The 120,062-nt window shown below is 33.1% G+C and overlaps 8 protein-coding genes and 2 long non-coding RNA genes across 10 annotated transcripts; 5 read left to right on the forward strand and 5 right to left on the reverse strand.

Moving 5' to 3' along the window:
• Nucleotides 1–19,435: 19,435 nt before the first annotated feature.
• LOC130654526 (uncharacterized) lies at nucleotides 19,436–20,340 on the forward strand. The gene is made up of 3 exons (XR_008984443.1): nucleotides 19,436–19,538; nucleotides 19,833–20,113; nucleotides 20,200–20,340. It is a non-coding gene; the product is annotated as an uncharacterized LOC130654526 (long non-coding RNA).
• Nucleotides 20,341–21,601: 1,261 nt separating this feature from the next.
• Nucleotides 21,602–24,422, forward strand: LOC130655114 (uncharacterized). Its single transcript, XR_008984565.1, has 5 exons — nucleotides 21,602–21,683; nucleotides 22,016–22,081; nucleotides 22,210–22,275; nucleotides 22,546–22,650; nucleotides 23,306–24,422. It is a non-coding gene; the product is annotated as an uncharacterized LOC130655114 (long non-coding RNA).
• Nucleotides 24,423–25,680: 1,258 nt separating this feature from the next.
• LOC130653679 (uncharacterized) lies at nucleotides 25,681–30,836 on the reverse strand. Its single transcript, XM_057456196.1, has 7 exons — nucleotides 30,782–30,836; nucleotides 30,502–30,580; nucleotides 28,241–29,211; nucleotides 27,301–28,018; nucleotides 26,118–27,159; nucleotides 25,824–25,907; nucleotides 25,681–25,734 (listed from the first exon to the last, which is right to left on the reverse strand). The coding sequence occupies exons 1-7, from the start codon at nucleotides 30,834–30,836 to the stop codon at nucleotides 25,681–25,683; spliced, it is 3,003 nt and encodes a 1,000-aa protein (XP_057312179.1).
• A 122-nt stretch (nucleotides 30,837–30,958) lies between these two features.
• LOC130653680 (uncharacterized) lies at nucleotides 30,959–45,121 on the forward strand. The gene is made up of 9 exons (XM_057456197.1): nucleotides 30,959–30,996; nucleotides 31,283–31,337; nucleotides 31,622–31,697; nucleotides 40,565–40,621; nucleotides 41,459–41,518; nucleotides 41,996–42,061; nucleotides 42,195–43,382; nucleotides 43,570–43,823; nucleotides 44,053–45,121. The coding sequence occupies exons 1-9, from the start codon at nucleotides 30,959–30,961 to the stop codon at nucleotides 44,431–44,433; spliced, it is 2,175 nt and encodes a 724-aa protein (XP_057312180.1). The 3' UTR covers nucleotides 44,434–45,121.
• A 148-nt stretch (nucleotides 45,122–45,269) lies between these two features.
• On the forward strand, nucleotides 45,270–49,639 carry LOC130654963 (uncharacterized). Its single transcript, XM_057457661.1, has 6 exons — nucleotides 45,270–46,126; nucleotides 46,230–46,285; nucleotides 46,657–46,716; nucleotides 47,625–48,092; nucleotides 48,181–48,434; nucleotides 48,925–49,639. The coding sequence occupies exons 1-6, from the start codon at nucleotides 46,071–46,073 to the stop codon at nucleotides 49,327–49,329; spliced, it is 1,299 nt and encodes a 432-aa protein (XP_057313644.1). The 5' UTR covers nucleotides 45,270–46,070; the 3' UTR covers nucleotides 49,330–49,639.
• A 1,920-nt stretch (nucleotides 49,640–51,559) lies between these two features.
• LOC130654342 (uncharacterized) lies at nucleotides 51,560–54,259 on the reverse strand. The gene is made up of 2 exons (XM_057456904.1): nucleotides 53,351–54,259; nucleotides 51,560–53,188 (listed from the first exon to the last, which is right to left on the reverse strand). Exons 1-2 carry the CDS (start codon nucleotides 54,081–54,083, stop codon nucleotides 52,803–52,805), a joined length of 1,119 nt encoding a protein of 372 aa, XP_057312887.1. The 5' UTR covers nucleotides 54,084–54,259; the 3' UTR covers nucleotides 51,560–52,802.
• Nucleotides 54,260–57,420: 3,161 nt separating this feature from the next.
• Nucleotides 57,421–61,551, reverse strand: LOC130654344 (uncharacterized). The gene is made up of 2 exons (XM_057456905.1): nucleotides 58,146–61,551; nucleotides 57,421–57,962 (listed from the first exon to the last, which is right to left on the reverse strand). The coding sequence occupies exon 1, from the start codon at nucleotides 61,071–61,073 to the stop codon at nucleotides 59,631–59,633; it is 1,443 nt and encodes a 480-aa protein (XP_057312888.1). The 5' UTR covers nucleotides 61,074–61,551; the 3' UTR covers nucleotides 57,421–57,962; nucleotides 58,146–59,630.
• A 6,633-nt stretch (nucleotides 61,552–68,184) lies between these two features.
• Nucleotides 68,185–70,850, reverse strand: LOC130654345 (uncharacterized). The gene is made up of 2 exons (XM_057456906.1): nucleotides 69,899–70,850; nucleotides 68,185–69,683 (listed from the first exon to the last, which is right to left on the reverse strand). The coding sequence occupies exons 1-2, from the start codon at nucleotides 70,629–70,631 to the stop codon at nucleotides 69,298–69,300; spliced, it is 1,119 nt and encodes a 372-aa protein (XP_057312889.1). The 5' UTR covers nucleotides 70,632–70,850; the 3' UTR covers nucleotides 68,185–69,297.
• Nucleotides 70,851–74,220: 3,370 nt separating this feature from the next.
• LOC130654346 (uncharacterized) lies at nucleotides 74,221–75,873 on the reverse strand. The gene is made up of 2 exons (XM_057456907.1): nucleotides 75,061–75,873; nucleotides 74,221–74,872 (listed from the first exon to the last, which is right to left on the reverse strand). The coding sequence occupies exons 1-2, from the start codon at nucleotides 75,788–75,790 to the stop codon at nucleotides 74,487–74,489; spliced, it is 1,116 nt and encodes a 371-aa protein (XP_057312890.1). The 5' UTR covers nucleotides 75,791–75,873; the 3' UTR covers nucleotides 74,221–74,486.
• A 13,906-nt stretch (nucleotides 75,874–89,779) lies between these two features.
• Nucleotides 89,780–108,431, forward strand: LOC130654115 (protein arginine N-methyltransferase 9-like). The gene is made up of 13 exons (XM_057456644.1): nucleotides 89,780–90,450; nucleotides 91,708–91,872; nucleotides 93,453–93,561; nucleotides 96,604–96,671; nucleotides 97,024–97,183; nucleotides 97,570–97,762; nucleotides 98,216–98,569; nucleotides 98,773–98,886; nucleotides 101,324–101,426; nucleotides 101,924–102,080; nucleotides 106,893–107,000; nucleotides 107,993–108,130; nucleotides 108,223–108,431. The coding sequence occupies exons 1-13, from the start codon at nucleotides 89,912–89,914 to the stop codon at nucleotides 108,340–108,342; spliced, it is 2,328 nt and encodes a 775-aa protein (XP_057312627.1). The 5' UTR covers nucleotides 89,780–89,911; the 3' UTR covers nucleotides 108,343–108,431.
• The last annotated feature ends 11,631 nt before the right edge of the window (nucleotides 108,432–120,062 follow it).

The following is a 120,062-nucleotide window of genomic DNA, read 5'->3' on the forward strand; positions in this document are numbered from 1 at the left end:
AACAAAATAGTTGGAGAGTAAACAGTGAAAAAACACACTTTATCATCAATAACGATGACCTGTAAGGTTATCCCCCTTAAGCCGTTCCAGATATCGATCATGATTGGGTGCATACTTGGCCTTCGCCTAAAATCCATCAGTATTCGAGGCGGCTGGTTAAATTAATTTAAGGATACTGATTTTAATATCTGCAAGGAGAAATCAGGATCTCCTGACGTCAATACCCGGATCTTTATCGTGAAAGGTTTATACAAAATCAGGGATCTGGCAACCAACAAACAGGCTAATGGAAAGGTTATGATAATTGTATTAAATAATGGGTACTGCAAGCTTCGTGTGGGTAGTAGGTAGTGGAAAAAGTCGTCTGCCTTTGCAGTCTAAAGTATACAAAGTTTTCACTTCATTCGCATGCGTGACTAGATCCAGTGCGTCTATAGGGGATATAATATCAAACGTTTTCTTCATAGAAAAATGTTTAACTTTTTTTAATGTTACGATCCGCGTAAATCTATTTTAAACTTTATAATTTTAAGTGATTTGACTCTTAATTCGTAGTTCATTTTAGTTAACCCCATTATAAAAAACATAAAGCAAAATGTACATTCAGTACTAACTTGTGAAATGATGATTTTGAAAAAATAAATTTCTAAATTGACCGGATTCTTGTTGACAAACATTTTAAAGACTCCACACCTTAAATAAAAAATATCAGTAAAATTTTAGTCTTGCCATTGTTCTTATTTTTTGCTTTTACTTTTTCAGCAATTATCAGCATTGTTCTTATAAAATTGTTCTAATAAAAAAAGTGTATAATAGTAAATGATTTTTCTAAAATGATTGTTTCTTAGTATTTTTCTTACCACATGGGAGCAGGGCAGAGGGAGATTGAAATGGAAAGTATAATATTTCAGAGTTATAATGTAATCCTCAGTTGTAATGTACGTGTTAAGCTAATAAAATACAGAAGAGCTTCTCGGAAATTGTCTATTGTCTCATTCGCTAGAGATTCAAAAAGGTCAGAAATACTGTAGCGGCTTTCATTTTCTCGCATTCTTTCTGATAAAAGAATAGTAAATTGAAAAGTAGATCCATTCCAAACACACTTTCACTGGCAATCGTTGATTCACTGCATGTAGAGTTAATCTCATTAATTTTATTATTATTCATAGATTTGCTTTTAAACCTGACAATTGAAATATTGATCTTACTACTATTAAGAAATTAGCCTCAGGACCAAAATTTATTCCTTATTTAAAAAAACAAAAAAAATCTGCACACGTCCCTGTTAAATTTTTGCTAAAGTCAGAAAAGTTCAGACCAATTGAGTAATTCAATAACAAGTTACGTGCCTCTCCTAGGATGATAAAGTTTCAGAATTTTTATACAGACACGAGGAAGAAGTCATCGTTGGGTCTCAGTAGTTTTCGTATAATAAGGAAGGATTAAAATTACAAAAGTAATCTTATTACGGTAATAATAGAAGTACTTACGCCCCAAATGAAAACGTGCCCATCTGAGAAATTTCCAAGGGAATTTTCCTTTTTTTACTGTTTTTCGAGAGTTGCATTGCATTTCGGGGAAGTGCATCCTATATAATAACATATATAATCTACAACCATAAACATATATTTACAATTAAAGGAGACTTCTTGAGAAATCATACGTTTCTTTTATAGTTTGATGTAAGTTTTAAAAGTTTAATAAATATGGCTACACAGACCACAAGTAAGTTCTACTAAGAGAGAGGCAAACTGCACCGCGGCACTGCTGATGAATTAAAGTCCATGATACCAGTGTTAATTTTGAAGACCAGACAGACTGACTTGTTGTCAGCTCTCAGCTCTACCAGAAAGCTCTTGCTTATATTAAACTTTACATGTAACAGTGAGTGGCCCGTGGAAAAATCCATAATGGTACCGCGTTGCGTGCGTATCGCTTCTTGCAGTACCATTTTGCGTGACAGACAGACGTATACGGGTACTATAATATAGATGTTTTTAACAAATACTAAGAACATGTTTAAACTGAAAATGTTCGTAGAGTAGTAAAAATATGATATTTTTTTTGTAAAAAAGGTAAAGTTTCGCCTAAAACCTTTGCAGAACGACACTAGAGCAGACCCAAAACATTAAGCAGTCTGTTGCAAAGTTTTGTTTATATATACTGAACTTATTGAAAACACCTGTGGAAAAGATGAATTTCGGAACCTTTTTGAGCCTTTGTTGTAAAAAACGTGTTGAAGAGTGTGATTAGCACATTTCTGCTACCTTTTTAATCGCGTACCGGCTGCGGAAAATTCGCGAGTTGTTATTTTTGCAACGTTGCAAAATAGCCAAAAAAGTTAGATTGTCTCATAATTTTGGTGAGGGATTGTAGCTAACTACGTAAAATTTGTTCTAATGGTTTGAAATAAAAATCACGAATTTGTCAGATAACATTTTGATATGTATGCTTGATTAGAGTGTGTAAGTAGTGTCACGTTTGATAAAGGCTTGGTATTACATACTGACTCTTGTATCGTTGGACGAAAGCCTGTTAGGTTGAGATACCGATGTTGTTTTTTTCCCTTTGCCGCCAACGTGGCTCAGCGGATAAGAGCTCGCAGTGCATCTGATGCGGCTGACGAGGCGAAGGGATTCGCGAGAATCCTACAACTTTGTCATGATATCCCGTTCAATTATATTCCCCTTTATTTTTCTTTCTTTATTTTTTTATTTTGAACATTTATACAGGACATTAACACTTCAGCACAAAAACACTGTTTTCCAAGTGGTCCTATTAAAGGCAAATTTTAAGAATTAGATAAAATATATTACCAAGACACATATCTTTAAGTTAAAATATTAATAAACGAAATGATAACAATAAATTGCACTAAAAAAACAAACCTAAATGAGAATAGAAAAAACATAATTGAGCAGGTAATAAGATGCAGGCATGAATAAATGGACACAAATGCTCTATGGTGATCAAATTCTCAGAGAAATGAATCTTCAAAATAGATTTAAATTTTATAAAATCCTCTTCTTCTCTCACCCATAGTAGAAAATTGTCGTAAGGTTTTGGTCAAATTTATTTAAATGATTTCTTGCCCAATTCTTTTCTGCACTTCGGAAGTTTTACCATCTTTCTGTTGTGTCTTTTATTTATGCTGTGGTTAGTAACGTGGAAATAATTATTAAACAAGTATCGTTGTTTATGCATTTTTGGACAAATAGGCAAGAGTGTATATTCCATTCCATCTACTTCAATAAATCTCAGTTGTTATTTTATATCACTTTTCGTGGGAAAAACAGATTTCAATATTTATCAAAATAGATCAGGGTTTTTTACCTTTTCACGGAGATTCTTCCTAGTGAACTTTGACTTCGATCTTCTGATGATCGAGTTTCTCTTACATTTATAAGCAGTATTATCTCTTTTAGTTTCTAAATTTGCGAAGAAGTTTGTCTCTATCGTTCTTGTGTGTTTTAATATCGACAATAACCACAGAGCTATTTTACCTTACACATTTTCACGAATGATCGGTACATGCTTATTGAAAGCCGTCGAAAGTATCTTTCGCATCGATTCCCATGCGCCATCCACGTGTGGTTTATGTAGTACGGAATTTTTAATCTTCATTATTCAAATCGGAGCACCACTCTTGCTTATTGTAACGGAGTTATTTGAAGCACTGTGTCCGTGTGGATTTATTAATAAGTTGTATGAAACCATAAAGTTCAAGTAGTCGTATGAAGTTTTTATTATCAGATTTAACTAAATAATTGGCATTACCATTACCCATGATAATAATTTCTTTATTTTCGACGACATTTCGCTTCGACAATTTGTAAATTTTTTGTGAAGATAATTCGAACTTTTCAGGGGTCGATGATATACATGACCGAAATTAAAAATGATTTTCTTATTTTAAGAAAAAATTCGATCACGTCACTTCTGTATTATCATTTTTCAAATCATGTTGACGAACCCAGTTTATTTTGTTTGAGATATAGGCAGCTACTCCTCCTCCTGTACCATTTAATCTGTTTCTGTCTACAAACGTGTAAGCCCGTATTTTAAATAAGTCAGCCGGTTGAGAAGAAATATGTGTCTCGCTGAAAGAAAAAATCTCCTCTATTGAATAAATGATATTCAGGATATCGGCACATAAGAGGATTAGTAAACAAGCAAAAGTAGCATTTGATGATTTGATTCCGCAACGATGATATTTGTCGCTAATTGTCCAAATACTTGACATAAAAAAGGGACTCATTTCTTTAAAGTTAACAGAAACATTTAGTTATGTTCCAATCACATCAGTACTTACGAAACTTCGTTATTTGATAAAAAAAACTGCAAATAAGAGAGCGCACCATAAAACAAACTTCTGTGCCATCATTATTAGACAGACTAGTCGATAAAGCCCGTGGAAAAATTCACTGAGGCGGGATAAATATGAAAAAGAAGCGTCATTCGAATTTTGATAACGTCAGCAACCAATTGACAAAAAAAGAACCTTGTTTCACGTTGCCTCTATTGTGTAGAGCTTAAACTGCTGATCAAGAAAATGTATATGACCATGTGCTATTGACGAACGGTTAAGAAGATATAAAGGTTTAAAAATTTTGCTGACGTCAACAATGGCCCGTTAAAACCAAATTTGTATACCTGTTGCCTTTATCGTATAGATCTTGAAAGGCTGAGCAAGAAATTGTATAGGATCATGTACTTTTGACAAACGGTTGCAGAGATACTAGGGCTTAAAGGTTTTTCAAATCCACCGAAGCAGGATAAAATTGAAAAATAAGCGTCATATGAATTTTGATGACGTCAGCAACCCATCTGCAAAAAAAATTAGAACCTTGTTATTACGTGTCTTTATTGTGTAGACCTTAAGGCGCTGATCAAGAAAATGTATGTAATCACGTGCTTTTCATGAATGGTTAATGAGATTTACGGGTTTAAAAATTTTGATGACGTCAACAAAGTCCTTGATAAAAGTACAGAAAATTATTTTTTTGAAATTTGTATACCCGTTGCCTTCATGTTATAGCTCTTGAAACGCTGATCAAGAAAATGTATAGGATCATGTACTTTTTCGGCAACATCAAAGGAGAATGAAGACATCCACTTTGCCTGTTACAAACAGACACAGTCTCTGTATTATTATAAGAGATCATTGCTCTCCACGTTGGAATGTATATGGCTTGAGCTGCTCCAGAGTTTTTGCAGTGCTCAAATACTAGCTTCACTTTCTATAGCTAAATCCGCAAATACATAGCATGTATGTTTTGACAAGTTGGGGAATTTCTTAGAATGTGTTATAACATAAAACAAGTGCAGTTCGGTTTTTCTGTAGTGCTAATCTGATGTGGAGCGCTGGGTGTCCAAGATAAAACACAATATGTCAGCTTAATTCTTAACTCGTTGATAGAAAGTCACATAAGCTCTGCCTAATTTCACGATATTTATTCTTTGGCCAAGCAAATAAATACTTCCTTCGTTATTTTTAGCAAGATTGAAACGTAAAAATATCTCTTTTTAAATTTATCATTAAGTACTTTTGTTTATTTACACCAGAAGCTAGCATTTTGATTTCTTTTTTCCCCGACAACATGGAAAATCACTGCCTGATCGCGCACCGTAAATTTTTCTCATTAAATTGGAAGCATGAGAGCAGTAGAAACGAGTGTTAACACTGGATATACAGAAAAACGGGGGATGGACGTTTTTCTTAATTCTAACACGGTAAAACTGATCTACAACTTCGGATAGTCGGAGCTCCTTCCTGAAGGGCTAGATACACAGTAAGATTTGCCGTATACAATTTGAGCTTCTCATTTTCATAATATTATGTCCGAACGCTTTTTCTGTGTACACGATGAAGCGACAAGTTGTGTACGTTCTTTCTTTTGATAGAAATATGGCAGATGAAGAGGATGTATGGGCTTGTGCAAATAGTTGGCCAAAGGGAAATTTGTAAAACGTAAGAAACGAGAAAAATGGACCAATAGGCAAAACAGTGATGTCAATCTAAACGTCTTCATGATACTTCAATACAGGAATTCACAAAAAGCAATTTTCTCGAAGTAATGAAGTCGAGATATCAAAAGAAACTACGAATGGAAAATTTTAGTTTCAACTCTCTTTTTCTCCTTTTTATCTATAACAAAATTTAGTTACTGAAAGCCGTAAAAATGATTTAATTTCTGTCCTCTCAGCCCAGGTAATTTGTGAGCGCTGGTTGGTTAAAAATTTGTACGATTGGTCGCTGAATTTGCAAAAGTTTTCTTGTTGTAGGGGCTGAAACGAAAAAATTAAAGCTTCTATGCATTGCCTCTTTCTCTGCTCCCTTCCCCAATTAATTTATAAAAATAATATTTATACAAATAACCTATTACTCTTGACTCTACTACTCGTCTTGGGGTAAATAATAGACACATTTATGTCTAAACTTAAATATTCTTGGTTCCTATAATAAATCTAAATAAATCCATGTAAATAAAACATTGTGACGTGTATTCGATACTTTTGAACAGAAGGAGGTGTAAAGTTTGGTTACAGCGAATATATATTATATTCAATTTCTCAACGAACTATGACATGGGCTTTCACACGTTTTATGCTGAGTGGGCAAACAAAAACTAAGGGATCAAGCCCCAGATTAAGGCAGAATGTGCTGCGTTAAAGATTTTTCGTCCTGTATGTAGTATGGCAAAGAATATTGATACCTAGTCGATGACCCGCGGATAAATCCACGGTTTGCCCGTCCTTTTAATACCTCATTGCGTGCATCTTCGCTACTTGCGGTACCATTTTGCGTAACAGATGGACAGACGTATACGAGTATTATAATATAGAAGTTGTTAGCCCGTGGAAAAATCCACGGGGTCGCCTGAACTTTAAATTAACCCGATGCAACAAGGTGGACAAAAGTATATAGCATTTAGTATTGGTGCGCATTTTAGAAATTTCGTGTTTCCGTTACAGGACGCGGCTTTCGCGGACACACAGACAAAATACGGCTATTATCAAAGAGATATTTATTTTGAGTAACAGAATTAGACACAAACTTCCTTCAACGTAACTTTAACATGCGAAAAAAAGAATAAGTAAGACGCGAATTACACGGTTAAATTACACTTATTTCTTAGTGGAAAATAAAAATATAGAGTATAAAGTTCGTGTAGTTTAGCCAATGAAAGTGCGAGAAAATCTCAACCATGATAATAAGTATATTCGATAAAACTGAATATCTCGTAGTTTTTCATAGACCACGTAGGTAGTTAGCTAACTGGCTTCTTTTAACTTTAGGACAGTATAGCTATTTACGCTGAATCTGGATACTTCAGCGGTAAAACGTTTTTTTATCAATTGCCTTTTTCGTATTGCTTTTCACAATGGCGATGAAGGTATCTTGGTGTATTATCTTTCACGCAAGTTAAAATAAGAAGGAAAAAGTAGCGAAATTTTGCATTTTAGACAAAACACAAATTCGTTTTTTTTATGCAAACCGTTATGTTTTCGCCCATAATAATTTTGGCGCGAAAGATTTTGAGCGTGATTGCTGTATTATATTTTGCGCAATAACGATTTTTCTACGCGAAATAATAATGCAATGTATTTGAAGGAATTTGATATGCAATATTCCTACAGTCCCGTACATTTAGAACAGCTTTAAAAAAATAGACAAGTCAATCTCTGCATAACGTTTATATATAAAGTGGAAAAGCTACTCATATATGATTTGGAAAGCAAAACATAATTTTTTTTGAACTTCTGGTTACTCCATCACAAACATAACAGGCACAGAGGCATGCTTTGTCTTTGCTTTTTTTTCTTCAAATTATTTAAAAACCTAAGAACACGTCGGCTCCAACGAACATGGCCTAAGCTCAATATCGAAAGCGAGGGTAAATTTACTAAGTTTATATTAAAAATAGAAAACTATAAAATGATAAGTCTGCTCACATGTTATATAACATAATATGTTCTTCAAAATAAAAAGTTAGATAGATTAAAACGAATGTAAGAAAATGAAATGTTGAAAACTAATAGAGAGCTGTTGATAAAAAGAAATTAAGAACCACCGTAAAAATATTAATACGAAATCTTTGATCTTTTGATTAAAATCATTCACAGTTGTCGCTTTTCGTATATCTAGTGGCAAACTGTTATATATTTTCGCTCCCATGTAACGGAAAACTGCCTCGAGTTACTTCCAATTTGATTTTTGGAATCTTCAGCAAACAGTTTTGGTTTCTCGTGCATTTGGAGTGAGAATTTACATGTTTGACCAAGTTCTAATTTAAAACACACCTAGTTCTTAACATATAAAATTCAAATGTTTTTGGATGTAAACTCAGGTAGTACGCGTGTTGCGGCGGTGATCTGTTAAATAAAAGTTCTTCCTTTAAGCTAATAACTTTTTTTTAAATATTAAAGTTTCACGTTAATACAGACGTTCAAGACATGACATATAAATCATGTTTACGAATTAAAATTCGTCCTAAGTGTATACTCGCGTTCACCCTGAAAAATTGGCAACAGTTGCCAAAAGTGCGTGTTATTTTTTTTTGTGGTTATTTTTTCTTTGTAGTGGTGCAATAGTGCGAGGAAGTTCATTGTTTCATTGTAACAAAACGGTTGAACGGATTTCTCATGTTTATGATTATATACACAATAAGCAAATATAAGATTTTGGAGAAAAACACAGAATCGTACTTTCTTGCTTTAACCCCCACAGTTCTTAGAAATTTAACATTTCAAGCATTCATTTAAAGTCATTATTGAAAAAATCGATTAACCTTTATCAAAAACTGTTTAAAGATGGGATGACATCAAACGTGATTGGACATACAATGGGAACAGCTAATGTATGATAAAAGAACCTATGTATCGCACAATTTCAAAGTGCGAATTGGTTAAACTACATTATAACTCAAAGGGGGCGTTATCTGGATAATATCACAACTTTATTGCGCGTAGATATAACAGCTTTGGGCGTTAATTTAAATTATCAGCTCTGTGCTTTTATTGCGTTCAAAAATGCAGGCCGATTCCAGGGTTGTAGTATTGTTATCGGCCCACAAACTACAATAGAATGTCTTTCGTTTTATTCGATCGAAGATTCGGATTTTTTGTTTCTCGGAAACAAAAAACAAAACAAAAAATCTGGCGAGAAACAACATTAGCAGCAAAATGGTACAAGATCAGGCAAAGAAAAAAGAATTTGATTTTGGTTTTTGAAAAAAAGTATTCAAAAATAATTACTATTACGTAACGGCTACTTTCGGAAATTTTGAAATACGAAAAAAAACAAAAAAAACAACAACTTTGCTTTAAAGATATTGAAAAAGTTATAATAGAATAGCATTTATTTTTCGGTCAATATTTTTATTTACTTCGCCCTTGGCGTAAAATTTTCAGCCCTCCACTCTCATTTACACCCTCTGCTTCGCATCGGTCGTAAATGATACTGTCGGGCTGAAAATTTCACTCCGCGGGCGGTAAATAAAAATATTGCCCTCAAAATGAACGCTATTGTTATAACATTGCTGATAATGTCTAAAGAAACATTTGGTGTCGTAATATTGAGTGTTACTGTGTTCTTGGAACATTCTTAAAATTTCAAAAAGAATTTCCCCCAAAAAATGTGTATAGACCACCAACATAAGAAAACGGACACTATGAGATTATGCCATTGTTGCTGCTTAAGAGTTAAAATGCTAGTAAAGGAGAATCGATTGCTAGAGAGGAAAATACTACATTCAATATAACAATATAACAAATATATATATGCGTCGGCTAATTATTACAAGCTCGTGAGCTTGTATTAAAACGCAAATGTGTCCTACAAGAATGGAAATTTTTGCCTCTCTGACACGGGAGTAGTCGTGTGTTCGAATCTCATCTTGGTAACTATTTTTCCTTTTTTTTCCAAAGCTGTGTTCCAAAGCTTTATTTAACTAACTGGTAAAGTAAAGGTGTTTCCACCAAAGTTTTCAAAAGTGAATGTAGGCAGAAAAATAAAATTTCCACAACAATACGTAAGAGAAAAACGAAGACGCTCCACCATATATAAATAATGACGAGAACGAAATTCTTTTCGCTACGCTAATGACACGCCAACATAGAGAAATATGATTTCGGAAACACTTCGAAAGAACATAATTTTTCTGATGCCGTTCTTGTTATTTGTCTCCGCGCCATAAGTGCACAGGATTCTTTTTATCGAAGTTTGCTGTTTGTGACAATTCTGGTATATTTTTTAAACTGCAGCTATTTCTTTTTCGAACAATTAAAATTTACTTGTATATTATTTTTTTAATTTGCTTTTTCTCACTGCGTGACTTTCTTATACCCCGTTTTTTTTGTTTGGTTTTTTGGTTTTTTTTGGGAGGGGGGGGGGGGGGACTGAATTACTGAATTTCGCAGATTTTAGGTGGGGTTTGTGGTCTTTCTTCTTCCTGTCAGTCAGTTTACCCCAGACTGACCCATCGAAAATTGACTTTTTGAGGAATTTTCCGTTCAAGAAGATATCACAAATCAATTTTGAAAAATAACTGCGTAGTGCGTAACAAATATTATTGCCTATCTGAATAGCAAAATATGTCGTGTCTAACTTCGTAACAAAAACACAATTCGATAGACAGTTTTTTGTAAACTTTATTTGCGAGGTTGTTGGCGTATATCATACGTCTTGTTATTTCTAGGTAACTGAGAAGAGCTCTAATTTTAAGTTTGGGTTCCTATTAACCCTATTCGGTCCGGGGTTTTTCGAACATACGATGACCAGGAAGGGGGGGGGGGCGGATTCCGCCCCCCTCAATAACTTTTCATAGGATTGTTCAAATTGAATCAAAACTTGGCACACTTATAGTACGTCATAAAAGGAACAAAATGGCGCCAATAAACTTTTGCTTACGTCAGCACATTTTCTGTGACGTCATCAGAAGCTTGAAAATTGTTAAAAATGCCACTATCTGCTTAAAATATAATTACTTTTGTTCTAGAGCGAATTTTTACATTCTGTTTGAAGTTTCTGAAAGCTAAATAAAAGTTATTTAACATATCTTCCGGTTTTTACATGGATCGGATAAAAAATTTCCAAAAATTTCCCAAAAATCCGTTTTTTTCCGATTTTCGGGTGAAATCCGACAAAATCGGGGAAAAATCGGATTAGTCACGTGTTCAAATTATTCAAAATGGTTGTTCTTGATGGAAAAAAGTTGTGTTGGAAGTTTCAAGTTCTAAGGATAATCCTAACAGGAGTTATTATATTTTCCCCATCATAAGGACTTCATAGAGATTTTTAGGGGTAGTTTCGAGTAATGGCCAATATCTAAGTATCTGAAAGGTATGGGACCTAAAAAATCAGCATGCAGGTGTCTAATAGATAAATGTTGAAACTCAGTAAGTATCATAGCCATATAACAAAGCAATCAGGAGTTATTAAAAAAAACCCGTCAGGGGGGGCGGAATCCGCCCCCCCCCCCCGGACCGAATAGGGTTAATACATAAATCCCTTAAAGCGGAGCAGTGAATGTGAATGATGTACGTCATTTTATGTTTGACAAACTAACCCACCTTACTCAATCGCTAGGGAAATTAACAAGTTAGCAGGAAACCATGTGCGTCAATGTGATTGTCAGTAGATAATGTCGAACTTGTTGTCACCACTACAAGACCAATGACACATTAATGATATTCGAAGTTTGTATACTGGACATGGTCAAAAATGATTTGATATAGAAGTGCACTCTTTCCATTTTAGTCATACGTTTTAGTTTTCGATTGATAAGGGTATTTCCTTAACTTGTTGATTTGTTCTGAATTCTTGGCCGAAAATTATTTCTTAATTGTTATATTAAATTATAATGTTTCCTATATAAAAAGAATGTATGACTTTGTTTCTCACGATGCTTGTCCTTTTTGTACTTTTATTTCTTTCTCTCTTTTAGATCTAATGTTGCCTCTATTTGTTGTATCAGATGGGATACTAAGAACTGATATTATGAAATTTTCATCTGAGTTTGTATAATCTGAAATTTCAATCGTATTTTTGGTCCAACACTCTGATATCAGCAGCCTATACTGCAGCTTTGCCCTTTTGTTCTTCTACCACATTATTCTGCATTTTTCTGAACAATAAAAACTGAAAAACCTAAAATCATTATATATATAAAGAAAAATGCAATGCAATTTTGTTCCTTATACCTTTCGAGTTCGCCAGTAGCCTGTTTTGTACAGAACTTCTACAATGTCGTTCCCTCATTTCAAATAAATAGGTATTATCCCTTGGTATTATCTTGGACTTGCAGAATATTTCATGTAGTGCGTGAGATACAAGCTAGAACAAACCAACCCGTTAGCGTTAGCGGGAAAAGCGAGGGTCATAGGTTTAAGTAATTCAAAGCAGTAATATAAAAAAATGCAAGGCTATTAGATTTAGAATTAGATGCTCGTAGGAACATTTCGTCTAGTGAAACATCGACTTTAAAGACCGGACCTTCACTTGTGCGCGCGGCCACAAAAAAAATTGGGATCCAATCCTATTGCACAAATATCTTTTTTTTAAATTTTGACTTATTTTAACCTGTTTTTAAATTTATTATTATGTAATTAGTATTTTTAAACATTTATAGTGTATTTATCTCTATAATAATATCCGTCGTCTGTCTGTCTGTGTGTCCGCGAAAGCGGCGTCCTGTAATAGTTATTTTGGTATTTTTTTCACTATAGTTTATGCTTTTCAATGTTTTGTATGCGTATTTGATTATGTTTTAATAGGACCTTGACTAAATTTCATAGATTTTAAAAGAAATAGTAAGCTTGAACTTTATTTGTACACTTTTTTTTTACGCGACAAGCATTGAATTTGGTGACGTCAGTAAAGAACCTTCACTACACACACAAAAAAACCCAGAAGTTTTTACTTCACCTACCCCTATTGCGTAGAGCTTGAAACACTAATAAATTGAAATGAAATAAGATCGTGTGCTTTTAACCAACAGTTAAAGACATATTTGGATTTCTAAGGTTTTTGGACGACGTCATCAACCCGCCTGTTTCGAAACAGGTGGGTTCGTTAGACCGGCTTCAGGAGATTGGTTTAATTTTGTTCCTAGGTGGCCAAAGTTAACCACACAGGAGATGACGTCATTTATTTCCATCCGTTTCCAAATTATTTAGCCTTAAATTTAAAAGTACAACACAACAATTTTCTAATCTTATTAAACGCATTTACGTCGGTCTAAAATGCATTAACTCTTTTTTCTTCTCTTTTATACTAATTTCTTTCTATCCTGCGTTTTTCAAAGTTGAAAACTTATAATCATTGCTTTCTCGTTGGTTGATTATCTTTCTTGTTGGTTGATTATCTTTCTCGTTGGTTGATTATCTTTCTTGTTGGTTGATTATCTTTCTTGTTCGTTGATTGTCTTTCTCGTTGGTTAATTATCTTTATTATTGGTTGGATATCTTTCTCGTTGGTTGATTGTCTATCTCGTTGGTTGATTGTCTATCTCGTTGGTGGATTATCTTTCTCGTTGGTTGATTATCTTTCTCGTTGGTTAAACATTATTTCTTTTCATTGCTTCTAACATTGTGCTTTTCCCAAAGGTGTATCGCATTTTCACTGATCAGTAATTTGCAAGAATAAAGTTTCCAGTCGTTTTACCTTTATTGTACATGTCTTGCATGGTTTTGTTACACAACAGTGGCTGTCATTCAAATGTTTACTGTTACGGTTGCACTGCAAATTTAAACTTTTATGACAGCCCAGCTTCAGGTAAAACATTTTTGCTCATATTTTCTTATTTTGGATAAGTGTTATGCGCAATTTCATGCGTGTTTGCTATTTTGGTCTTTTTCTCACCATATTGGATGCTTTTTATTGTTTTGTACGCATATTTAATTATTTTTGGCTCATCTCTTATTATTTTTGGCACATTTTTTGTTATATTTGGCATGTGGAATTCATTCAATGTAATGGAAAATGCGAATAATGTAGTAAAAATTCTACTAAAATGTTAGAAAATTTCTCTTTGAAGTTATATGGAATTTCTAACAAGAATCTAACGCAGTAACATAGTAACAGCAGTGCATACAAGGTTTTATTTCTCTGTTTTAGTCAATAAAAAAATCTTAAAATGAAGCTGTTCTTCTTTTTCTGCATTCTAGTGGTTAGCGCTAGAGGTAAGTATTAAGCCATATTGCGTATAACGTTAACACAAGGTTAAGAGATGTAATAGTGATGTGGATTTGTATTTTATATTTCTATGTAAAGAGGAAAACTAATACAGTGATCAGCTAAAACGTTCATCTTGAATTTACAAGTGGTGATTAAGCTGCTTGCAGTGTAGAACTTGCTAGCTAACCTTGCAGCTTGCAGAGATACACTTTTTCGCACCATATATAATGCTATTTGCTACAGTTTTAGAAATGTTTTTGGGTCGGGGATCTGATATTCAAGTGTGAACAATTTTTTTTTCTATTTTGAGCTGTTGTTTTTTGTTTTAGGTAAAAGCTATGTGGCGGAGCGCCAAGAAAACGAGAATACGAAAAGCAATTTGCAGATTAAAGAAGGTATAATATTGTGCATACAGAATTAGGTTTTACATATTAATTAATTATCACAATTAAGGTAGATAATTAAGTCAACATGGCGTCTTTGATCAACAATTTTAGCATCTCAAACGTCTTAACAAATGTCGTCTTGTCTACTTTGTAAATCAGGAGATTATACAATACTTTCTACATTTGAAGATACTTTACATAAGAGATTTTTGTATTAACAGCAAAGACAGTAAAAATAACTTTTAATGCTTAATAAATATGCATAGGTAATTTTGTACCCAAGTACAATTCTGTCGCTGGAGGAGTAGTAAAAAAAGGAAATGTTGGGAGCAAAGGAGCCAGAAAAGTTTTTAAACCTACAAGTTTCTATTGGGGACGTAAGTACTTTTTCATTACCGAAAATGTGGATTTTCACTTAAAAGCAAAACAGATCGGACTGAAACAAGAAGAATACTTAAATTTGATTGGCTATCTGCTAATTTTTGATTTTTTTAAATTTTTTCCGTTCCTGTCCGCAAGAAAAGTTGAAATAATATAACTTTCAGTTTGGACCGAAGCAGAATGTTTTTTTTAACCAGGCAGATTCCAGCGATCACAAGTGTCTGTTCCGATCCGTTCCAATTCACTTTAGTGGAAATCCACCTTAACCTTTCAAAATTTTTTCTTTTTTTTGACCAATAAAAATACATATTTCGCGCATTATATCTTCAAAACCGTCGAAGCGCCAATTATATTGTACACTAGCGCAGCATCGCCCATATCTTTTTTCAAAATTTAAATAAGTTTTTCTAAAGATCCTTTTTGGGGAAATTTAGCATATGCATTATGATTTAAATAAACGCCCCTCTGAAAGGGTCGTTAATGTGAGGGGTGATCCTATAAGCGGGGCGTTAATTGAAAGAAGTCATTAAAAAAGACGAGCGTTTAGTCGAGGGGGTTGCTAATATAGAGGGACGTATATTCAAAGCATAGCAGGATGAGGGTAACATAATATTTAACCTCATTAGTCATGCAACGAGTAATGTACACTAATATAAAGGAAGTCGTTTAGCTAGACAACGATAATTTAGAAAAACTGCAAGATTAAGAGCGCAACAGACTTTGGTAATGGCGTTTTTATTTTATCTTTTTGTCGTCTAGAACACTTGCTCAACGCTAAAATAAGAACTGCAACACCTATTAAAGAAACAAATGGAAAGAAGAAAAAGGTATCCATCGTCCAAAGTGATCTTACTTATGGAGGCGCTAACTACTACATATATGACATGATGGTGAAACGGTTAATTAGCCAAAATAGTAAAGTGAAAGTTGGTGAAGCATACGATGGAACAATATTGACATTACGCAAGGAGAGTACGAGTAATAGCGGTCCAACATTGGATTATAACAACAAGATGGGGCACATATACAAAATTAGACTGCGTAGGTTATAATATATTATTTTGTATTTTGTTAGAAAAATATTGAGTCATGTTTATAAAATGTTTTACCTATATGGTTAATTTCTAGTTGAAGATCAAGACCAAGATGAAGGCAAAGATGATGGTGATGAAATGGAAGACCAAAAACGTGGTTGAATAATTCTCCACAATGCGACGAATTAGCAATTCGTATTTATCCCTTGAGAGTTTTATTATTGTCTTTAAAATACTTATTTCTTTCAAATTCTTGGTATTTTTTGATCTGATAATTCATCCCAATAAAATACCTATACCGACCATCCGTAGTTTACATTTTGATATTGAGAAGGGACATAGATGCAATTCCTTAAGTTACAGGAATCATAACGAGTCATATGATTTTAAGGAGGTTTGCAACGAAAATGTTTGTATTAAAACATCGGCGTCCGTGTGTTTTAACTTACGGAAAACGCGCGCGCAAACACAATCTTTAAAAACAAAAGAAAGCAAAAATTACAGAAAATACTTAATCTTAATTGAACGAGGTTATTTGACAGTCAGTGCTGCGAACGTGTTTCAAACAGACGCGTGAATAAATAAGGAAAATAATCTCACAAATTTAAACATGCGATATAACATACATACAATGTTTACAAATAATAAAGAAATAAATGTCAGTTGAATTCAGGTTTAAGAGTTTTTAAAAATATTAAGACTATTTTTTAAAAAAGAGTGGATTATGAACCCTTCGTGTCAGTCCTGTTGCTGATCATCTTGAATCGTTTTTTTTAAATAATTTAAAATGAATAAAGCAATTTCATTGTTCAATTCTTATCAGTGCACATTTTCGATAATTTATTTTGCACGCCGATCTTCTTTATTTGATTGCTACTATTTGTGCGGAATTTAGAAACATGCCACAAAAATAATAAAAACTTACCTTCTAGGTAAATCCCGCACTGGTTTGAAAATTCCTAGGATTATAAATAAGATTTTTTTTCTACGAAATTACTAAAGTAATACCTAGCTCTATTTTAATTGATACTTTAGATACAATCACAGAGTAGAGTATAATCCTTTCCTACCCCTCTCTTTCTCCATTTGGTCAGGCGCAACATTTTCCCTGTCTGGTTGCAGAATATATGAAATTGAGATTGTTCTTGCTAGAGAAAGCTCTTAGACTTAGCTTGCCGTCAATAAAAATAGTTAAATTCAGCAAAAATCTCTTTCTATTCAGCTCATTTAAGTTGCAAAAATCCTCAATACCAACCACACACCGCGTCTGTAGCATCTATTACTCTCTGTCATCTTATTAATTAAAACAAGTATGTTTGCAAAGTTTACATTGCTTCTTTGAACAATTGAACTAATGTGAAAGGTTAACCTTTAGTCGTAAATTTTTGAATTCTTTTTTCACACAATGACACCAAACACCACACCAAGGAAAAGAAAGTGGGTAAATAAAGGAGAGAAAGCAACATAATTTGGTGAAAACAATGAAAGTAAAAAGAATGATGAAGCAAAAGAAGAAGAAGTGCATTTGGGAAAGTGTTTATTGGATAATGCATTTATACATTTAAAATGAAAAGCCCTTGCGGGCTAAAAGATTTCAGATTCTTGTTCGTGTGTAATTTTGTTTCCTATACCTAAGGTCGCCAGTAGCCGGTTTTGCACAGAACTTCTACAGTGTTGTTCCGTTATTTGAAATAAATAGGTATTATCCCGTGGTATTATCTTGAACTTGCAAAAACTTTTTGATGTAGTACAAATGTGCAAAATGTGATTTGTGAAAATTAAGAAACGAAGACGTTTTAGCATATCCATTTATAAATATCATTGCTTGTGGTGTAGCGATATTTTGGAAATGTTTTATTATACCTGTGACATGAATAAAATCTTTTTAAGTTTAAGATATCTAAGATTTGACCATAAAGTTGGATCCAACAAGTTTGAAAACAAAAAAAAATAGAAGTAGGCGAAAGAAATAAAAAGGTTAAGACTACGTTCATCGGTTTAGAATTAACAATAGAGACTAAATCCAAAATGTGATTCCGTGGTATTAATATTTAGACTAGGGTGAACACAGCAAAGTCTAAAGTCATGATTAGTAGCATTGCAGCCATATGTGACCTTGTAGTTGGAAAGTGGCCTTGTGGAGTTTTCAGGAAAGGGGTTATTAATAACTCAATTTTTTGTCAGACTTGCAAGCATTGGGTACATAAAAAGTGCAGTAGTATTGGTAGAAAGTTAAGAGCTGACATTCAGTTTGTATGCAAGCGTTGCAAAGGTGAGATTATAGAGAATGAAGCCTTTCCAGCTTTAATGATGTACAACAGTGGCTCGTTAGAGATAGTTAAGAACTTCTGTTACTTAGGTGATATGTTCTTTGGGATTGTAGCTAAAGTATCAATTGAAAAAGAGCTAGGTATTACAATAGTAATTTCGTAGAAAAACAATCTTATTTATAATCCTAGGAATTTTTAAACCAGTGCGGGATTTACCTAGAAGGTAAGTTTTTATTTTTTTGTTTAAAATCATTTATATCGGGCCGTAAAAATTTGTTCAAACTAACAACATGCCCAAATTTGAATGGTCTAGCTAGCATAATTATCAGTTATTTAAATTTACAGTGCTTCCATTTTGTTGTCACAATGCATATAAAAAGTTAGGGTTTTTGGTGATGACCTTGTAAATGCTGCAATAGTGCTAGACAAAGAAGAGGAGTTAAATGCGTTGCTATCTCCAACCGTTCCTTTCTTTGCACTATATTTCTGGCATATTAACCTTCGTCAGACTTTACAGATTGTGTCTCGTCGCCGGTCCCTAAGACTCCAGGCCGGGAGATATTTTGCTTGAGACACAAAACTGAAACTTATCTTGTAAAAAAATTTGTAAAAAATTGTACATGTTCTACTTTTTAAATTTGTCGTCGACTAATCTGTTTTTGTTTCTTATATGAAGAAATTGCAACTGGTCCACACACTTCATATAAAATTCGAATAGACAAATTAAATCAATAAAGGAGTAATACACGATCAATTTTAAACTCAAAGTTTTAAAATGGAATCCGACTAAATAGATCGTGCAACGCCAACTTAAGCATCAATTAAGTCATGATTAGGTATCGCAGTGGTGATTCGGTAAAAAAACAATCTTATTTCTACTCCCTAGGACTCTATAAAACAAGGCGAGCACGCACCCATAACAAGAAAAATGCTTTTAGAAGGAAGTCCAATTGATAAGAAGGTAAATTTTTAATTTGTGTAAAATCATTTATATCAGGCGGTAAAAATTTATTCAAACCAACAACATGCCCAAATTTGAATAGTCTAGCTAGCATAATTATCAATTTTTAAATTTTCAAAAGTGCGTCCATTTTTGTTGTCACAATGTATATAAGACATTTTTAGCTGCTTTAATATATGCTTTGTTTCCATCGATACATTTATCTTGCTGTGTATAAATTGCTTTCTCACATAACTTACCTTTTGACTTTCCCATCTTTTTTTATCGTGACGTGTAGTGCATAAGTGGAACACTCAGGCTGTGTCTATATTTATTTGGAATTCCAAGGTAATGTAAGAATATAACTTAATGCTTTTTTAACATGCATAGGTATTGTTTTGAGACAAAACCATTCAGTTTCTGAAGGAGCAGTAAAGGAGGAAAATGTTAGTTCCGAGGTTAATGAAATACCTGAAATCTTTAACAAGGGAAGTAAGTATTTCCATTAGTGACGTTGCTACCAATAAAAACCACAGATATAAGGACAGACTTTCACTTTAACAACAATACCATGGAAGTATCTCGTTTATAAAGAGTGCAACAGACTGATAAAGACAAATACATACTATTTGTATTGTTTAGAAAGTGAACTCAACAATGTAATAAGTGAGGGTAAACTTATTAGAACCGGAAGTAAAAAAAAATACTATCAAACTATCATACAGAGTAATCTTTCTTACGAAGACGCACTCAACCGCATATTTAATCCGATGGTGCCAAATACATATTCGCCAAAAGAAAAGGTGATAGTTGGTGATGCATTGAATGGAACGACACTCACTTTACGTAACGAGAGTACGAGTGATAGCGGTCCAACATTGGATTATATCAACAAGATGGGGCACATATACAAAATTAGACTGGTAAATTATAGCATATAATTTTGTAATTTTGTAGGAAATTGCTAAGTCTCTTTTACAAATGTGTTACTCATACGATTAATTTCTAGTTGAACGAGACCAAGAATGAAGATGTAGAAGATGAAATTAAAGACCATAAACGCGGGATGAATTAATACTCGACGATATGCCGAATTTGCTGCTCATATTGAGATCTTGAAAGATTTATTATTGCCTATAAAATACTTATAAATATCTTTCAAATTTTTGTTATTTTTTGTTCAGATATTTCACACCAATAAAACCCTATACAGACCATCCGTAGTCCACAGTTTGATAATAAATATTTAGCGGGATATAGAGACAATCCCTTAAATTACAGGAATCTTAACGAGTCAAATAATTTTAAGGCGGTAAGCATCAAAAATGTATTGAGACATCGGCGTTCCCGATTTGATTAAATTTTTGCAGCCTATCAACTGCGAAGCCATTTTCGAAAAATTATGAACTAGGTTGTAGTAATCAATTCTACACTGGTATTGTCGTACTGGAATCTGATTTGGTCCATACAGCATTATAGCAAGTAATTATCAAACCCAATGCATATGCAAAAAGTGAAACAAGCTCGCAAAGCATTATAGGATAGTGCCAAAATAGATAAACAACATTGGTAATTAGGATACAGTTTACCCAAAGAACAAACTATTTAATTAAAAATCCGGTCACTAATTACTGTGTGATCTATTATTAGAAAACACATAGTCGTGTCTCTGTTTTGATGATCTTTTTAAACGTGCAGTCAACTTATTGTAGGACCAACACTAAAAAACCACACAGCAAGATGCATATAAAAATAAGGCGTGTTTTAATATTCTATAGATATCTTTTGCTAGATGGCTAGATCCATTTATGCTTTCCTATTTGCTTCCACTGTTTAGGACAATCTTCTTTGATTAAAAGTAATAACTAAGTAAAGCCACAAAAAGAAAGAGCTGGTAAAAGGACTCATGTCTAAAACAAAACAAATGTAATTTAATTTATTGATAAAGGATAAGCTTTTAAAAGAAAATATACCAAACATTGAGTTGGGAGTGTTGTTACTACTGGTTACCATATAAAAGTCATTAAAAAGATCTCCAATATTCTCATGTTATTCCAATGTCTTGAAACACTTGGAAGTTTGCTTAATTCATTTCGTAAAAGGTGACCTTTTTTGGTACCAGTATATACTAATTTCAGATGTTGTTGTACTTATGACCTTGATCATGTAAACAAATTTTTAATATTTAAGTGAACAAACTGAATTTTGCATCATAATCAAGCATATTAGATCTTTCCAGTAATTGACTTAATTACGCTTCCCTCTTTCTGTTCATTTATATTCTCATTATCTTTATTATCCTCTTAAAATGGTGCTATGATAAGGCTATGTGACAAAGACAATGTAAATTGCGTTGCTGAGGTGTTCCACACTTTGCAATAAAGGAGAAATTTTAATCAGACTTTAATCATTTCAGAATAAGACAAGAATAGACAGGCAAGATAGAAAAGATGAAGTCTTTTTTAGCAGTATTCATTTTGGTTGAAGTAGCGGGTCAGTATAATTTAATAATCAGTATAATTTTGATTTTACCTTTCCATTTTTTTCTTATTTTAATGTGTATTATTTATTGTAGACACTCGTCATCATGTGACATTAGCGTATAGAAATTACATTAACCTCGTTTTTATTATTTTTGTTATCATGAAAGGTGCAACAGATATAAAAATGGCCTAGTTTTTATATTATAAACATGGTGTGACGACGTGAATATGTATATTTTCTCCTTTGTTAATTATCAATACATGACGTTCTAATTATATAATATGTAAAAGAAAAATGCAACAATTTTTATTGTGTTTATATGATAATGTTTCTTGGTTTAGCTTTCAAATACCCACAAGAACGCGAAAGATTCACTGGATAGGAAAATGACTTAGTACAAAGTGATGGTAATTAAGAATGAATATATTTTCTCCTTTGTTAACTGTCAACAAATTACAACATTTTGATTATGTCATATAATGAAGAAAATGTTAAGCTTTGCACTGTGTTTATATGATAATGTTTCTTGGTTTAGCTTTCAAATACCCACAAGAACGCAAAAGATTCACTGGATACGAAAATGACTTATTCAAAAGCGATGGTAATTAAGAATGAATATATTTTTTTTTGTTAACTATAAATAGACCTGGCGTTTGAGAACGGTAAAAGGCTTTACTTTTAACAAAAATAGTTGTTTTTAAAACAACCTACGATAAAAACTACGGCTTATGGAATAACTTCCTCGTTTTATTGGGGTAGAAAAGAAAAGAAAAGAAAAGATAAGCGAAATTTGGACATTCTCACCACTTCATCATTTTTTTAATTTTTAATCTGATTTTATGTGGTTTTTTTAAATTGATTTCCTTTTTAGGTGCAGGAGATTTTATGCCTAGGCACGATCCTGTTTTTTGGAAAAAAGTTATATCAGCAGCGCACAGAGCGTACAAACTACGTCAATTAAAATTAGCAGTGAGAAGTAAGTGTCCACTGTTTTTTAAACGAAATAGACAACTGTAATAACAAAGTTACTTTGTATTATTGCTACTTAAGTTACTCTACTCCAAGCACCCGTCATGGTAAATTCAAATAAGCATATACAATAACATTATAGCTTATAATATCACTTTATTTTATTGCATTATTTGCTTTAGCCAACATTAACATAGTAAAAAAATTTTTTATAAAATACAGAACATTTTTATAGGAGCTTTTTGTAGACGCTTTTAAAGAAAATTGTAAAAAAATAATCGACTTTGCATGCAACACACAATTTATATATAAGATTGTTATTATTACTCTTACTTATACCACTTACCAAACATTTTTGAAGTAACATGAACTTTAATAGTGAATTAGTTTAAATTAGTGACATAAAACTAGGCGGGAAATTTCTTTTCTATTTTTTGTTTTTTTTATTGCATTTTATTCAAAAGGTTAGTCTGATGCGTCTGTCCCAACCGTTGTGAGACTTCATACATCCCTAAAATATGACTCCTTCGTTTCTGTGTCGCATGTTCTGGTTTTATTCTATTTAAGGACAGAATAAATTCTCTCTGATAATGAATAACTGCATTTTTACACTAAAGTAATTGTTTTAAGTTACACATATCTTTATTTATTTATTTTTTTAGATCTTAATAACGCAATAAAAAATTCGAAAGTCATCAACAGTGGAAAAGAAGGATTCACTATCAGACAAAGTAACTTAACTTACAAAGAAGCTGAAAATTTATTTAACAGCGCAGCCAAAAATATCACTCAGCGAGGAAACAAAGTGAAGGTTGGTAAAACGAACGATGGCAGAACTTTGACACTACGAACGCAAGGTAATAATGGTCCTACATTGGATGTCAAAGATCTTAACGGTCATGTAACAAAACTTCGGCTGATGCAGTAATACATCACCCATATCCTAAACTACTGCACAACAAGAAATATTGTTTTCTATCTGTGTACAACATCAAGATCACTTCTTTTTAGCTTTGATTTGATTCATAATGTTTTTACGTTGGCGGGTCTAGATTATTATTTTTGCGAGTATATCACCTTATTGCATGGTCTGAAGTGTGAATAGCATTTGAATTTGCAAAACAGAGATGATGAACTTTCTCTTTTAAAAAGAAACATCAGAAAATATTCCATGACTATTAGAAAAAGGATAAATCATTTAGTCCTATATTTAGCCTAGGCAAAAATTCTCCACCTATGAGACTTGGCATCTATAGAGTAACATATTTTTATATTTTTTTGCATGTTTTTTTTGCTACTGATATTATATCATCTGAAACATTGATCAAGAATAACTGTAATGGTTTCTTTTATTTCTGTTATGTTTGTGCACTGTTTGTGAATTGAGATGGATGAAACCAGACGTGTAAATTAAAAAAAACTTAACACTACCTTCAAATAAGTACTTACTGAAGTAGTCTACGAGTTTAAAATTTACACACGCATTTGTTTCTGCACAATAAGACTAAACATAACATCTAAAAACGAAAGGGTGTATGTGTTTTAGCTGTCATTGAAAATGCGTCTTAAAGAAAATCAAAGCAAGCTCACTGAACTGTTGTTTCAACTATACTACAATAATATAGTTCTTATCTATTTATATTTCTTAACCATACGCGCTCTCCATGAATTTCTTAAGGTACTTTTCAGTGCGCTTTAGAACTAGTGTAGCTCTTTGATATAAACGATAAGTATATTTTGCTTATCTGACGATGATATAAATTATTCAAAATTCAAAATTTTTCATGAACCGGGTGAGCAAAAGTAAAATTTATTAGGCTTTAAAATTAGATGAAAGTTTTTACAGCGCGGAATACTTCTTTCTAACTTACATATAAGTCTTTAAGGCAAAAATGTAGCTAAGCAGCATTAATTTACTCCAAAGATGGCGAAATGAGAATTTTTAGGGAGAAAGATTATTTATACAAAATTTCCAATGAGAAATTTTCCAAAATATTCCCCGACTAATGTGCTAAAATTATTTAATGCGGATAGTTAAGTCTTTGTATTTATAATTCGCAATGACCCAACAGTTAATAAAATTTTACAAAAAATTGTTTCAATTTTGACACAACTTTTATTTCAACTTCAATTTACCATAACTCAAGAACAAATACAAACTAGATGCTCAATCCAGGTTCATTTGATAGAAAAATACCTAATACCTAATGCCGTATTTGCGTTTGGGCGTCCGTCGCCTCCAGCCAGGAAAATTACTTGTGGCGCAGCTAGGCGGGCCTGTAAAACGCCCTGGCTATCCAGTATATATACGGGACCAGCACCAACGCCATCAGTTAAGTGGGTATCGGGTGAAAGAGCTATAAGTATTACAATTGTGGCCAACAGGACAGGCTTATTAGCAAGTACTTTCATTTACAGAAATACTTTTTAACATCAATATAGGAACAATTAAACTTTTTTTAATTTTACCAATTTGAAATAGCGCAGTGATTTTTTGTGCTAATGATAAGTTTCTGACGAATCATGACAGTGCGTAATTGATGCATACACTTTTAGTGCATTGTAAACAAGATGGATGAGCATAAGCTTGATTTAACAGAAGCTCCTCAAAAGTTTGGTGTTAAGATATCTACAGTTAATAATATCTACAGTTAATGTTAATGCTCTAGCACTTACTTATCCAATAAAAACAGAAAAATAATTTTTTTTAAATGCTAAACAATAGCATTTAATGTACAAATCGATTTTTGATAATCAAATTAAAGATAAAAAGCCTTGCAGGTTAAAAATTTCTGCCATTAACAACAAATCATTGAACACCCTAAAATTTTAAAAAATTTAAATGTCCTTTAGTATGGTAGTTAAATTAATGCTAAATCATAGTTAACTTTACACTGCACCGAAAAAATTAAAAATTAAGATTAAAAATTTCACATAAGTAAAAACTGCACAGAATATCGTTGAAATTGATCAAAACCTTCACAAATTTAGTTAGACAAATCCTTCTTCTCCCTCTTTTTAGTGATGTTGTGACTTTTTAGCTGGCTAAGCCCGTTGATCTGGCCGAATGCAAACTGCCCACATGTTCACACTAGACAATGATAGACACACTAGTAGTAGTAGTAGTAGTATTTATTTCGTGTGAGATACCTGTATATTTTACATTAAATAAATACCTACGGGGAGACCATCAGATAGTATAAATACTAATGTAGGTGATGGCCACCTATATAAGTTCAAAAGATTGCAATAAGCAGTATGACACTACAAAAAAAAAATTTTTTAGTAAAATCTTTTTTATGCAGTGGAGAGATTAGTGTTATAGCAATCCAGAAGATAAGTTTTGCAGATTTTTTTTAGTTGTTTTAGAGTGAGAGAGGCTAGGTCGTATTGGTGAAAGTGTTGTTGGATATTGTTCCAATTAATAATAGATTGGTAACGTATAGATTTGAGACCAAATGAGGTAGTCCTAACAGAAGGTCTAGCTAGAAGTTTAATGGATTTACTTCTTGTTGAATGATTAGATGAATGGCAGACCAATTTAAAAATATCACAAATATTACCTGGAGAATGCAGATTTATAATATTAAAAGTTAAAATAATGTTGAGAAATTTTATAAGATCTGAAAGAGTAAGAATATTAAGATTAAGAAAAATAGGATTTGATGGTGAGTTAAATTTAGAAAAAGTAATGATTCGGAGAGCAGCTTTTTGTAAGCGAAAAATTCTACACGACTTTGAAGTGAGACCCCACACTTGCGGACTATAAGAAATATGAGAAGAAAATAATGCATGGTAAATTGAAAGTAGGATATCCTTAGGCACATAATATCTTAGTTTGCAAAGAGCTCCATTTGTTTTTCTTAATTTATTGCCAATATAAGATATGTGGAAATCCCAATCTAGAAATTCATCTATTAATATACCTAAATATCTTACATGAGATGAGAATTCAAGTTTTTTTCCATTTAATTTCAGCCTTATATCATAGTTGACTGCTTTATTTCTTTGCCTAAATAGGATGACTTCAGTCTTTGCTACATTTAATGCTATTTTATTTGCAGTTAGCCATTTATATATACATTTTAAATCTATATTTAAATGCTTCTGCATTTTTTTCAGATTATGGTTAGCATATAACATGCAAGTGTCGTCTGCAAAATGAAAAATTTCTGAAAAAATTATTGAGTTAATTAAATCATTAATATAAAGTAAAAATAAAATAGGACCAAGAACGGAACCTTGGGGAACTCCATGTTTAATAAAAAGTTTTTTAGATTTGGTGTTAGTTAGGGAGATATATTGTACCCTATCGCTGAGATAGGAGCGAAACCAGGAGTTTGTTACACCTCTAATTCCATAATGTTCAAGCTTTGAAAGGAGAATTTCGTGTGATACAGTATCAAAGGCCTTTTGAAGGTCTATGAAGATTCCACATGCAAACTTACAATTATCTAAATTTTGTCGAATAGTTTCAGTGAGACTAATTAGTGCATGGGTGGTTGAATGTTTGGTCCTAAATCCAAATTGTTTATTGGTTATAATTTTATTAGAATCTAGGAAAGAAATTAATCGGTTTTTAATTATTTTTTCAAAGATCTTATCCAAATTGCTTAATAATGATATGGGTCTATAATTATTTGGATCAAGAGGAGACCCTTTATTCTTGTAGATTGGTATGACACTAACCATCTTTAATATGTTTGGGAATACACCTTGTTGTAGGGAAAGATTAAAAAGTTTGGTTAATATTGCAGAAATTGCTATATTGGCTTGTTTTAAGATAAGATTAGGGACACTGTTTGGGCCCGATGCTTTGGTTAAATCAAGGTTATTTATGATCTTTAAAACTTCTTCTATTGTTACAGGGTTAAAGAATAATGAGTTACTATTATTATTTTTTAGGTAAGATGAAAAGTGTGTATTGTTATGTGGAATTTGGTTTCTAATTTTATCTGCAACAGAAGTAAAATGTTCATTAAAAGCATTAGCTACAGTTAATTTTTCAGAGATTATTTTATCATTTATTTTTAAGGAAGAAGTGCTAGATCTACTGTTGTTATCTTTATTATTTAAAATATCCTTTATACCTTTCCAAATTTTTCTACTGTTATTTTTGTTGATTAAGAAAAATTCTTTATAATAGTTTGATTTTGAGTTCCTGATAAGATTAACTATACGATTTCTGTAAAATTTATATTGGTTTTGATAATATAATTTTTTTTCTTGGTTTTTAGCTTTGATTAACTTTTTATAGTAATTATTGCGGATGTTAATGTATTTTAGAATAGCTCTAGTGACCCAAGGTTTATTTCTATTACTTAATTGTTTTTTTGATAGTTTTTTATTAGGGGTATGTCTACTTACAATTTGGTCTAATTGATTAAAAAAAAGGTTAAAAGAGTTATTTACATTATTTTCATTTAAAAGCAAAGTAGAATCCCAATCTATAGATTCTATGTCATTTATTACGGCATTAATGTTTAAATTTTTCTAATCCTTGTAATAGGTGTCTAAATTATCCTTGACTTTAAGTCTATTGTCAAAATAAATTAAAAATTGAGGAAGGTGGTCTGAAATTGAGGTGATGATGTTACCTGAGAAATATTTTGTAAATGGATTAGATGTAAATATATTATCAATTAAAGTTTTAGATGTATTAGATATTCTGGTTGGGATTGTTATAGATGGTTGTAAAAAATTAGAATAAAGTTCATCCAGGAAATCATCAACTAGATGGTTACTTTCACATTTTAGAAGATCAATATTAAAATCTCCCATTAAAATAAGTTTTTGTTTTTGCTTAATAGCTACTTCAAAGAAGGGTTTAAGATACAAATTAATAAATTCAGGAATTGGCATATTAGGGTGTTTATAAATGCACCCAACAATGGTATTTTTACGATTGTTATCTAAGATTTCTACAAAAGTTGATTCTAATTTACTTTCAAGAAAGAGCAAATTTGAAAGGTCTGAGCGTACCACTACTGTTAGCGAATTAGAAATATACAAGGAAGTACCTCCTGCATTGCTGCTTGAAAGGTTATGAAATCCTCTATAACCTTTTAAAATTGGTGTTATTGAGTACTTACTAAGTCTAGTTTCACTGAAGCCTAACACATCAAAGTCAATATTGAGAGAGTTCAGAAGAATGTTGATATTATCAATATTCTTGGGAAGAGAACAAGTATTAAGATGAAAATAAGAAAAATTAGGTGTAAGGTCCGAAGAAGAAAGCTGTTCAAGAGTAGAGTTAAAGCTGTTATATTCATAATATTTACAATTAGTAAACCGTTCATCTTCATCATCAACATTATTTGAAAAAGAGGTTTCAATATGAGAGTTAACGTCAGAAAAAATCTGACTTTTTTGTGCCTCAAACAGAGGTGTATTGTCACTCTGGAATGGAAAAATTTCAGAATTACACTTTAAACACGACCATGCCTCATCTGAGTTATCCTTGGTGAGTTTTTTGAAGTCATTAGAATTAAGCAAGTTACAACTTGGGTGAACCCAAAGTTTACAAAAATCACAAAAAATACAGTTAGAATTTGCCCTAATCAATTCACTGCATATACCACAAAAAAACTTACTAATTCTTAGTTTGCGCGTTTGAGAGGGAAGCCAAAGAACTCACATAAATTACTGCATGAGCATCAGACTAATTTTAGCACATCTTTGCCGCCATATTAGAAATCAATTATAGATCGTACTAACAAAAAATTTTCCTAGTTGGTAATTATACTAAAAATATTAGTAAGCGTGGAGAATCGAAAAAATTTATTCGGCATCAGCGTTAAAGTTGAAAGTTGGAAATAGGCCAGAAAGTTTATCAAAGTGATCTATGATAGACACACTAGACAAAGATAGACAAAGGGGCTTTAATGTGACTTTTACTAAAAATAGAATGGTCACTTAATTTTGTAAACAGTTGGATAAAATTCTGGAAATAAATTCCATGACACAAATCCTGTGATGTAAAATTGATGATTCGAAATGTAATAACTTCTCAACAAGTTTAATGAACAAAGTAAATCAATATTGCATGAGCAATGAGAATACATTAGCATTTGAATGTTTCAGTATTCAGGCGTTCGAACCGTACTTTTTTCAAAATGGTGTGTAACGGCTAATCCGATAAAGAAATAAAATTTAAGAAATGAGGAACGAGATAAAATTTTAAATAAAAATAATTCATTATTTTTTTGTTTTTTTTTCAATCAAATTTTAGCACAAACTAAAGTAAACCAAATGTTTCCATTCCATTATTGTCTCTTTGCTAAATGCGATGTATTCATCAAAATTTAATTTCATTTCGAATGTATATTGGTTGCATTGATACATTTTAAAAGAACTGACTGGTTGACGTGTCTTTTGGAAAATATAATAAAGAGTTGTTCAACATTCGGACGTTTTGAAATTTAAAAATTTGAGAAATTATATTCAACAAGTTCAAACAGGAAGAAACAAGGACAAAGAAAACACAATCAAATTTGTGAAATTCACTGAATCAAATTCAACCTAAATGGATCGTGTTTCCTCCAATTTTTAATATTGGGAAAAAATCGTAAATTGTAATAGCCATTAAGTCATGGTTGGCATTTAACAGCCTTATTTAGTTAAAATTACAACTGCAATAGTCTGGCCTGGTAGATTTTAAGACCACCAGAAAATAGTCGAATCCATCGTAGTCAATCGACAGAAGGTAGGAAGCAATGTCATTCTGCGTTGATCAGGTCGGTTAATTCGACTAATGTCATTTAAGTGGGGACCCGCCTTCAGCTATTTTTTAAGGTTCAGAATTTAGACATTTTAAAAATACGGGAAGACTTTTTTAGGGAAAATTATAAATGCTCACTAAACAGGAAAAAAAACCATAGTTTGACAAACAAGGTTGCACAAATTCTTTATTGTATCCAAAAACAACAAGTCAATAACTAATGTCGATAAAAAACCATTAAGAGGCTTTTTACATTTTACAAGGTTCTTATGCTGTATAAAGTATAGAGATATTCTTGTATGGTGGCTCAGAGATTTTTAAGTTTTAAGTTTATGTTTTATCTAACAAGTCTTGGATAAGTTAATGTTTTTTTCAATATGTTTAGGGGCTGTATACATCAGACAGAAGTGGAATTTACATGATGTTTCATTTTGGACTAAATTCAACTTCGATGTTCGCCTGAACAGAGCCATATCTTATGTTCTTGTCATTTTCATGCCTGCACGCTGTATTAAATTGCATTTCCTTCCGGGATAAATGTAAAATGGAAATATCGAACAGATTTAAAATTCCACTTTGATAAATATAAAGTGATATGCCACCTGAAATATGTTCATATTACCCAAATGATAGGTATATGACGCATCCTAAGTAACACACTGTCGACCGTAGGGGTATAACGTAAACAAATTCTTAAACTTAAACAAAAAAGAGGCCTCCTACAAACCAAGAGCTGATTGTAGTGGGGACTAACCTTAAACCAAACAAAATCTTATGAGTTTGAATTTTCTGGTAACTTAGCTACTGTATTTCAGATATTTTGTTGAGCCAGGTCGGGTCGAGTCACATTTTTAACCACATAAAAAAGTGGGACTGACGTTGTTCACAACGAAGTGACAACGTCATGACTTTATTTTAGTTTGCCATCATTTTACCAGGAACATAAGGGATGTTACAAACACGTTCAAAAGCATGTGCCAGGGCCTAAAATGTTTCCAAACATCTACAAAAGGATGAACACAACGAGTTCAATGCCTTTATAAAAAAATAAGGCGCATTAATTTTGTTTTAAAGCTTCCTTGTTTATGTCCTGGGTCAACTTAGGTTGCATCAAAATCTTTACAAACAGAACAGTAATATAATACAGAAGTCATACATACATTGAAATTAAACTTTCTCCTTTCTGTATCTTTTATAGAATTATTTTTATTATTAATAGCCGATTGTCTTCCATTATTAATATGTTAATGCTATTAAGAGTGAATACATTTCACACACAAAGCACATCCAGTGCGTTATTCCAGATCAAGAATTCAACTGGGAAGCAATCAATCGTGAGTATAAAATTTATACTATAACTTGTACCATTGCATGGTGTAGATCATCAAATGAAAGTTATAAGGGAACATTTCTTTAGCGTTGTTAAAAATAAAAGAAAGTATTGCCAAAGATGTTGTTCTTTTGTAAACTAAATTAATTGAGCAAAGTTAATACCACGAGTGATGCAAAGTTTGAAACTACAATTTTTCCTCGCATATTGTCATCACTATTGTATTTACATGTTGTATGTCCAGCACCTTCCATCATTCATATTCAATTCACAAGCTCATCAAAACATGCAATTTTACTTGTAAATTTTTTTTGTTTACTAACTATTTTCAGCGCCTTTTTACGGTCATAGTGTGAGGTGTTAATTGTAGTAAAAAAAAATCATAATTTAAGGCTACAATAGGACATATGTATTACAGCTATATTTTTTTGTAAAGATCCTGCCTTGGTGTTGCTTGGGTTATAGATGCAATAGTAAGCTGCTTTGAAAATTAATGTTAAGCAGGATAATTGTTTTTTCTTATTTTCTTTTCACTATCTATAAGAAAAAACATCCCAAAAGAACTTGTGCTATGGTACAAAATATTTGGATGGGCAGATAAACGTGTTATATATATGTGTGCCTATACTTTGCCAGGAAATAGGACGTCTCAAAATGGTCTTTTGACAACCAGTAAAACTGGTCTCTAGGGTCAACACGAACAGAATCTTTTCAGTAAACATATACGCTATCTTTAGAAATATCAGAAATGATATTTTTCTTTAGTTAACTAAGATGATGCTGTTGATTCTCTTAATCTGGGTTTTGGCTGTGGCTAATAAAGGTCCGTTTCACGGTATCACATACTCATCCAAGTTAATCATAAACAAAAGCAAATGAGAAAGGAGAACAATTCAGTTAATAAAAAGTGATCCTCTCCCTGCTTTGTTATAAGTTCTTACAATTAAAAACATCTAATAATGCAACAAAATCTTAACCTGTTATTGTAATTTAGTCGTAAAAAATTGAAGTTGCTCTCCTTTCTAAAGTCAGCCATGCGTTTTTTCGATAAACTTATCAAAAACAACACCATTTTTGTATGACAACTAAAGTTACATGTATTAACTTTTTTTATCTGTTTTAATGTATAACTCTTAATGAAAACACTTTTTTACAAAAGAGTCTGGTGCGGGCAAAATGATCTGATACAGAATGCCTTTAGGGAATTCACAAAAGGTATCTTTAAACTCTATTGTTGTGAATTAAAGTATTTAATTATTTTCTTTTTATGTGAACTAAATAGCCATTTTGAGCTTAGACGTCTGGATTATAGAATCAATCTGCAAATCAATACATCTTCTCATAGCAACCGACATTTGAAACAATATATTCCGATCTAGTTTCCAGAACTACAGAATCCATTTAATGAATACATGATTGACATGACCTTCAATAACTTCCCAATGAGAATGTTTAAGCAGAATGTTAAAGCTTGATCTACAAGCACACAGTGGTGTTTTGGACAAAGGTCGTAAAGGTAACATCATTATGTTACCTTTACGACATAAAATAACTGTACTAACATTGATTCCATTTGAAAAAGCTTATCATGAAGAGGGTGCAATTCTCCCACCCAAACTCGGTCATAATATGTTTGCAGCTCTCGCTGGATTAGGGTTAAAAAGAGTCTTATTTACTGAATAGTATTAAATTACACACACTACCGTGTTTCTTCATCGAATTATTGTTTTAAGAATATAGCGCTTAGAATCCACTTGGACAAGTCCGTTTAAAATTACGGCAAATCATTTGTATCCGTCCCTAGTTTTACCTGGGTGTTATTACAGATCTTCTATTCTCATTAACGCAGATATTCTGTCTGTGTTTACACAAGCAAAAAGTTGTGCCACAGACCCACCAAATCGGAAATTCAATAGATCTTTAATGACCTTGTTGCATCAGACACATTTTCTTGGATTTTCCATGCGTTAAAGAATTGATTGTAGTTATATATATATTCCTATTTTGTCAACCTCGTCCGTAGGACTCTTTTTACATTTAACGTTATGTGGAGATATACCGCCCCAACATTACAAAGTAAAAAAAGAGCCTTTAATTGCTGTTTTATGCTTTATTTAGCGACAGGTCAATTATTTATCAACTTGGCGGAGATTTATTCTCGATAATTTTCACCAAATAAACCTTCCCCAAATTACTTTTCTTTGCTGTGCCGTAACTATTTCTGAACATTTTGAAAAATTGTGATTCTCAAAATGCTAACCTGTAACATCATAAAATGTGAAATTTTCAGATTTATAAAGCAAAGAAAAAACAAAAAACAACCTGCTACAACAGTTTTCAACCCTATTCGGTCCGGGGGGAGGGGAGGGGCGGGGCGAAATCCGAATAACTCCTGATTGCTTTCTTATATGGCTATGATACTTACTGAGTTTTAACATTTATCTATTAGACACCTGCATGCTAAATTATTAGATCCCATACCATTCAGAGGCTTTGATATTGACCATTACTCGAAACTACCCCTAAAATCTCTATGAAATCCTTATAATAGGGAAAATATAATAACTCCTATTAGGATTATCCTTAGAACTTGAAACTTGCAACACAACTTTGTTTCGTCAAGAAAAATCATTTTGAATAATTTTGACACGTGACTAATCCGATTTCCCGATTTTGTCGGATTTTACCCGAAAATCGGGAAAAAACGGATTTTCGGTCAATTTTTGGCAATTTTTTATTCGATCCATGTAAAAACCGGAGGATATGTTAAAAACATTTTATTTAGCTTTTAGAAACTTCAAACAGAATGTAAAAATTCGCTCTAGCACAAAAGTAATTATATTTTAAGCAGATAGTGGCATTTTTAACAATTTTCAAGCTTCTGATGACGTCACAGAAAATGTGCTGACGCAAGCAAAAAATTATTGCCGCCATTTTGTTCCTTTCCTTTGAACAATCCTATGAAAAGTTATTGAGGGGGGGGGGGCGGAATCCGCCCCCCCGGTCAAAGTATGTTCGAAAAACCCCAGACCGAATAGGGTTAATGTTGTCCTAACTAACCTCGGCTTGAAAACAAGGCTTATTACATTCTCGTCTCCAGAACTCTTTAAGATTAAATCTTGAGTTTATCTTTAAGAGCTATGGGGTCGAGAACAGGCTTATTCAAACAACCTTTCTGGTCAAAATATACTTAGACTAAACGACTAATTTTAAAGTTCTCCACCACAAGCTATTTCTATTTTAAAATTCACGCGTTTTGAACTTGTCAAAATTCAGAGTGAGCTTAGGACTTAGAATCTTGGGTTATTTCCGCCGAATTTTGAAGCCCCTGCAGGCCCGGAAGTGGATTATTTTGCAGTGCTGGCGTGTTGGAGAATGCGTCTAGCAAGTTTTAAACGTTGTCTTCCTGCCCTATGTGTGTGCGAAATGTAGCCTGCCAGGCTGGGGAACATTGACTGTTAGACACTTTTTGCCCATATTTAAAAAATGACGGAAAAACTTGTAGTCTTATTAAGGCTTAGACCGTAACAGTCTTGCCACCAAAATAGCATTTTCGTATGTTAGATTAAGTTAAATTCCATACCAATTCAATAATGCTAAAAGCATCAAAAATTTTTTGAAAAAAAAATTAATTAAGAAATTTGTTTCTCACACGTTTAACTCTCATTTTTAATCAAAAATGATTCTTAGCTTAATGATTTAGCAATAACTGGTATTTTGTTTTTAAGCTATATAAAACTCTCTGGAAAGAGCATTTTTGGGAGGTAATAGGAATTATGCAAACAAAGTATAGCTATAAACGAGAAAGACTAACCACAACCTTATTTGATGTTAGCCTTCAAGGCTGGAGAGACTGGCAAATGATTTACTACTTGAAACGAATAAAGCTCAGCATAATTTTCTCATTAAAAATTGGGACAAAAAATTGTACTTAAACATATTCTGGTAATTCTCTCTGTAGCTGTTGAATATTCGACGTCACGTCAGGATGATAGCAATGAAGACGATAACTTAACCGGTGAAGACATTAAGTGCCGGATAAAACCGATTTAAGCATACAGTGAGATCTTCCTTTGCAAAAAATCGAAAATGTTTTGTAGCTTCTTTAAAAAAAACAAAAAAAAAACTAAGCGTATGGTGTTTACTTTAGCAAAATTAATATGCCATACAGATTGGCCCGTTCTAATGCTTTTGTTTATTATTTTTGGTGTTTAATGAGCTAGATGTTAGCTAGCATTAAATATGATGATATAAAGGGGCCAGTTAATTGGCTGACTTGTTCCAAACAAAAAGTGAAATTCTAAGCTGTTTACCAAAATTAGTGATGTTGCTGGCATAAATCCTTATTGAGTGTACCTTCTTTTTTTAAAAGCACCTGTGAGATAAAATTATCCAGGCTTATTTACAGTGGTTTTAAAATAATAGTTGACCTTTTTGGGTGTCTTACTCCGTTTATTTTTTCAAAGTTAGGGTAGTTTTGAAAGTATTTTAACTTACATTTTAACATTTGTGATTTCAGAATTAGAGTTTGACTTGTTGGGGTAAGCTGGACTTTAAATGTTCTTGCTTCTCTGTTTCACATTTCGAGCCTTTATAATAGTTTATATTTAGTAAGAAAATCCAAATATAAGGTTGATAAAAGCGATGATATCCTAATTTTAAATTGTTTTCTGTGAGTTACCATCTTGATATTTTTCCAGGAAGATGGAATTTGTAGTTATTTTGGTCGGTCAAAAACATCTTTCTTTTTGACAGGATCAATTTACAAAAATACTTTACATAAAAAAATAGTAAAAAATAGTAGAATTTGACTGTGCTTTTCCGAATTTTGTAGCCTCCAAGTTTGTCAAACAAATCAAGTAAAATGAGAATTGATTGGGTTATTTTATTATGCTTTAGCAGTATTCAAAGTTATCAGATATTACATTATACAGTACTTTAGAAAAAAGATTGTGCCCAGCCCTTTTTAAGAAATTGGTGCTTTGGTCCTACTTTTGTCAAAGTAAACTTCAACCAATTAAAAGTATTTTTTGTATGTACATTTTCAATAGTCTTAATCGTATACCCGAGTTAAGCACTACCTTATTTTTAAGCTCTTAAATATACGACATTGAAGATTTCTTGATTAAAAATTTTTTTAGTGAACCTTGTCGCAAAATCCTTTCCTTTACAGACTTCTGCGTTAACAAAATAGCTGGTCACAAATTAATATCGTATTTATTGGCAGTCGTGTGCCCTGTATGTCGCAGTAAAACATTTTCTCTTGGTAAATAGAGTGCGAAATTTCATTAAATTTTTGCCCGCGAGAATTAACTTGTGGGAAGGTTTTGCTAATAGGAAGGAAATATTGCAAATTTTACGAATTGAGTTTCTTCCCGCGAAAGCAATTTTTAAAGGTCGCAAAATTCTGTCAGTAACTGTAATAGTAAACAAACATTTCGTAATATATCTAAATTTAGCTAAAGGAATTCGTAATTTTGCGAATTATGACATTTATTTTCCATTACAATTTGTGTGTTTACATGTCTTGTAGTGGCGTCGCAGCTTAGTGGTTTATAATGTGGCGTCGCAGCTTAGTGGTTATAATGTGGCGTCGCAGCTTAGTGGTTATAATGTGGCGACGTAGCTTAGTGGTTATAACTCTTGCACTTTGTGTGGGGGACCGGGGTTTGATTCTCCTCGGCGGCGACTCAATATGGGCGAGTGAAGTTTACCATAGCCCCGTTAATTAACTTTTCAGTAAATGCCTGGCAAAGTATTGTTTGCTGCGAGGTCTTCTTTGCAATTCCAGTCGAAGAAAGAGAAGGCAACAATGCAAAGCCACGCTTTTTAAACGACTCGTAAGTAACATTTATCTATCCACCACATTCATCTTCTGGACATCAACACAACATAACCAAGAGACTTGTCTTCAGGCTCCTCCTCTGGTAGACATATATTTTACTTGATTTGATTATAGAAGAGCTTATATTTGGTTCAATTACTTTTACTTTCTTCTTTGACAATTATTTTCAATCCATGCTCCTCTTAAACTTGTTCTATCGGTTTGATGTGCTTTACTGCAAAACCTCTTCTTTAAATTGCTCTTTTCATAACGTGATGAAATATAATGCAGTAGTAACCTTCCATAAACTTGTACAGTTGTTTAAACAGTAAAAAAGCTTCTCTTGAAACTGAGCTCAACTTTAGGAGAATATAAGGTTTCAAGGCGTGATATATAGCTGAAAATGCGGTAAAATGTTTGTCGCACCCACAATTAATCCGTACACACAAATTGTCCGTCAGATTTATAAAATTTGCAGATATTGGCAATAATTGGTCGTCAAGACGTTGCTAATGAAATAGAACCAACACCCTATTCTAAATAAGAGCGAAGTTTGCCCAAATTTGATATTTTTTTTAAAAAAAATGTGATTTCTTATAGCAATCAAGAACCCTTGACGGTCCTTTTACCAAAATATTTAAAATTTTAATGGAATTTCATTCAGTTCCATAGTCTGATTTATACATTTTTTTTCTGAACATAATAGAAAAAGCGGGATTAAGCTAGCTAAGTATGGGGGTCGTTTACGTGAAATGCGGGGTGAGACAATTGCCGCGATTAGACTTTACCCGGAATGATTTTTTCCCGTCTTCAAATATGAGTGTGCCGGGATAGTTTTTATTTTATTTTAATCGAAATATGCAGAAACCATTTCGCCGAATCGTAATTCCGCTTAGCAGGGACGGAACAAAATTGTTGTGAAAGACAAAGTGATTTTAAAGAGCGGGATCCCGACAAACATCCTAAGCCGCATGTCATGTAAACAGGCCTTAAATAACTACCAAGCTAGTGGGATTGATACCCTGATCTAAAAAGACTCTTAAACAATTCTGTCACGTCTCTAACTTGTATAAATATCAAACCAAACAAGAAGATTTCAACCAATGACTAAAAGCCGACATTTATTGATGTTCTTGCATTTGGAGATTTTTATGTCACCATCATTCTCCTATTTTATCATGAAAAAACTCGATGTGACTTAAGGTCGGTTTCCACTAAAAGTCGTATTGTTGTTAATCATTATTCTGTATGTTAAACGACGTTTACACTAGGAAGCATTTTTGGCGTCAAAACTTCCTTCTTGTCCCAACATTGTGCGAAATATAAAGCAAAAGTTTAAAGAAAACATGTAGAAATATGTAGGCTTTCCTTGATCTCCGCATAAACGCCCATTAACCGCCTAAAAAATTATCAAAAAATTTGATTTTAAAATTCACGTCTAACAGGCGTTTAAGTTGCGTCTAACGAGCGTCTAACTCGCGATACAGGTGCGTTATACGTTCACACTAGGCGCTAAGGCGCTTAAGAAATAATACTCGACAAGCTTATCGCCAGTTTGACACCTAGTGGGAACCGAGCTTTAAAGTCTACTTTCTTTTTCTTGTTTTGTTAGTAAATACATCCATTATGATCTGTAAGCATTTTTTGTTTTGTTATTGTTCTTGTATTGTCAATGTAAGTTGAGAAAGTCAAACAGACGTAAACATATAACACTAACATAAACGTACTTTGTTGTGAAAGTCGATTTCAAGTGGGAAGCAACTTTACGTAAGTTGAAAATAAACATTTGATGTATCCGCAAATGTTAGCAAAATTTTTAATAAAACTATTTTTATTCTTAGACACCTTTATATAAACAACGCAAATTTTTAGCTAGGATTCATTGTCACTTTTTATTCTCTTGCAGGCTAAACGTTGATTAGTTGTTGCTTTGTTGTTCATTCACTTAAAAATATCAAATTCTCCTCTTTTTTATTGCTTCCTTTGGCTTGTGCGCCAATAAAGTCCATAATTGTTGTGCAAAATAGAAAAAATTCGATCTCTACAATTCTATTTCTTGTTTCGTTTTTGTAGTACAATATGTGTTTCCAAAAAAGTTGTTACGGTGACTGTTGTGCAACAAAATTTAGGCTATTGGTAACCAAGCTTTAGGCTTGTGCACCAATTACAACTATGATTTAATTTGAATCAGTTCTTGTTTAAAACTTGCATAAGTTGTAGAAGAAAAACATGTCTCAGAAACTGATGTTGCTTTAATCACAGATTGTGTCCTTTTTCTTTCTCTTATAAACCTATTTTAGTCTGGTTGTTACTGTACTTTTTTTTCTCTTTTTGAGGCGAATTCAAGCCTCGTTTAGCATGTATCCTTTAAAAAATTACCAAAGCTCGAATCTATAAAAATTTAAGAAAAATGTTAGCAATCAATTCTCTTACAGAAATAAGTGTTTTCTATTTAATTTTAACATCAGAAATGTCCATAAAGAGTTTACTCAAGAATAGGGCGTTTATATGAGAAGATCTAAGGTTCTGATTAAACCAAAAGTGAAATAAATTCGAGGGGAATCCCCAGTAAAACAAAAGTTTATTTCACAGATGTATATAAACCTGAGAAAATGATAGCCCATTAACATGAAAACAGTTGAAGATGTGAATTGATTGCTTTTGATGACGGTTTATACAAAGGACATTTTGGATGGCTATCAATTTATTGTTGCGTTAATTACGAAGTGTGGTCAATTTATAATGAACATGCAGCTTGAGGTTGTTCTGCATATAAAGTTAACATCTAAATTATGAACTGTAATTAAGACGATATCTACGCAGGCACATTTATCAACTCCCTCTTTATAACATTAGCATAAAGAGATGAAATTTAATAGATAGTGTGGACGACAACAAAGACTTTTTATATAAGAACAACACAGTTCCAACCAAGCTGGTCATTGTATTTATTTCTCTATTGTTCTAAACAGCCTTAGATCCTAACCTGCTATTCTCATTAAGAATATTCTTATAAAAGTATGTAGTGTTACCTTCTTTTCTTTCAGTTACAGCTAAGATGATGCTGTTTCCAGTTCTTTTGATTTTGGTTGTGGCTAATCAAGGTATGCTCTACTCTACCAATCTCGTGCAAAGAGGCAATTTGCCATCAGGTTTTGAGGACGAATTTTATACATTCATTAGAATAAATAATGATAGCAATAGCGAAACTATTTTATATGAAGAACAATTTAGTCAATATTTATTTAATTTTATTTAATTTTCACGCTTTAACGACCAACCCTATGTTGGACTTTTCCGGCCTAAAAAACCGACGAAGAAAAGGGGGCATAAAGTCTCTGTGGGCCAATTATCCCGAGCTACTTTCACCTAAATGATAAAATTTGGCACAGTTGTAGTATTTCTTGATTCGGACTCATTTTATGAGGTCGTAGGGACTACGAATGACGTTGCACTTCTCAAAAAAGGGCATATACCTCATTTCAAAACACAATTAAAATGCTTTAACATTGATCATTGGTAAACTTGTTGCATCAACACCAAGAGATTGCTTTGTACAAAAGCTTCTTTGCAGTGTCATTAAGTATCCTTAGGAAAACCTACATATGTATGTTGTTTACCACCTGGTAAGCCACATAAATATGCAGTAAATATTTATATTTTGTGTATGGATGTCTGCTGTTTTTAAAATTCAAAAAAGTTTACCCGCGTCCCAAAAATTGCATGAAAAATCTGCTGTAGTTATAACATTTCTCTCAAGAATTGTAGGTACAAAGTTAATCAGCTTTTGAGCATTAAACACAGGTACTGCCTGAGTTACTTAAAAGTAAAAAAAGGAGGAATACATTGTGTACCTAGTGTGTATAATTGTTTTGTGTGAAAATAAGATTACATTTTTTTTTCTTTTTCTTTTATCCTATATTTTATATGTATTATTATAGAAATTTTTGCTGCAGAGCAAGTTGGTCAGATACAAAATGCTGTTACGGAATCTGGAAAAGGTATTCTACTATTGTGAAATCGAGTATTTGATTATTTTGTCACCTTAATTGTTAACTTAGAATTGTTAATCCCGACATCACAAGCAAAGTTCAAAATGAAGGCTTTATAGAAAAACCAGGTCATTTAAAAGTAAAACAATTTTTGAGTATAAAAACAATCAATGTTCACTCTCACTCTCTCTCTTGGATGACAAGTTTAAGGTGTCACCAGACATGCGGACGAAGTTTGAGCTAAAAAAAACAATATACAATGCCTTTTATGGAAAATAGCATCAAACCCCTTCTTCGTCTGACAAAACCTGAAGTTGGTGAAGACATTGATAAATTTGATAAATAAAACGTTGATATTGTCTTTGTTGCTTTCAATTCCCATAAAGTAAGTTATGTAACTCCCTTCAAAGTTATGTTGTTTATGGTTTCAATAAGATAAAAATTTAAAATAGAAAATTTCACAAAGAAATTGGTTTTCTTTTTTAGCTGACGAGTATCCGACAGAACTTCAAGATGGCAACAAAGAAGATAGTGACTTGGAGCTCGAAGAAGGTAAGTCTTTGCGGTAATACCAATATTCCAACAAAAACAAGTGGGGAAGAAGTATATTAAACATTCAGCTTATAAATCTAAGAAGCCAATGTACCAGTTTTTACTTTATTTATTTTATTTTATATTATTACAGGAAAAACCCATGACCCATTGTTCTTTGGATCCAGACGATCATTTGGATTCAGACGATCATTTGGCTCAAGACGATCATTTGGCTCAAGACGATCATTTGGCTCAAGAAGACGTTTTTTTAACTCCAGAAGGCGTTTTACCAGTTCAAGGCGGCGTTTTGTTAGCTCAAGGAGGCGATTCATAAGTTCACGGAGACGATTTATCACTTCGCGAAGACGTTTCGTAAGTTCACGAAGGCGATTCATAAGTTCACGGAGACGATTTATCACTTCGCGAAGACGTTTCGTCAGTTCACGAAGGCGATTTGTAAGTTCACGGAGACGATTTATTAGTTCGCGAAGACGTTTCATAAGTTCACGTCGACGATTTATCAGTTCGCGAAGACGGTTCCTCAGTTCACGGAGGCGATTTATCAGTTCGCGAAGACGTTTCGTAAGTTCACGAAGGCGATTCATAAGTTCACGGAGACGATTTATCACTTCGCGAAGACGTTTCGTCAGTTCACGAAGGCGATTTGTAAGTTCACGGAGACGATTTATTAGTTCGCGAAGACGTTTCATAAGTTCACGTCGACGATTTATCAGTTCGCGAAGACGGTTCGTCAGTTCACGGAGGCGATTTATCAGTTCGCGAAGACGTTTCGTCAGTTCTCGGAGGCGGTTCGTCAGTTCCAGACGGCGTTTTATAAGTTACAGAAGAAGAAGTCTTACGAGACGCCGAAGTATTACTAGGCGAAGAAGCTTTGTTAGACGAAGAAGCGTTCTCAGACGAAGAAGCGTTTTCAGACGAAGAAGTGTTCTCAGACGAAGGAGCGTTCTTAGACGAAGAAGCCATCTAAGACGAAGGAGCGTTCTTAGACGAAGGAGCGTTCTTAGACGAAGAAGCGTTCTCAGACGAAGGAGCGTTCTTAGACGAAGAAGCCTTCTAAGACGAAGGAGCGTTCACAGACGAAGGAGCGTTCTTAGACGAAGAAGCGTTCTAAGACGGAGAAGCCTCCTTAGACGAAGAAGCCTTCTAAGACGGAGAAGTGTTCTTAGACGAAGAAGGGTTCTCAGACGAAGAATCCTACTTAGACGAAGAAGCCTTCTCAGAAGAAGAAGCCTTCTTAGACGGAGAAGCCTTCTAAGACGGAGAAGCATCATGAGACGGAGAAGCAAGATCTGTAAAAGAGGTTCAAATCAGTGCAAAAGTAAGTATTAGAGCGCAAAATTTGATATAAAGAAATAAACAACACGAAGCTTAATTTAGCTACCTTGTCAAAAAAATTGGTGGCAGGGAAAAAAAGTCATCTTTCTGTCTACCTTATGACTTTTTCCCTATAATTTATAGTCTTTTGTTTGCGTCTTTAAGGACATAGACCTTTAAATTATCTTCAGGCCCAGATTCCAAATACAGAGTAACTTGGAAGGCTGAAGGTAACAACAATCCTAAAAGCAAGTACTTTAGTCGCAAGGCACATGTTCCTCCTGGCAGTTCAGGACTGACAATTGGACGAGGTTATGATATGAAGGAGCGATCAAAAACAGAGGTTTATACTGATCTTATAAACGCCGGTGTTCCAAAAAAACAAGCTGAGAAATTGTCAGGTGGAGCAAAGTTGAAGGGTAGTGTAGCCAGAAATTATATAAAGGTAAGGTGATATTCTTTCTTATTTATTCTTTCATAGTCGGTAATCTCAAGTAAAGAGCTCTTAAACATTTGAAGTAGTCAACGAGCCTTATATCTACAATAATTTTGCGCCAACGACATTGCTTGGGCACTCTTTGAAAACTTACTAAACGCTATCAAAGCTCTACTCTTATACCTTATACACAAAATATAAATACAAATTTGATAATAAAAATATCCCTTATGTTTAGAATAACTTGAAAGGTATAGTTATATCAGAGAAAGCTCAAGAAAAGTTGTTCAACATTGCTATTAAAGAGAAAGTGAAAACTGCAAAAAGAATTTTCACAAAACCTGACGTGGTGAAAGCATATGGAAAGGCAGATTGGAACAAATTGAATCCAGCTATCAAAGGAACAGTTATCGACTTGTTGTATCGTGGAGATTATACAGGCGGGAAAAAGGGAACCAGAAAATTCCTTCAAAAGGTAATCGTTAATAACGATTTGAAGAAATTTACTGAGATAATGAGCGACAAGAAAATTTGGGATAAATATGGCGTACCCCCTGATCGATTCAAACGAAGAAAAGAGTTTCTTGAGAAAGCTCTCAAGGAGCAAAAGAAACAATAGAGCGGTAATGTGCAAAGAACTCTAATTTTTGTATTGTGTTGATGGACTTCTTTTTTTTTAGTTATTATTATTAATAGCACACACTATCATATAATTAAATATATAAGTAGGTTACCAACAATAACATTTAGCAGTATTTGTTTGTTAGTATTTGTAATTTTATAGAAGAACATTAATTTACTATAAAAGCGTATCGAACAGAACTCTATAGTAAAATGTTTTGAGCTTTAGGATCTAGGATCATTCTAGGAAATACATTTTAATGGAGTTATTTTTGTTATTCTTTTTATATTATCAACCCGAACTAACAGGTAATTAGATATATATTTAGATATTCACCGATAAAATTTAACAGACATTTTTTACTTTCTTTGTTATACGCTTTTGTGTAATGTGAGTGATTTTCAAAAACAGTCTTTTGCAAGACAGCGAGAAGTTTTTTTTTGTGCTTTTGACATATATCGCAACGCCCTGTTTCCCATGTCATTTAAATGTTACCCCAACTGTGGTTTTCAATGAAAATTGACAGACAAACGAAGTGAAACTTTTGACCCTATCACAGGTGGTTGGTGGTTTTGAAGGGAAAACACGCAGTATTTAGAATCCATAATTATAACACGGTGTTTAATGTTTTTTTCTTTCTTTTTGTCTTTTAATAAACGAAATAATTAGCTTTTTAGTCTGCTTATTGACTGTCATTTTTCAGCAGGATAGACAGAGGGACAAATTGTGTCACCTTTTTTTAATTTTGTTCCGAAATTTATTTTACAATGGAACTTTACCCCTATAGTACACAGCACAGCACGTAGCAGTTTTTAGCGATCTTAAAAATGGTAATTGCGTACTCTTAACATGTCCAATGTTGCTTAACATTATGCTAGCATAACTAGCACTTGATAATCAAAGAGTGGTTTTTGGAATCTATGTTGAACAAAAATTTTTAAATACTTTTAAAAATCGCGCCTTAGTGTGCTATCTAGTACTTTTTTAAAATGTCAAGAGCTTAATTTGAAATTTTTCTACTTGCACAAATTTTTCTTGCAGTTGGGAGTTTATTTGATTCGCGGAAAATAGTCCTCAAAAATTGTTAAAAACACTGGATCCACGGAAATAAAACCTTTTTCATTGCCTATGATGTGTTATCGTCACAAAATGATTTTGCAAAAAATAGAGATACAAATTTGTTGTGTATTTTGATTTTCTGCAGTTTGGAGAAAGGGAGATCTTCGTTTCGGGAGCCTTTTAAATGTGGAATTAATAACAGCTGGGTTTGTGATAGAGATTGGTATGGTGAACAAAACAGCTCGGAACGTAAAAACATTGATTTTTGTTGCTCCAAATTACGCTTCTTTCCAAAGTTGTCAGGAATTATTCTCGACCCCAGAGCTCTTTTTATCTCAAAAAGCTCTGAGGACGAGAGTGACTAGAAATTGAATTTATTGTATCTAAGAATTTAAAAAGATATTTGACGTTGTTTCTTATTCATGATTTGCACTGGTTCTATCACTGAATATTAATAAGAAAGTAATCAATAAAAAATCTGCGGTCTGTGGATGGAAAAATTTATCTTATTAATTAAACAATTAAGAGATAAGTGATACTTTACGTTAAGTGGTTGACATTTATTCCTACTTTTAATGCTTTGTGAAGAGAATCATTATTCTTGTGGCTTCTCATATATACGTCAATACTGGTATAATACTCTCGTTGTCTATAAAAGTAAAATCTAGACAGGAAGAAATAGTTCTAGGTTAGGGGCCTGTCAAAACAACTCTGTTAGATTTTTTGTTTGTTAGGTGCAAGTTGGAAATTCTGAAGAAGTGTTGCTTTGGCATTGCTGCTTACCAAAGTGGTAAAGATGATACGATTTTTTCTGTTTTCCATACTACTGATTAATAATACAGGCAAGTTCTTAGTTTTGAATAGTATCCATTCTCATAAATGTGATTAGAAACACATATTAAACTTATATAGGAAAAATAACGTTGAAATTGATGGAGATCTGTTGTGCATATCACACTGTCGTGACTTGAACTTGTTTTTGTGACAAAACATTACGTCAGTCAGTACTTTTGTGTTTTAGGGTGGGGGATTAGGGTAAAATGCAATAATTTTTGCTTAACATATAGTTCTTATCTCTATTATTTTCACAATACTTATAAAGAGATTTAATGCCTTTAAAAGGTTCTGGTGTCGTTATCACAAGCATACGTTTTTTGTTAGGAGTGCGTTGCATAAACTCGACCGATGTGACACAAAATGATGCTGGTGATTTCACACGAGGTAACTAAAAGCCATTTCATATCATTACATTTTTAGTACTTCTTCCAGAACAGATGGTTTGTATTATATCATTTATTAATGGAATTTTAAACCAAAAGCCAAGAATAACCACATATATACAAAGGGACACGGAATCACGTGTTACTTTTATAAGTTTATGTATATACATCATACAACCAAATATAATTCTTTAACTTTTAAATAACCGATGGAAATTCTCTCGAGCTTCCGGCAAATGAGAAAGAAATCAAAGATTTAGAGTTAAAACACGGTAGGTTAGTGTGTCCATACTTCAATTGTAGTGAGACTCATATTCTTCCGGCCAAAACATCAAGTGACTTACGCTAATATTGGCAGCGTAGATAAATTATACAGCAACCACACACATGAGCAGATTGTCAGAAAAGCAATACGGCTGTCTTGTTTTGTTCAGAAGGACTGGATGTATGATAAGGGAAACATGCACAACAGGCTAAACATTCAGGAAATTTTTCACGTAAAAGATATTAGTTTTGATAAATTAACCTGTAGTTTCTAACCGAGTAACTTTTGTAACAAGAGCCTAACTTCATAACGATTCATCCAATTTCGAGCTCTCTCTTCATTCTTATTCCATATCTAGTTAACCATTTAAGGTAAGTTATTAAAAATTAACCAGCCATCGTTAAAATTTAACTATACTGCGAAACGTAATTTATCTGTAACGTTGCCATAAAAAATCGTGAGTGAGTTACGGGATTGATTATTGATTAGCTAAATTTTGCGAATTATTCTGAAGTTTTGCGCGTGGTGTTTGGAAAATTACAATGAGAGAGGTTAATTTGCGTTAGTTCCCTAAAGCATCTTAATATTTATTTTTGCACTGTTCAATTTAAAATTATATATTTGATTTGTGTAATTTATGACAGGTGGTATTTTGCCAAAATACGACCCTCGCTTTTTCGGCTCAAGAAGAAGAAGATCGTTTAACTCTAGACGACGTTACGTTAGTTCCAGGCGACGTTACGTTAGATCTAGAAGACGTTACCTTAGCTCTAGAAGACGTTACCTTAGCTCTAGACGACGATATACTAGAAGAAGAAGAAGCTTCACCAGACGACGACGAAGCCTCACCAGAAGAAGAAGAGTTTCGAGACGCAGAAGAAGTTTTACCAGAAGAAGAAGAACTATGACACGAAGAAGAAGAACATCTAGAAGAAGAAGAACTGCGAGACGGAGAAGACGAGTTACTAGACGAAGAAGAAGAGTTTCGAGACGAAGAAGAAGAGTTATGAGAAGAAGAAGAACTGCGAGACGAAGAAGAATATTTGTGCGACGAAGAAGAAGATTTTCAAGGAGAAGGACAAGCTGCAAAACAGGATCAGGGAAATGTAAAAGTGAGTTATATCTTTTTAAAATATGAGATAAAAAAGTTGTTTTATCGATCGTGACTCTTATGGAGTTAACTTTCATCATTTATTTTAGGTCCAAATCCTGCATATAAAATAATCTGGAAAGCCGAAGGTAACAACAATCCGAAAAGTATATACTTCAGTCGTAGGGCACATGTTCCTCCTGGCGGTTCAGGTTTGACTATTGGACGAGGTTATGACATGAAAGAACGATCAAAAGAAGAGGCTTATAACGATCTTATAAAGGCCGGTGTTCCAAAAGAACAAGCCGAGAAATTGTCAGGTGGAGCAAAGTTACAGGGTAACGCAGCAAAAAATTACTTGGAGGTGAGAATTGATATGCATTCCTGCAAAAAATATTTTGTGAGCTTGAGAACTTCGTTTAAGTCTCACGCAATCTGAACATGGTAAAGTCTACTTGCCGTTCTTCACAAGAACTTAGGTTATATCTGAAAATTAAATAAAAGCATACCCACTCTGCCGGCTGCGGGAAATTGGTATGGCTGGTTTGTTTACAAATTTTGAGAAAAGGTGAAATTTAAAAAAAAATAACGAAAAGACCAATAATTTTGAAACTCGGGAAAATAGTATTAGGGAACATAACTCTCTTATCAATGGAATTTCCTTACCTCGCCATTTAAATAGAAAGAATTAGGATAAAGGAGATTAATTCTATGGAAACGTGTCGGCAGAAGCAGAAATGTTTGACTTAGAAAAACTAATTCGCCAATGTCATTAATTTCTTTCTAAGATTCCCGTTTCGATTTTGCTGCGAAAACACAACAAACAATGTTTTTTACATTTATTTTGTATTTAGAAGAACTTAAAAGGTATAGTTATATCTGAGAAAGCTCAAGAAAAGTTGTTCAACATTGCTGTAGAAGAGAAAGTGAAAGACGCGAAAAGAATATTCACAAAACCTGATGTAGTGAATGCTTATGGAAAAGCAGATTGGAATAAATTGAATCCAGCTATCAAAGGAACAGTTGTCGACATGTTGTATCGTGGGGATTACAAACCGTCAACTAGGAAGTTCCTACAAAAGGCAATTGTTGATAACGATTTAAAGAAGTTTACTGAAATAATGAGTAATGAGAGGGTTTGGGATAAGTATGGCGTACCCCCAGATCGATTTAAACGAAGAAAGGAATTCCTTGAAAATGCTGTCAAAGAACAGAAAAAGGAAGAAAAAAGACGAAAAGGGCAAATACCACGTCTTTGATGTCTTGTCATTTGAACATTAGCCATTCTTGTCCCCCAGAGCTCTTTAAGATTAAAACCTCGGATGTTTATTTTAAAGAGCTCTGAGGTGGAGAATGAACTCAAACATTACTTTGTGGATAAAAATCAAATACAGAGAAGGAGAACACGTTGAAAGACTCTTTGGCAAGTAAAAACCTTGAACTTGTTAATGCAAAATACACACACGTTTGTTCCAATAAAGTTTTATATGCATTTTCTATGAATTCTTCTTGGAATTATTGTTATTCAATTTGATATATTACGTATATAACATATAACCAAACTTTTCTATCACGTTTTTTTAAAAACTTCTTCCCATCTTCAAAATTGTGTTATTTCTTTGTATTTCTAATGTGTTGGTTGTCTATAAAAAATAAGGCGATTTCAACAAGCCAAACTCCTTTACACAAATTTTCGGTGGTTTTATAAAAAAATAAACCTTTAACAATAAAAACAAAATTATGTTAGAATAGTTCTAAAGTCAATGACATAATGGTTGTGTTGACAGGAGGATTATCTCGGTTAATGAGTGCCTGTTCGTTAACCGAGATAAATCCTCCTCTCAAGGTTAATTTAAAATTATTACTGTCACTGCGTAACACAGTAAAATTACAAGAAGACGGAGCATAATCACATTCATATCTATGATCTGGAACAGCAGAAGGGTGATAAAGACAGTTAAGGGGTTTATTGGTAAGATGCGATATCCCTAGGTGCTCTCACATTCTGACCTTAAAGTGACAAATACTTTTGCCATAATTAGTGGAGTTGCAGCCACCACACTTAAACTGGTAAACAAGACCAGAGCGTGAGTACTTAAGAAGAAGAATTACAATAGTTAAACTGAAATAAATGCGAAGTCTGCAGGTGGAGCTAAATACAAACGATGAGAATAATGCAGAAGTTTGCTACGAAAAAAAAAGTGAGAAACCATAATTTTTCTTTTAACAGCGTTCGATGCAGCGGGGTATGCTAACAAAGAATCTTTCATCTATATTATAATGCCCGTATACGTCTGTCCGTCCGTCTGTCTGTCACGCAAAATGGTAGCTTAGCTGCGACGGGCGAACCCGTGGATTTTTCCACGGGCTAACGACTACAATCGTGGACAAAAATATTGAGACTAAGGCTGTTTTTTACTCGTTATCCAAACATGGAGAAAACAGTCAAATAGTCAATTAATACCCTGCAGCCGACAGGCTGCAAAGTCGCCACTTTTGCACACAAGTAGGCCAGGCAGAGAGGGTTGAAAAGTTGCTAGTCACATTCAACATTGACAAGTGAACTTTGACAAGTTCGAGATGTGTGAATCTAATATATAATGAGCCTACGCAATTACTTGTGGTGGCGAACTTCGAAATTCGTTGTCTTGTCCCAACATATTGTGACCACGATTGTAGTTTTAAAAAAAAGGCTATTGTTTAAAAAATATGAATGAAGAAAAAAAATCCGCACATCGTTTTAACAGGGTTAACCCAAGCTCCATTTAGCTAAAACCAGAAGCTAATGAAAAATAACGGGATTATAAAAAGTTGGAGCTCGTAGAAGCCGATTTTTTTCTTGTTTATGACACACTTTTAAGTAGAAGTTTCTACTGACTCAGCAATTTTGATGTTACGGTAAAATCATTTTATTATGTACTAAGACTTATAATTTTAGGATATAGTAAAACAAAAGCTATAAATAAAACACAGTGTAAATAATTAAGCTATTTAGACAGCTAAAAAAGGATTACTGCCACCATAAATGATCCGATTATTACACGCCGTTCTGCATCAATTGTGAGATTATTGAATTGTTTGGTAGACCATTTAACGTTTTTCCACGGTATTGTAGGAACACCACTTATGCGTCTTTTTCCTCTTTATTTTCTTCAACTTCTATTGGTTCCGCCTTAGCAAACATTAAATGGATTGTTTTCCTGATTTTTAAAATCGGAATAACCACATTTCGGGCGTTGTTTATCATGTAAGCATTGGAAGACATGTTAAGTAAATCTTATTCGGCTAACAGAGACTTCTAACACAATGATAAAATTTAAAACTAAACTAACGGGATGTTAACCGTACATTGGTATTTTGAACAAATCTCAGAAAAGTGCTGACGTCACCAGAAATTGATAACTACGTCTTTGTTCTTTTTATGACGTACAACAACTTTGCAAAGTTTATCACAAATTACCGGTCAGACTATGTTTAAGAAACCCTGGGTCGAATAGAGTTTAACAAATATTACATCTTTTTTAAGAAATTGTTACAAATAATAACGATAAAAGCAAAAAACAACGAATAAAAATCATTATGTAGTAAAAAGATGGAGGGCGGCCCTCCACCGTCGTCGATTTACCAAAAAAAGACATCAAATAGTAAAAACAACAAACTAACGATAACATTGCACACTACAGAAGTTCAATATAATGCTAAAGCTCGTGACTTCTTTCATTGTCCGAAAAATTATATTTTGAATAGTAGTTATGTACAAAAGCAAACAAAATTTGAATCAATCTCATAATCAATGAAGCCATGTTATTCGAATATAAGAATTATATTTTTTGGTGTAAACAGTTTTCTTATTTGTTTTATTATATGTTTATATTCTACGCATGGTATTCCTAACATAAGAAATGGCATGCGCATTAATATCAAAACTTTTTGATATATTTTAATGCGAAGAATATGCGAATTGCTAACATCGAAGTAAAACCGCGTGATCTTTCTTGATTACTATCTAAATGTTTTGTTGTACAAAGTTTTAACTAGAAAAAAATTGTTGTGAATTGTTGTGAGGCAAAAATAACAATTTTGGAAAAGGAAACTTTTTTCAAAGAAGTCACAAAGATCGCTCTTTTCAGCCTTATTTCCTTAAGCAAAAAGTCGTACGCACTCTTTGGGTCTCTTTAAAGAAATAATTTTGTAGGCCATTTCTAGTTTTATTCTAACTTCGGTCTTCTTTTCATCAATTGGATCATAAAATAATCATGGGAAAGAATCTGCAGTGAAAGGTCAACTATTTATTCATATAAATTCATACTTTTTTATGTCAGCACATAAGTTTAGCTATATTCCGCATATTTTTATTTCCGGAATTATTTTTTTTCGCACAAGAATAACATTGTTCACTTTTATGTGAAGCTGGCTATAATAGTGAGTCATAAGAAAACGTGATCTCATAAAAAATTGTAATGTGTAGAAAAATTAATGGTGTCAGCAATATTTTTACCTTGGCCATTGCAGCCTAAATCATTCGAAAATTAGAGCCCTTCCTCCCCCAGGTACTTTATAAACCAAAAAAACAAGGGTTGATAGTACTAAAGCAAACTTTACAATACACGCAAGACGGTTAGAACTGTTCAAACATTATAAGTTGTTTTATCGTTTTTATGTTTTGTATGAAACTTTTATTAATCGCTTCAGTTTTTTTGGATATTTGAGAATTATCCCTCCTTTAGAAATCTTATTGTTCAACTAGGCCAATGCTCTCTGTGTTTCGACTGCCATAACTTTCACCTTTTAACTGCCGAATGACATCATTATACAATATCATATTTCTTTCCTTGATCAACATCAGATATTCACATTCGCGGAAGGTTATCGCTCTGTTGTGGCCACGCCTTCTCTCATAATAACAATAACCGAAAAACATATTCACTATATGAGCTACTAAACCGACAACCGAAATTGTTATTCCAAATATAAACAAGTGCCACAGAACATGAAGAATGTGTTGGTAAAGTGTAACAGCTTCAACGTGACAAAGTACATTACCTACATCGTATCGACGTAGGATGGTACTTATAGTTGGGACGTCGCACAATCCTCTGGACGGAAGAATATATTCCCCTAAATCAGAAAATTGTGAAAAATATAATAGAACTAGTCGATAGCCTTGAGGAAATCTACGAATTCATTCGTAACACCGCTATAAAGTTACTTGGTTATTTTATATAAAGGAGCTGAAACCTCATCTCCAAATCAAAGTGTTTAAAAGGAAATCTCAATTACCTGGATATCTCACCCCTTCCACAGTAACCTTTGTTCCATTTATCTCACGAACATCTTTTCCATGACCATATTTTGCGTAATCCCCATTCAACAAAGATGCCGTGTACCGAAAAGCAAACACGTTGACTACGATGTATAAAACTTTCACGAATATTCCCAATGCAGTCCGAAGCCATAATTCAATTATCGGATTAACGTCATGATTAAAATATGCATCTATAATTTGTTTCCCAACACGCTTCTCCACATTGGTTCGTAAGCTAAGCAAATCTGTATTTACGAACTTAAACATTGAGTATGGCGCGTAATACAAAAATGCCAAGAAGATGAAGTAGAACGGAAGCCACTGGTATTGTCTAAAGTACTCCCGAGTCATGGCTTTACATCCTGCGAGTTCCTTCGTAGAGTACCTTGCATCAAAAGTACAGGTACTTGTCGTATTTTCAATCATTCCTGTTTCTTCTAGATTCTCAGGTAATCCATGATAAAAGCTGCTGTTTGGAAATTGAACAAGTTCCTTATAGATGAACAACCCATTTGACCAGCACCAGTTATGGATATAAAGCTGGGTGGTTGAGTCCTCGCCTCTAATCATACACGACATGCCATGTGCATAAAACTCAACAATCATAATTAAACCACTTAATGTCAACACAAGAGTCATAAACACGCGACTGTACCGATCAAACAAGCTGTCGATGTTTGACTTTTTAACTGTACTGAGAAGCGCCATTTTTTGTATGTTGTTGTGTCTCGTTAAAAGTTTTTCTGTGAGCTAAACAAGCTATCCAGTGATTAAAAAGCGATTATGTTATTGTTTATTTTACAAACCTAGCTGTCATATGTCATTGATATAAAATGTTTTTGTTAAAAACAATAGCTCTTTTTATTTTATTTTCTCCTAATTTATTTTCTTCTGGTTTCTTCCCACTCCCCTTTCCCTTTCTGGTGGTAAAAAATGAAAGGATCGCAGTAAGCAAAGAAATTCATTCACGATTCTCTTGGTGAAATTATAGGTAAAACAATTATTTAAATAATTAAAAGAGCTGTCAATTAGAAATAACAATAAAAATGTAAACAAAAATATTATGTCGAGGGCAGTGTATATAAAACAATAGGTCTTTATGTTTTTATTGTTATTTACGGCAATTTAATGGCTTGCCAATTTTTTTTGTTTTAGATTTTAGGCGTGTATATTTTTGAGGATGTGCTCACAGTTGAAAATATTTCTCTAAAAGAACTCGAACGTTTTTTCAGCGTCACCTCAGTGCCTATCCAGTAAGCACGGCAACTTTGTAACAACGTCGCCCTGTGACGTTGCACCGACTTAACATAAACGTTGCGAATGAAAATCGCAAAGTTGGTGCACGACAACGTCATAACAACGTTGCGTTTTGACGTTTGAACGACGTCAGAATAACTTTAAAGTAACGTTGCAGTAACGTTTGAACAACGTCGCGGCGACGATGTTTGCTAGTGCTTTCTTCGCTGACCGCAGGATCACGTCATAACAACGTTGCGTATATGACGTTCGAAGAAGTTTTAAAGACGTTTAAAGTAACGTTGTAACAACATGTTTTTTTTGAAAAAGACGAAAGCTTTTAGTAATAAAATAATTCTTAGTCAAACAATATACATTAAAATATTCTTTTACATGTTATTTGTTTAACAAACAAAATTGTGACCAGTTAGGATGCAAACAACTTTACGCTTAGTATCATGCACATTAGCAACCTTTCGCTTCCAAGGAACATTTGACTTTTGAATTACACATTTATCAAAAACTTGTGACTCAACTGGTCGATTAAAATATGACTTTAAATACCGTGATGGGGCAACGTTACATTGATAGTGATCATCCTCCATTTTATCGGTTATACATACTTATTGTCATTCAGTAAGAACCAACTATTTTTGTCATTGATACCAATTTTGCTTATGATCGATTTCTAACCATTACTAGTTGAGGTATTTGTGTCAAGTTCTTGACCACGCTTTACTAATTGACTTAGGGGATTCCGTGAATTCCTGACATACTTTTTCAAAACCTGAAAATGATTTTCGAAAGGAAAACACGAACTTTCATCTGAGGACAAACCAAAATGTTGTACATCATTGAAGGTGAATTAAATTGTGCACGTTGCAGGTTGTAAAAGTAGAACCATAATATTTGGAATCATTTATTACAAAGGAAATCATCAAGTCTTTGGCATAGTCCAGATAGTTGTTACGCATTTTCTTAATGGAGTGAACCAAATTTGCATAGCAATAGAAAGACTAATAAAATGAATATAGTTTTCATCCGTAAGTATACCCTTTAAAACGATTGGTCCTGTATAAAGAAGGAATTGCCTATACTCAGTAGCTTTCCATCTTTTCAATTCCAATAGTCCTCTCGGTTGCCTTGCAAAGTCGTTGGCAACATCCCTCTCAAATTGATCGATTTTGTAGAAATCTGACAGAGATGACCAGAAGACAATCTACAGATTCTACGACCTTCCTTAAGGAACATTAGTATTCGTTTCATAACACCCAAACAAACCAAATGCATATAATCATTTATGCAATCAACACTTGAATCAATACAACTGGTGCATTTCATACTAAACATCTTTCACAACTATAGAATCCGCTATGACTCTTCACTCCCTTCATGAATTGCCTTGCAGGAGCATAATATGTAAAACTTTAATTTTAACATACACAGTTTCCTCCCCCATTTGTAACCCATGTGTCTCTAAACGTTCATATTCTTCCAAGAAATCTTGAAGGAATTCAGAACAATCACTAAGCTTACTCTCTTCACAAAAAATCGATATGATAAAAGGTATGGTACCATTAACCTAAAATAGGCCACAATTGAGTATTAGATGATTTGTATCGTGGCACACCATCTTTATTGACTAGCAGGTCAACCATCTGGGAGGAATAACTTTCCTGTAGAAAATCTTTCAAAATGAGTCTAATTCCCTTCTTAATGCCAATATATACGTATTGTCTACCACACGTTTGAGCAACCGTAACATTCCTATACTAGGACGTTTTAACAATGTACGTGGGTCCTTAGGTAATTCAGAATGACCATTTAGTCAAAGAATATCATGTAATTCTGTAACACACACTTGTGTACAACGATTTTTAATAGCCCAAGCTGTTAGGGTTACTTGTAAATCATTCTGTGAAAAATTTGAGAATTATCGCTTAACACAGGTGTATCAGAATCTGAGCTATCATAATTCCATTTCATCTAAATAGGTGAATTGAAAAATTCACTATCAACAAAATCCTTATCATAATCAGATATTGAATGATCTTCAAACGACTAACTGCTAGAATCGTGTAACAACTTTTTGGCTGAAAATGTTTTTTTCGGGAAACAGGTCAGTTCACGTCTGTCATTTTTTGCCGAGGGGAAATAAATTAAATTAGGAAGGCTGATCAATATGAAAACTTTATTACTACAACATTCTTTTTTAAAAAGAAATCGTTTAAGCTCCTCATTTGTTCAACCATGTTGATATTTTATCAAAACTGAGAAAAAGTTATTTTATAACTTCAGTATGACCCCATAAAAGTTTTTGGAATACCACAAATAACTACTACCCTTGGTCACAGAAACAAATCATATTATATTGGCTTATAAAAAGAAAATATTTTTGTGGGTGTGCTACGTTTGTTTTTTCCTGCTATCGTTTAGAACTTTTACCTGTCAGCTAGCTAACTAGTTAGCTATAGCTATGTAGCTAAAAAATCAACTTTTTTAGACTATTTTCAGTCATATGATCCTACATTTGCTCAGCAATAAAACGATCCCGTTCATTAAAAAAATAAGTTGATATCCTAACAACCATAAAGGTAACTTTGCAGTATAAAATGTCATAAAATAATTTCACAAAAATTTCACAAAATACAAAATTATTCGATAGTTTTGGCGCCTCAATCAAAATTAAAATTAAAAAATGGTAACCTCTGAATTTCTTAGAAAATTAACAATTTCGCGGGAACACTTTACCATAGTGTTACGATTAAGCGTCAGTCTAATCTTGCAAAGTACATCGAAAATTTCTGAAGAAACTACGGAACATTTATTCTCCTATAATATAAGAAAATGAATACAAACGATAAGAGCTAAAATATAAAAAATATTCTCTCTGAATAAAACAAAAATTAAGTGTCCCTTTGGAAAGGGACACCGTAAACAAAACGAAGTTTACAAGTAAACAACTACCAATTATAAAATAAGTTTTGAATCAGTGAAAAGGTAACGAAAGAAAGCATAAATGTTTGCATTTAATCACAAGAGTTAAGTTCCTAATAGGCATAAATAATAAAACTGTCGACGACTTTTAAATTTGTCCAAAAAATCGACTAGAAAAGGCTAAGTCATATAAACCGAACAGAGCGTTTTCGTCTGGAAGGGAAATAGCATTACTTTCCATTGGTAATTGCAATTGATTAATGCAAGTGTTACTTGTCGGAAGAAATCGACCTTCTTCCATCACCGGAACAAATTTTATCGAAGGGGCCAGTGCAAATCCTAACAAAGGCTCTTCTTCACTTCCAGTGACAAACCTTAGTACATCGGGAAGCGAAACACCCGAACGTTTTCCACCTAAACAGTAACAAAAATAGAAAGTTTATATATAGATATTTCTTCCGCACATAATTTCTTCCCTTAAGGTAGCAGAAGCCAGCTTCCTTTGTGAAACTCTGCTCATACAAAATAAAAAATGTTTGGCTATTTAGTTTATAGAAAAGCGGAGCGAGCGCGTGGAAATTTAAATTTGACACTTACCATGTGCTTGCCTCAAATATTTCATTAATGACGGATAAAGCTTTTTCTGCCTGTAATGTTCGTTTGACCCTTCAGCTGCCCATTTTGGCTGAAGCAAGTTGACCAGTTTTTTAAAAGTGAAAGTAGCATTAGGATTGGGTCGGAAAAGGTGTAGCATGATAGGAAAGGCTTCCACAATCTGAAAGCAATGATAACTAATTATAATGATAAATAAACTCATTGAGTGTAGATGTAAATACAATGCTCAACAGATCTTTTCCTTATGTATTTACTTTTGAATTGGACGTATATAAATCTTTCCTTGTCCTATGGTAGCTTTCAAAGATATGGAATTTAGTTTGCAATTCAAAGGTTCAAGGATCCTGCAATTTGGGATACATTTTAATAACTCAAACCCGCCACAATGTTTTAAAGTTGGAAAACCTTCAGTTTCTCCATTCTCTTTGTTTTGTGCATCTGCCATTAATTTGGTGTAAACGTCAGTCTCATCATCATCAATATCAAAAGAAATCTTTTTTAAACCAAGGCCAGCATTATGTAGCACTTGCTTTTCTGAAGGTGTTGGTAATTTTGTTCTTGTTCTGTCAGCTAAGCAGACAAACTGGCCTGTCCAAGTTCTTTTCTTTGCTTTTTTTGATCTACCATTTGGTTTACTACTGCTGCTGCTTCTGCTGCAGTTTCCATTTGTCTGTCTTGCATATGGCGCGAATAGTGTTCTTCTCTCTTCTCTGATTCTACTGGACGGGCCTTCCCTACTATTAGAATTTTTTTGACGACACATGTCCTTAAGACGGATCCTGTCACCCAACCTTTGCACTCCCAGACGTTTCAGATCCTCATCCGTAGCAGCCATAACAATATTGATATCCACCTTTTCTTCATTAAATCGGGGGAGAAGGTTTAATAAACCTATGTCAGTAAGAATATTTTCGATAGAAGCCATGTATACTATTAGTTGTTGCTAAAGAAGAAAGACAGTATTATATGATAGTATCCCCATAGAAATCTGTAATTTAAATAATAATATTTTTTGTTAAAGAAATATAGCTTTATGCATTTTAAAAAGAACTTTTCAATCATTTAAGATGCAATCAAATTACTTTAAGATACAGGGTGCCACAGGAAGAATTTGTTTGAACATAAAACTTACAACATATATAAAGGCTCTTATATATATACACCATGTTAATAACAAAAAAACAATTCAAATCCAGTTAATATAGTTCTTCAACAAGAAGAAAAGTAAAGAAGAAAATAATATATATATATATACTATTTACATGGATTATATATATGTAACATAGACAACTTTCTGAGCCCTCAAAACAAAACAAATTCTGAACTTGGTTCTCAGTTCATAACTTAATTTTGATGAGTTAATTTTCCAGTTCACATTAAGCGAAGTGAGAATGTATCCAAAAAATTACTCATAAAAAATAAATCAATCAAAATACACCAAAATTCACAACTTTCAATGTCAGATTATTATTCTTGGATATATTTTTCTATTATATCCAGAGCCCGTAAATAGCTGTTAATTCCACTGTTCTCATGTTTAGAATCATCCGTTATAGTTTCTGAAAGCTCTTGAAAACAATTTTGACTTATCTGCTGATGAAAAACAAAGATTGGTCTCTCATTCTCCTCAGGTTCTTCCTCTTCAGTGGATAAATAGCCTTCTACTCCATAAAGTTGATCAACCTCATGAGGGGCAATACCCACAGGATTGGTCATCTGTCCAGAAACCCACAATCTGATGGGAGAAGAGTTGACTGTTCTCAATCGGTGAGTAGACCATGCTTGTCTCCACCATTCAAGCTTAGCAACAATTAGGGGCATATATATATAATGCAATGCAGACAAATGCAATCCATTTGTCGCATCTAAAATACCTTTGTCTTCCATAAAGTAAAACAGGTTATAGAAATAAGACAACACTCCACTAAAAATGTCTCTCCAAAGTCTTTCCACTCTTTGGTTGTGTGTACTTTTACCTGCTATCACACTTCGCCTGTCAGTTCCACGCTTTTCTAGCATGTAATCTGCTACGAGAACATTTTCCTTCCCTTTGTCACACCTCAATCTGCTTGGAAGACCATATTCGCCGACTGCGAATTGAAAACATTGAAGAATAGTGTCCGATTTATTGTTATCGGTGCAAAATAAACCGACAGGTAACCGGCTAAACCCATCAACGATCCCAGTAGTTATAAAATACCAGCGCACCAATTTGTGGTTTGTGTCTATATGCCACAAGTGGTTTGGCCCTTGCACGTTATAGATTCGACGGTGCAGCCTCCTTTTGCTTCTAAACTGAATACCATCTTTATCAATTCTCTGCAAACTTTCTCTTAGCACTTGCCTTTGAATTCGTATCCCACGTTCCCTTAACAGTTCTCGTAACATAACTTCGCCACAATTAGGAAACTCTTGAGTCACAGTGCTCAGAATTGAATCACACTCTTCATTAGACATTTCTGTAAAGTTATGCTTTTTAAGCCCATACTCTTCCATTCTTCTATAAATTGTTCTTTCTGAAACGCATAAGATATTGCTGATCTCCGAAATAAGACAGCCGTCATTGAGTAGGTTTTGTAGGACTTCTTCAGGTATTAGGAATTTTGGAGCTCCTCCATTTTCCCACTTTAACTTTTGTGGTTTAATTCCACCAAAGCTGCAAAATTTTACCCTCAAGTTCATTATAACTCCATTATCTGTTACACCTAAGCTTTCGAAATGCTTTAGAGAAAGCTTTGGTATCAAATCAGCGGTTATATTTTCTTCACTAAACTTCAAAATAAGGTGTTTCAATCCAAGTTTCTTTAATATAGCTCGTGTTCTTTCGTCAGCCATATTAATTTTGTAATCCTTGAGTTTTGATTGAGGCGCCAAAACTATCGAATAATTTATCGCATGCAAACAGCGCATCGAATAATTTAGCGCATGAATTCAGCGCATCGAATAATTTATCGCATGCAAACAGCGCATCGAATAATTTAGCGCATGAATTCAGCGCATCGAATAATTTAGCGCATGCAAACAGCGCATCGAATAATTTAGCGCATGCAAACAGCGCATCGAATAATTTAGCGCATGCAAACAGCGCATCGAATAATTTAGCGCATGAATTCAGCGCATCGAATAATTTATCACATGCAAACAGCGCATAATCGAATGAATTCATCGCATAATCGAATGAATTCATCGCATAATCGAATGAATTCATCGCATAATCGAATGAATTCAGCGCATAATCGAATGAACTTAGCGCATAATCGAATGAATTTAGCGCATAATCGAATGAATTTTTACAAAATCGAATGAATTTTAACAAAATCGAATACAATTAGCGACAAATAGTGTTTTATGACCGAATGAAATCATCGAATAAGGCAGCCTTGGCGTTCCATAGTCTCAAGTGTTGAGAGATTATTTATTTGTTTTAAACCAATATCAGCTAATTAGTCAAGTCAGTGTTAGTAGTTTCAAAAATGACTTTACATCTTAATGAGTAAAAAAAAATTGTATCATCAGCAAATATATCACTGATATAAATCAGAAAAAACAGTGCTCCTATAATTGACCACTGAGGTACTCCACATGTTATTAACGTAAAGTTAGCATTTTATCTCGACTTAACTGAATAACTGCTTATTATACAAACATTATTATTGTTTAAGAAAGAAAAAATCTGTTTGCATGATTTTCTCTAAAATTTTCGAGAAGCAGGGGAGTATTGAATATGTATTATTACATATTCAATAATTGTAATATTATATTATATTATAATATAATATAATATAATATAATATAATATAATATAATATAATATAATATAATATAATATAATATAATATAATATAATATAATATTAACCCTATAATAACTGTTTATGAGGGCAATACCGGAGAATATTGACCGGCGTCAAAGTATACATGACAGAGGTCAGTATTCGAAGGTATTGCCTGAAATAAACAGTTATTATATGGATTATTATTCAGGTACTGCATTTTACGACAAAAAATATAACATTATAAGCAGGACGTAGAAACCATGCCTTTATAGAAACTATTCCGATATGGAACGTACATTCGAACTAAAAATATGTTTTTTTTTCTAAAATCGTATATCGTGTAAACATCACAGGTTTTTATTGTAGCTGCAACATAGAATTCTTAAAAATATAAAAGTAAGTTTCACTTATTTTTTGCGTTTTGTTTACTTTTTTTCCGTGTTTACTTACATTTAATGCTACCATATTTAAACTTTAAACACAGTTGCTATGGTCGCGGGCAATACCGTGGAATATTTCCCGCTATGACGTTAGTTCTAACCAATCACATTGCGCGATTTTCAGAAATATTGATGCCGCCCTTTTACCAGGGTAATAAAATATAATACAATACATCTCCTGCTTGAAAGACTAGGACAACTCTAGTTTATTTTTAACTTTTTAGGAACAATGTCTGTAACTAGGGATTATTTAAGTATACGCAGTTGTGGTGATTTCGGTTCATTGAAACAGCCCTTTATCAAATCATCCTCCAAGATCACATTATTGCTGATTTGATCAAAACCAGGACTTTTGTTGATTTGCAGGAAGTGGAATACTGCCTCTAATTCACACAATTCCCAGGAATATGTGTTTGGTTTAGCCTTTTTTCGTCTCCGGATAAAAAATGAACATATTGGTCAATCTTTTACGCGCAGCCAGCTCTGATGCGTTCATACCTGAAGTTTAGGCTAAGTTTTTATACGCCAAAACTAACTTCCCCGAAACTTTTTTATTTGCATTGACTGGTTATGCATCGTTTACCGAGGCCAGGTTCTATTCCAAATGGACAAAAAAACTTGAAGAAAGTTGAAAAAACAAGACAGGTGAGAATATACTCTACTTATATTTCTCTGCAGAGCTAGTTAGCAAATAAATATTGTTGATATATATTTTGTTAAACGAGTGAAATGTTTTTGTATTTTCTAATTAGTAGCTAGCTAGCTGGTGTTTGTGAACTATATCCACTAGCCTTCTAGCTAGATGTTGGTGACTTTCTGAGTTAACCAACTATAGCTAGCTATATTGTAAAAGCTAATGCAAAATAAAAACAATCAGTACAAAAACAGAAAACACATGCAGAGCGTCTGGTTGGTTGAACTCACTGATATCAGTTAGAGGAGCAAACTAATTTTACTAATTTTAAACGAACACTGCTAATTAGATGTACTACTCCTAATACATGGAATTACAATCCCAATATTTACTTGCGTGAGCATCTAGGTGATTACGTATTGCCTGATGCCCTCGCAAAAATGGAGGTAAAAATGTAAACAAACCAAGCGAACACGGAGGAAAACGTTCGAAACAAACAAAATTCACAATAAAAACGTGGGGGAAATTCAGGTTTCAACATTTATTCACAATGTGTTTTAACCATGCTGTACTTGCACAATTTTATTTTAACATTCATACTTATAAGACATCCATTCAAAGCTTGACTTCTTTCGCGTACTGCTCCAAGCACAGCATCTATGCGCAATCTTTGTTGTCACTTTTATGCTCGTTTAGCGAAGTAATTTTCAGAAACGGATTACGCAAAGTAGACATTTAATCTATGCTTTGAGAAAGCGATCTTTTAACTTTGTAATTTGAACTATAACATGTTTCCCTAACGAACGCTACTTTGCACGAGCACGAATGATGATATAAACACTCGTCAACTGAACATTCAATCTTCACTTTTCCAAGGGGTATTGGCTGTTCATGCACCTATAACACAGCTTTTAGTTGATCTTTTTCTTTTTTTCGCTTTGCTAGCCTTGTTTTTTTCTGCACTAATGTTTTCGTTGCCTCCATTTCTGCGGACGCATCTTTTGTGGGATGGCATTACGTAATGTTATATGATGCGCGCCCAGGATGAACACGGCACTATGATTGGGTGTATTAGCAGAATGATCTAGCCTAATTTTAATGACGAATGCCTAATTAAATTAACAAATCTAAAATCATGGAATCCTATTTTGGTAAATTACATCATTTGTTTTTCACTATTTTTAAAGCGTACGTGGCTCGAATCACCTACTACAGAAAATCGCTTTAATAAGTGAAAAAGAACAAATCTCTCCCATGCCTTTTCTAAATCGTGTACATAGCTAATACAGAGCATAGCCTTATATATTTAGGAAGGCAAAATCATATATTTAATGCTTGTCAATTTAAAGGGGATAAACTGTGATCTTAAAAAAACGGTATATTTAACCTAAAAATTGCTTTGCCACTCTTAAATTAGAGAATTGCCTAATTAGTAGCACCTACTTAGTTAGCAGTTTCCTTACTGGATATCAAATAGGTGTGTGTGGGCAACATTACAATAAAGTCACAGATCCTCCTTCGACATTCCTGTCGCTGTTGTTACATGGCAAACATTATGAAATTATTTTTGCAGACCCCAATATTTTTTCCTAAGAGTTTATTAAATAGCTAGCTGCTTTAGAGCTTCTAGTCAAGTTTGTGTTTTTTGGTTTCCACAATTAAATCTGTTATATGTTGAATAAAGAGTATTACATTCCCTGTATCCAGAATGTTTACAAAACCTTGTTTTAATCATAGAGGTAGAAATAGGGACACAGATTGAACTCATCTTAGTGTGCATTAAAATTCTATTCAAATTGCTATTGTTCCGGCATCCCTTTGATATTAATGCGGGATGTGTATTTCACTGGATTTTAACATAAAAAAATTACGTAATCCTTCAGCGGGTCGTTTGTTTATTTTCAGGAAGGAAAATGTTGCCACGTATATTGATTGTCTCTTAATACATTTGGAAATACGATGTGAAGTTGAAGTAACACCATATATAGCCATATTTTTACATTGTATATATAAACAAGTTTTGGTTTGCATCTGCTTTTTTGCTCTTGTCAAGTGATACTTTTTAAACCATTTACAAGTGTGTATTTTTCAGGGTAGCTAATATGATTTGAGAGAAAACACGGTGTTTACACGTTCACCTCTTCAAAATAGGGGCTAAATTCTTCACAGATTCTTTATTTTCTAACTTCGAACCTGTCATATTGTGTAGTTTTCGGCGAGTTCTTGCTAGTTTAGCTTTACTTTAATTCCGATACTTGTAATTCTTGTTTAATCAAAGCTTCTTTTGTGAGAGTTTGACCGTGAAACGTCTGTGTTTTCTCTCAACCGAAATTTGTACCACGTGACAATCCGACTAGGAAAATTTTTTTTGTAAATGCAGGATCGTGTAGCTTAAATTTCTTACTTATAAATTATTTTTTTTATTATAACACTGAAATTGATTTTAACTATTCTCTTGTTTTGAAATGCAAGTTGCGCCAATATGACTGTAGATTTCTTTTTTGGACTTTAATAATCTGGTGATCAGTTGTTTATATTTTCTGATATACTTATAAATCCATTAAAATAATGCTTGAGTAGTTCTTATACAGTGATGTTGAACGGGTGTGACCTTTAGAATTATAAATTTAGAAGTTAACTTCCATCGTTTTATAAGCTATTTGATTATTTTATAATATATACCCTTTCACCATGCATTCTTGCATTGGGCATTATAGCCTAAATTTAGGCTATAATGCCCAATGCAAGAATGCAAGGAATAAACAGAAGTTTTTGTTGCTCATTTATTTTTAATATAACTAATGTTGTATTTATTATAGTGTACTAACAATTGTTTATCTTATGAAGTATATTTCATATTCCTGTACAAGTTCTTTTTCTTGCATCAACAGATTTTCAAGACCATATTTTGGTTGATCTATTAGCCATAGAAACCCAGAGTGCTAACAATTTACATTTTGGTGCTCCACCTTTTTGAGGAGGTCCTCCTAGCCGAGAAAAGATTGGATTGTGTGCTCAATCCGACAAGTCTTCTTGTTCATCTTAACTTAGCTCTTTTTTCTCTATTTCATTACTCTGATATGTCAAACACAATTTGAAGGATTCTGCACTGTGACCTATTTTTGAACGCAAGGTTAACTCTACTTTAGTAAAGAAATTCTTAAACTATTCCGCTATCAAAGATGGTGTCACAATTTCGCAAGATTAATTCCAGTGCCTATTTGTTGTATTTTTATACCCACAAACTATGTTCCCAAAGAAACATATATTTCTTAAAAAACGAAAAGTTCTGATGGCCAATTGTAGTTCGGCTTTTGTACAGCGGTTAGCCAAACTAAAAAATTCTATAGAGTTAAAATGTGTGTGTTTTGCACACCAGCAACCCTAACGTCACCGAATTAGTTAGTTAATATAGCCGTTTGTCCCTTATGGTCTTTTTTTCCTGCCTGATATAAATTGCACATGTGTGAAAAAAACCACAAACTTTTGTAAAAATTTGGAAAAATTTCTCGTGACATTTTGGTTTTGTAATGAATTTCGTGGCAGTGAAAAAGCCAATGTGTTATAACGGCTCAGGGGCCACAAGGCCCTGGGCACAAGATTCGTGTATTCCACAAAAGGAGACAATATACATCGGTTGAAATGTTTTATCTAAAGAAAAAAAAAGCGAAACACAAAGTCCTTTAAAAACAAAGTTTCGGTGACATGATTAAATATTTGCCTAAAATTTTATGTTACAGCAACATAAAGTAAACATACTTTCAAGACTGAAATATACAAAAAGGAATATACTAAATAAAGGCGCCCAACCATGCTTGTGGCTACGCGGAAATATTTTAAAATTCAACACGTCCAAACTAAAGCGCTATTCAAATTGGTCACTTGGTCCTCAATAAGAAAGAATAGCTCGTTAAAAGAGACAAAATTCCGACTAAAGCTTAGTTCAAATTTTCTTTGCATCTTCTAATTATTCTTAGACTGTTTTCATTTAGACACGATATTCTAGTGAATTAACCCTATTCGGTCCGGGGGGGGCGGATTCCGCCCCCCCTGACGGTTTTTTTTTAATAACTCCTGAGTGCTTTGTTATATGGCTATGATACTTACTGAGTTTCAACATTTATCTATTAGACACCTGCATGCTAATTTTTTAGGTCCCATACCTTTCAGAGGCTTTGATATTGGCCATTACTCGAAACTACCCCTAAAAATCTCTATGAAATCCTTATAATGGGGAAAATATAATAACTCCTGTTAGGATTATCCTTAGAACTTGAAACTTGCAACACAACTTTGTTTCATCAAGAAAAATCATTTGGAATAATTTGAACACGTGACTAATCCGATTTCCCGATTTTGTCGGATTTTACCCGAAAATCGAAAAAAAACGGATTTTCGGGCAATTTTTGGCAATTTTTCATCCGATCCATGTAAAAACCGGAAGATATGTTAAATAACTTTTGTTTAGCTTTCAGAAACTTCAAACAGAATGTAAAAATTCGCTCTAGAACAAAAGTAATTGTATTTTAAGCAGATAGTGGCATTTTTAACAATTTTTAAGCTTTTGATGACGTCACAGAAAATGTGCTGACGCAAGCAAATTTTTTTGGCGCCATTTTGTTCCTTTTATGACGTACTATAAGTGTGCCAAGTTTGATTCAATTTGAACAACCCTATGAAAAGTTATTGAGGGGGGGCGGAATCCGCCCCCCCCCGGTCATAGTATGTTCGAAAAACCCCGGACCGAATAGGGTTAATGGGAGATTTAGCGTCTCATAACATATAGCTAGCTCACAGTTGAAGCTATATTCTAGTTTTCAAACATTCACCAATGAAATGTTGATTTTTCAATGTTTGTTTGTTTTTATCATTCATTAATAGAAAAATGTTTGAGATCGTTTGGCACTAGAAAAACAATACACGCTAAAACTTAGGCAAAAAATCTCACCCAGTAAAATTTTGACTATCATACATATTGGTATTTCGTGCAACCTTGCCTGTCTGCTAGGATGAATTGCGAATCATAAACATTGGAAGACATGTTAAGTAACTTTTTTTCGGCAAACCGAGACTTCTAACAGAATGATATAATTCGTTTTAAAACTAAACAACCGGGATGTTAAGCGTACATTAGTGTTTCAAACAAATCTAAGGAGAGTGCTGACGTAAGCAGAAATTTATTACAACATCTTTCTTCCTTTTCTTAATGTACTACAGCTATGCAAAGCTTATCACAAGTTACCGATCAAACTATGTTGAAGAAAACCTAGGTCGAAAAGTGTTAAATAAATTATATCACAAATTATATCACAAATGAGAACGATAAAAGCAAAAAACAACAAATAAAATTCATTATGTAGCAAAAAGATGGAGCGCGGCCCTACACCGGCGCCGTGATTCATTAAATAAAAACATTAAATAGTAAAAATAACAAACTAACAATAAAAACTTGTGAATTCTTTCATTGTCCGAAAGGTAATATTTTAAGTAGTAGTTATGTACGAAAGCAAACAAAATCCGAAGCAATCTCGTAATCAATTAAGCCAGGTTCACACCAATGAGAATAACGTTATTTTTCTGGCAATTCGCATGTTATTTGCATGCAATTAGAATGACATTTTTTGGTGTAAACAGGTTTCTTGTCGAAGTCAGAAAGATTGCTGTTTTCAGTCTAATTTCCTTAAGCAAAATCCCGTACGCAATTTATGAGTCCTTTTAAAGAAATAATTTTGTAGGCCATTTCTGTTTTATTTTAACTTCAGTCTCTTTTTATCAATCAAATCATAAAATTTTCGCGTGAACGATGTACTCATGGGAAAGAATCTGCATTTAAAAGTCAACTATTTATTTTTACGAATTCCTGTTCTATTTGATGTGACCACATAAGTTTAGCAACATTCCGCATATTTTTATTTCCGGAATTATTTTTTTTCGCACAAGAATAACGTTGTTCACTTTCATGTGAAGCTGACTATGATAGTAAATCATAAGAAAACGTGATCTCATAAAAAATCGTGTAGAAAAATTGATGGTGTCAGCAATATTTTTACCCTGGCCAGCCGAGCTTTAACCATTTGAAAATTTTAAGGTCTCCCTCCCCCATGTACTTGACAAACCAAAAAGCCATAGGTCGATAGGGTTAACGCAAGCGTTAAAATGCACGCAAGATGATTACAACTGTTCAAATATTACCACTTGTTTTATCGCTTTTATGTTTTATATGAGACTCTTATTAATCGATTAAGTTTTTTCGGACATTCGCAAATTATCCTTTCGTTAGAAATCTTATTGTTCAACTAGGCCAATGCTCTCTGTATTTCGACTGCCATAACTTTCATTTTTTAACTGCCGAATGACATCATTATACAAAATCATGTTTCTTTCCTTAATCAGCATCAGATATTCACATTCCCGGAATGTTATCGCTCTGTTGTGGCCATGTCTTCTTTCATAATAACAATAACCAAAAAATATATTCGCCATATGAGCTACTAAGCCGACAACCGAAATTGTTATTCCAAATATAAACAAGTGCCACAGAACATGAAGAATGTGTTGGTAAAGTGTAACAGCTTCAACGTGACAAAATACATTACCTACATCGTATCGGTGCATGACAGCATCTATAGTTGGGACGTCGCACAATCCTCTGGACGGAAGAATATATTCCCCTATGTCAAAAAATTGTTAAAATTATAATAACCGTATAACGGTAGCCTTGGGTAAATCTGCGAGTTCACCCATAGCACCGCTATTAGGTCGTGTAAAGTTGGCTGTCTCTATTGCGGTGTCATTATGCGCAGAAACATACAAAATATAGTTATTTTATATAAAGGAGCTGAAATCATATCGCTAATTAAAGTGTTTAAAAGGAAATCTCAATTACCTGGATATCTCACCCCTTCCACAGTAACCTTTGTTCCATTTATTCCACGAAAATCTTTTCCATGACCATATTCTGCATAATCCCCATTCAACAAGAATGCCGTGTACCGAAAAGCAAACACGTTGACTACGATGTATAAAACTTTCACGAATATTCCCAATGCAGTCCGAAGCATTAATTCAAATATCGGATTAACGTCATGATTAAAATATGCATCTGTAATTTCTTTCCCAGCACACTTCTCCACATTGGTTCGTAAGCTAAGCAAATCTGTATTTACAAACTCAAAAACTGAATATGGCGCGTAATACAAAAATGCCAAGAAGATGAAGTAGAACGGAAGCCACTGGTATTGTCTAAAGTACTCCCGAGTCATGGCTTTACATCCTTCAACTTTCTCCTGAGGGAGCCTCGCACCAAAAACACAGGTACTTGTCGTATTTTCAATCATTCCTGTTTCTTCTAGATTCTCAGGTAATCCATGATAAAAGCTGCTGTTCGGAAATTGAACAAGTTCTTTATAGATGAACAACCCGTTTGACCAGCACCAGTTATGGATAAAAAGCTGGGTGCTTGAGTCCTCGCCTCTAATCATACACGACATGCCATGTGCATAAAACTCCACAATCATAATTAAACCACTTAATATCAACACAAGAGTCATAAACACGCGACTGTACCGATCAAACAAGCTGTCGATGTTTGACTTTTTAACTGTACTGAGAAGCGCCATTTTTCTGTATGTTGTTGTGTCTCGTTAAAAGTTTTTCTGTGAGCTAAACAAGCTATCCAGTGATTAAAAAGCGATGATGTTGTTGTTTATTTTACAAACCTAGCTGTCATATGTCATTGATATAAAATGTTTTTGTTAAAAACAATAGCTCTTTTTATTTTATTTTCTCCTCATTTATTTTCTTTTGGTTTCTTCCCACTCCCCTTTATGAAAGGATCGCAGTAAACAAAGAAATTCATTTACGATTCTCTTGGTGAAATTATAGGTAAAACAATTATTTAATAAATTAAAAGAGCTGTCAAATAGAAATAACAATAAAAATGTAAACAAAAATATTATGTCAAGAACGGGTGTATATAAAACAATTGGTTTTTTTTATTGTTATTTACGGCAATTTAATTGCTTTGCCAATATTTTTTGTTTTAGATTTTAGGCGTGTGTGTTTTTGAGCATGTGCTCACAGTCGAAAAATATACTTTAAAAGAACTCGCACGTTTTCTCAGCGTCACCTAAGTGCCTAAATGTACATATTTGTTGTATTTAGAAGCAGTAAAAACACGTATGAACGCTGCTCTATATATTATTAACTGAACTTAATGTCTCGATAACCTCAAACACAACAATGTTCAGCAGAATAGGCGCTTGATTCATGTTATGCATTGCTTAATTTATTTACTCTAAATGAGAGGGTCCGTTTAAATTTCCTCTTTTGAAAGCTATATAATAACATTTGCGTCACGGTGTTACGATCAACAATGAAAGCGTTAAAATATCACAGGTGATATTATTTCTGCAGAAGACTCGTTCGTTATTAGCTATTTCGTAACAGCTGATTTCCTAATGCAATCTAAATTGTTTTGTAGATGGATTGGTTTTTATCATATTGCTTAGAAGCATGCTCCAAAGTTTTTTACCATGGTTTAATATTTAAAATTTTGTTATGTTAGATTTGATTTTTGGCCCAACAAAATTGTCATCTGGAGAATCTAGTTGTATATTTATGTTGATAGTTATTAAACAGTGTGATAAATATATTTGGGGATTTTAAATTCTTAATCTGGAATGATTGAAAATAAGAACTTGAAAAATGTTTAGCTGACGTACATCAAGAACATCCAATTCTTTTAGCAGTTGTTTAGAATGGGAACATTTGTTCTGTCGTAATATAATCCTACTGGCATGTTTTTGCTTAATGTGTAGTTTCTTTAATCTTTGTTATATTAGTGCTACCCCATGCAACGTTTGCATAATTAAACAGTTTTTATTCAAAGCGAAACTTTATATAAGATCCCTGAGCTTTTAGAAACCTTGTTTACAACTGATTTTAACATGTTCTCTCCAAGTTAAACTTTTGTCTAGGAAAACTTCAAAAATATTTTATTGAATATTCTCTTCGTATGTTTACAAAACCAATAACTAATCCAGGCAACCAAAAAAGGGATGACATTTTCTTAAAAAAGGTATATCCATTTTCAGAAAGGTTGAGAGATAATTGATTCGCTTTAAACCAATCAGTTAATTTAGTCAAGTCAGTGTTAGTAGTTTCAAAAAGGACGTTTATATCTTTGTGAGTAAAGAATAAATTTGTATCATCTGCAAATAAAATTGAATAAAAATTTAAAGCACTAGATCCTCTAAATATATCATTGATATATATCAGAAACAAACAGTGCCTCTATAATTGATCCCTTAGAGTCAATTATAGAAGCACGTGTGCAATTAAAGGAGTTATTGACATGAAGGGAATATTTTCTCTTGACTTAACTGAATGATTGCTTGTTATAAAAAGTATTGTAATTGTTTAAGAAAGAAGAAACCTGTCTTACATGAGTTTCTCTAAAATCTTCGACAGGCAGGGGAGTATCGTAATTGGTCTATAATTAAATATTTTATAAACATCTTCTGCTTTAAAGACGGGGGCAACTCTAACTATTTTTAAGTTTTATAAATATATCCAGTTGTGTTAATCAACCAGCTCTTTATCACATCTTTCTCCAAGATCACATTACTGCTAATTTGATCAAATCAAGGACTTCTGTTGATTTGCAAGAATGGAATGCTGCCTCTAATTTATCTTCTCTTAGCTCTTTTTTCTCCGTTTTATTATCCTGATATGTCAAATACGAGTTTAAGGATTTTGCACATTGACCTCTTTTTGATCACAAGATTAACCCTACTTTTGTGAAGAAATTGTAAAATTCTTCAGCTATCAAAGATGGTTTCACAATTTCGCAAACTAATTCCAGTGTCTAATTGTTGCATTTTTCGTATCACTAAACTGTTTTCCTAAGGAATTATATACATTTTAAAAAACGAAGACTGCTGATGGCCAAGTATAATTCTAGTATTGTACAGCGGGTAGCCAAACCCACAAAACAAAACATGAAACTCGGGAAAATTTAGAGAGTTAAACGTGTGCAAACAGCACACTGCCAACTCTAACGGACCGAGTTAGTTAATAAAGCCATTTATCCGTTATGATCTCTTTTTCTGCCTGATAGAAATTGCACTTATGTAAAAAACAAAGACAAACTTTTGTAAAAAATTGTAAAAGTCTTGTGTACTCCCAATCTCGTTCCCAGAACATTTTGCTTTTTTAATTAATGACCTTCATAGCAGTGAAAAAACCACTCTCTTAAAAAGAGTCAGGGGTCACAAGACTCTGGGCACAAGATGCGTGTGTTCCGTAGGGAAGACAAAAGATGTCAGTTAAATTGTTTTATGTAAAGCGAAAGAAGCGAAAAACACATTCCTTTAAAAACAAGGTTTGGCGACATGATTAAAGTTTTGCCTGAAGTTTTATGTTGCAGCAGCATAAAGTAAACATTTTTTCACAAATAAAATATACAATGAAATAATATATTAACTGAAGGAGGCCCGTACTTGTGGGTACCCCGAAATATTTTAAAATTCAACACGTCCAAGCTAAAGCGCTATTTAAATTCGTCGCTTTGTCCTTAATCAGGAAGAATAGCTCGTTAACAGACACAAAATTCCAAATAATTTTAGGTCAAAGAATTTTTGCACCGTTTTCCTCTACACACAAAATTCTGCTTAATTAATGAGAGACTTAGCGTCTCACAACTTATAGCTCGCAGTTGAAGATTATTCTTGTTTTCAAACAGTCAACAATGAAATGTTGATTTTTCATTGTTTAATTCTTTTTATCATTCGGTAATAGAAAAAAGTTTGAGGTCGTTTGGCACCAGAAAATCAATACACGCTAAAGTTTAGGCAAATAATACGGCAAACAATTTCACCCGGTGAAAATTTAACTATCATATATATAGGTATTTCGTACAACCTTCCCTGCCTGCTAGAATGACGTCTTGAATCATGAACATTGGAAGACATGTTCAGTAACTCTTTTTCGGCAAACAGAGAATTCTAACAGAATGATAAAATTCGTTTTAAAACTAAACTAACGAGGTGTTAAGCGTACATTGCTGCTTTGAACAAATGCTGACGTACGCAGAAATTTATTGGCTATGCAAGGTTTATCCCAAGTTACCGGTCGGACTATGTTTCAGAAACCCTGGGTCGACTAGAGTTTTATAATAATTGTTGCAAAAATTGCCGATAGAAGAAGAAAAAGAAATAAAATTCATTATTCTAGCAAGAAGATACATCACGGCCCTCCACCGACGCCGTGATTGATTAAATAAAGACATTAAATAGTAAAAATGACAAACTAACAATACTATACGTACATTACACAAGTTCTACTACCAACCAATTTCTTTTAATAAAATGCTAAAGAACGTGACGTCTTTCATTGTTCGAAAGGTTTTATGTTTCATATGAAACTCTTTCTATCTTATTAAGTGCTTCTGTTTTTTTTTTGAGATTTGTGAATTATTGTTCAACTAGGCCAATGCTGTCTGTATTTGGATTGCCATAACTTTCACCTTTTAACTGCCGAATCACATCATTATACAATATCATATTTCTTTCCTTGATCAACATCAGATATTCACATTCGCGGAAGGTTATCGCTCTCCTGTGGCCATGCCTTCTCTCATAATAACAATAACCGAAAAATATATTCACCATATGAGCTACTAAGCCGACAACCGAAATTGTTATTCCAAATATAAACAAGTGCCACAGAACATGAAGAATGTGTTGGTAAAGAGTAACAGCTTCAACGTGACAAAATACATTACCTAAATCGTGTCGGTGCCTGATAGTATTTAAAGTTGGGACGTCGCACAATCCTCTGGACGGAAGAATATATTCCCCTAAGTCAGAAAATTGTGAAAAATATAATAGAACTAGTCGGTAGCCTTGGATAAGTCTACAAGTTCACCCGTAACACCCCTAAAAAGTCATGTAAAGACTAAAAAGTCATATAAAATACGGCTATTTTATATAAAGTAGCTGGAACCTAATCGCCTAATTAAAGTGTTCAAAAGGGAATCTTAATTACCTGGATATCTCACCCCCTCCACAGTAACCTTTGTTCCATTTATCTCACGAACATCTTTTCCATGACCATATTCTGCGTAATCCCCATTCAACAAAGATGCCGTGTACCGAAAAGCAAAAACGTTGACTACGATGTATAAAACTTTCACGGATATTCCCAATGCAGTCCGAATCCTTAATTCAAATTTGGGATTAACCTCGTAATTAAAATATGCATCTGTAATTTGTTTCCCAACACGCTTCTCCACATTGGTTCGTAAGCTAAGCAAATCTGTATTTACAAACTTAAACATTGAGTATGGCGCGTAATACAAGAATGCCAGGAAGACAAAATAGAAGGGAAGCCACTGGTATTGCCTAAAGTACTCCCGAGTCATGGCTTTACAACCTTCCACTTTGTTTTTGCGCCATCCATACAAAATACAGGTACTTGTCGTATTTTCAATCATTCCTGTTTCGTATAGATTCTCAGGTAATCCATGATAAAAGCTGCTGTTCGGAAATTGAACAAGTTCTTTATAGATAAACAACCCGTTTGACCAGCACCAGTTATGGATTTGAAGGTGTAAGCTTGGGTGCCCGTTTGTAATCATACACGACATGCCATGTGCATAAAACTCCACAATCATTATTAAACCACTTAATATCAACACAAGAGTCATAAACACGCGACTGTACCGATCAAACAAGCTGTCGATATTTGATTCTTTAACTGTACTGAGAAGCGCCATTTTGTTTATGTTGTTGTGTCTCTTTAAAAGTTTTTCTGTGAGCTAAACAAGCTATTCAATGATTAAAAAGCGATTATGATATGGTTTATTTTACAAACCTGACTTTTGTATGTCATTGAAATAAAACATTTTTGTTAAAGACAATAGCTTTGCGCTGTGTTACACTTAGTTCTCAGGCGCTTGCTGTTCAATAAAAATAACAATAAAAATGTAAACAAAAATATTATGTCAAGAACAGGTGTATATAAAACAATAGATTTTTTGCGTTTTTTGTTATTCACGGCAATTTATTTGGTTAGCCAATTTCTTTTATCATAGATTTTAGGCGTGTATGTTTTTGAGCATGTGCTCAGAGTCCAAAAATATACTTTAAAAGAACTCGCACGCATTCTCAGCGTCACCTAAGTGCTCAAATGTACATTTGAATAGGCGCTTGATCCATGTTAAGCATTGTTTAATTTATTTACTCTAAGTGAGAGGGCTTGTTTAAATGTCCTCTTTTGGAAGCTCTTTCGTATTTAGTAATTAATGAAAGAGCTTTTGCGCCGCAGTGTTACGATCAACAATGAAAGCGTTTAATTATTGCACGTGATGTTGTTTCAGAAGAACACTCGTTTGTTATTACTTTGGTAACAGCTGATTTCTTAATACAATCTTAAATTGTTTTGTACATGGAATGCTTTTTATCTCATGAGTTAGAAGCATGCTTCCAAGTTTTTGACCTTGGGTTGATATCGAAAGTTTTGTTATGTTAGATTTGATTTTTGGCCCAACAAAATTGTCACCTGACATTCTAGTTGGAAATTTATGTCAAACGTTAGTAAACAGTGTGATAAATATATTTAAGGCTATTAAATTTTAAATATGGACTTGAAAAAGGTCTAGCTGACGTACGTCAAGAACATCCAGGGGAACATTTGTTTTGTCGTAATATAATCCTACTGGCATGTTTTTGCTAATTGTGCAGTTTTTTTAATCTTGTTACATTAGTGCTATCCCATGCAACGTTTGTATAATTTAAATAGCAGTGTATAAAGGAAAAATATTAGCTTCTTAATCAGCTTATATTCAAAGCGAACTTTATATGAGATCCCTGAGCTTTTAGAAACCTTGATTTCAACTAATTTTACCAAGTTCTCTCCAAGTTAAATTTTCGTCTAGGGGAACTCCAAAAATTTTTATTGAATATTTTCTTTGTATGTTACACGATCAATACTAATCCAGGTAACTAAAAAGTGATGACATCTTTTTTACTAAGTTTAAGAAAAAAGGTATATCTACTTTTTGAAATGTTGAGAGATAATTAATTCGCTTTAAATCGAATAAAATGGAATTTAAGACACTAGATGCTCTAAATATATCATTAATAAAAATAAAAAACAACAGTGGTCGTAAAATTAACCCTTGAAATGCATACTCCAAATGTTTTAACTTGTAGTTAGTATCTTCTCTTGCTGAACTGAATGATTACGTGATCAGTTGAATGACCTGCTTTAGAACCAAATTGCTTATTGTACAAAACATTGTCTTTGTTAAAGAAAGAATAAACTCTGTTGTACATGATTCTCTTTTAAATCTTCGAGAAGCAGGAGAGTATTGAGATTGGTCTGTAATTAGATACTTTATAAAGATCTGATGCTTTAAAGACTCAGATAACTTTAGGAACAGTGATTTAAGATAAATTAGTTTCATACCGCGCAGGTCTGGGCGCTAGCGAAGCGCTTTATAGGGACAAATTTTTGGCTTGTTTTCATTTGTCTCGATAGCCCAAATAATTTTCATGGTCAGTTTTTCACAACTATTCTGGTTAGTGCTGCGAAAAGAGGCAGAAATGCAAAATCCTGCCTGATGTTTCTTCAACTAATTCTTTACTTTAACTGACGTTTTGCTTTTTAATAACACGTTTAAATGGTGTTGCTAACCCTCTTTGTGGTATATTGACATGGGTAAGATGTTGGAATTGAAGAAAACTTAAATTACTGACTTTTATAGAGGGGCAAGAAAAGACATATTGTTGATGTTGGTTTTAGGGGTTAGCTTCCTGAAGTTGCAAGCTACATATACCATACCTTTTGTGTTGTGAGGAATAAAGTAATGATTAAAAAGAAACACTATTCTATCATTATCAGTGCACTTTGGCAAGAAGAAATAAAAATTACAGCTAGCTAGCTATAGAAAGACTGAAAGGAAGTTTTTTTTACAGTAAGCTATAGCCAGCTAGCTATATATGGATCTGCATTTAATAAAGGATTTATTTGCAAAGTATAGCTAACTAGTTATATAAAAAAGAGCACAGATGAAATCAACTTAAAATAAAATACACACGTCAATGATGTAATGCCTGGCTTTGACTTTTCGTTAGAAATTATTGTATATAAATATTACATAACTAGCTAAGAAGGGATATATATAATAGCATATTACACTGTATTACTGTGTTCTTAAGTTTGGTAAAATGCAAGAATAAATTTAGGCAAGGTCCACTTTTACAATTTTGTGATAGCTATAGTAATTTTGGTACATTGACATAAGAAAAATTTGGCAACCGAAAATATATGACGAAAACAGTTAAAGTCACTAAATTTGTTTAAAAAGTTATTTTCCATTAAATTTGTTTATTCTAACCATAGTATGTTATTATATATTTTGCAGCGGTTGAAACTTTGTACTTTACAGATTAAAATTATTCCAATGCAAAATTAAGGCGTAGCAATTTTTAAGGCTAAGTTGGTGTTTGAACTGCACTGTTAAGTTGAGTGATATTAGAAATGAGTTTTTATGATTCTATTTTTAGCATCCGGGCACTTACCCACCTATATATCTGATTACTGTATGAATAAGGCTACGATATATATGAGTGACGCAGTGTGACCCCTAGCTAACAAAAACTACAACGAGACAGATACAGCCAGCTTTTTGACAATTTTTAATTTGATTTATAAAAAATGTAGGTAGCTCCGCCCTGGCTAGTTAAATAAAGTTTCTAGCAAACACAAAATAAGAAATTTTGGAATTGTTTTTTAATAGCTATTATAGCTAGCTAGGTGTTTAATGAGCATGAAACTATTAGTTTAGAAAAAACCCATTGTTTTCTTTACTGTATTTAATGAGCTACATTATTTTGGCTGTACTAGTAGCTATATAAATCTTGAATGACATGCTAGCAATCCCTCTTTGATCAGCACTGTGATATTTTTAAGACAATATTAAAACTTGTGATGTAACTAACTACCAAAATAAGGTTTCTTTCTCTTTTGACTGCCAACTTTTCATGATGAGTGTACCCCACAACTTGAAGCAATTAAATTAATAACCAAGTTTAGGTCTTGAACCATCATAATATACAATCTTATGTCAATACTGAGTATCCTTCCTTTAAATAATTGTAAAATCAATATATCGCACCAGTTTAAAAAGTAAAAATACAAAGGAAAAAGTGAATAATTCTCTTCGTACTGCATGTTTTTCTTAGCAAATGCCTTACGCTCTGCGGGGGATATAAAAATTCGTCCCTACAAGCGCTTCGCTAGTGCCCAGACCTGCGCGGTATGAAACCCGTAGCAGTAGTAGTGGTGATTTTAGCTCATTGAAACAGCCCCTTATCACATTACTGCTGATTTGATCAAAACCAGAACTTTCGTTAATTTGCAGAGAATGAATTGCTGCCTTTAATTTTTCTTCAAATAGCCCTTTGTTCTCCATTTTATCATCCTGGTATGATAAATACGATTTAAAAAAATTTTGCGCTGTGCCCTTTTTTTGATCACAAGGTTGACCCTACTAGTAAAGAAATTGTTAAATTATTCAGCTATCAAAGATGGTTTTACAATTTTACAAGATTAATTCCAGTGTCTATTGGTTCCATTTTTCGTACTCCTTAACATTTCTCATATTTTACACGAACAAGCCAATATTTTTCTAATGAAACATATATTTTCTGAAAAACGAAAAATTATGACGGCCAAAATATTAGGGGACAAAATTAAAAAAAACATTTTATGTTTTGAAAAAATGAAAGATTTTTTAAATTAAAAAAAAAACAAAAAAAAAACGAAAAAAAATGTGTCTTCGCATTATTTATACACTAGTATTTAGCCCCGTGGAAAAATCCACTATAGATATTAAAGAAAAAAACAACGAAATAGTGAGCGAAGTTAACCAAAAAATTTATTGTTCTTTTCGTCAAAACGTTTTGTTGTTAATTCCATTCAAGTGAGAATAAATAAAACCAATATGTTTTTCATATAACAGTAGACAACAGACACGTGCTTAAGAAGGGAATAATAAAAAGTAATTACCCGCGCCAAAGTTTTTTATGAGAACAATAAAATAAATTAACCGTTTTAAAAAATTTTAAATCAATTTGAAAAAGCAAACAAAGACAGAATAAGAAGAAAGTATAGCAAAAGTAACATGTGCCATGGCTGTTTCTTTAGAAAAAACAACCTATCCACTTTGCCTGTTACAGACAGACAGGCAGACACACTTAGCGTATTATTATATAGACTAGCCCGGACACCCGGCTTAGAAACGCCGGGGTAATCCACAAGGCAAGGTGTGACCATGCGTTGAACACTCTGTGGAGCGCTTAATAAGAGCCGTAAACTGTGCCACACGATCAGGTGGGTTTTAGTACAGGTATAAAGTATGTTGTAAATCAAGTGAAGCGCATATACCATTATAGTGTTGCGACTATAACATATGTTTTTAAAAATAACTTTGCCGCAACGATAGCTGAAATGAAAATAGAGTTTACAAACCGTTGTTACCCTGCCATAGCAAAAACAATTGGTAAATATTATTTTATTTTGCGGAATAAGTTTGTGTGAAAGTTAAAAAATTAATCGTGGCACCGGAATGAGCTCTTAGTACTGTTAAACAGTGTTGCACACGCGTTAGGGATAATGCACTTTGAAAAAAACTTTCTCGCAGACTCTGTTTAAATAAAAACACAAGAAGCAGTCCATTGCTAGCACCGGGCTGCGTGGTTAGTCCAGGTAAGCAGGCCTAATACCTTTTTTCAAAAAACTTTATTGCAACTTCGGTTTAAATAAAAACAAAGGAAACAGCCTGTCGTTACACGTCCAGCTATAACAAGCTGTATCCTTGTTTTGAAACAGTCCTCAATGAAATGTTGCGTTTTCACTGTTCGTTTTCATGTAAAGCATTTTAGACTTCGCATAGCTAAACGCGGCTAAACAGTATGCCTTACATTTCAGGTTATTGCATCATTCAGTACGTCCAATAAAATCCTACGTTTGCCTTTATTATGACGAAAAACTCATACAAGATTTTGAAACGGCATTATAGAAAGCACATTCATTACATTTACGGTCGATGCTAATCCTATATCGTCTTCCAATTCAAGGCAAACCTTCATGTAGTTCTAAAAGCTCCGTATTAAGAGATCTTTCGTCCCGTTTCCACTTACTGCCATCTCTCTCTCGGCAGACATTACCTCACTTTCCAATTCAATAGAAACCGAACCATTTCTGGACTTCCAACAGGGCGGATTAAGAAGCCTTTATATCAAATTTCTCGTTGATGTCATCACTCCGAGTCCCAGATGTTATATCACTTTCTATTGATATATAAAGGAAGCAAATTCGAGGTTTTCAAGATCGTGGTGTCGAATGGTATGTTCTCACAATTACTTAAGAATCGGATGCTATCTCACTTTTCATATAGTATAAACTAAACTATTCCAAGACTTTTAAGAGGGCAGCTTCAGAAGCCTTTTAATCACATTTCTGGTTAATGCCATCACTCCAGGCCCCACAATTACCGTTGATGTCATCACTTAAGAATCGGATGTTATCTCACCCTACATTTCAGTACGAACTGAAGAGAAGGCGGCTTCGGAATCCCTTTCATCACATTTCTGGTTATTGTCATCATTCCAGGCCCAAATGTTTCATTTTTTATATAGGCGGGACAAATCTGAGCGTGCCAAGATCGCGTTGTCGAGTAGTATATTCCTACAATTACGGTTAATGTCATCACTTAAGCTTCAGATGTCATCTACCGTCTCATTTCAGTATGATTTTTAATTGCTAAATTTTAAATCTACTTCTTCTTTTGTATAACCAGAACAAATCCAGGTTAGAAGTTCTTTTGACCTCTTCCGATTGATGTGATCACTTTAAGTGCCAGATATTATATTCCACTTTCCAATCTGTGTTGTTACTATGAAAAACAAAACAAGGACAAAAAATACTGAAAAATCGCAAAAAATAAGTCTGAAAACAGTCAGTCTTGTCAGATTTTACTGAGACAGGATGTTCGTTTATATATGTTGCGGGCTTTCTCCAACTTATAATATGAGAGGTTTCTAATATAATCATATTCTCTCAGTCAGAGAATAGAAAGATACCGACTTTTCACGGTCAAAATCTTACAAAAGAAACATTGATTAAACCAGAGCTACAAGTAACTACAAGTGCAAGTAATTACATTAGCTAATTAACAAAAACTCACCAAAACTACGCAACATGCCAGGTTTGAATTTACAGAAAATAAAGATTTAATGAAAAATCCGTTAGACCATTTTTCACAGCTACTACATTCAGGCATTTGCTTGTCTAAAATATAGCTCTCTGCGGCTCTCCATGGCATTCGGCAAATGCAGTAGAGGTCGATGGATATTTCCTTGGGCGCACATTTTTGAGCTATTATGTAGCTATCACATTGGGGAAACTTGGTGATTTGATTCGCAGCTAAACATTGAAGCATATGGTTTCTGTAGGACGTTTTTTGGTCGCGACAGTGTGATATGCAAACGCTACTACGGAAACCCACGGTCAACCCCGTTCTTTTGTTGCTGAACGGGAATTATTTTAACTTTGAGTTGATCCTCACAACAATTAATAATTGAGCATATTTGGGTTTTTGTGTGATCAGCAACCTTTCCACGAAACATGCTGTCCATCATATGAACCTCACCTGGTTTGCATCCATATGTTAAAATAGCAACCCAGTGAAGGTTTTCATCGTGCAATACCGGTACAAATGGCATGCTACGATATATGCGGAAATTAAGCATATGACAAAGCACTGTGTCTTGGAGTCCACACAAATTTGAAAATTTTAGTTTAATCATATTTTGAAACACGTTTATCACGTTATCATTAAGCATTCTTTTTCCAGAAGTGTCCGTCAAGTCATTATGTGAGAGAACAGTTATTGCAAAAGGTGAAACATCATTTTCAAGATTCTTTTCATTAGTGGCGTTATTGTCTTCATCATCACTCACCACAATCACTGGTGCATGAAACGAAGGTTGTTGTTATGTATCACCTGCTCAACTTCAATGTTTTTCGTTTTTCTCAACATTTTCAACCGCGATTTTAAGTTGAAGATGCTTTTATTGATTCTTCTTTTTTCATACCAACTCGCTTTAACAATAAATTTTTGTTTTTTAATTTTGGAAGTGACTTATATTTATATGAAGTTTTCTTATCTGGTTTCACATCTAACTTTTGCTGTTTTTTTGCAGCAAGGGAACACCAATTTCTTTTGGAACATCGTTCTTCATTTTCTTACAATTTCTGTAAGTTCTGCATGAATTGAGGCAGTGGGCTATTGTTTTCTGTTAAAAAACTAAGACTACGGATCTCGTTTAATGAACTTCTTATGGCTTTAAGACCCTTCTACTTGGCAGTTCCGATAATTTTTCGGCCTCGACAACATCAGTGGGTGAAGAAATTTTAACGTTCACCAAATCATTTTCATTCTTTTTTGATTCTTTTTTGTTAATCAGAAAAAGTTACGAATCAAGATTTAAGAACGGAGAATTTCCGTGCAAGCTGGACATAGACTCCCATCCCAACACGAAAATTTCTTAAAAACAGCAAAAAAATGTTTACAAGGATACGCAGATGATTTCCAATCGGGGCATGAACAACTTGGCATATATTTGTCATCACCAAAATTTACTTCATAATTGCGTTCATCTCTACCATCCTTGTAATATTTTATAGAAATTTGCCATTCTCTATGATTTTTATACCGGTTGAGTCCAACTGTTCACCCGCAGATTTTTTCAATAAACTGCAACGAGGAAAACAACTCCATATAAAAACAGAATTATTTTTATCATACCAGATAATAGCGAAATTGTATGAATATCTCCTTTATTCATATTACATACGTATTCATTTAAAAAGGATCGAATAACGTGATAATCTTTAAATTTTTAAGTTACTAGCCCGCTCTTCTCTATAATGTTAACAGACAGCACATGTTGCATCTAACATTTACTACAACTTTCCCGCGTGTTGTTTTAGTTACGTAATCACATTTTGTCATTACGCAATTTTTATCAGTAAACAAGTGTACTTTTGGCTACTGCTATTTATTGCTAACCAAAAAAATACGCGTCCTCAAAATCATCTCATTGTTTTCTAGACTTTTTCCTGCGCCGCCCGAAGTCTTTCAATTGACCTTCCTTAGATTATTTGATTCAGAAGGCGCTACGCCTATTTAAGAGAAACTTGGGGACGAGGTTGCACACTCTTGTTTGAACTCTCGACATTTTAGTTCATATTTTAAAAGTACCAAAACAAGCGTGAACATAACGCTGAAGATGTAAAGAAGAAAGATATTAGAGTTCACAGTTTTAGTTAGGCATTGTTTAAATACACCTTTCTTTCGTTAAAATGCGCTAATTGAGAATTAAGATAAATATATTAAACGTTGTGGAACAGGCCTGTTTGTGCGCAAGCTAAAAATTGTAAGTTTGCTTACAACTTAATATTTTATTTATGCACACCTACTATAGTCACACAGAAATTATGACACAAAGCTTAATCTATTTTGAGTTGGTGGGGGACATTCACAGAGCAAGCTTCATGAACAGTGAACACGAAACACTGTCCCACTTTCAAGGATGGCAAATCATTTTCAAGCATTACCAAGTTGCCATTTTTGCTGTTGGAATTTTTTCCTTAATGCTCTCTGTACCCCTGTACAAAGTGGACTTTGCACAGTCAAACCTTTACAGTTAAAATTTTATTCTACTTTGGTTTCTAATGTTTATATTTGCAATTGGTAGACTTTTTGTAGTTAAATTCATGGTAATGTATATATAGTTATTAATAAACGTGTCTGGAAGAGCAGCAAAATAATACAAAAAAAGAGAAAAAATCAGACTCCAATCAAAACAAGGTACAGTACAGTGCGAATGTAAGCTTCCGTGCACGCGCAACTCGCATAAATAATCTCTTATAATAATACGCCAGTTCCGTGTGTCTGTCTGTCACTTTTGCAAAGTGGATTACATTCTTGAAAATTTTCTTTAACAAATTCTATAAAACATCGCCTATAAAATTGTTCTGTAATTTACCAAACTTTACCGATAAAATAGTATTGACGTTAAAGGAAAGTTAATTAAGATTATTGAAGCCATTACAATGCACTTAAAACTTTGAGGCCAAATAACTTGGAAACGAGGTGGTGACGTCAATGTTTTTTCACCGCGTGGGTAACTAGGGACAACCTGGGACCAATTTGGGTAAGTTTTCCAAACCTGGGTCCCCGAATCCATTTCGGAATGGACGGTTTGATGACGTCATCAAAAAACCTTTAAACCTTGATATCTCTGCAACCGTTTGTCAAAGATACATGATCATATACATTTTCTTGATCAGCATTTCAAGATATATACGATGAAGGCAACAGGTATACAAATTTCTAAAAAAATATATTTATTTTGTATTTGCACTGCTGACGTCAGCAAAAAAACTAAAACAACCTATTTTTCCATTGTCCTTCGGCCTAAGTGGATTACTCCACGGGATTTATCGACTAGTCTATATAATAATACGCCAGTTCTGTCTGTCTGTCTGTGACTTTTGCAAAGTGGATTATATTCTTTACAATTTTCTTTAAGAAATTCTATAAAACATCGTCTATAAAATTGTTCTGTAATTTACCAAACTTTAACGTTAAAATAGTATTAACGTCAAATGAAAGTTAAATAAGATTAATGAAGCCATTACAGTGCAGCTATAATTTTGAGGCCAAATAACTTGGAAACGAGGTGATGACGTCAATGATTTTTCACCGCGTGGGTGATTAGGGACCCCCTGGGACCAATTTGGGTAAGTTTCCCAAAACCTAGGTGCCCAAATCCGTTTTGGAATGAACGGGTTGTTGACGTCATCAAAAAACCTTCAAACCCTAATATCTCTGCAACCGTTTGTCAAAAGTGCATGATCCTATACATTTTCTTGATCAACGTTTCAAGATCTATGCGATGAAGGCAACATGTATACAAATTTATATAAAGATTTTTTCGGTCTTTATGGGGCCATTGCTGACATCAGCAAAATTTTTAAACCCTTCCTTATATCTCATTACCCCCTCATATCAAAAGCACATCATCATATACATTTTCTTGATTAGCGCTTTAATATCTACGCAATAGATGCAACATGAAAACAAAATTCAAAATTTTTTTAATGGATAGGTTGCTGACGTCATCAAAATTTTTATCCTGCCTCAGTGGATTTTTCCACGGGCCTTATCGACTAGTTACTTTAATAATAGACTATTGTGTTTTAGAGAAAATAATTGCTTGGCGAGAAATTGAAAAGATCAGGGAAACTTTTTGTTTAAATAACAATAACCTGCGTGTGACGATGTTGAGAATACTTTCAGCGTGAAGTCTATAGAGTTTGTAAACAAAAGCAATTATAAGAATAAACTTTACTGTAATATTTTGAAGTAATTTAAAAGAAACACTGTTTAATTTTTATCTTAGAGGATAAACTTATTAAAAAAAAAATAGTTTTCAATGTTTAGAACACCATATATGTGATAAGACTCAAACCATCTTTGAACGGTGTACAAACAGATTCAACTTATTCAATTCCAAACCGAGTAAATTAGCTCAGTTTTAAAAATTTAATAAAGTCAGCAGTGCATAAAAATTTTTTTTTCAAAATCTTACCCGTTGCTCTACATATATATCACCCCTGGGATGATGGGTCATCACATCCTTTGATGATGGATCATGGAGATTAAGGGTTTAAAAAATTTTCCTGAAATCATCAAAGTCCCAGGTGGCTCCTAGTTACCCATGTGGAAGATAAAGTCAATTATTTCTAGTTGTTTCTAACATATTAGGCCTCAAATTTAAAAGTTCAATGCAAGTGCTTCACTATTTTGAAAAGTGCTGTTTACGTCAGTGTAATGATGCCGTGGTGTGTTTTCAGGTTTTTAAGACAGCGGGCGTCCAGCCTAGCTGCGCTGTCTCTATCTCTCTGTCTACTCTATCTATTTATCTTCTCAGATGATTTTAAAGATTCCGCCTTCGCTGGCGGAAATCAATAATATAATATATAATAGTAAATATTTTTTTACGAAGCAAGGAAACGATCGCCAATCACTCTGACCACTCCTATCATCAGCCGTCAGGATCATGGTCAGTCAACAAAATTTGTTGGTCAGTGACCATTGACCGGCCGTCATTTTAAGCGCTGTGCAACACAACTTAAATATAGTATACTGGTTAAAGTCATTTCTATACAAATTAGGATGTAAATTCTTGTAAAGCTAACTGTGCTGAAAATAAAAACATTTGTGTTAAAACACTTCTGTCTACCCATTCAATTCTATTTTAAATTTTTTTCTTAGCGCACACTACTTTACTTACGAGGTTAATAATAATTGAAGTATTATTTGTCGATATTGAAACTGAAAACTTGACTTTATTTAAATCATGGGTTTATATTAAGTTATAACGCGTGTATATGAATATTTTATATATACACAATTATTTATAGTGAGCTGTGCTTGATAAATAAGGTTAATAAAAACGGCTTTTCAAAAGCAATTGATGTAACAAAACTTTTTTACTCAGTTTTATTTAAAGCTATAAATATATGTATAACTGAAATGTGTTAATGGAAAGGATATATTATTATAATCAAGCAAATCATGAGAATTGAATGGAAACACAACAAACAAAAAGAAGGAATGATCGCTGACATTTAATTTTTACTATCACCAAAAAGATAGAGAAAGAAAATATTTATTATTGAAGATATTATTTTGGTTTGTCTGTTCAGTATTCATATTACTGAGGAAAGCTTATCATTTCTTGAACAAGATAGTTTAGTAGGCGATGTTTCGGGAGATCATTCTCCCATCATCGGGCAAAGTAAAATGATGTTGAGCATGTATTTATATAATTGCAGAGGGTCGAAATTCATAAAAATTAACCAATCAGAAACGAGCTGATAATTAACTTTGAATCAAAACTGCTTATATTAAGCTTTTTTCTTGTGACCACTTTTAACAGCAAATCGGGGTCCACACAACCATGGAATGTAGTGATAAGTACGCTGAATATTTTTCTTCTTGTAATGCAGTTGTGATATTACATGTCGTGCAAATGTGTGACCACATTAATCTTTTTAAGCAATTTTATACATAAAACAGAATTTGATTTGTTGCTGACACCTATAATTTGTGTTGTTGTGGCTTGTGGCCTACAGTACAGTCTGAATGTAATCTACAGCGTATACGCTAATATCACACCTTTGCGTGGAGGACGGTAGTCGTTTGTCTTTTGTTATTTAAATCCCTTAAGGGTTTTGCGAGTTTATATTTGCGTGTTAAAAAACAATGCGCTCGCGAAGAAGTATTGAAGCAATTATATTTCTTGTAATAGCGAGATGCATTGTGTAAATGTATTGATAAGCTATTCCCTTAAGTATTAGCGTGAAGTAATTAAATAATTAAAATCTTTCGCAAAGTTTATAATACACTGCGCGAGAATGTATTGTTCCAGCGCGTTTTATTTAAAAAACATATGAGAAGCATTGTTCACAACTATTAAATGACTCGCGTGTTTTTTTATTAAAAGAATACAACTACGGTTTATTTTTGTAAAACAAGTGGTGTATATTCTGAAATAAATACAATATCTACATTTCTTGATGAAAACATTTCCTTCTTAACAAACAACGTAAATGTAATCCTTCTGCATACTTTTTTATTGAAACAAATAAAAACATTTCTATCGCTGCTTTTTTGTTTTAAACTTTTAAAATGCGATCTTAAAAAAACATTTCTATCGCCGCTTTTCGTTTTTAAACTTTTAAAATGCGATCTAAACTTTTATATTTAATTACTGCAATTAAAAATTTCAATAGAGTTTGCGCAAAATAGATTGCTAAAATTGATCTTGCAACCTATTGTGATTAAACAATCGATCGTGTGGTGTCATTGTTTATCAGCAAGGCAATTATTTTCTTAAAAAAACAAAAGCTATTGCAATGTTATTGTTGTGTGTAACTATTCATGCGAGTTTCGCGTCCACGGTAGATTACATTCAGACTGTACTAAATATACTTGAGTATGACATTTTTTCTGCTTGCCTCGAATTAGAGTCGTTTTGGAATTGTAGCATAAATTAATATTTTTAACTAACAGGTTCTTCCTGATGGATGAAAATAGCCTTTCTTAATATCTGTCTTTTCTACTGTGTATAACTATTACCAAACACTATTTTATATACTTTATTCCGAGACAAGAAATTAACGCGAATCAAATTAACGGTCATGAAATTAACGCGGTTCAATCAAATTATTTTGTAAAAGGTAATTAATTAACGCGGTTGAGAATGATTCCTTTTAAAAATGCATTTAATTAACGCGAATTTGAGAATATGCAATATCATATTAAGCAAAAATTACAGCAACAGTCGAATCCACGGTGGTGAAATAAATGTTTTTGTTGTTTGGAAAGACAATGTTAAACATTTTTAGATAATTTTTCACTTAGATCAGAGTATGAAAATGTTACAAAAGCTATTTTAAAAAAGATCGTAAAAAAACACCATTCAGCTATCTCCAATAAGGAGGAAATAGCAGTAAATTTGTAAAAAAAATTTATTTTTATGTTTTTTAGGCTTTTATATATTATAAAAAAATCAGAAAATTAACAGTATTGTAATTAACGATTCATGAAATTTAAATTACACTGCATTTAATTAACGGCCATTAAATTAACACAAATTTTGAAAAACTGTGTTAATTTCATGACTCTTTAATTTCATGCAATAAGATAATCTGTTGCTATATGTTTTTTTCTAATTATTAGCATATTACGAATATGACCCAGATGCAGAGTCCCGGTGATTTAAATATTGAGAATATCCTTAATAAAGCAAGAGATTATGGTTCGAAAGAAACATTTGGAAAAGCCTGCTCTTATTACCTGTTTTTGTTTCACCATGAACCAAACTGTTGCAATTCTCTAAAGGATGAATTTTTGTTTGTGTTCACAAAATGGTTTGAAAAACTTCTCTTAACATGCAGTGTAGAAGATTTGTCTTCCTTTTTACAAACTGTCCTCGAAACCTGCCAATGTATCAAAACTGACATTGTATTAATAGCGTCTGAATTGTTGTTTCAATCGGAATATACGTTGGAAGCATCAAAATTGCTTGTATCCTGCAAATCTGTTGAAGATGTCAACTACACTTTGGAGGAGCATGTTGAGCAATTGCACAACTTTCTGATTGACCGATGGCATTTTAGAATGTTAAATGATAAAAAACGAAATCTGTCATATAGCGTAGCAATAAAAAGAGCTTTCCATGAAGGTTACAACAAGATTCTTGATGTTGGTTCTGGCACAGGGATATTAAGGTGATTTTAAGTTTTTAACACTTTTTAGGGTGCAAAATAATTAACAATTTTTCAGAAAAAGAGAACATTGGAAATGTTTAGTTTATAACCTTATGTTTATATACTGAGTTTTCACTGTGTTCATGCCCAGATTTTCAAGTCCCACAATTCTTAGCATGATATTTTTGTAGTTGTAGAGGATGAAAAGTTGTTAAAAAGTCTATATTTCCGCAGAATTCACAAAACTTTACGAAAGGTTAATTTCTTTTAAAGGACTAGCAAAACTGCTTATTAATAGTTTCAATCTACACAATCTACAGCAATCTTATTCTACATCCAGTTTTCATGATTTTTAAACGATATCGGGCGATCTTTTCGCTTTCTACGATGCTGTTTTGACTGTTTTTAAACCATTTACATCAATCTTTTAGCATTCTATATGATCTTGTTTTGTTATTTTTTGTGACGAAGAATGCAGATATAAATTTAAAGTAATTTCTTTAGAATAAGTTTCTTTAGAAGTGTGTTTCATTATCGTTTTCAATTCGTTTCGTATTCAATTCTTAATTGTTTTGAAAAAAAGTAAAATTAACTCGTTTCAACACTTTGTTGAATTCGTCTCAGTTACAAATGTTTCAAAATCGCTTCTAATATGTTTGTCACACATCAATTTTGTAAAGAAGTAATTATCTGCATTCTTTGTCACAAAAATAAGAAAACGAGATTGTCAAAAGGGAAACCATCACCAAACGGGATCATAGAAAGCGAAAAGATCACCTTAGGTCGTTTAAAAAACGGTGCAAGGTGAAACTATGAATAAACAATCAAAGAAGTGAAAAAGGATTGTATGAAAATTAAATAATTTCACATATTAAATTCATCATGTTTTTTAATTTCTTTGGGAAAGCAATTTGTTATAGTTCTCGTTTTATATAATTCATTCCAAAATTTGTTTCTATAGAATCATTTCAAAATAGTTTTAAAATAATTTTTCAATCATTTCTTTTTCATTTCCACTTCGTATCATTTTTGACCGTACAGTCGTTTTAAATCGCTTTGCGTTCTTTTTATGAAATGATCTGTAAACGATTTAAAAAAATGAACGAAATTGATGGTGGAGAGTCCCTTTATAACAAAAAGAGATTTTTTTAAAAATTCCAGAGGATTTGATGAACAACTTTTTATTTTCTCTAACAAGAATCCCTTTATTGGTCTATGTGTGCCCAACCAGTGGTACTTTGTAAACTTTTTTTTAACTAATATTTTTGCTACATATAGCTTATTGGCCACAACAAGTGGTTTTCAAAAAGTTTATTCCTGTGAAACATCAAATGTTATGTGTGATATTCAACAAAAGATTTTAACTGCAAATTCTGGTAATGCTGTTAAGTTAATAACAAAAATGTCTTCAGATTTGATAGTTGGTCAAGATATCAGTGAAAGGTAGGTAATATTCATTTTGTTGTTAATTAACTTATTCGCTGACTCAGCATTCACATTGGCAATTGCTGAGTGTTGATGAGAATTAAAATGCTGAGCAATTGTTTAAAATTTTTAGCATCAATTTTGGGGGCATTAGGTTACTGTATTATATTTGTTTTGAAATTCAAGGGTGGACTATTTTCAAATTTAAGGTAGGATTCACTTTTACTTTTTTATCTTGAAGTTAACAATATTATCTATACACTTCATGTACTCCCCTGTTCAAGTGTTCAAGTGTAATTTTGAAAGTAGTTATTAACAAAAACCTTTGTCACACACTATAGACCTTGAGGAGAAGATGCCAAAATAAAATGGATGTTTTTATTCTGATGTCAGCATTTCTATGTTGAGGTATAAAAAACAGCACAATCATAAAAAATAAAAAACTTTATTAAAAAATGGTATGGTTTTCTATTTTTTATGATTTACTGTTAAAGTTGAAACAATTAAAATTTAAAAATATAAACATTAGGAAAAGTAATCATCATTCATCATTCTCGGCTTAACGTCCATTTTCCATGCTAGCATGCGTTGGACAGGTATATAAATGACCCTCTTCCAATCTGATCTAGACTGTGTTAGATCTAAACTCAACTTCCTCTGTATCAAGTCTGTCCTTATAACCTCCTGCCAAGTCTTTCTCGGTCTGCCTCTGGGCTTTGCCCCAGGAACTATCAAGTCTCTACACTTTCTTACCCAATTATCCTCCTCCATTCTTTCCAAGTGCCCCAGCCAATTCAATCTTCTTATCTGGATAACATCTTTAATTCTACGGAGACTTAGCCTGCTTCTTAGCTCATCTGAACTCTTTCTGTCTCTCAGACTGGTGTTACACATCCACCTAACCATTCTTATATCATTCCTTTCTAAACAGTCAAGATCTTCCTGCTTCACTGCCCATGTCTCACTAGTGTACAACATAACACTTCTTACACAGGCCTCATACAACTTACCTTTTGCCTCAATTGACAGGACTCTGCTAGTCAACAAAGGAAGTAACTCTCTGAACTTTTTCCAAGCAGAACCTATCCTGCAAGTAACACTTCTTCCAACACCCCCTTCACTGCCCAACATATCACCTAAGTAACAGAAGTTCTCAACTATCTCTAACGAGCCACTGTTGTACATCATTAAAGCTGGAAATACTTCATTCTCTATAATCTCACCTTTGCAACGCTTGCATACAAACTGAATGTCAGCTCTTAACCTTCCACTAATACTACTGCACTTCTTATGTACCCAATGCTTGCAGTAAATCATAGGAAAAGTAAAACATTGAGAGAAAGGACTTTGAAGGTGTTAACTGAACAAAAGATTTTATTTTTAAAATTAATTTTTTTAAGTCAACTTATCGCCTTACGAATTATTCGATAAATGCATTCACAATCACTAAACCTTATAAACCTTTTAAGTAGTAAACGAAAAAACTTATTATCACTTTACATTGTTTTGTTAACTAATAAAACAAAAACAAACAAAATCAGTAGTATAATCATATTTAACTGAATCTGTACTCCCTAATGTGCACTTTTTCTTTTCAGAGTACCACTGATTGTTACAGAAATTTTTGATTGTGGTTTGCTGGGTGAAGGAATTATTCCAACAATCATAAACGCATGGGAAGATCTTCTGGAGCTAGATACTGGGAAGGTGTGTATGTGTGTTTTAAATCTGAAAAGTTATTTAATTTAGCCATTATTGTTCTCAACGATATAAAAGATCTTTGAAAACTAAGAACATCTTGTTTTAGATTGGGGTTTTTGAACAGCATTAAGTCGATATAGTAAGTAAGTATAGTATGTAAAGAGAAAGTGTGGAAATCTAAAAGAAAAAGGCTGCAAAATGTTTGTTTTAATGTTGAGCTGTGTTCGGTGCTTTTGTGGTTTTTCTGCATCCCAATGTGTTCTGACTAAAATGTTACTGCTCTATATGCTTGCTATTAGCCAAAAGCATAATGTGAGCTATTAAAACCTGCAAGTATAGGATAGAAGTTTGTGAAAATAAATGTAAGGTGCTCAATCAACATGGGTCTAATGCTTCTGTGAGTTAAATGGTTTTGTCACATAACTTCTAGTTATTAAAGGGGCACTCCAAGGAAAAAAAATATTTAAAAAAAATGTTATTTTGAGAAGGCAATACATAAATATGTCAAAATAAACCTTTTCCAATCGTTAAAAATCTTTATTTATACCTTTATCAGACTGTAATCGGACTGCATCTTCAATTTCAAATAAATTTGCAAGGCTGCGTAAAGTTGAGAAGACTAAGTCTGAATAAGTGAGCATACATCACATCATGCAAAAAGTCGGTCAGCTCAGCAGCACACCTTCTAAAAGTTTGTTTACTTACTGTTTACATTGTTTGTTGATAAGACGTCTTGTAATAATGACAAAGATTATAACTCAGAAAACTTAGAATCGGATAATTTTCTTCACGAAAAAGACTTTACAAAGCTACAGCCATACAACTTTGAACCTCTTGTGTCTCACAAGGGAGAAATTAATTATGATGCAAAGTGACCAGGTGTCTTTTACTGACTCAAAGCAACGTTCTTAGCAAAATTTTTAAAAATAAAATAGAAAAAAATAAAAATAAAAAATGTATATTTAATCGCTTTTTTTTACATTATTTTCGTCAAAAAACTTTGTCATTTGCTTTAGTGAAAAATCTTTCTTACTTTACAAGCCATTTTTTTTCCACATTTCAGCAATATCATTTCTCCGCACCTGCCTTTTTGCGCACAAATGCAAACATATTTTATGTAATGTTAAAATTTTCTCTGTGATGGAGAACCATTGAAATGTGTGATCGAACGATCGAATAATGTTCGTGTCGTGATAAATTGGTAAAGCGGGGGTATTAATATTGGATAAATAAAAATCATTCTTATGATTATGGTATAGGTCATAAATGCGTTGCAGAAGCTACTGATTTATAAGTGTTTGTTTTGACAATGCTGTTTTAGAAACTGCATCAGCAACATTACATGCAGCGTTAAACAGTAACAAAGATTGAAGAAAATGGGCACATTTACCCCCTGAAAATATTTGGCAGGTCCTTTCATCAAAAAAGCTTCTTTTTTGAAAAACAATAGAAACTTGAGCGCTACGAAAGATACATGTGTAACTAGAAAACGTTTTGGCGGTGTTTCTATTAGAAATTGGTATAATGTTTTTTTATTTAATATAAAAATGTACAAAACGTTATTTGGTTGTGATCTGTGGATACAAGTACAATTAATGAAATGAGAAGAAATGAGAAACTTTGATCTCGTTAACTAGCTGAAATGGCATATTTACGAAGATCTCTTTTAAAAGAACTATCTGTAAAGTGCGACAAACAAATATAAAAACTTTGATCGGTTGGTAGATCACCTGCACAACGTATTTTGTTTAGCCATTTTTGTCTGAGTTCTTTCTTTTTCACAGACGGGATTCTGTGAAAACTGACTTCTTTACACTTCTCTGATCAATTGGTACATTGAAACGCAGAGCAACTAACCATTTTTTAAAGATTTAAACGTAAATCACATACAGAAAGCGATTTAAATATAAGCTATAGGTCTTAACATGAACGTTCTCTGTGCTCGCTTAAATGCACGATGCGATGTCATTATTTATAATCGTGTCCAGTCCTAAATGATATCTAGCCTGTCTGTTTTTTATGAGAAAAAAAATTGAATATGCAAAGCCTAGTACAACAATTTGAAATAAGAAAACAAGTGAAGTAAGGTTTTTTTGATTTCTTATGGTTTTCTGAGTAACGTATAAAACAAAAAGAACAAAGTGATTTTACTGGAGTTACCCTTAAAATAATAATATTAAAAAAATGGTCAGGTATATTGAGACAACCAGAAAACGTTTTCCTCTAATGTGTTTTCTATCTTGTTTCAACCAATGTCCATTATGGAGATTTGACAGATTTAAATTGTCAACGTTTTGTCTAAATTTTCAAAATAGGATTACAAATTCATTTTTTGACAAGCAACACTTCAGCATTATGAAAACTTAGAAAGTGTTTGCCTTTATGTTAAGCATGCACAAAACAGTGTAAAAATTGAAAAGTATTAAAACCTATAATAAAGAAAAAAATGTTTGTGGAAGAACTTCTTTCGTTTTATTTTCTTTGTAAAATATTTGCATTTTACAGGAAAAACTTAGCACTTCTACAAAATTTGAATTTTTTAAAATTAGAACTTGTTTTTTAAATTTCGTCTTATAGCAGTGACATTTTTAGAGAGGGTTTCTAATTGGAACATTTTGCAGGGAAAAACGTTGACCTTTATTTTGGGGCGGATAAATTGTTGCGAAAACCGCAAGCTTCTTTTACAAACCCCCTTAAAAGGGGGTTTGTGAACCTTCAATTATTTTCCTTAAAAGTACTCAGTTATGTGTAAAAAGTTGAAAAATCAGAACTATAACACTGGAAGGAGGAAGCCGAATTAGTTTTACTTTTTAAGTAAAAAAGAATATACATAATTATGCGACAAACACTTTATAATATAGTTTTCCAATTTTTTAGTAACATCGCTAGCAATAACATCACTAGACAAAACCTAAAAATTTCATTTGAGTAGCAAAAAGTTTTTTATATTAAATATTTCACTTGCCAAATTGTGCTCAGTCAATTTTTTTTCTACAATAAAGTATATTTTTGTAGTTTTTATGTTCTTTACGTGGTCTTTAATTTTAGGTGATACCGCAATCAGCAGTTGTTTATGGTGTATGTATAGAATGTGAAGAGCTCAGAAAACACTCTTTGTAAGTTTCAATTCAATTTTTTAAACTAAATTTGTAAATTGTAGAGCAGGGTTTTTGCTCAGCGTTTTTAAGCTTCTATTTTAGCTTGAAGCAAATTCCAGAACAAGTATATATTATTTATTTCCAATTTAGGTAGAAAAATATTTGCAAAAAATATCTTTTGCATCTTTTAAAGATGATACTCCACTGGTTTACGCTGTTTTTATAGGAAAAAATTTTTTATAGCTTTGATTACGTAAGAAATATATGCTGGATGCATGCTCCAATCATGTAGTATTATTAAAGTACAATGATTTATGTAATGATGACGTATCGTTAAGAGGGAAGTCTACCTGTTTATATTTTCCTTTAGTTACGAAATGCGAAAAAATATCTTCCTTTATGGCTCTAAAGATCCTGGTGATGTGAATGAACAGCCATATACAACCGAACATATGAAGAGAATTAAGGGAGGATTTAAAGAACTATCGAAACCATTTGTTGTCAAAAGTTTCGATTTTAATGATCCTAAGGTATGGGTTTTTAAACATGTGCTTCTATAGTGTTGCCCCTCTGTGGAGTAATAAAAGATGTTAAAAGAGTAAAATAAAAAAAATTGACAGTTGACCAGAATTTTACATGTAGTAAAGGACCCAAACGAATTGTGACCAAATGCAGTAGTGGCTTTAGATGTCACTTATAAAAAGAGTATTTCAAATACAATTATTTTGCGTCTGCAAGAAATTTCATGGGAACACCTTAATAGTAGTCAAGGCATTTTAAATTATGTTGATTCCTTCTTGTTTTAGATTTTTACCCGTACTTTCCCTTTTTACAATAACAAACTGAGCTCTGTTATTGTATAAATTTTAAACAAATTCTGTTATTGTTGATTACTGTTTGTTGTTATCTTTTATAGAGTCTTCAAGATGCCTTAAACAAAACTACTAAACTTGATGTTCCAATTTTGACTGAAGGCACTGTTGATGCTATTATGGTATACTTTGTTCTTCATCTTGACGACTCTATACGACTCAACTCCAGTCCGAATTCGGATAGCTGTTGGGAGCAAGCAGTGTATGCTGTTCATCGTATGAAGACTGTGAATGCAGGTATGTACAATCTAGCCATGTCGTTCCAACTTGTTTTACATGCATGTATACGAATACGCATTAGGTAAAAACATAAACATCAATTATTTTATTTTTTTATTCAAACCTCTCTTTTTGTCAGGATTTAGTTTGTTCATCAGCATTTCCAATCAGGGTGAACCATTTCCAGTAAAGAATGGGAACATGGATGTTCTATGATATTCTGATAAGCAATATATGTGTGCATCACTTTTTTCTTAGTATAGTGTAGTGCATAGTCATGTGCAATACAGTTCATTGCTAATGGGATCATGCAGACTTTAATAAAAATTCAGAAAAATCTCAAAAGGAAATGCTGTGCCAACCCTGTTAACTTTTACTTTATGTTGTTTTTTAAATATCTATCGACTTACAGAAAGATTATACTAGCTTTTGACTATTATGTATAAGGCTTGTATTTTTATTTAATTCTAGGCACTCAAATTCAACTTGAAGTCACTTGTTTAAAAGAATTTTTATTAGTAGAAGTTGCTGAAGCTGTTAACATTAAGAATTCTAGCTGTAACTGTGCTGCGTCTGGGGAAGATACAACCAATGTCACGGGCAGTGTGGATCATTCCCAACGTTATGCGTCCCCCTGTGAATGTTTGAAAATACACCGAATAGATCGCCGCTTGGTAGCCAGGTTGAATGATGCAATGTATATAAATAGATATACTCAAGTGATATCACAAACAATAGAACGACTGAAACTAAGAAAAGCTAAATTGGACGTTTGTTTGATATGTTGTGAAGTTTCCTTGTTTCCGTTTATTGTCAGTGAGATGGGTATGTATAATTCTTTTGTTATCTCTCTTTTTCTTAGGATTAGGCTTTTTTTAACGCATTCATTTTTACACATCACCTGCTGCCAGGAAGTACCTCCCAAAGAAAGTTGGTTTGCAAATTTTGAACTTTTGTAACAGTCTGGGTAAAATTTTTTTGAATTTCCTTAAAGTTATATCCTGGATTAGTGTCGTTTTTCTTAACAGGTTGCCATAATTTGTATCTGCTTGAACCTTCGCAAACGTTGTTGGAGATTTTGCTTCAGGAATACAAATCACTGTTCAAAAAAGTTCAAGTATTGTCCAGACCATTAGTGGATGGTGAGAAGATTTTATTCATTAATTTATCTATGTGTCCGTTGTTTTTTTTCATCCGTCCGCCTATAAGATTTTATTATTGTTCTGTTTCTATCATGACCTTAGGATCATGTTTGCATGGGACAATAATAATATGAGTTGTGATAAATTACTGACCAGAGCGACGTTTCTTGTTTGGTTGTTAAAAAACACAAAAATTAGAACTTGACAAGACACAAAGGTATTCATAGAGACTATATGTGTACAATTTATTTTAGTAGTGGAAGCCACCCTTTACGAATAATATTCTGATATATTTACAAGCTGCCCATACTAGAGTTAGGATCCTAATTATTTGGCAGCTACATGTACTTAATTCATTTTAGTTGTTTAAAAGCTGCTCAAATTTATTTCCATTGTAAGCAGGGGTTGACACCCCTTCTGTAAAACTTCTAAATTTACCTCAATTTTGGAAAGTTTCCCTAAATCTCCTTGATAAGTAGGGTTTTTTTTACAACTTTCTCTTCAAATCTTCTCAATTTCAGTTAGGTATCCTAGTTCAGTCTGTCGCATCTTTTATTTCCAAAATTTTTGCTCTTTACTCATGGCATTACTTTTAAAAATATCCACAAAAATTCTTAGTTCTCCTGTAAGAATATGAAAATGTCCTCAAATTTCATCAATTATTTTATCAAAATACCGTCATCCTTTTTAAAAAAAGTTGGGAATTCTCATCAAAAGTCCTTAAGTCTCCTCAAATTTAACTAAAAAAGTTGCAACAATGGTAAATCCCAGATTAAAGATTTTTAGCGATTCTTATTTTTCCTGTGTTTTGAAATATTAGGGACAGATAATTTTTGTTGATAATTTTTGCATTTTTAAGAAGACGTTTTGCTTGTGTAAGTGTATTGTGATCGTAAAAAAATAACAAGTTTAGTAGTTCGGTTTAATCAAAATAGGCTGTGTGTGTTTTGCAATCTAAGTTCCTTAACTTTTTTCCTATTTCTTTTAAGAAATCTCTTTTTTGTGTTCTGTTGATATTAAAATCTTAGTGTTTTGTTATTTCTTAAGTAATTACTATTCATATATATTTATTTATTTTCTTGAATGAATATGAACGAATATATGAGAGGAAATTACGAATGGAAAGGAACCGGTGTTCCCATTATCTAATCACGCAAACATGCATGTTTCACGCGACTCTGCGTGTAGTAGTTTATCGCGTTGAATGCAGACATGCGTGAAATGCGGACATGTTATGTAAAACATTATTTTAAACTTTGATATCATTGGCTATGTCAGCAGATTGTTTTGTTTACTCTGCTTTGTCATTGCGTGAAACGTGGATTTTAATTGGTTAATCGTTATTCAATTATTGCATTACTTTAAAAGATGACTGTCGTGGAAATAGCGGTTACATAATTTTAAATTTTGCTTGTTTCCTGAAAAGGTTTTTTTTTAGAAGAAAAGCAAATGTCTGATGCCACTCAGAATGTGCTTTCGTTTATTTTCGTTACATGAGTTGTGTTGTTTTTCACGGTCCCTTTTGTCAAAAAACTTGAAAAAGCTTTTCCCCACCTGGTCTGACAGAGGACGGGCTTGTTAAGTACAAGGAAAACGATTTATATGCGTCCTCGTACCAATCATGGGATATACACCCACCCTAAGCTTTCTTATAGCTTAGGTTTTTCAAAGCAGAATTTGATGGGGATTTCACAAAGGTGATGTATGCAGAAAACTAGTCTCTTCGTGTGTTATTGACTAAACGGTAGAAGATATTACTGGACAACCCATATCTAGGTATTCTCATTCGATTTTTTAAGAACAATAAGGCTGGGAATAACTGAATAATATTTTCCTGTTTCTCTCTTTTTTCCTGGAATGAAAACAAAAACTTGGGAAGACACATTTTATTAAGGTAGAAACTTTGCGGAATAACTGTTGTTATTTTGCGAAATTTGTATTTAGATTTTGCATCCAAATGTTTGTATTCTTCTATATTTTCAGGCTGTGTAAATGTTAGAACACCTTAGGCTGAAATCAAATTTATCGGTTCTTATAAGCCATGCAAATTTGCGATTGCTTCTTGTTCTCTTTTACCTGTTTTTTCTTTTTGGGGCCGGGAGAGGTGATATTTTTCTCTTATAGGGATTCCATGTGTAAGCGACATATTCGTTTGGATATCTGATAGTGGTATCGTTTTACTGCGATGGAAATGTAGTGCAGCGTTTAATGCGTGTTGTAACTTCAAGAGAAATCAGAGAAAATTAGTCGTTAACCCGTGAAAAAATTCACGGGGTTGCCCGTCCTCTTTTTTATCGCATTTCGTGTTTCCGCAATAGACGACGGCTATTATTATAGAGATAAATTTATACGGAGAAATAACTAAATAATGTAATTCAAATTAAGGACTCGATAATTAAAATAACAATATCAGTGTCACTATTTTTTGCTTTTATAGACCTCTCTTGTAGTTCAATCAAATTTGACTTGGTCATATCGGAACCTGTTGATTACAATGGTTTATTAAAAGAACATTTCATTGAGGACCTGACCACGATAAAGTAGGACGCAGTAATGTTTATGCATATTTTTTTGGCTGTAAAATAATGTATTTTTAAGGACTTAAAACCCTAGTGAGGGCTAATGCTGAAAGGGTGTGGCTTTAGTTGACGCCTTGGTTTTTTTTATCTTAAATTACACAGTGAATACAGTTTGAGTGGAATATACTTTAACAATATTATGATTAATGTAAAGTATAAAAGCAGTCGTTGTTGAAGTGTTCTTCCGAATTATTGTTTTTGTTTTTGTTATTTTCCCGCGAATTAGATTAAATTCAAAATTTAGAAGAGGGGACGAACAACAAACTATTTTGTGGCATCCACGATAAAATTTATATAACTATAATTATTTATATTTCGTCAACATTTTGTACAAACCGTCATAAGTTCACCACTCTCGTTTTCCTGCATGTTTTAATATCGCAAGTGAGCGTCGCTACTTGTGATATTGAAAAGCTACCGTTCAATTTTTTTTAAATTTTTGAGATTTTTTCTAATAGGTCGTTGTGCTGTGTCGAGGAGACTGTTTATATTCCCGAAAAAGTAGACATATCTGCTATGTGTATATCGTCCGAACAGCTGTTGAAAGAAAATAGAGTAATCGATCAAAATGTTACCTTAGGGTTGAAAATTGATGAATTTATCAACAAATTCAAGGTATACAATTTGAATTATTACTTTTAAAATACTTTATTTTTAAATATAGATTTATTTTTTTCTTTCGTATGAAAGCCGAGATTGCATTTGGCGATGGTAGCTAGTGCCTTGTACGAAATTTCCATGTGCATAATCATCCTCCTCCACTTCAATTTAAACGGGCGTGGGCTACATGAAGCAAATCTATCATAGCATGCGAATGTTTTAACCTCAAATATGGTGTCCTAATTGCAAAACAAAACCTGTTTAAAACTTTTGGCCTGTTGCATTAGATTTTTATGTTTTAGAGATGTTATCACACATTCTTTGCATATTAATCTATCCTTCTTTAACGCGTTCTATTCTTTTCTTATCGACTTCTAAACTGCTATTCTTTGGTCTCCCACACGTAAAACCATGTCCCATACACATAAGAGTAGGAAGCGTAAAGTATCGGTGTCCTTTTGTCAGTTTGCAAAATGCACTGAATTTTATGTTTCCTTAGCAAAGTAAATGACGAGATATATGTTTTGGTTGTTTTTATTTCAATTTCCGCGTAAACAAGAAATAGAGTGAGAGAATTTTCATGTCTGGACAAAGGAATCGCTGAACATAAACATGTTGTAAATTAATAAAAATTAAATATTTAAAACCTTGAAGTCAGACTAGATGAATGTAAAAATGCTTGAATATTCATTATTCTGCACATAAAATCCGTTAAAAATTTTTGAATAATAATAAAATTTCCGAGAACGATGATTTTTTGCTAGTAGTGATACTTTGTCACGTCACAACCCATGAGTTTTGATTGTTAACAATTTATAGTGTTTTTAGATTTGCCTTGATAATATGGACTTTCCTTGTGTCCCTGTGCTTTCAGGAACGTTAAAATGGCAAACAAGATTATAGGAAAATCATAAAAAAATGTAGAGAAATAATTTAAAAACTTAGGATAGGCAGAAAAAGTTTTCATAATAGGCATTCTGTACACCAGTAGAAGTCTAATATGATAGCTCGAAATATCTAAAGAAAATAACGTCTGGAATAAAAAGACATGCTTTTCCCCTACAGAAAGCGGTGAGAAGATTAATCTTTTATATAACTATATCCGTTCGCGTTGTAAAAAATCATTGGAAACAGCTTTGCCTTTGGTTCTTTTGTGGAGTATTTCTTTCCCAGGGTATCTACCGGACCTTGAAGACCTTGATATGAGACTAGAAGATCTTGAAAACCTTAAATCTCCATCATTCTGCAGAGAAATATAAGTTTTTTTTTCTAAAATAATAGATTGTCTCTTATTAACTTCTTGCTTTTGCCCCCTTTTTTCTTGGAGGAGGGACTTAAGTCTTGGCAATGCCATTTTTTGCGTCTTTATCGTGTCTCTGTGTTTGAGGACCTCCAAATAAACAAAAATCTTAGAAAAAAACCCTAAAATAACTTTGAAGTTGTGAAGAAAAAAAAAATATTATTAAAAGCAAATTGTCTAATCAGAGTATTGTTGAGAATTAAGGTTTGGTAATTAATAATCGGTTTGTAATCAACAAACTACGACTACGAGTAATTGAGAGTAATTTATTCACACTTTGTAACCGTCATTTTCCAGTTGATTTTAACAAAAATATGACTGAAATATTTCTATTTTTGATTTGCTTGCCAAATTCAATTTGCTTGTTTACGTTCTTCAGTATTTCTAGGCGTCTACATGCATTTGGGTAACCCTTCACGTAGCATTAAACACAAGTAGCTAAGTTTTGTTAAGGTTACGGCCTGCTACCACTCCGAATCTCAACTTTTCTTTCGAGGTCGGTTACTGGAATCTGCTTAACAAAAGTCAACGTCCTGCAGTTAATGTCTTCCATACAAAAAGTTTTCTGAAGTAACCCTTTTATCAATGTGAGTAATTTTTTTTTTTCGTGAAAAAAAAGAGAAAGCTCGTTAAATCGCGCAATTAAATCTTTGTGGAAATTGTGTTTTTGGTGAATCCTATAAGCTATTTCTAGGAAATTAATTTCGTAAATGTCGGGAGTTTTAGCCAACTTCGCGATGGGAAATATGGATTCTTTTTATCCTGTTTCTTCAGCAGTCTTTAGTTTACGTCTTCTACATGAAAACCCTTTTAAAAAAACGGTATAAATTGAGAAATAAAATGTCAACAAATTGTTTTTTCGCGAAATATGCGAATTGTATATCTCACGAATTATTAGGCCTGTCAACGTGGCAAAAAAAATTTGTTCTGAAAGATTTCTCCCATAAATTTAATAACTTCACTTTGTTGCTGTTCGGCTACTGCTGTAATCAGGCAAAAACCAGTAACCTTTTTTCAGATGGAAGTAAAACAAAGGTTTTTGCGCGATAAAGTAAATGTTATTTGAAAAAGCAGTAACCTCTTCTTTTTTAAGGTGGAAATAACGAAGGTTTTTGCATGATGAAGTAAGAATGTTATTTCACATTGGAAAAACTGGTAGCAACTTTTATCGAAAAGTTGGTCATCAGCGAATAGGCTTACAAAATTTTTGTTTCAAGTATGTTTCTAATGGAGACTTGCCAAAAGGCTTATATGCATGTGTTAATTTTATTAAAGATTTGCTTAAAATTTAAAGTTTTTATCTTATTATAGTCACCTAAAGACTTTAATCAGAGATAAAAGTATCTTCTATTGACAGTAACGTTGATTCAGATTTTTTGTCAGATCTTCTGCAAGATTGAAATTTTAAAACAAGAATTTTTTTTCATATTTAATTAGATTTTGATATTTCTGTTTGCTAGACTCAATTAGTTCGCTTGAGTATGTATTACAAGCACCAATTTCATTAATTTAAATTGGAAATTTGATTAGAGTACCAATGTAATTCGAGAGAATGTTTTGTTGTCAAAGTGAAGTTGACACGTGTAAAGATAAAGATTTTGTCTGAATATTAACTCTACTAAACTGAGAAATCTCTGCAAATTTGTTGCTATTTATTGTATTAGTCAAACATACTTCTTTTGTCATCACTTTGTCTCCGATTAAATCATGCTGATTACGTCATTTGAAATAACAATGAATAAATAATGAGAAGCTGCTGATTTAGCATACAGGAATTAGTTGTAAGAGGAACCAGACAAATATCTTGTTTGTGAAGTTATTACACTTGAAAATTTACCCCTCTTTGTAATATTTACCTACCCACAATGTAATTACTTTTGGTAATTTTGAAAATTGGAGCGCGTTAACAGCTGAATGATTTCTTTTATTCTTATCGAGACTGTCCGTTTCTGTAATTACCTTCAGAATTGTCTATATTACGTCTTACGTCTGTCCGTCCGTCTGTCTGTCACGCAAAATGGTAGCTTAGCTGCGCAGGTAGCGAGACGCACGCAATGCGGCATAAAAAGGACGGGCGAACCCGTGGATTTTTCCACGGGCTAACGACTAGTTTTTTAAATATTCTTTACTGAAAGGATAACGATAATTTTCGCACTTTTCTATACATTGACGTCGAAATGAATACTGCGGACCATATATTATTTCCTATTAATTATAAAATTACTAAAACTAAGCACAGCTGTAGAATATCTGAGTATCTTGGATTGCCATTGGGATCAAGGTAACATGGATAATTTTGCCCTTCTTGAAATATGTTTTAGTTTTCTCTGGATTCTACTGTAACTTTATGATTTTTCGCAGACTTATCCGCTTTACGTTTAAAAACGTAATTTAGCGGAATCAGTCGTATTACAAAATAATGTCTAATAGGCAAAAAAAATATTTTTATAATTCTTCTGAAAGCACCAGAATGTCATGCACCCTTTTTACCTAAAATACAGAAAAAATATTTCGCTTTTACAAAAATCCGTCAGTGCTTTCTACTGAATCGCCTAACAATACGCTATGAAGTTTATGGAGAATTTGCCTCTTTATAGCAGAAGTCAAAATAAGTTAATGCCATATTACGCCGAATAGAGCAGTGGTGTATTTCAAATCAATCGTTGACCGTACGTTTAGAAAAAACAAAATTACACAGAAAACTCAGAAACAAGACAGCAAAATGTAAATATATACAGATTTTATGAGCAGTCTTTACATACATATGTGCTCTGAATGGATATTATTTGAACCCTTTATTTTCATCAAGAGGTAGCTGAACTTTTTTTTAAATTACCTGTGATATACAATTTTTATGTCTGGTTGCTTCTATAAGTTAAAAAGATATGGTCGTAACTTTTTTTATGTTATTTGATATGCGGAAATGAAATTTTGAAGCACATTGTGGACTACGCAATACGCGGTGAGGAAATGTTTCCTGATAGCATTTTTAATGTTCTATTTCATTTCAATTCTTTCCGCCAATATACCCGTATTGTAAAATCGCTCGGAAGGAGAAGTGTTCGGTATCTGTGGACACACTCATTTTTAATGTCTCAATTTCAATGTGGTTTTTGCGCCTATTTTTAATGGCGTTAATTATTGCACCAGGGCGTAAGAATAGGCTAGCGCTATTTGTTTAATTGTTTCTATTTCGCACCTTTGTTTGTTTGTGAGCCGAAATAGTAACTTCGATTAGCAACGGGCTAATATCCGTGAATTTTTCTATAGAATAAGAATTTTACCAGCCAATCAGAATCGGATTAATGCGATCCGGATGAAATATTCGCGAAAAATTAGTGGGTACGATCCTGAAGGGCCATTCTTAACTTAGTCTTGGATTAATTATACTCAATACTTGCGCATCATGAAAATATTAATAGCTATTGTGGATTTTTGATGGATGTTGTTTCGATCAATACGCAACTGATTTTCTTTTGTATTTTTAGTAGCTAGTATTTAATCTTTTGTGTGTGTTTTTTTTTCAGGTTTCTACCCATCCAGATGTTGATGCTAGCTCGTTACAACATCAAGCTCTTTCTGACTCATTTACTTGCGGTTGCATAGATATTAAAACACCTCTACAGTCAACTCAGGTAAATAATGTGCTGACTTTATGTTTATTGCCTTTCCTTTTCTTTTCTTTTTCTTTTTTCCATTTCTTTTTGTCGTGTAAGTGAATGCTAATCCGACCGAAAAAAAATGTTATAAGTCAACATATGACGAATAAAAAAGTCGCAAAATTAAAAAAGGTCGTGCTTGTAGGAACGTGACCGAAAGAATGAATGGCTCATTCAATAAAACCCCAGCGATTTTCTTCCCTCGTATTACTTGAAGCTGAATCAAATCCACAGGTGGGATCAAAAGAAGCCCCTGTGAGTCACGTCCAGAAGAAGGGCGAGATAAATAGCCCCCTTGTCTAAATGTCGTGCTGTGTTTATACAGTAATTTGGAGACACCGATTGGATTAAAATGATTGAGAAATCTCTCTTTGTGTTTTTCTAATATCCACCCACACATCGTGGAGTTGAAAAAATTCCGATTACTTTCAAAATATGGATGGCTGTATTGGGTTACTGACATAATTAAAAAGCATAATTGAAAAACTTGTTTACCTGCTTTATCCAGTTGTGGTCCAATTAATTTTTCTTTGTGTCGTGCTAATGAAGCATTGTTATTTTTTTTCTTTGTTGATTCTTTATATATGATTTATATTGATAGCGGGTTCCTCCTTGCATAGGTTAATTAATATAGCGATAGCGGTTGGACATCCCATTGAGTGCGTTGGCAGCTGAATAGGACGGAGATTAATTTCTTGTTGTTGTTTATGTGCAAACATCCGTTATTTTATTGTTTATGTCTGGTTACGAAAAATCGGAGATGACTTAATTTTCCGCAATATCTTAAATTTTGATGTCTAATCATCTATGGTGTCTCATAGCTCTCACATTTCTGAGTTAGTCTCACATAATTAAAGGAAATTCGCAGTCCTAGAGTAGAATCTAGTGCTTCTTTAACGCTCAACCTTGCTAACTTGACTGCCTTGCCGCCTGACTTTCTTAAACTTGACTACCCTTTTTTCATTTAGGATCTCGATTCATTCAATTTTACGCAAGTTAATTCCAAGGTTACCATAACAACGAGCGGTAAACTGACAGGTCTTGTTGTGTGGCATGATCTACATCTTTCTGAAATCGTAAGCATCTCTACGTCACCTTCGGATAAGGTATGGAAAGTGTTACTCAAATCTTTTGAGTTGTTGACTGTGCTCTGTTTTTACAATAAGTGCATCTCTTTTTATTTATTTATTTATTTTAGACACATTGGAATCAGTCGTGTGTAATTTTTTCCGAACAAAACATTGTTTCAGCTAATGACTGTCTTGCTGTCATGACAACGAGAAACAAAAGCAACTTACATTTTTCTTATTCGCGCTGACAGCTACTTCCAACCTGTTTTTTTAAATAACATGCTTTTGAAGTTTGTAATAAGTCATGTCAGAACAAAATTTGACCATGAATATTAAATTGTTGTCTTTTTTTTTCCAGTTCACTTTTTTTTTCGCCAGTTCACTTTTTTTTTTCGCCAGTTCACTTTTTTTTTCGCCAGTTCACTTTTTTTGCTAGCTGCATATAGCTATTTCATCTCCAATGGATAGGTAATTCTAAGTATGTATTTAAACCTTTATAAAATTTGAACTTTTTAAGATTCCGAGAAAGCATTTACCATGTTGATAACTTCCGTACTACACAACCTCGCTTTCAAAATGAGGTTCATGGCGACAACTCAGAAAATTAAATAGAATAACCAACAGGGAATTAGTTTTTACAGTAGCGTTGGAATGTAAAATATTGCCTTCAAATTGTAAGTTCCTTCGTGTTTTGCAATTATTCAGGTAAGAAGTAACGGTGCAATATTAAAATGTACATAAGTGGCATGTTTTCGTTTAAAAATTTTATATTTTATTATATATCAACAGTAATAAATTATTATTTAAAAATTATATATTAGCTTCTCCATTTGATTAACATATTTACAGCCCCGTCTAAACAGGGATAGAAAGTTAAGCAGGGTAGGCATGGTATACACGATGCGAATATTGCTAATTTTTTTAAGTTTGTTTTCAGAGATCCGTCGCACGAGCAAACGTTTTTTAAAGATGGTGATGTGTACCCAATGTCGTCATCGTGCATGACACAGTGATAACACATGGCGTTCACGCACCAATAACACGTGCACACGGAAATACACGATTTCGTGCGATACAAACATGAATTACATTTGCTTCTGTTGTCAAAGTTCTCCCGAGTATTCGAGCTTACGGTGTTACCGTTAACGTCTTTACGCGTTGACTGATTCGATTTATAATTTGCGGTAGGTTGGTTAGTGATGACAGTTTGTCCTTGGTTGTTTGTGGTGTAGGTTTTATTTGTATAATATTTTGGAAACAGCATCTCCGAATGTTTGGTGTGTTTTACCATGGGCATTTCGTCGCTGGGTGAACTCATTTCAATACTCGATGCTGGGCTGTTTGGCGATGAGGGTTCGTTTGATAAAAATCCTGGACACGATAAAGCCAAACGCAATCTGCGTTTTTTAAACGAATCTGTTGTCACCCTCATCGGTACACCATCGGAAGGCATTGTGTATCTTTGTTCATTGTCTACTTTGTTGACGTTGACACGCGGTCTTATCTCGACGTCGGCGACGTAAAAATTCTCCATGACTCGACCGTCAATTGAACTGATAGAATTGCGACGATGTCGCTCTGAATATCTAGCCATATTTTTAACAAATGTTCAGTATATAATGGTTAAAACCACGTAAAACTTTTGTGTAATTTCTTTAAATCAATGTCTTCTTGTATGTGTTTCTTTGCGTTAGTTTAACAACCGACTCCAATTCGTATAGTGCTGCCAAACTTTTTTCTTTAAATGACAACTTTATTTTATTATCATGTAATTTCCTAAAATGATAGATAAAATGTTCTAATTAGAAACAAAATATGACATTTTTGATGTGATTAGCTCATCAGTCCGTCCTTTTAATTAAAAACCTAACCCTATAATACACCTTAATAGAATTGTGAAATCAAGCCTGTAAGCATTGGGGTACAGTTATATGTAGTCCGTACCTATGTTAAAAATAACCATATGAGGATGGCTTAGAAATATTAAAAATAAATACACAATATAAAACGTTAGTAACTTAAATAATAGCCTTTTACAAAATTTCTATCTTCATAGTGTACTACTATATTTTTTATAAGCTAGCATTTTTTCTTTTTCTCACTAACTCTCTCTACCTCTCTCTTTTTATCTTTTTGTCTTTCTTTCTGAATATATAATATGTGACATTACAACTGAGTTGATAAAAAATCTGCTAACAATGTAGTTTAGTTACGTAGCCGGTTGCTCATACATCTGACGCATACGCACCCACGAAAAAAATTACGCCATTATGTTTTTGATATTTGCTCTCCTCCTCGGGTTTTTCAAATGTCTTTTTTCACGATTAATGTAATTGTCGAAAATTAAAGCTATTTCATAACTCATCCGTAATGACGCTTTGCTATTTTCACTCCTCAAACTTCCGCTACTCGTTCTTCTTGAAAAAAATGTACTTTGTGGTCGAGCTGATAATTTCTTGTGAGGAAATTTTTACACGACGCATTTGGTTAACCACGATTGCGTATCTCCTCGTTTTTATATCTTATTGAACACAACACACAATCTCGCTTCACACTTTCCAAGAACTGTGTCACGATATTGCCAAAGTTTGTCAGAAATGTTCAAAGCCATGGTAAAGTTGGTTAGATGAATTTCTAGCTCTTAGTAACACATTTTATAATCTATTAGCGTGCGACAGATGAAAAAAAAATTGTCGTTTTTATGGCTATCGTGTATTGACAATCTCGTGTATTGACATTGTTGTGACATCATTGCGGTCATCATTTTTAAGTACATAATATCAAGTTTCAGTTACGTCGAAAATTAATAAAATTCAGTAATAAGTCTTTCTCTATTATCTATATTCTACTAATCACTCCATAGCAAACCAGTCTGTTTTGCCAGTTTCGCTATCTTCTCCAACCTTGTCCCCAGGGGTTTTTTTTCGCCTTTATGTCGAGCCCCTTTTAACAAATCTTCTTATGCCATCCTCAGAACGAGATATATTGTTATTTTCGCGCCATAGTAAACACTTAAAATGAACTGTTTTTATTTGCATAAAACACAAAGGAAATTAGAAGACAGCTAACAACACACTACTACAAACACATACGAGCTTGTTATTCTTGATAGTGACACTTTTTCCTAGTGTAGCACGTCCTCTTTGACCTGTGCACTTTCTATTTAAGCGTTAAATAGATTATTTTCAATCTAGAAACTTGTTTATATTTGACCATCCCACGCGTTCAAATTTGCCAATTATATGGGAACGGAAATAAGACTTGAAGCGAAACAATAAATACAAATTTTCAATCCCATGATGCAATTTGGTATTCATTGTTTTTTAATGCAAATTGTTTTCATCAAAGCTTAAGATAAATTATTGTATGATTGTATGGGTATATATACAGCAGGCTATAGGGAATTTTCGTGTTAACTGGTTCCGGGGATTTTGGAATGGCTTATAATGGAAAAACGGTGTCGCTCTTTCCGGGTTTTAGATAGAAAATTGAAATAAAAAAGGTTATGAATAAAAGAATGCAAATAATATACATTTTTTTATAACACAAAGTGGACTGAGTAGTGGAGAAATTGCTGAAACAAGAGAGAAATATTGTTTTTACAGTTTTTTATGAGAATCACTAGGCTAGAAATCCATAGCCGCTAGGCCATTGATGGTTTGCCAAGAACGAATAAGCGCTAATGCTTCAGAAAATTAATTTTTCGCGCGCTATCTTTGCAGAAGCTCCCACCCTTTAGCCAATAAGCTGTCCTTTCTTAAAAAACGCGCTTTTGTTAGAATTTTTTGTCAAAATGATATGTTAGCTAATTTTATTTCAATATTTTGATTTTCTACGTCATATGTTTTCTTGAGGAAGAATAGGGAACCTAGTGGAATCCAAATAAGTACTTGTTACTGGCCCGCTCGAACATTCACAGAGTGCTCGAAATTTTTAAATAGCGCCACTCGCTTACATTAAAACTCTGATTAATTTTTATGGAAATTCTTTAATAAATACTCATTTATAAGTCAGCTAGTTTTTTAATCTGGATTATTGACAAATTTCCTGTACGAGTCACATGATTATTGTTGACTGGCTTATGATTATAATTTACGTACAGGAAATATGGCTGAGTGTTATACAAATTTGTTTCTCGCAGCAGAAGGGGGATTGAATGACTTATGACAAAAAACGTCATTTATAATTTCAACTTTTGTCATACTGTTTTTTTTATTGGACGCTGGATGTTTTCGACCATTTTTTACCTTATTTGATCGTATTTTCATTTGTAATAGTAAGAACACAACTTCAGATTTTTGGCCGCATTTTGTTTTTATTTAAGCAATCTCTAAAATTTATGAATTCACGTATTAGTAAATTAAGTTTTTTTATTGCTGAGACAGCTTTAAAAGAAGGAAGAGTTATTACAGGGGAGAAAAGAAACGATCGCAAACAAACAAAAATTTGAAAGTTGAGAGTTCTTTGATATTAAGAAATAAAATCAAGTTAAAAATTTTCACAGGAAACCTTATAAATATACCAGTAAACCTAAATTTTCAAATAATATTGAAATAATTCGGAAATGTTTTTAATGTAGCTTGCTTTCAAAAAATGGCAAAGCGAAATTTTATATTTTCTGTATCGAGTGGCTCGATATCTTTTGTATGACTGTCCTAAGTACGTCATTGCAACCGCTAAAAAACGTGAATATAACTAGCCTTAACAATCAACTTAAACACCGTGAATTTTTATGAGACTTTGATTGTAATCTAACAAATAAAAGTGCTATCAGTTGCTAAATAATATAAATATTAACATTCCATGAAAGGGTGAGTTTATTCTAGGCTACACTTGACACCTACAGTTGCCATCGCTGGCCACTTAATAACTAAAAAGAAAAGTGGTAATATTTTTAATGCTGTTAAATGCATTTCATCAAACGGTTGTCAAGAGTTGGCTAACGCTGGTAAGGTGGCAGTACTGTGACGTCTTTCTTGTTTTTGTTTTGAATGTTTAACACAGAGAATTTTTCGAGAATTTAACTGTAACTCCACCAATCAAAATGCCTCAGTGCATTGTATATTTAACAAGATTTAACTGGTAGGATAATAGTAGTACCCTATTCTGGCGTGGAAAACCTAGACTGAAAGGTGTTTGTTTTTTTCCCAAATATCGCCAATCACGATGATATAAATGGGAAAATTGCTGAAACTCGTGTATTTATCATGTCCCTCTCACTAGTTTATCATAATTCGCCATCTTGCAAAATTTGCACTATTATGCTAAATGCTAATTTGTAGTTATATCAAAAGATGTATAGCTATAGGATTAAAGGGTCCATATTTTACCTTTTTGCTAACAAGACTGAACCTTCGAAAAATTTGAAGCACTGTACTTGAAATGCAATCACAGTGAAATTGGTAACAATCGAAAGTAACATAAAATACGTTCTCAAATGAAAATGAAAGTGAGTGACATAACATTTGTTAGTTTACGTTGATATTTGTCATTCAACCCTATAAGAAATGACCTTTCCAGTGTTTCAAACTCCTTAAGCTTGATTAGGAAAAATGATTTTGTTGACAGAAGCTAATTAAAAAAGTAATTTAAGATTCACACATAAAGATATTTATTCTGTGGAAAATGTCAGTTCAATAGTGATACTGTTGTGATAAAACTTCTCTCGTGACATCTGATTAATGTTTATAAAGTTGTAATCCTGAGACATTGTCCATAAAGAAGAAATCGTATCAGTAACGCAATACTGTTATAAATCTCTTCATATATTTTAACATTAAATTTATAAATAAATACTAAAAACCTGAAATCTCTATCATAATATTGTCAAAAAAGAAATCGGAGACATTTTTAAAAATAGACTAGCAAATTGTTTTTATCAACAAGATATTAAGATAAATTTATTAACTTACTAAACTTACGAAAGAAAGAAACGTTAATCTTGTTTATATTATCAACAATTTCGCAGGATCTTGGTAAGAACAACAAATTGAAAATTAAAAGATGGCGTTAAAGCTCCGGTGAAGTTAATTCGTGAAGAATGTAGAAATTTAAAAAATTATGAATTGATCAACAATAACAAGGGTTTTCTGATATTATATTGCTCGATAATAGGAATTCAAAGACATGCTGTATTTCGATTTCAGCAACACCACTCCACAGTGGTTAGCAGTCCATTACACGCACGTCCCTTTTGTGCATGGTACTGGTAAAAACAGGATTAAAAACTTATGTGTTAAGCTGTACTTACTGCTAAAAGCTTTATACTCGTTTCAGCTTCACACTCTCACCCCTCTAGTTGTAAATAACATATTTTCATCTGCTGCCTTAGAGTTTTATCTTAAAACTTTTCAAAGTTTGAACTTTTATGAGACGGAGAACAATTATCGAAGCCCACGCCCGTTCACATACAAGTAAAGATGTTTTTCTAAATACTCTGATTGTTTTTCAATCCACTACAAAGCCTTTTCGCTAACACGAAAATATAACAAACAAAATATAACTGAACATTAAAATTTCCGGGACAGAATTGGCCAAATTGAGTTGAAATATCTCTGCAATGCATTCTACAAATAAGCGTAAAAACACCTAAGGACAGTTTTAAACCTTATCTTTTAGTTAATTTTTGATTAGAAATCTCTACAGATCAAGCAATATCAAAAGAACAGTTTTGGAGTTGTATCTCATTAAAAGAATTTTTCACTGTTTTTTCTTTTGCCCGCCTGCTATCCCAATTACACAGCTAAAAAAAATGTTATGAAGTCGAAGTTCGTTGATGTTCATCTGTTAAAATGTAGGAGTGGGAGTTGAAGAAATTATACTCACACGTCACTAGAATTAGTTATATTTTTAACTTGTTTACAAACCATAAAAATTACATTCGAAGCAGATGTTATAATCTGGTTTAACCTGTTTTTTTTTGAAGTGGGTGTTTTATAATTCTGGGGCTTTGTATGATTTACAACTGATTCTTTAGGAATTTTTATTTCTTTATCTATATTGTGGCTATAACGTTTATAATGCCTCGCAAAAATTCTTTTTAATAATATAATACGTTTTCGTTAACTTATTGGATTCCTATTGTTTTTTGTCTGGAGTTGATTACCGTTCACGTCTTTTTTTTCTATAAAACGTTTACGTTACTTTTTCTATAAGTATATAAGAATAAACGTAAGCAACTAATGCTGGCATTGTAAAATTTTAAGCAACTTTTAGTGCTCAGCTTTGCACTTTAGCAACCACAATATTCGTACTAATTTTCGCGCGTATTAATGTTCGGGAAAGTTTAAATTCCCCTACGAACCATATAATTGAATGTTTTAGACAAAATATTAAAAATATTAAAACCCATTTCTGCAATCAATTTTGTTTCTTTGAAGAACGTATATTTCCATGCGTGTGAATTTTTGCGCAAAATGTTGTTTTACGCCTAACTTGAGTACTAAATTTCGCGCGCTAACGAATTTTTTCGCACGAATACTTAAAACTAGCACGCGAAAGAGATGTAAATATAAAAAGAGAATTTTATTAAATTTTCATTAAGCAAAAATTATGAGAACTGTCAACTTTTTTTTAATCAAAAAAGTTTATTATAAGCGACTGTTACGAAACTTTATAGTAATGAACTTATTGAAAAAATATGCAGCTTTGAGTGGTCAGCTAAACCTCACTTTCTTGTTAAGAAATGTGGATCTGAGATATGACTAACTATTTAGAGAATATCTTAAAATACGTTAGGAAATGACCAAAATAAAATAGGCTAATGGCTGAAAAAGGCCGATGACCAAAATAGGCCAATGACCAAAATAGTCCAATGACCAAAATAGGCTAATAACTAAAATTGGCCATATAGAATAGAACGTAAAATATAAAAAAAGATGGTATTCAAACACCAAAGTTTTGATATAGGTGAATATTTATCATAGCACATCCGTATTTCATTTTCAACAGAGAATGCTTCACCCCGATCAGACCTCTGATCATGACGGGCGAGTATAATGCGTGTAAGTCACATTGAAAAAGAACTATTGTGTTCATCACTACTGCCAAGCAGTGAGCGGGATTTTAAAGTTTTGCTGAGTTAGATTGGAGAAAATAGTGTTCTTTGCGTTATCAAAGGTATCTCTGAACAGGGAAAGCATGCCTGTTGGTACGGGCTGACCAGTTGAGAGACCATCGACAAGGGCTCCACCAACACCTAAGATCTGATACACTTATTTTTAGTCTTGACTTGTCTAATTTAAACCCTTGTCCCTATATTTTTTTTTTTTTTTCAAACGCACTATCTATAAGAAATTTACCCTCACCCAGTTTTATTTTTTCACATGTATTTTGTTCTTCAGTTTAATACACTACAAATATTTTTCGTCATGTAAAATCAAATTCAAATGTTGCAAAAAAGCATTAACTAATTCTAAGGAAATTTCTACCTTGAAATCTGTATTCCTTTTCCTTTTTTCCCGTAAACTTTCATTCCTGCCATTGTTCCTATTTCGGCCTTATTATTTTTCAGCTATTCCCGATTATTGAGTTTAAATTTTTTATTGAAACAGCTGAAATTCATAATGAGATCCCTGACTCTCTAGCTCTTAATCCTGTGCTGCTGAAGAAGAAGGGAGTCAAAAAAAAATATAGCTGTTCTGATGAAATGAAGTTAAATTTTTAACTTTTATGAGGACTCCCATTTTTTTCATTGAAACACATTGAAGAGATTTCTCAGCTTAAGTGTTATCCCACTTTATAATTTTTACGTACCTTTATCTTCCTTTTATACTTTTCGTTCTTTTGACCTACGTTCGTGATTTATAGGTTTGAGTCTACCTTTCTTTCTTTCTTTCTTTATATAACACAGAATGGATAATTTCTTCCAACGTGGGAGGACGTGGGCTTAGTCCCAGTCAGAGTTATTCTAGTGGCTGCGACAGTGCGAATGACTCAGCATAATAGGGTTATTAGATTCATGTATACGGTGTTTTTTTTTGCATGTTAAATCGACAGCCATGTTGCAGGATTTTTATTGGTTACAGCTTTCGTGGGCATTGAATGGGTTATTACCAAATGTACTTTTAACGATGTTTTTTTAAAAGAATTTGTGCCGTAGCTATCTTAAATATAACAGGGAATTTTTATGGGATTCCTTATCACATAGTAATTCTTATATGAAGCTTAAGATAAAAATCAGATCAGGCTGCAAAGAACATTTTGCTAAGACGTAATTAGTAGGTAAAATGCTGCTAAAATAAGGAGCAGCTTCTCCCATTCTTTTCCCTAAATAAGCAAATATTTTACAGTTCCTTGCTTGATTATTCCACAAAATGTGTATTCCTAATCCTTCCTACAAGAACGCGACAATAAAACACACATTGGCTGTGTCGAACAATTTCCCTTCCTTGTCAACTTTTATATGTCTACTCAGTTTTCAGATTCTTTCTCTATACATCTATCATATGAGAACAACATTATGATCACTGGCAAATCTTTTTCCAATCATCTGGTGGCTGTAGATTATCGGACTTATTTTAATACTTCAATTACTTGTACACAATTTTTTTTTAACAAAATCAAAATTCTAACCAGGTTGGTCATTATTTTTATTTCTCTATTGTTCTAAACAACAGACCTATTGTTTTTAACGGAAATCCCAGTCAGATATTCTTATAAAGTATATTCTTCTAACTGAAAAAGTGTATACTCGTTTTAAATAAGATTTCCGCTGCGTGATTCTCCACAGATCGCGGAGATCTGGGTCCAGTTAAAACCCACTTAAATTTAACAGTCCCTTATGTAAGGTTTCCTAGTGATTAATTAATCGCGTGTGCGCATTTCCAGTTACGTGCATCGATAAAATTTAGTTCCATTCACTGGTTACACAACGTAATTGAAACAGGGTCCGAATGTGTGATTACTTGTCCGCGTCCGCACCGAAACTGAAATTTTCACGTGAATCGGAAAATATCAAGGGTCAATTAGCTACACGTTGGCTTTTTTGAGTTTTTTCATTGTTCATTGTTACAGAAATAACCGGAAAGTTTTGTTTTCGTGGGCATCTATTACTTTATCTAAGAACGGGCGCTTTCCCATGAATTTTAACGGAGCAATCCGACATTCGCCTACTTTGTTTATGTTAGAATTAAACGGAAACGTATATTTTCATGTCGCTCTTCCCTAGTTTGCGATAACAAGTCATTGCATAACAATGTTTGGCCATGTATTAAGTGTCATTATCCCACAACCCGCCCCCGAGACTTTTTAGAATTTTTTTTTTATCAGGGCGGAACCTCGACTTTTCGTGTAAGATGTAAAGAATGAGATAACAGAATCTAGACATCTACGTATCGTTCATTCACCACATGTGCAGTTATATACGTTTTCCGTTGTTTTTTCCTTAGATGTGTTCTTTTTATGACGTAATAGTATCCGTGACGCAACTAGTACATTTGTTATTCGCTAGGAGCAAAAGTATACTTTATCGATTCAAAAACTGATTAATTTTTTCTTTTTTATTTACCGTCTTTTATTTTTACTGACCACCGTGTTACACTAATGATTTCCCAATGCTACTTATAGAACATGTGTATTGATGCTTTCTAGTTTGCCGAACAGAAGCCGACCTGAATAGAAACAGTCATCGAATTAATCAACACAGAACGCTCATAGGTAAGAGGCATAGAAAAACAAAAACATGGAGTGTCCCGAAAGGTTTTGGGCAGTTGTATTTTAAATAGTACAGCGATATTTGTTATGCACGGTCTTATAACTAGCCGCTGGGTGTGGATAATGAGTGAAGATTGTTTTTGATCATAACATTATGGAAATATAGCAGATAGAAAAATGACGAGCCTTTAAAAAATAATATAATTTTGGTTCCTCTTTGAGAAAATACGATATAAGGATTTCTCCAAGTTCCTGTCAAAATTAGTTTTGTACAAAACTGGTTTCAGAAACAGGAAAAACAGAGCCTAACTTGATAAGCCAGTATGCTAAGATAAGGTCATCCTAACAATGATTTTATATTCAATATAAGTAGGAGCGTGGGATATCACTAAAGACATCTTAAATACTGCGTTTATTACACTTTAGAATAAGATTTAGCTACTTTGTCAGATGGTGATTTGTTAAAACTACATCCTCGAACAACATGAGAAAGAAACGAAGCGTATTTGCGATGTTTTTCTGTAAAACAAATTCGTAAATGCAGTGTGAGGCTAAAAAATAAAATCCCTCCCACCCGGTTAAAAAAAACCCTCCCACCCTACCTTTCATCTACAAAATCACACCCGCACCCACATTCTTTTTGTATCCATTGTTGTAAATCGATGTCTCATCTTTTGTCGGTCTAGCAATTTCAGACAAAATCCAAGCCTATTTTTCTTTTTTTCAATATTTAATTGATTAAAAATGAATGTTTCATTTTCCCGCTTCAGTGCGAACTTATTTAATAATGGTACCGTGCTTAATGACAAAACACCGAAGGTTGCACAGTTAACCGAACTGGTGATGTTTTCGGACACATAACCCATGCATCTGCACGAAGTGAGTAAATAAAATTACTTCTTAAACATAAAATTTTGTTTGTCCTATATCAAGGTCTGGAGGAGTTATAAACTCGAGACTAACGTGACTAACAATAGCAGTGCATACCTGCACTTACCATACAATTAAGGGGGAAGGTTAATTGAGACCATCAGGTGGAATTCGATTATACTGCACGGTTTAATGAGACCATCATATAAAGAAAGAATTCGAAATTATTGCAGTGGTTGGGTAGGTTTTATGATTTACATATAATTACTCTAAATCAGAATTTCGGAAGTCAGTTATCGGGGAGCTGTAAAACCAGGGAACCGAGGTTGTTGGAGCTTTTTAACCTCCGCGTTACTGTAAATACAAGTTTTTAAATACGTTAGAAAATCAATTTATGAAAAGGCAGCTAGTGTTGAGTTTTTTAAAAATTTAGGATATATCATTA

This window comes from Hydractinia symbiolongicarpus, chromosome 8 (genome assembly GCF_029227915.1).
Source record: "Hydractinia symbiolongicarpus strain clone_291-10 chromosome 8, HSymV2.1, whole genome shotgun sequence".
Classification (NCBI taxonomy): Eukaryota; Metazoa; Cnidaria; class Hydrozoa; order Anthoathecata; family Hydractiniidae; genus Hydractinia; species Hydractinia symbiolongicarpus.

Excerpts from the sequence above, each read along its gene's own strand:
- LOC130654963 (XM_057457661.1), top strand. The coding sequence starts at position 46,071 with ATGCTTTGTGAAGAGAATCATTATTCTTGTGGCTTCTCATATATACGT. Across the intron at positions 46,127-46,229 it reads TCATATATACGTCAATACTG|GTGCAAGTTGGAAATTCTGA; the intron begins GTATAATACTCT and ends TTTGTTTGTTAG. Across the intron at positions 48,435-48,924 it reads CAGCAAAAAATTACTTGGAG|AAGAACTTAAAAGGTATAGT; the intron begins GTGAGAATTGAT and ends TTTTGTATTTAG.
- LOC130654345 (XM_057456906.1), bottom strand. The coding sequence starts at position 70,631 with ATGGCGCTTCTCAGTACAGTTAAAAAGTCAAACATCGACAGCTTGTTT. Across the intron at positions 69,684-69,898 it reads GGAAGGGGTGAGATATCCAG|GGGAATATATTCTTCCGTCC; the intron begins GTAATTGAGATT and ends TTTTTGACATAG.
- LOC130654342 (XM_057456904.1), bottom strand. The coding sequence starts at position 54,083 with ATGGCGCTTCTCAGTACAGTTAAAAAGTCAAACATCGACAGCTTGTTT. Across the intron at positions 53,189-53,350 it reads GGAAGGGGTGAGATATCCAG|GGGAATATATTCTTCCGTCC; the intron begins GTAATTGAGATT and ends TTTCTGATTTAG.
- LOC130653679 (XM_057456196.1), bottom strand. The coding sequence starts at position 30,836 with ATGGCTCTGTTCAGGCGAACATCGAAGTTGAATTTAGTCCAAAATGAA. Across the intron at positions 27,160-27,300 it reads CCAATCTACAAGAATAAAGG|GACCAAACATTCAACCACCC; the intron begins GTCTCCTCTTGA and ends ATTTGGATTTAG. Across the intron at positions 25,908-26,117 it reads AACTTCTAGCTAGACCTTCT|TGTCATACTGCTTATTGCAA; the intron begins GTTAGGACTACC and ends TTTTTTTTGTAG.
- LOC130653680 (XM_057456197.1), top strand. The coding sequence starts at position 30,959 with ATGCCACCTGAAATATGTTCATATTACCCAAATGATAG. Across the intron at positions 31,698-40,564 it reads CAACTGGGAAGCAATCAATC|TTACAGCTAAGATGATGCTG; the intron begins GTGAGTATAAAA and ends CTTTTCTTTCAG. Across the intron at positions 43,824-44,052 it reads TAGCCAGAAATTATATAAAG|AATAACTTGAAAGGTATAGT; the intron begins GTAAGGTGATAT and ends CCTTATGTTTAG.
- LOC130654344 (XM_057456905.1), bottom strand. The coding sequence starts at position 61,073 with ATGCGCTGTTTGCATGCGATAAATTATTCGATAGTTTTGGCGCCTCAA.
- LOC130654115 (XM_057456644.1), top strand. The coding sequence starts at position 89,912 with ATGACCCAGATGCAGAGTCCCGGTGATTTAAATATTGAGAATATCCTT. Across the intron at positions 97,763-98,215 it reads TATGAAGACTGTGAATGCAG|GCACTCAAATTCAACTTGAA; the intron begins GTATGTACAATC and ends ATTTAATTCTAG. Across the intron at positions 107,001-107,992 it reads CACCTCTACAGTCAACTCAG|GATCTCGATTCATTCAATTT; the intron begins GTAAATAATGTG and ends TTTTTCATTTAG.
- LOC130654346 (XM_057456907.1), bottom strand. The coding sequence starts at position 75,790 with ATGGCGCTTCTCAGTACAGTTAAAGAATCAAATATCGACAGCTTGTTT. Across the intron at positions 74,873-75,060 it reads GGAGGGGGTGAGATATCCAG|GGGAATATATTCTTCCGTCC; the intron begins GTAATTAAGATT and ends TTTCTGACTTAG.